At 41.4% G+C, this 144,179-nt stretch overlaps 2 protein-coding genes and 1 long non-coding RNA gene across 4 annotated transcripts; 2 read left to right on the top strand and 1 right to left on the bottom strand.

The window, feature by feature from the left end:
• Positions 1-54,512: 54,512 nt before the first annotated feature.
• SELENOM (selenoprotein M) lies at positions 54,513-62,347 on the top strand. The gene is made up of 5 exons (XM_075212979.1): positions 54,513-54,691; positions 54,956-54,991; positions 59,843-59,877; positions 60,101-60,179; positions 61,889-62,347. Exons 1-5 carry the CDS (start codon positions 54,593-54,595, stop codon positions 62,078-62,080), a joined length of 441 nt encoding a protein of 146 aa, XP_075069080.1. The 5' UTR covers positions 54,513-54,592; the 3' UTR covers positions 62,081-62,347.
• Positions 62,348-66,043: 3,696 nt separating this feature from the next.
• On the bottom strand, positions 66,044-140,456 carry SMTN (smoothelin). Of its 2 annotated transcripts, XM_075212967.1 has the most exons (20): positions 140,316-140,456; positions 104,216-104,373; positions 95,422-95,512; positions 94,654-94,732; positions 94,318-94,421; positions 93,019-93,118; positions 91,048-91,367; positions 89,202-89,265; positions 83,391-84,140; positions 82,060-82,199; positions 76,412-76,558; positions 75,710-75,785; positions 75,412-75,576; positions 74,836-74,901; positions 74,423-74,483; positions 74,084-74,236; positions 73,081-73,204; positions 72,625-72,776; positions 69,129-69,298; positions 67,000-67,170 (listed from the first exon to the last, which is right to left on the bottom strand). In XM_075212967.1, exons 1-19 carry the CDS (start codon positions 140,364-140,366, stop codon positions 69,154-69,156), a joined length of 2,946 nt encoding a protein of 981 aa, XP_075069068.1. In that variant the 5' UTR covers positions 140,367-140,456; the 3' UTR covers positions 67,000-67,170; positions 69,129-69,153. The 2 variants fall into 2 exon arrangements, with proteins under 2 accessions (XP_075069059.1, XP_075069068.1); XM_075212958.1 differs by lacking the exon at positions 69,129-69,298 and having other exon boundaries at positions 66,044-67,170.
• LOC142158744 (uncharacterized) lies at positions 91,804-96,048 on the top strand. The gene is made up of 3 exons (XR_012692851.1): positions 91,804-91,861; positions 94,301-94,441; positions 95,099-96,048. It is a non-coding gene; the product is annotated as an uncharacterized LOC142158744 (long non-coding RNA).
• Positions 140,457-144,179: the final 3,723 nt, after the last annotated feature.

Below are 144,179 nucleotides of genomic sequence, written 5' to 3'. Positions count from 1 at the left end.
CTAAGGACCGGTTCTTTAAGCCCGGCTGAGGCTCAGTGGAACAGCACACTAACCCGCGGGCCGACTGCCGCACGGAACAGCCGATCGAACTGAACCACCTGACTGCTTGTACTCGGGTATCTCACACGTGTCCCTACGTCCGGAACCACAGGTCCACCTGCACGGAACCGGCCTTGAGGTCCCTCAATCAGAACCACGGCCGCCCCTGGAACTGCCTCAAGGTGTGCTGCACTGCCACCAACTCACTCAGCCACCCCCTCTGGGTACCAGTGTGACCCCGGGGACCTAAGGGACAGGAAAACTACGTGTGTTCTCCCCTGACTATGTGTATGCTGGTAACTACACTTGTCCCCACAGCACGGGTTAGCACAGAACAACACAGGAACAAGAGCCTACCTTTAATGGGGGCCTGACGTCTTGCCCCTGGGCACAATTACGTAGCACACCCAAAATACTGTAATTCAACAATAGCCGCCGCACAGACAGAATACAATATACAGTACTTTGTAAGCTACTTACCAGAGCACACCGCTGCTAGCCAACCAGCCGGTTGCTACAGCACCACAGGAGCCTCCGCTCTACTGTACCTTCTAACTACGTGTGCTCACCTCACACAGGACCGCGCCTACACTCACGAGGCTCCCACGCCTCTATCACACCACCACCAGGGCCTTCTGCCCTTCACACCATGGGCCTCTGCCCAGCTACACACAGAGTCTTGCGCTCAGCGGCCTACAGAGCCTTGTGCTCTGACGGTGGGCCTCAGCCCCTCTCTACCTCAGGGCTCTGAGCCCACTAACTAGGGCCTTGTGCCCTGCTGCCTAGGGGTACTAGCCCCTGCCTACTGAGGCCTGTGGCCTCCCTGGCTATCTACTAGGGCATTGTGCCCTTTATAACCTACGGGCTACCAGCCCCTACTTTGGCCCTCTGGCCTTCCTATGGCCCTTTAGGCCACTAACTACCTAAGGGCCTAGTGCCCTTGTACCTGGGGCTCTCACGCCCCCTGTCTCACTAACAGGGGCTTGTCCCCTTTATCAAAATGGCCTACTGGCCCACTAACTTTATCGGGGCCTAGTGCCCAAGTCCCTGGGCCTTGTGCCCCTAATTCTCCGTGCCAACGGGCCTTGTGCCCCTAATTCTCCGTGCCAACGGGCCTTGTGCCCGACCGTGGCCCCGGGCCTAGTGCCCGAATTTAACGCTGAGTCAACTTACCTGCTCTGCGCAGGAATCTCAGCTTGCCACGCCGTCTTCCTCTTCTTTCTCCGGGTCTTCCAGACCCTCCAGCCGGCGGCGCCTCTTCTCCTCTTCGGCGCTGGGTCTGCTGTTGCTGCTGGGGCGGGGGCGCTCTCAACCCTTACAAGGGCTCTCCGCCGACGATCTCCGCTCCTGGCCTTCTTCTGCTCCGGACGTCCCACGACGTCCTTCTCCCTCCGCCGCCGACTCTCTTCTCCCAAAATGGCGCCACCCGGCGACTTATATAGTCGCCGGCGTGACGTCATTAGCCGGCGCGAGCGCTGATTGGCTCGCGTCGGCGCCAATCTTTTGAATGGCCGGGCGCGAGCCAATCATGGCCGCTGATTGGCCAGCGGGGAAAGATGAGCCCTGATTGGCTCATCCTTCCTCCGCGGACGGGACCTGCAGGAAAGAAGCCACGATACTCACCGCTGGATCGCTGGATCGCTGGACGGGTGAGTACTTCTCTTCTTCCCTCTTCACCCGCTTGTAGGGCACCGCCATCTGAGGATTCTTCAGCCCCTCCAGGGGCGCAGCGACAGCCGGAATCTTCGCCCTCTTCATGGGCACCGGCTCCGGAGGCATCTTCTGTCCCTCCACACCCACATGCCCATCAGATCTCTCCACATGCCATCAGACATCCACAATTGCCATCAGACCATCCCACGTGCCCCTTACATGCTCATCAGCCTCCCCACATGCCACCAGATCTTACCACATACCCCTTAAATGCCATCAGACCTCACAACTTGTCCCTAACGTGTATATCAGCCTTCCCACATGCCATCACATCTAGCCACATTCCTCATACATGCCATCAGACCTCTCCACATGCCGTTATACCTCTCCACGTGCAAATCGGACCTCCCCACCTGCCACCAGATTTCACCACATTCCCCTTAAATGCCATCAGACATCCCCACTTGTCCCTAATGTGTATATCAGCCTACCCACATGCCATCACATCTACCCACATTCCTCATACATGCTATCAGATCTCTCCACATGCCCCTTACATGCCCATCAGCTTCCCATATGCCATCAGATCTACCCACATTCCTCATACATGCCATCAGACCTCCCCGTATGACCCTTATATGCCATCAGACCTCCCCGTATGACCCTTATATGCCATCAGACCTCCCCACATGCCACCAGATCTTACCACATGTTCCTTAAATGTTATCAGACCTCCCTTACATGCCCATTAGCCTCCATACATGCCACCATATCTTACCACATTCCCCATACATGCCATCAGATCTCCCTCATGCTCCATACATGCCATTCAAACCTCCACACATTGCATCAAATCTTCCCAAATGCCATCACATCTCATTACATGACATCGGATCTCAAATGCCCCTTACTTACCTCTATCACCTCCCACCCTTAGCCACTGGAGCCTGCGCAGACAAAGAAGGAAGAGAACTCTACACTCTCCTCCTCCTCCATCCCTGATTTGATTGTCTGTGACCTCTCTGCATTGTCCAGAGTAGGTCAAATGACATGGCTGCTCTCGGTCAGACGAGCACCTGAATGTTTTCCAATCTGCTGCTGCCAGCGCCTGAAATATTATACTTCGTTGATGCTCCTGGCCAGGAGCCACATTTCAAAGCTCAAATAGCTGCATGTGACCACCGCTGACTTAGTGCTTGTGTCTCTCTCTTTAGTAGAATACATTGTTATCACCATAACTGCATGAACATGATAGAGATGCATGTCCTGCACAAAAAAATATGCCTATGTCAAACTTTAAATACGCCCCAATACGTTATTTTCACATACAGTGTATCCGGAAAGTATTCACAGCGCTTCATTTGGTTATGTTTACAGCCTTATTCCAAAATCGAATAAATTTGTTTTTTCCCCTCAAAATTCTACACACAATACCCCATAATGACAATGTGAAAAAAGTTTTTGGGAGATTTTTACAAATTTATTAAAAATAAAAAACTAAGAAATCACTTGTACATAAGTATTCACAGCGATGAACAGAGAAGTTCAATCGGATTCAAGTCTGGGCTATGGCTCGACCACTCAAGGACATTCACAGAGTTGTCCTGAAGCCACTCCTTTGATATCTTGGCTGTGTGCTTAGGGTCGTTGTCCTGCTGAAAGATGAACCGTCGCCCCAGTTTGAGGTAAAGAGCGCTCTGGAGCAGGTTTTCATCCAGGATATCTCTGTACATTGCTGCATTCATCTTTCCTTCTATCCTGACTAGTCTCCCAGTTCCTGCTGCTGAAAAACATCCCCACTGCATGATGCTGCAACCACCATGCTTCACTGTAGGGATGGTATTGGCCTGGTTTCCTCCAAACATGACGCATTTGTCTCATCAGACCAGAGAATTTTGTTTCTCATGATCCTTAGGTGCATTTTGGCAAACTTCAGACGGCCACTCTACCATACAGGCCTGACTAGTGGATTGCTGCAGAGATGGTTGTCCTTCTGGAAGGTTCTCTTCTCTCCTCAGAGGAATTCTGTAGCTCTGACAGAGTGACCATCGGGTTCTTGGTCACCTCCCTGTCTAGGGCCCTTCTCCCCCGATCGCTCAGTTTAGACGGCCGGCCAGCTCTAGGAAGAGTCCTGGTGGTTCCGGACTTCTTCCATTTACGAATGATTGAAGCCACTGTGCTCACTGGGGCCTTCAAAGAAGCAAATATTTTTCTGTACCCTTCCCCAGATTTGTGCCTCGAGAGTATCCTGTCTCGGAGGTCTACAGACAATTCCTTTGACTTCATGCTTGGTTTTTGCTCTGACATGCACTGTAAAGTGTGGGACCTTATATAGACAGGTGTGTGACTTTGCAAATTATGTCCAATCAACTGAATTTACCACAGGTGGACTCCAATGAAGCTGTAGGAACATCTCAAGGATGATCAGTGGAAACAGGATGCATCTGAACTCAATTTTGAGCTTCATGGCAAAGGCTGTGAATACTTATGTACCTGTGATTTCTTAGTTTTTTATTTTTAATAAATTTGCAAAAATCCACCAAAAACTTTTTTTACATTGTCATTATGGGGTATTGTGTGTAGAATTTTGAGGGGAAAAAGGAATTTATTCCATTTCGGAATAAGGCTGTAACATAACAAAATGTGGAAAAAGTGAAGCACTGTGAATTGTCTATTATACTTTTGTAATTATGTATACTTACTTTTTAATTAATTGATAAATTATATGGATTGTTTTTATGCATACTCTTTGTATATTACATGTCATTCAGGCTTGCCATTTGATCATGTAATTGTATGTATTTGTATATTTTTTAATATCTTTGCAATTATGTTATTTTAATTTTAATTGATTACCTTGAGAAAATAATAATGTGATCTGGGGGTAAATGTATCATACCCCGTTTTTTTCAACTCGCCGGGAACCGGCGAGTTGACAGCTAAAATTTAAAGCGTCGCTGGCTTGTAAAGGCAGCGCTTGCCTTTACAAGCCAGCGCCGCTTTAAATTTCAGCTGTCAACTCGCCGATTCCCGGCGAGTTGAAAAAACCGGGGTATGATACATTTACCCCCTGGTCACACAGCAATGTTGGTTTGGGGGTCAGAGAGTTGTTTAAATATATAAAGAAAGGACATGTGAACTGTGTAGTGGCTGTCATAAGTGCGTCCCATTGCCATATGCCTCCAGCACCTACAAGAGACACACTTCCTAACTGTATAGGCGTCTGCATTAAGGTCTATCACAATTACAATTATTGGAGATGACCTTACTGTATTTGGCCTACACGTGCAGGGGTGCACGCAGGATTTTTTTTTGTGTGTCCCCCCCCCCCCCCCCTCCCCACAAAAAGGAAAAAATTAAAAAAGCGAAAGAGCTGCTACTATACAGCAGCCGCGGTGCTTTCAAAGAAGCGTCCGCGGCGGTGCTGTATACTGGAAGGGGTTTCTGGAGACCCGGAAACCCCCCCTGCGTGCGCTCCTGGCTTGCCCATCCCTTCCATCCCCATTCTGCCGCACCATTCATAAGAAGTTAAGTATAAGAAATGTATAATTGTTTTAAAAAAAACATACGTTTGCTCAACTATACATGAGCCCACATATATGCATTTTGTATATCTTTTCTTTTTCTGTATGTTTGGAGCGCAAATGCGTTCACTTCTAAATGAGCCCCACTTCCATGAATGCAATCATTATATCATAACAACACGACTGCCTACTAAACAAAGACAAGTCAATATGTGTATGTAATACCATGTGACTTCTGGGTGGTAAAGGTTATGCACTGAGGTATGCTGTTTTTGCCAGCACACCTGACTGCCAAGCAGGGTGATCGAGTGATCTGACTCATACCTTACAGTAGGGTGATGAAAGTGTACAGTCGTGAAGATTCACGGGTTATCCAAAGCAACTAGTTTCCACGAGGCTGAAGTTAGCTTCTTATTCGGACAGCTTCTTATTCGTTTCTTATTCATGCTCCAGCTTCTTATTCAGAAAAGCTTATTTTTAAAGGATTAAATCAATTTGGATCACTGATTTCACATCAAATTAACACTAAAGGGAGTCCCTTATACAAAATGCATTAGTATTTCGCCTGATCCAACAAGGTTATGGGCATGAAATCAGGGGGCAAATGGGCAAAGTCACAATATTTTATCATTTTGAATAAGTAGCTGCAGATTTGCAAATGTTAAATGCTGTTGGGCCACCAATTTGACAGTGGGAATCAACACTTGGTGGTCAGTTACATATAAAATATCTGTCTTTTGCCTGTTCCAACGCTGTTTTGGGCATGCAATCAGGTGGCAAAGATAGCATTTTGAATAGTGGGTGTATGGAGCACTCAAAAGGGGTGGGGCTTTTGATTTAAGCACTCGTTTTTTAGTTAGCGTAGTTGTTAGGTTTTACACGTGGAGCGCACAGTGTTGTGTTCATTAGGGGCAAAATCCTTGCCTGTAATAAGGTGGTGGATAGTATTCTGCACGGGGTTTGAAAAATAAGGGAGATGGAGAGGGGCTGGATGGATGCTGGGAGCTGTTGTAGACTCTGGCGGGGGTTTAGACCTCCCTAAGCGGTAGCTAACACCTGGCAGTCTCTCAATTCTTGGCTATCTATCCTGTTTTATCATTATTAGATTTTGTGGAAACCCTTTTTTTTATAGTAAGGTTTACATACATTTAAAGTAGGGATGTGCACCGGCGACTTTTGAGGTCTCGTGTTTTGTGTTTTGGATCCGGATTTTCATTATTTTTGGGCTTCGGATTTGTCTCGCAAAACACTTGACGAAAGGTCTCGGTTCGGATTTAAGGTTTTGGATTCGGATTTTTTTTGGAAAAAACATAAAAAGTTTAAAAATCAAGTTTTTGGGCTTATTTTCACTCCTATGCTATTAGTAACCTCAATAACATTCAATAACAAGCATTTCCACTAATTTACAGTGTATTCTGAACACCTCACAATATAGTTATTAGTCCAAAACGTTGCAACGAGGTATCTTTCTGGACTGCGTAGAGGAGTGGGTCACCACAATATATATAATAAGAAAACCATCAACTTGTATGATTCGCACCAATAAATGTACCTGGACTGCGTAGAGGAGTGGGTCACCACAATATATATTAAAAACCCTGAACTTGTATGATTCGCACCAATAAATGTACCTGGACTGCGTAGAGGAGTGGGTCACCACAATATATATTAAAAACCCTGAACTTGTATGATTCGCACCAATAAATGTACCTGGACTGCGTAGAGGAGTGGGTCACCACAATATATATTAAAAACCCTGAAATTTTATGATTCGCACCAATAAATGTATCTGGACTGCGTAGAGGAGTGGGTCACCACAATATATATAATAAGAAAACCATCAACTTGTATGATTCGCACCAATAAATGTACCTGGACTGCGTAGAGGAGTGGGTCACCACAATATATATTAAAAACCCTGAACTTTTATGATTCGCACCAATAAATGTATCTGGACTGCGTAGAGGAGTGGGTCACCACAATATATATTAAAAACCCTGAACTTTTATGATTCGCACCAATAAATGTATCTGGACTGCGTAGAGGAGTGGGTCACCACAATATATATAATAAGAAAACCATCAACTTGTATGATTCGCACCAATAAATGTACCTGGACTGCGTAGAGGAGTGGGTCACCACAATATATATTAAAAACCCTGAACTTTTATGATTCGCACCAATAAATGTATCTGGACTGCGTAGAGGAGTGGGTCACCACAATATATATAATAAGAAAACCATCAACTTGTATGATTCGCACCAATAAATGTACCTGGACTGCGTAGAGGAGTGGGTCACCACAATATATATTAAAAACCCTGAACTTTTATGATTCGCACCAATAAATGTATCTGGACTGCGTAGAGGAGTGGGTCACCACAATATATATAATAAGAAAACCATCAACTTGTATGATTCGCACCAATAAATGTACCTGGACTGCGTAGAGGAGTGGGTCACCACAATATATATTAAAAACCCTGAACTTTTATGATTCGCACCAATAAATGTACCTGGACTGCGTAGAGGAGTGGGTCACCACAATATATATAATAAGAAAACCATCAACTTGTATGATTCGCACCAATAAATGTACCTGGACTGCGTAGAGGAGTGGGTCACCACAATATATATTAAAAACCCTGAACTTTTATGATTCGCACCAATAAATGTATCTGGACTGCGTAGAGGAGTGGGCACTGGGCACCACAATAAAATATATAAAAAACCTTCAACAGGTCTGCATTACACTGCACATACGGCTGCTCCTCCATCCTCTCCATCATATACATGTTGGAGTTTTAGCGTGTGACAACCTCTTGTTTTTGATAATGTCAGTGCATTTTGAATATTTTTCAATTTGCCCCACACCACTGAATGTACTTTATCTATGATACGCATCTATCTATCTTGACTGCGTAGTGTGGTGGCCCCGGTACACAATTTGGTACCGAGGCCACAATATAATTAAAAAACCCTCCACGGGTCAGAATTCCACCAAAAAAGGGTATGGACTGCGTAGTGTGGTGGCCCCGGTACACAATTTGGTACCGAGGCCACAATATAATTAAAAAATTGGGCATCAACTGTCACCGTTGTTTAATATCTGATACACCTAAATATGGACTGCATAGTGGAGTGGCCCCGGTAGTAAATTTGGTGCCGGGGCCACAATACCTCCTCCAACTTCCAAGTGTAGTGTTTATAAAGACAGACAGCGTCGAAGTGTTATTAGTTGACTTTCTTAACCCTAAAATTGTCCCTGTTGCAAATATTCGTGCAATGGACAGTTACTTTTTTATTGAAAGACTCAAGCTTTCAAGTGTAGTGTTTATTATATTAATTATATTAATATTTATTTATAAGGCGCTACAAGGCATCCGCAGCGCCGTACAGAGACAAACAAAATCACAATACAATGGGAGACAGCACAGTACAGTAAACACAGCAACTCAGTACGCTCAATGCACAGCTAGAGAGGGCGGGGAAGGGGGAGGGAGGATCCGAAAACGACGGGGCCCAAGAAGGGGGGCGCGGAAGACAGGGAGACCCCCAGGGGGGAGGAGGGAGCGAAAGTGGATGTGGGGTGGAGGACCTTTGAGGAGGAGGGCTAAGTAGCTGGAGAGCAGAGTTAGAAGTGGTGGAAACAGGAGGAGAGATGGCCCTGCTCAGAGGAGCGTACAATCTAAGGGGAGGGGTGGACAGACAGAGAGACGCAGGGGAGAGAGGGAGAGTAGGGGGACAGAGGCAGAAGATAAGGTAGGAAGTTAAGTGGGAGACAGAAAGGCTTTAAGAAAAAGGTGGGTTTTTAGGGCCCGTTTGAAGCTGGACAGATTAGGGGAAGTTCTGATGGAGGGAGGGAGCTTGTTCCAGTGGAGGGGGGCAGCGCGGGCGAAGTCTTGGATACGCGCGTGGGAGGAGGTTATAAGGGGGGAAGAGAGGCGACGGTCAGAGGCAGAACGGAGAGGGCGGGATGGAGCATGAATAGAGAGGAGGGTGGAGATGTAGGGTGCATATTGTTTATAAAATATAAACAACAATACAGTAGTTTTAGAGCACGTCAATACCTCTTGTTTTAAATTATGACAGGGCATTTTACTTTTGGTTTAATTTCTTGAATTTGTTTAAATTTGGTTTTACTTTTTGAACATGGCAAACGACTGTTGATTGGTCATATAATGCAAAAAAAAAAGTTCCAAGATGGAATTGTCCTTGGGCCCTCACACCCACCCTTATGTTGTTGAAATAGGACATGCACACTTTAACAAACCAATCATTTCAGCGACAGGGCCTACCAAACAACTTTGGCTGAAATGATTGGTTTGTTTGGGCCCCCACACCAAAAAAGCTATTCATCTCTCCCTGTACAGACTAAACAGGCTCTACTGAGGCAAGATGTCGTCCTCATCCTCAACCTCTGATTCCTCTCCCCCTACAGTGTGTACTTCCTTCCTCATCACACATTATCAATTCGTCCCCGCTGTACTCCACAACCACAGGTCCCTCTGTAGTATCTGGAGGGCAGTGCTGTACTTCATTGAGGAATTGATTATTCATTTTTATAAACATCATTTTTTCAACGTTATGAGGAAGCAACCTCCTTCGCCGCTCACTGACCAGGTTCCCCGCTGCACTAAAAACTCTTTCCGAGTACACACTAGAGGGGGGACAACTCAGGTAAAATAGAGCCAGTTTGTACAGGGGCTTCCAAACTGCCTTTTTTGCCTGCCAGTAACAATATGGACTGTCTGACATGTCTACTTGGATGGTGTCAGCAAAGTAATCATCCACAATTTTTTCTATTGTGACAGCATCCAATGCAGCGAGAGTAGACATGTCTGCAATGGTTGGCAGGTCCTTCAGTCCGGACCAGATGTTATCAGCATCCCCGCCAGTGCCTCTATTGGGAAAACTGAGCTTTTTCCTCGCAGCCATAGATGTGGAAGAAAATGAGGGTGGAGCTGTTGGCATGTCACGGTCCTCTTCAGAGGACAATCTCCTGACCAGCAGGTCTTTGCACCGCTGTAGACTTGTGTCCGCCGGAAACAGAGACACAACATACGCTTTAAACCGAGGATCGAGCACGGTGGCCAGAATGTATTCCTCTGACTTTAAAAGAGTGACCACCCTCGGATCCTGGCAAAGCGTACGAAGGGCTACATCCACAAGAGCTACATGCTTGGTGTAATCGCAATGGCTTACCAGCTCCTCCCTCACTTTCTCCAGCTGCTTCTGCAACAGCCTGATCAGGGGAATGACCTGACTCAAGCTGGCAGTGTCGGAACTGACTTCTCGTGTGGCAAGTTCAAATGGCTGCAGAACCTTGCACAACACGGAAATCAGTCTCCACTGCGCTTGACTGAGGCGCATCCCCACTCCTTTGCCTATGTCGTAGGTGGCTGTGTAGGCCTGAATGGCCTTTTGCTGCTCCTCCATCCTCTGCAGCATATAGAGGGTGGAGTTCCAGCGCGTCACAACCTCTTGTTTGAGGTGATGGCAGGGCAGGTTCATGCTTTTTTGATGTGCCTCTAGTCTGCGGTAGGCACTGGCTGAATGCCGAAAGTGTCCAGCAATTTTGCGCGCCACCGCAAGCATCTCCTGCACACCCCTGTCACTCTTGAGGTAATGCTGCACCACCAAATTAATGGTGTGGACAAAACATGGGACGTGCTGGAAATTGCCCATATTTAATGCCCGCACAATGTTACTGGCATTGTCTGACACCACAAATCCCCATGAGAGTCTAAGTGGGGTAAGCCACTGGGAGATAATTTCCCTCATTTTCTCTAATATGTTGTCAGCGTTGTGCCTCTTATTAAAGCCTGTAATACACAATGTTGCCTGCCTTTGCACGAGCAGCTATTTTGTAGTTGCTGCTACTGATGCAGCTGTTGCTGTTGCTGCGGAAGGGGATGCATCTACCCAGTGGGCTGTCACAGTCATATAGTCCTTCGTTTGCCCAGAACCACTTGTCCACATGTCCGTGGTTAAGTGGACAGTGGGTACAACCGCATTTTTTAGAGCACTGAGGACACTTGATCGTACTTCTCTGTACATTTTTGGTATCGCCTGCCTAGTGAAGTGGAATCTCGACGGTATTTGGTACCGGGGACACAATACCTCCATCAACCCTCTAAATCCCACTCCACTGATGGCGGACACCGGGCGCACGTCTAACACCAACATTGCAGTTACAGCCGCAGTTACACGCTTTGCAATAGGGTGACTACTATCGTATTTTGTGGTCATGGCAAACGACTGTTGGACGGTCAATTGTTTTGTGAAAGACTTAGCGGTCTTACGACTTCCCCTCTGGGAAGATGACCGACTAACAGCAGCAACAGCAGCAGTGGCAGTAGTAGGCGTACCGTTGCAGGATTCCTCGGATGAATCCCGTATTGAGGAGGACTCAGTCTGGCTGCTGACTTGGGCTGCAGGAGTGAATCTGATGGAGATTGTGGAGGAAGTTGACGAGGAGGGTGTTGCTGGTGTGTATCCAACTGGACCACGGGATTTAGGTGTCCCTGTACCGATGAGGGTCCTAGCCCCAGTTCCTGAACTAACCACTGAACTATGAAGGTTATTCAGGTGATGTATAAGGGTGGATGTTCCTAGGTGGGCAAGATCCTTACCCCTGCTTATTTGAGCTTTACATAAGCTACATATGGCCATACATTGGTTGTCTGGATTTGGATAAAAATAACTCCAGACCGAAGAGGTGCATTTTTTGGTCTTCTGACCAGGCATGACGATGGGCTTTTTCATCCCATGGACATCAGCTGTTTCCCCCCCTGGTGCCTCATTTACAATAACCACATCACCATCCTCATCATCAAGTTCCTCCACAGCGCCAGCTACATCATCAATAGCCTCCTCCCGAGCCACCTCTTCCCGTACAGTGATGGGAAGGTCAGGCTTGACAACCACCAACATCCTTGGACTCGCCTTGTGGATTTGTGATAATTTCTCTTTAGAAGGCAGAGTTGTTTGCTGTTTTGTTGCTGACAGCATAACTCTCTTCAATTTTTTGTAGGGGGGGGGGAGGAGGAGGAGGGCTAAGATCAGTGGGTGAAGCTGAACCACTAGTCATGAACACGGGCCAGGGCCTAAGCCGTTCCTTGCCACTCCGTGTCGTAAATGGCATATTGGCAACTTTACGTTTCTCCTCAGATGATTTTAAGTTTCTCTTTTTGCTACTTTTTCTTAACTTGGGCTTTTTGGATTTTACATGCCCGGTACTACGAGATTGGGCATCGGGCTTGGAAGACGACGTTGATGGCATTTCATCGTCTATGTCATGACTAGTGGCAGCAGCTTCAGCATTAGGAGGAAGTGGGTCTTGATCTTTCCCTACTTTATCCTCCAAATTTTTGGTCTCCATTATATGTAGCACAAGATACTGCAGAATGTGTGAACTTGGTAATATTGCAGTACCAATGGACTTATACTGCTGGATTGGTTTTGCAAATTTGGTTATAATTATATTTTTTTTTTTTAATTTTTAATTTTTTATTTTTTTTTACTTTTTTTTTATTTTTTAAAAACTTGGGAATAATGGGGAAATAACTATGCCCTTAGAAGCACAGAGCACAGGACACAGCACCACTGGACTGAACAGGACACGGCACAGGACCCAGCAGCACTACGGAACTCAGCAGGACAGAGCACAGGACACAGCACCACTGGACTGATACTGCAGAATGTGTGAACTTTGTAATATTGCAGTACCAATGGACTTATACTGCTGGATTGGTTTTGCAAATTTGGTTATAATTATTATATTTTTTTTTTTTTTTAAATTTTTTATTTTTTTTTACTTTTTTTTTATTTTTTAAAAACTTGGGAATAATGGGGAAATAACTATGCCCTTAGAAGCACAGAGCACAGGACACAGCACCACTGGACTGAACAGGACACGGCACAGGACCCAGCAGCACTACGGAACTCAGCAGGACAGAGCACAGGACACAGCACCACTGGACTGATACTGCAGAATGTGTGAACTTTGTAATATTGCGGTACCAATGGACTTATACTGCTGGATTGGTTTTGCAAATTTGGTTATAATTATATATATTTTTTTTAATTTTTAATTTTTTATTTTTTTTTACTTTTTTTTTATTTTTTAAAAACTTGGGAATAATGGGGAAATAACTATGCCCTTAGAAGCACAGAGCACAGGACACAGCACCACTGGACTGAACAGGACACGGCACAGGACCCAGCAGCACTACGGAACTCAGCAGGACAGAGCACAGGACACAGCACCACTGGACTGATACTGCAGAATGTGTGAACTTTGTAATATTGCAGTACCACTGGACTTTTACTGCTGAATGTGTGAACTTGGTAATATTGCAGTACCAATGGGCTTATACTGTAGGATTGGTTGTGCAAATTTTGTGGTAATTAAAAAAAATTAAATTCGTTTTTGGTATTTTTTTAAATAACTTTTTTTTATTTTTTTAAACACAGGGGAATATTGGGGAAATAACTATGCCCTTAGAAGCACAGAGCACAGGACACAGCACCACTAGACTGAACAGGACACAGCACAGGACCCAGCAGCACCACTGACCTCAGAAGGACAGAGCACAGCACACAGCACCACTGGACTGATACTGCAGAACACAGCACAGCACAGCACAGAACTAAACAGCACAGCACAGAACTAAACAGCACAGCACGAGATCTACCAGGACAGAGGACCACCTAACACACCCTCCCTCTACCCTGATCAATGCCCGAGTGAAGATGGCGGCGACTAGCGGGGAATTTATAGGATCCGAATATCGCGAGATCCGACAACGGGATTATGAGTCAGAGCCTCAGTTTCAGATTTGAATTTGGCGCCAATACCCGGATCTGTCTCGGATCCGACTCGGATCGGCAACGTTCGGGTGGGCTCGGATTTCAGAAATCCGAGTGCGCTCATCTCTAGTACCTATAGATATTTTTTGGCTCTTGGTTCTGACTGGTTGGCCACCCCTGCACCATCAATCAAACATCGACAGATCCATCCTCTCATTCCATTTAAATCCTCAGGGGACATAGTCTGCAATTTATTATGATTCTCTTTGAAATAAAGATGAAATACAGCTCCTCTCCTACAGAAGAACTATATTGGCTTTTACTATTTTTAGGTACTGTAATGCTATTGCATGTTTTTTAGGAGTGTTGGTTAATAGGGTAGTAAAACAGGGAACAATCATCATCATCATCATCACTTATTTATATAGCGCCACTAATTACGCAGCGCTGTACAGAGAACTCATTCACATCAGTCCCTGCCCCATTGGAGCTTACAGTCTAAATTCCCTAATATAGACACACACTCACACTCACACATAGACATAGACAGAGAGGGAGACAGACAGACAGAGAGAAAGAGACTAGGGTCAATTTTGATAGCAGCCAATTAACCTACTAGTATGTTTTTGGAGTGTGGGAGGAAACCGGAGCACCCGGAGGAAACCCACGCAAACACAGGGAGAACATACAAACTCCACACAGATAAGGACATGGTTGGGAATCGAACACACGACCACAGTGCTGTGAGGCAGAAGTGCTAACCACTAGGCCACTGTGCTGCCCAATGACCTTAAAGGTCAGGTTTCATTCAGTGTCTCAACTAGGAGAGCTGTTAATGATGTAGCTGTAGGTCGTAACACATAGGTGTTAATAATTGTAAGGTACTTAAGATGGTAGCACACAGCTCTCTCCATCAAGTTCCAGTCATATACAGATCCCATCATCCAAATTAGAAGACAATGAGTCAGCATAGTCATAAATGAAAGATTATGTGTTCCTATTCTCTGTCATTCAGCTATGAATTGGCAAAGAGGCTATTTTAGATGTATAGTTTAATGATAACCACACAGAGTATGTTTGGTGAACACATGCATGCACATTTCTTCAATTCATGTCAGTTATTATAATATTAATAATACTTTTAAAGAAACTTTTTTTTACCTAAATGTGAACCAAGCCCAGAGTAGATCTGGGGGTAAATGTATCAAGCTGAGAGTTTTCCGGTGGGTTTGAAAAGTAAAGATGTTGCCTATAGCAACCAATCAGGATCTAGCTGTCATTTTGTAGAATGTACTAAATAAATGATAACTAGAATCTGATTGGTTTTTCAAACCTGCCGGAAAACTCTCAGTTTGATAGATTTACCCCCTGTTATGAAATGTATTTCCAAGAGATGCATCCTTTATTCTGGTTGCAGGATTCTTTCTTGCTTGCCTAAGGACCCAGCCATCACGAGTGACTTTATCCTACTTAACCTAATCTGGCTCATAAAGGCCAAAGTGTTCCATATCACCAATCAGCATAATGTAAACCTGCTATGTCCTATAGTGAGTGAGGATAGAAGAAGTCTGCTAGTAATACAAAGAAAAGAAGATTGCAATAATCAAAGCGGGAGATGACAAAAGCATGGATGGTGGTCATGGTGGCATCCAGGTAGAGGAAAGGATGACTCATGGCAATGTTGTTAAAGTGGAGCTGACAGGAATGAGCAAGAGACTAGATGTGGGTAGCAAAATTGAGGGTGGATTCAATGATGACCCCCGAAAACAGTGTGCATGGGGAACAGGGGTGAGGACGATACCATCAACCTTAAGGAAGATTAGAGGACGGGATGTGACGCTAGATGGTGGAAAGATGATAAGCTCATGTTTAGCTTATGGAAGCATACAGCCATTCAAGTGGAAATGGCAGAGAGACAGTGAAACACATGGGAGATGAGGGTGGGAGAGAGGTCAGGGGAATTATGGTAGAATAGAGGGTCATCGACATAGAGGTGATATTGGAGGTCAAAGGAGCGGATGAATTAACTTGAGAAGAGGTGTAAAGAGCAAAAAGTCATAGGCCATGAACACAATCTTGAGGATCCCCAAGAGATAGAGGGATAGGGGGGGATGCACCAGAGGAAGAGACACCAAAGAAGTGATTGGAGAGGTAGGAGGTAAACCAGGAAATGACAGTGCTACAAAGGCCAAGGGAGTGAAGGCTGTAAAGGAGGATGTGAATTGTGCAAGAGCAAGAGCAGTGAGAAATGACTCTTCAACTTATCCAAGAGTAGATTCATCTTCACCTTAGTGAAGGCAACTTCGGTGGAGTAGAGAGAGTGGAAGCCTGATTGTATGGGATTTAAGGAGGTGAAAATGGTGAGAAATTTTGTTAAATGGTTGTAGACTAGACTTTCAAGAATTTTGAAGAGAAAAGATAGAAGGGATATGGGGTAGTAGCAAGAAAGAACGGCAGGGTTGAAAAATGGTTTCTTGACAATAGGAGTGATAAGCACATGTGTGAAGACAGAAGGGAAGATGCTTATAAAGAGACATCTGTTGAAAGATGATCTAGGTGACTGCAAGTGTTCAATGAAAGAGAGTTGAGGAGGCGGGAGGGAGCAGGATCAAGAGAGCAGGTTGAGGAGGAAGAGGAGGGGAGAAGTGGGAGGATCTTAGAGTCCGTGACAAGAAGGAAGGTGGACAGAGTGGCAGGGGTGAAGGCAGGCGCGGGCTGGCAGGTTGAGGCCCGGGGGGCACACATGCGGCCGCATCACGTGACACGCGATACGACCGCGTCATAATGACGTGGCCACATCGTGTGTCACGTGATGCGGCCGCATCACGTGATTATTACCATCAATTACACGTCAATATTACCGGCGGACAGTAATATTGAGAAATTATTTCAGCTACGGGGGAGGGGGGGAGGCGGCTGCCCCCCTGCCCCCCGGTCCAGCCCGCCCCTGGGAAGGGAGAGCTGTAAGGAGGAGATATCATGCTGGATGGAGTAGATTTTACTCTTGATGTAAGAAGCAAAGTTAAGGGACTGTGGACAGGGTATAGGCAAGCTGAGAGATGGTGGTGGAATAAAGGTGACAGGGATTTTGGACTGGGAGGAGATAAGGGTTTGGAAGTCAGACTGTATGTCAAGAGAGAGGGCAGTGTAATAGGATGACAGGATGATTTTGAAATGGATAAAGTCTGTGTAGGAGTGGGACTTTCACCAGACGTGCTAAGCGGGATGGGAGCATCTCTGAAGGTAGCGAGTGAGCCTGGAGTGCCAAGGTAGGGGCTTAGATTAATGGAGGTGAAGTGTGGAGGCAGAGGCGGCTTCATCTAGGGAGACAGTGGAGTGGTTCAAGGGTTGCAGAGAAGCAGGAAGAGTCAAGATCACGCAGGTTGAGTTGTGCCCACAGGGTTTTCGGCTTGGTAAGGGAGGAGGGAGATAGGGAGAAGTCGAAGGAGAGGAGGATGTGGTCAAAAAGTGGGAATGATGAATTAGAGAAGTCGGAGAGTTGTCTCCTTACTGTAAGCTGTAAGCTCTCAGGAGCAGGGCCCTCTCTCTCTTCTGTCACATGTCTGCAAGACCTTTGTCTACCTCCTTTGTACCTGTTCTGTTTTATGTTTAAGTTTAATTGGTATGATTTTAACATATGTAACTTCTCTGTTTTTTTCTCCTGCTCTAATTTGTATGCTTTATAATGCTATCTGTGGCTTCTGTGGCACAAATAATAAATAATGATGATGGTGAGGCCATGTGCTTCGTGGTGAGGAGTTTGGCATTCCCAGATTTTTAAATAAAGCCAGACCTGATGAAGGTTTCTACTACAGTGAAGGTACAAACCTCCAATAACAGTAGTTGATGGAACAAATCTGTATCAAAGACCATGGTTCCTCAGGGACTTGGTAACGCTGATGAGATATAGATTTTTGTTAAGGTTCCCTTCATTATTTCCCCTTCCTGTACGTTCAAATGCTCTACTGCCCGCACCTATGTTAATACCTAGCCTACTCTATCTGGAACTACATCATCACCCACATTCTTATTCTGTGTCATGGTCTGCGAAGAAGTTACTAGCGCTGCTGAGCAAGGAGGTGCAGAGCCTAGCGCACCATCACTGTTCACCAGGAACCCCCGCAAGGGAGTTTGGGCTTCACTACAAGAGGGTGTGTGTCACAAATCGGGATCTTAGCCGCACTTACCTCATCCGCCGCTGTCATATCACGGCTACCTGGGTCCCTTCTGGCCGTCTGCAGCATTCCCATCCTCCACACCTCCGTTTGTAAACAAACACATACTGTTTGTTCTGCTGCATGGGCGCGGCCATCTTGGATGCAGTCAGGTGATCATTCCAGACCAACCAGATTCTGCAGCTGTGATCACATGAACTGATCAGCCAAAAGTTGCTTGGGACACCCTATTTAAACCTGCTGCTGTGATCTGTTCATTGCCAGAACAACACACTTCTCTCCAGAGGATAGTTCTTGGCTCCAGTGTTCCTGTCTGCATTCCTAAGTGCAGTGTTCCTGACTGCATTACAAGTGCAGTAATCCTGTCTGCACTCCTAAGTGCAGTGTTCCTGACTGCATTACAAGTGCAGTGTTCCTGTCTACATTTCCAGACTGCTAATTCCCCTGCTATATTCTACAATCAGCAAGAACATGAGCAAGAAGTTCATCCAGGCTGCTAAGTTCTGTTTCACTCCTGCTCCAGCTAGTCCCAAGGATCCCGAATCGGATCAAGAAATTCAGACGACCGTGACAGTTTGTTCTGGCCCAATGGATCCGCTAGGGGAACATACCCCGAGGGAGGACTCTGTCCAAATATTAGCTGGACGCATTGAGAGACAAGAAACTAACCAGGGGCAAATTTTGAGATTGCTGCAGGATGTTTCTACACGTATGGATACCTTGCAGTTATTCCGCAGTCAACCATCCCATACTCCGCCTGAGCCAGTAATACCTGCTTCACTACCCACTTCATTCGGACTCCATCTTCCCACGCCAGCTAAATACAATGGCGATCCGAAGAATTGCCGCGGGTTTCTCAACCAGTGTAGTATACACTTTGAATTACAACCCGGGAATTTCCCTACTGCACGTACCAAAACTGCTTATATTGTTTCGCTACTATCAGGGCAAGCTCTGGCATGGGCATCACCGCTCTGGGAAAAATCTGACCCAATTTTATCTGATATTGATAGCTTCCTGTCTACCTTCCGCAGAATATTCGACGAGCCTGGAAGAACAGCGTCAGCCGCTTTAGATATTCTGCGGCTTCGGCAAGGGCAGCAGACCGTGGGCCAGTATGCCGTTCAATTTCAAACACTTTCCTCTGAGCTGTCTTGGAATAATGATGCTCTTGTTGCGGTCTTCTGGCAGGGCCTGTCTGACCACATTAAAGATGTATTAGCATCTCGGGATTTACCTACAACGCTAGACCAATTGATTACCATCTGCAATCGGGTTGATATTCGGTTCAGAGAGAGAGCTCTAGAAAAGAGGAGGCTGAAACACCCCAAGTTCCTCCCTATTCAACGGGTCTGCGCATTGTCTCCTTTCCCTGAAGGACCCATGCAACTAGGCAAAGCACGTCTTTCACCCACCGAGCGACAACGGCGAGTTAGAGAGAAACTTTGCTTATACTGTGCCAGTTCCGGACATCTGCTACATTATTGTCCTCGCAAACCGGGTAAACATACCCTCCTAGCTGACTATGAGGAGGTGAGCCTAGGAGTGGCCCTTCGCTCCCCACAAGGCAAGGACTGTATTATCCCAGTCACCCTGAAACACGCTCAAGACTCCCAATACATTTCAGCCCTGCTGGATTCAGGAGCAGCTGGGAATTTCATGTCTGCCAAATTAGCTGCTGAACTAGCCATTCCACTAGTGAAAATTCCAGTGACCATCTTTCTCTCTGCGGTTGATGGTAGCCGTATTCCAGGGGGTACCATTACGCATCAGACTTCTCCAGTGACTCTCCAAATAGGAGTTCTGCATTCTGAATCCCTTACCTTTTTGGTCATCCCAGAAGCCACTAGTCCTGTGGTTCTCGGGTTTCCATGGCTTCAATTGCATAACCCCCATATCGACTGGTCGACTCCACAAATCTTGGCGTGGGCTCCAACTTGTTTCGAATCCTGTTTACAACGTGTTCTTCCACATTGCTCCACCTCTGATAAAGAAGTTTTGACAGTTCCTTCTGCCTACCAAGAGTTCACAGACGTTTTCAGTAAGCAGGCTGCTGAAACTCTACCACCTCATCGGGATTGGGACTGTCCCATTGATCTAGTTCCAGGTAAAACTGCACCACGTGGCAGAGTCTACCCTCTTTCTATCCCTGAGACAAACTCTATGTCTGAATATATAAAAGAGAACTTGAAAAGGGGTTTCATTCGTCCATCCTCTTCACCAGCAGGAGCCGGGTTCTTTTTTGTAAAGAAAAAGGATGGTGGATTACGTCCCTGCATCGATTACAGAGGTCTCAATGACATTACCATCAAGAACCGGTATCTTCTGCCCCTAATCACAGAGTTATTTGACAGAGTCAAAGGTGCCCAAATATTCACAAAGTTGGATCTCTGCGGGGCCTACAATTTGATTCGCATTAGGCGTGGCGATGAATGGAAAACCGCCTTTAACACCAGGGATGGGCACTACGAATATCTAGTCATGCCATTCGGTCTGAGCAATGCCCCAGCAGTTTTTCAGAATTTCATAAATTAAATCTTTCGGGACTTACTGTACCATACTATTGTGGTATATTTGGACGATATCCTCGTTTTCTCCTCTGATATCCAGTCCCATCGCAGACATGTTAAAGAGGTCCTCAGCCGTCTCAGAAGGAATAAACTGTATTGCAAGCTTGAAAAATGCACCTTCGAAGTTAAATCCATCCCATTCTTGGGGTATATCATCTCAGGTACTGGTCTCCGTATGGACCCAGAGAAGGTGCAAGCTATTCTTAACTGGCCTCAACCATCTACACTAAAGGCAGTACAGCGATTTCTGGGATTCGCGAACTATTATCGAAAATTTATTCGTGGCTACTCTACTGTAGTAGCACCACTCACCGCCCTCACCAGAAAAGGAGCTAATCCTGCCAAGTGGTCTGAAGAAGCCAAACAGCTTTTCAACTTCTGAAACAAGCATTTATTTCTGCTCCCATACTCAGGCAACCAGATTTAACCTGTCCATTCTACTTGGAAGTTGATGCCTCATCTGTCGGAGTAGGGGCAGTTCTTTCCCAAAAACCAGCTGATGAGCAATGGCATCCCTGCGGGTTCTTCTCCAGGAAATTTTTACCAGCTGAACGAAATTATGCCATAGGGGACAAAGAACTGCTTGCCATCAAATTGGCGCTTGAAGAGTGGAGGCATTTACTTGAGGGAGCTCGTTATCCTGTCACAATATACACGGATCACAAGAATCTGCTCTACCTTAAAACTGCACAGTGCATGAACCCACGACAGGCCCGATGGGCACTATTCTTTTCTCGATTTGATATCCATGTCACCTTCCGTCCCGGTTCCAAAAATCGCAAGGCCGATGCTCTGTCACGTTCTATGGTGAAAGAGGAAGATTCCATCACTGTGGATCCACGGCCTATTATCAGCCCACTCAGCATCGCAGTCAGTAGACCCGACAATACACCTCCCCAGGGAAAAACTTTTGTTTCTGAGAATCTGCGTAAAAAATTGCTCCAATGGGCACATTGTTCTAGATTTGCCGGTCATGCGGGCATCCGCAAAACTCAATCTTTCATATCGAGAAGCTACTGGTGGCCTACTCTTCATAAGGATGTTCAGCAATTTGTTTCCGCATGTGGCAGCTGTGCCCAACATAAAAGTTCAAGACAATCTTCAGCTGGTCAACTTTTGCCTCTGCCTATTCCCACCAAACCCTGGACCCATATTTCTATGGACTTTGTTTCTGATTTGCCAAATTCTAATAATTTCAATACCATCTGGGTCATCGTTGACCGATTCTCTAAAATGGCGCATTTTGTTCCTCTCCGTGGCCTCCCATCAGCACCTATACTGGCTCAGCAATTTATAAAGGAGATCTTCCGTTTGCATGGGTGTCCTGAAGAAATCGTCTCAGATAGAGGAGTTCAGTTTGTGGCGAAATTCTGGAGATCCTTATGCCAAGCACTACAGATCAAACTAAACTTCTCTTCGGCCTATCATCCACAGTCCAACGGGCAAACGGAAAGAGTCAATCAGGACCTAGAAACATTTCTCCGTTTGTACATATCTTCTTCTCAAGACGACTGGGTAGATCTGCTTCCTTGGGCAGAATTTGCTCATAATAATCATTATCACGAATCTTCTGCTTCCACTCCATTTCATACGGTCTATGGCCTACACCCCAGTGTACCCTTGTTTACTCCACTTCCTACAGCCTCAGTACCTGCCTCTGAAGTTTTCCTAAAGAATTTTGCAGGCCACTGGCGCCAAGTACGGGAATCTCTACTTAAAGCGTCCCAACGCTACAAAATTCAGGCCGACAAAAAGCGACGAGCCATTCCAAGCTTGAAACCGGGAGACAGAGTATGGCTGTCTACTCGCAATCTACGCCTCAGAGTTCCATCTATGAAATTCGCTCCCCGCTTTATTGGACCGTTTAACATCTCCCGGGTCATCAATCCAGTGTCCTACAAATTACATTTACCATCTTACCTCAAGGTACCCAACTCCTTCCATATTTCTCTCTTAAAACCACTGGTGCTAAATCGGTTTTATACACCCAAACTGGTTTCTCCTGAAGTGCAGACTGAACATGGTGATGAATATGAAATTAAAGAGATCTTGGACTCTCGGTTTCGACATAAGACCTTACAATATCTAGTCGACTGAAAGGGCTATGGTCCAGAAGAGAGAGCCTGGATCAAAGCTTCTGATGTCCATGCTCCATCTCTCATCAGAAAATTTCACCGCAAGTTTCCAACTAAACCCCAATCTAAGTGTCCAGTGGCCACTCGTAAGGGAGGGGGTACTGTCACAAATCGGGATCTTAGCCGCACTTACCTCATCCGCCGCTGTCATATCACGGCTACCTGGGTCCCTTCTGGCCGTCTGCAGCATTCCCATCCTCCACACCTCCGTTTGTAAACAAACACATACTGTTTGTTCTGCTGCATGGGCGCGCCCATCTTGGATGCAGTCAGGTGATCATTCCAGACCAACCAGATTCTGCAGCTGTGATCACATGAACTGATCAGCCAAAAGTTGTTTGGGACACCCTATTTAAACCTGCTGCTGTGATCTGTTCATTGCCAGAACAACACACTTCTCTCCAGAGGATAGTTCTTGGCTCCAGTGTTCCTGTCTGCATTCCTAAGTGCAGTGTTCCTGACTGCATTACAAGTGCAGTAATCCTGTCTGCACTCCTAAGTGCAGTGTTCCTGACTGCATTACAAGTGCAGTGTTCCTGTCTACATTTCCAGACTGCTAATTCCCCTGCTATATTCTACAATCAGCAAGAACATGAGCAAGAAGTTCATCCAGGCTGCTAAGTTCTGTTTCACTCCTGCTCCAGCTAGTCCCAAGGGTCCCGAATCGGATCAAGAAATTCAGACGACCGTGACAGTGTGCAGGTCGCGGTTCTCTGACTCAGCCACTGGCATAGTAACTGAGTGGACGGCCGTCAATCAATCCGGGTTAGAGCTAGCCGAGAAGAAAGGTACAAAGGAGGATCCGAAGAAGAATGCCAGAGGCTCCTATATATCCCTGGAGGTTGGCCCTGAAAGGTAGGCAGTAATTGGAGGTCAGAGACACAGACCGCCGACCGGAAGTCGAATAGCGTCTCGTTGTCTAGCAATGGGACGAGACAACACAGGCGGCCGCCTCTCGCACCTAATGTCAGTGACCATTGACATTCTGGCTGATAGTGACCTCTGCCCCGTCCCTGGGCCCCTCTCAATCCCTGCTAACTGTTCACATTCCTCCCTCCACTGGAACACTAGATCTGTCTGCAACAAACTCTCAGCCATGCACGACCTATTTCTCTCTTACTTGTTCCGTTTCCTTGCTGTTACTGAAACCTGGATCAATCCCTCGGACACAACTTCCCCTGCTGCACCATCATTTGGGGATCTCTCCTTCACCCACACCCATGCATACAAAATAGTATTTTTTAGCAAGCAAACAAATATTAATCAAATGCAATGTGCATCATTTCATTTTAATGCCTCTGGTAATGAATGACATAACTGCAATATATTGCAACATATTGCATGAGTACAGAAAAGTGTTCACACCTGATAGACCTAGATTCTGTAGATGGAACTTGAGGAGGGCAAACAGAGTAAAAATTCCAACTGTAGCAAAGTAATTTACACAAAGTGATATTTTTTTCTGAATTGTGTGAGCACTTATTCCTGACTGACTTAGACGAATATCCCTACAAGTAGCCCACTGTGTATGACAACACCTGACTTTGAAAACTGTTGTCCTCAAGCAGAATTCTTTTAAGGGCTAACCTTTACCTTGTGTGCTACTCTTACTTATATATAAAGCTCCACCACACGATCAAATAGGAAATAGATCTACGCAAGAGCATCAATAGTAAGTGTTGGGAGATGATGTGAAAAAGTACTGCTGCCCATTCTATCTGTGAAACTCTACAAGAGAATGTTTTAAAGGTTGTGAATGATCTTAACCCCGTAAACCTGAAAAAAAACATTGTCCTGACCACCAGTGTGGTGTCACGGTTAGATCAAACTTCTTTGCATGATGAATGTGCCTCAGAACCTTTCTGTAACAATGTTAAAAAGATAATTGAGGAGATTACATCAGTTACGCTCCCACAACAACTACTAAGAATTTTGTTACTCAAACTTCACTCACGTGTCCAAAGGTTTGTGGGAATTCAGTGGCCGTCATCTGTCTGTGGGATCAGTTTTGGAAAAGAAATAGTCTCCATGCATCCATCAGCTTCTGGGCAGAATAGCATATTTGCTTTTATGTAATCAATGATTTATGATCTGTCAAACAGGCCAGCCATGTTTATGGAGAAATGGTCTGCATGGATAATGATCTCAATCTGTAGAAGATCTTTGGGTGATAGTTACCAAATAGTGCAGAAAGATACAAGTTGGTTGATTATGTCTGTTCAGCTGTGAGGTTTAGGCTGGACATGGGAATTGGGATGGAATTTTAACTGTAACATGTAGGGCTTTTGCTTATTAGTGTGAACATTTTTATTTTATTTTTATGTTTGTTTAATATGATATTTAAATTTTGTTGATAAAACTGCAAGTTGAAAAAAAAAGTAAACATTTTTTTTCCGTTATCCATTAATAAATGTTGTATTGTCATATGCACTGCAACAAATTCCAGCAAATTTCAATGTGTTTCACGTTAAATAATCCAGACTCCTATAGTTCCTCTTCTACAGAGTTCCCAGATTACTTTTTGTAATAACAATTTGCTGATTATTAGTTTACACTCTAGGGGGTAAATTTAACAAGCTGCGGGTTTGAAAAAGTGGAGATGTTGCCTATAGCAACCAATCAGATTCTAGTTATCATTTATTTAATACATTCTACAAAATGACAGCTAGAATCTGATTGGTTGCTATAGGCAACATCTCTAGTTTTTCAAAACATCAGCTTGATAAATTTACCCCTAGGGGTCTTAATTAGGGTTCAAATACACTACAAATTGAATCAGGACAGGCCCTCTCCCAACTCTGTTCATCTTGGTAACAAAGTTGAACATAGCCATGAGCAAAATGGATGCATTGATTTACTATATCATATTTTGGGCAGATTATTTGATCACTGATGATATTACCTGCAAAGTTTCTCAACAATTTCCTTGTGTTTGTGTTTCATTCCGAACACCTCATGATGAAAACTATCAATTGTCTTCAAGCTTTTTTCAACATCAATTATTTAATTTAAGTCAATTGGGAAATGTCCAGCCAAAATTGATGTAGAGCAATGTGTCTCAACTCCTCGACACACATAGAGATCCTCAAAAAAGATTTTTACTTTTTACTTTCTGAACATAAGCAGCTATGTTCCTGTAAGTAATGTCTTACAAGTACCTTGTACCACAGAGCTTATATATTATTAATCTGTGTTTATAAATAAATCATTGTAATAATACCATCTGATTCTAAACTCCAAGACTCCTGACAGTTTTGTTTTAGTTTATTAATTTTCAAAAGAAGAATAGATTGCTAGTAAGTGGTTCAGTATTTTATTTAACCCCTATGCAAACAACACCCCGCAATAGAAGATAAGAGATGCATTGAATCCTCCCTTGTGACCAGGAATACTAGATCTCATTTACGAAGCACACTGGCTGCACCTTGGCTTCACACCTGAGTGCCTAGATGGTTCCCCTGTGTACATCAAAGTGCACATCTACTGTATGCTCTTGGGAGACACCGTAGCAAACCAGAATCACACCGAGCTTTGTGGAAAGTCAGAAAAATCTGAAGAGGCGCATTGTGCAAAAGCTAAATGTCATAAGAAAGTACACTCTCCTATAACTTTACAATGCTTTCATTAAACTTTTATATTTATATCCTAGAATACTAGGTTTAAGCTGAGTACACACCTATGCAATTTTACTTCCGATGCAATTTCTGTAACGATTTTACCAACGACTGAAACTCCCGCTGAGTATGCCAATTCATGTGTACAGCCCCAAAATTTACCTTCAGATCTGTGATCTTCATCTCTCATAATCATCTGCTGAAAAGATCATGACTCTGTGCACACTATATAGGTATCTGCCTACACTACTGGTCGTGAGTGCATACACACTTCCACATTTGCCCGATATCGTTCCATCGTTGATCTTGATGTTTAGGATGTTTATAAAACCAAAACAACAGATGCAACGTGTTTTGGTAAGATAAAACAAGATCGTGGTCTTGCAATATCTGACCAAACAGTTGTGAATCATGTGATCTGCACGATAATGGCATAGGTGTGTACCCAGCTTTAGTGTTAAACTGTTATTAGTTGTGGCTTTTGCTATTTTTTACATCGTGCTTCTCTGACAAAGTGCTACTGTACTACAAAGTGGAGCACAATGATGCACCTATCCTGTACTCAGGAAGAATTGCACTCACACCATCCAACTCCTCCCATTGGCCTATGCAAACATCTGCTCCTCTGCAAATGGCCAAAAGTTCTGAGAATGACACTAGTATTGGTTTTCACAAAGTTTGCTGCTTCAGTGTTTTTAGACCTTTTTGTCAGATGTTGCTATGGTATACTGAAGTAAAATTACAAGCATTTCATAAGTGTCAAAGGCTTTTATTGACAATTACATTACGTTTATGCAAAGAGTCAATATTTGCAGTGTTGAACCTTCTTTTTGAAGACCTCTGCAACTCGCCCTGGCATGCTGTCAATCAACTTGTGGGCCACATACTGACTGATGGCCGCTCATTCTTGCCTAATCAATGCTTGGAGTTTGTCGGAATTTGTGTTTTTTTGATTGTCCACCCGCCTCTTGAGTATTGACCACAAATTCTCAATGGCATTAAGGTCTGGGGAGTTTTCTGGACATGGACCCAAAATTTCGATGTTTTGATACCAGAACCACTTAGTTATAACTTTTGCCTTATGACAAGGTGCTCCATCATGCTGGAAAAGGCATCACCAAACTGTTCTTGGATGGTTGGAAGAAGTTGCTCTTGCAGGATGTTTTGGTACCATTCTTTATTCATGGTTGTGTTCTTAGGCAAAATTGTGACTGAGCCCACTCAGGATGCTTTACTGTTGTCATGACACAGGACTGACGGTAGCGCTCACCTCCTTCTCCGGGCAAGCATTTTTCCAGATGCCCCAATCAATCTGATTAAACAATTCATCAGAGAAAATGACTTTACCCCAGTCCTCAGCAGTCCAATCCCTGTACCTTTTGCAGAATATCAATCTGATGTTTTTCCTGGAGAGAAGTGGTTTCTTTGCTGGCCTTCTTGACACCAGGCCATCCTCCTTCGCCTCGCTGTATGTGCAGATGCACCCACACCTGCCTGCTGCCATTCCTGAGCAAGCTCTTCACTAGTGGTGTCCTGATCCCGTAGTTGAATCACCTTTAGGAGACTGTCCTGGACGTTCTTGGGCGCCCTGAAGCCTTCTTCACAACTATTAAACCTCTCCTTAAAGTTCTTGATGAGCCAATAAATGGTTGATTTAGGTGTAATCTTACTAGCAGCAATATCCTTGCCTGCGAAGCCCATTTTGTGCAAGGCAATGATGACTGCACGTTTCCTTGCAAGTAACCATGATTAACAGAGGAAGAACAATGATTTCAAGCGCCACCATCATTTTAAAGCTTCCAGTCTGTTATTCTAACTCAAACAGCATGACAGAGTGATCTCCAGCCTTGTCCTCGTCAACACTCTTACCTGTGTTAACGAGAGAATCACTAACCTGATGTGAGCTGGTCCTTTTATGGCAGGGCTGAAATGCAGTGGAAATTTTGTTTTGGGGATAAAGCTCAATGCCCTGGTAAAGAGGGACTTTGAAACTAATTGCAATTCATCTGATTACTCATCATGGCATTCTGGAGTATATGCAAATTGCCATCATATAACGTCATAAAAACTGAAACAGCAGAGTTTGTGAAAAGTTATATTTGTGTCATTCTCAAAACTTTTGGCCATGGACTGTATGTGTGTGTATATATATCTTTTGTATATACATACAAATTCTACATACAGCATATATATATATATATATATATATATATATATATATATATATATATGTAGAATTTGTATGTATATAAAAAAATATATGTTTCCAGGAAGAGTGGAATATCCCCTCTGGAAATCCTTGCCCTAAATATATGTTTTAGAGTCATCTGCCATCAGAATCTTGTGAAAGTTTATGGACTGAATTATGAACTCCTTATAGCACTGTACTGTACATAAATATCCATGGACCATTAATACGTGTCAGTCTTGCAAGAGGAAGTCCCACTAATGTGGAATGTCTGAATATTAAGTAAAAGTATTGCTGTATAAGCTACAGTGGCTCTTACTGTATCAAACACACCCTACTCCCCCTGAACACCTACTGTTTTATTTAAAACATTAAACATTTTTATCCAACATTACTTGCACTGCTTATGTCCAAGTGCACACATCACTGGTGGTATATACATGCAAGAAACACTCAGTGGCCACTTTATTAGGTACACCTGTACAACTCAATGCATAAAAACAAGCAGACATGGTCAAGAGGTTCAGCTGTTGTTCAAACCAAACATCAGAAAGGGGAAGAAATGTGATGTCCGTGGCTTTGGCCGTGGAATGATTGTTGATGCCATGATGCCAAAAGGGGTGGTCTCTAGAGTTTACAGAGAATGATGTGCAAAAACCATCCAGTGAGCAGCAGTTCTGTGAATGAGAGAGGCGGTGGTGTAATGGAGTGGGCAGCGCCATCCCTGGCACTTCCGGCATAGGACATGGCTATGGAAATGTAGGCAGATCATGGACGTGGGCAGCTTTGTATCCATTTTTATATTTCTATGACATGTAAACATGTAAACTTCTTAATGATTTCACTACCTCCAAACATAAAACAAAAGCTATAATTAAATATACTTAAATATACTTAAATATACTTTATCAAAAGTAAACCTATTTGAAAATTACCTAATTAATTAATTGTTTTTTTCTGTATTATATTATCTTATAATAATGTTCTGACATGTTAGTATATTGAGTAGTGCATTATATAAACCTGACTGTGTCGATGCTTCCTATTGTGAAAGTACACCTTAATAGACCTTAATGTGTTAAAGGGATTTCTGTATCAAAATGAATGTGTAAGTTTGGTTATAATGTTCTTACTTGTTTCTGAAACAAATGATGTAGTTGTTCAAGAAATTTTGCTTAATTAGATGCATGACCTTAGAATGATTCTTATCAAGAAGAAATGAATGAGTAGCTGTTTTCTATGCAAAATCTTATTGTCTACAATATGTTAAAGTTTTTAATATTTTTACTCTCATTAAATAAATATCAGTGTCCCCTCTCTGAAAAATCTCTGTAACTGGCATGGTGAAGCTATGCTAGATTGAATACTCCCTAGGTAGGTACTTGATTACTATATAAAAATGATTGGTCATTCTCACTTTATAGAAGCCCCCAGACCCTTATTATTTCCACACTATGAAGGTGTATAGTTGGATAATGGTACATGTATATGACATATTTGAAAAAGTATTTTTTTCTAATATACTCACAACATAGGCAAGTTTCCCGGGAGGTCCGGGGGGCAGGTGGGTGTGGAGGGGGTGGGGGGCCCAAAACGGTCATCACTATTTTGAATCGATAAAAACAGGGGGCCAGGGCCGTAACTAGGGCTGTGCGATAGGGGCGACCGAAGTTTAGGAATATTTTAGGTTCATTTGATTACAATTGAGGGCTAGGGGGGCGGCACTTGTCTTTCTCGCCCTAGGCGCTAGAATTTTAAGCTACAGCTCTGCAGGGGGCGGGGACACGATTACGTGTGCACGGCGTCACTAAGTCCTGCCCTCTCTGTTTAATTTACAGAGATGGCCGGGATTCGGGAGAATTGCCTGCTCTCCCGGGAGTCCAGGAGGACTCCCAGAAATTCGGGAGTCTCCCGCACAGGCAACTATGCTAATAAATAATACTATTCACACTAATGCACCCTCACAACTGTCCCAATCTCCACTCTAAGTCAAATTTGCTCCTCTTGTTTCAGCTGTGCCTCTTTCCTTTAGAATGTAAGCTCTCTAATGAGCAGGGCCCTCCATACCCTTTGTTTGCATGTCTGCATTTATTTTTGTCTACTTTTTATGACTCTGTTTTATGTATATCCAGTTTTCCCAACTGTACGTCGCTGCAGAGCACTGTGGTGCCTTACAAATCCACGATAATAATAATAAACATAATATATGGTATTTTGCATACGCTACTGTAAAATATAAGGATTTTAAAAGGTAATGACGACTTTCAGATCCAATATAGGGCATAGGATTCTGAGGTAACTTTTAATATCTGTATACCGTTGTAGTAGTAATAGTTTTGGCAAAGAAAAAATACATTTTAGTATATCTACTTTTCCACCTTGAAAAGGGGATCTAGTCCTGGGGATATATTTACTAAACTGCGGATTTGAAAAAGAGGAGATGTTGCCTATAGCAACCAATCAGGTTCTAGCTGTCATTGTGTAGAATGTACTAAACAAATTGTAACTACATTCTGATTGGTTGCTATAGGCAAAATCTCTACTTTTTCTAACCCGCAGTTTAGTAAATATACCCCTGAAATGTGTGTTGGGTGTATAACATAGTGTTACCTGCATTGCAATTACAAGTGGCATCTTTCAGGGCTCGGGAAGATTTTTTTCTGTACCAAGCAGGATAAATCTTCTTTTTGAACTGGATCCAATCTTTTGTAACTCATGCTGAACTACACGTATACGCTGACTAGAATTAAACAATCATGGCCTAGTGAAGTTTATAATGTGTCAAATGACGCATTGGCTTTATTTACAAGCGATTGTCATTTATGTAATTGATTTTTTTTGCTCAGGACTAATTACTGAAATTTTCACTGCCAAAAAAGTCATCTGGATTTTATCAGAACTAAATATAGTAATACCAGCAATTCTTTCCTTTTTTTCCTCCTGTCAACACTTTCCTTTCTTTTATCATATGCCCTGTTGAACGGCAATCTTTATAATGTGATATAAATCTTTACTGAGCATTTAATATATTCTGTCTCTTGTACTATCTTTCTTGGGAGAAGAGTTTCTATGTTATATGCTATGTGTATGTTTATTATCATGTATTAAATTATGTTAAGGCATATTTTCTGCTTAATTATGCAGTTTTTAACTAAAGGAAATAAAAGCTGTCACAATGCTGTACTCCTTAGAGGTTTGTGTTGTTCTGCAGCAAGCTGCTTGACCACAGGGGTACAGAGAGGGGGGTTGGGCAGGTACAAAATACCCAGTTCTCTCTTGGGAAACTCATTGGTGGAAGACGATGGTTGAAGCTAATATCTCTGGCCCATCCGTAGCCCCAGCTGATCCACATTAAAGGCTCAGAAAAGTGATTTTGTGGACCAAAAGTTTACTGCGCCGTCTGAGAGGGAGCCCAATAAGCGTTAGCACCAGAGCCAGAGATTTATCTTGGTGGTACTGTTTGTGCATTAAACTGGGTAAGGACCAGATGTAAGGGTAGTGGTTACACTGGTTTTGATCCCACTGGGGGGTAAATTTATCAAACTGCGTGTTTGAAAAGTGGAGATGTTGCCTATAGCAACCAGTCAGCTTCTGGCTGTCATTTTGTAGAGTGCACTAAATGAAAGCTAGAATCGGATTGGATGCTATAGGCAACATCTCCACTTTTTGACACCGGCAGCTTGATAACTTTACCCCTTATACGCTACGTAATCTCTAGCTGCAATAACTAACATGGAGGAAGGGATGGATGAAGCAGGAAGTATTATATAAACAAGTGTATGGACAGTGTAATATATTTGTGATAAATCACCTACTGTAAAAATATAACAGGACACTGGTCCTGATTTTCGGAAGAACTTCTAAATTCCTTATATTTCAAAGTAGCCAGTGCATTATTCCTTGTAATAATATATCTAATTCAACATACAAGGATTATTTTTTAGGAAAGAAATTAAGCATTTTAGTGTTTCAATTAAAATTTTACTAAATGACAAGTGAGGCTTTTAGGACAAACGCACTTAAAGGGCGACAGGGTTTGTAACAAGCTGAGTAATTACCTGGTGTAGTTTATCATGGGGTGGGTTCCAGCCAATGGTTGCTCACGTGGGAGGGACCTTGATAGAATATAGCAGGCTGCACTTCCTGCTTGGGTTCACTTGCAGGACGAGATTCCTGTAGGAGACCCAGCAGCAAGAGAAACGGATAAGTACCACTTGTGGATTTATTGATTGTCTATTAAATTTTATTCCAATCTGCCCACGTCTTTCACTTTATATTTTTGCTCCTCTCCATTTATTTCTCTACTCTCTCCTTGTCTCACCCTCTCTTTTTTGCTTTTTTTCTTCCCCCCAACTCTTTCCTCTTTCTCCTCATATCCCCCCCTCACTCCTCCGCTTTCCCATCTCACCCCGCTGTCCTCCTCCGTTCTGCCAACATGCCCCGTCCTAGGAGGAATGCCCCACGCCCGGCGCGCCTCAGGCCCCCCTCCCCCCCTCCCTCCCGCCGCCATCTTGCCCCCTCTTCCTCCTCACTTCCACCATCCTCCTTCCCTCCAGCCATCACCTCTAGCGGTGCCCCGTCTCTGGTCCCCCCTGCCGGTCATCCTCCCGTGGTTACCGCCGCACGGCGCGGCCGCGCCACCCCCTCTCTTCTCCCGGCCGGTTCGCGCATGCGCAGAACGCGCGCCCCATCGTGCCCGGCCGGGTCCCGCCACGCAGACTCCTTGGAATGGTTGGCTGCAGGGTCAGCCAGCGGCCCAGTCAGGGACAGCAGCGGTCAGCCCCAGCAGCGGCAGGCAGGCACCCCCCCTCCCCCGGCAGGCGGATATGCCCCCAGTCCTGTCAGGAGCATGGGCCAGGCCCTAGTCACCCTATGCCCCATCACCCCCCCTGAACCAGCAATGAGGGCTAGGTATCAAGAGCACAACCCTCCTGCCCTCCACCAATTGTCCTTCCCTCCCAGCCCATTTCTCCCCCATAGTAGTGGGGCATCTGCATGGGGGTCTAATCCAGGTAGGGGTCATCAGGGTTTGAGCATGTCCCAGGCCCGTACCCCACCTCACGGGGACCACCGTCACCAACTGGGGGGGGGGCACACTTCCCGCCAGACACACAAGAGATTTTGGAGACAACACCCAGGCGCCGGTGTGGCCCTCTTTTCAACGCCAGCGTATGTCTCCTCCGGCGTCTCGCCTATACACGTCTCATTGGGCCTCTTCCCCGGGGTACGGGGCGGGGGGGCCTTATGATGGGGGTCAGGGGGGTAGGTCCGACAATTTTGTAGTCGATTATCACCATTCCAGCGGCGGTAATTTTGGTTCAGGGCCCCTTCCCCTTCTTGGGCGGGTCCCCTTAGGGGATAGCCGCCTACAGCGGAGGCGGGAGTCATTTTCAGCGTCCCCCAGTACGGCCCGCGTGTCAGCCCCTAACCTCTCTACTGAAGACAGGGATAGTAACACGGCGCGGCGGCGCTTGGACTATTTACCCAGACCTCAGCTGACTGTCCCCCTTTCCGTTTCAGAGCCTACTGTTATGAATCTGGAGACGAGGGTCGGCAGTCGTGACCGTCCGTGTGCTGAGGCTCGGGATCAGACGACGGCAGAACGGAGGGAGGAAGCGATCCAGGACACGTCAGGAGGACAGGCCGCATCTGTGTCGCTAGGGCAGACGTCTGTCGGTGACGGGAATCCTGCTCCTGCTGGTGAGTCCAGTTCCGCTACTATACATAAGTCACACTTGTTGGATTCACCCGTCCTCTCCACCGATAGTGAGTCCTCTGGCTCGGGTGATAGACCCAGGAAACTAATTAAGTTGTTGGAGACTGAATTGCTAGGTAAGCGGAGTAAGCACGCATCCCATTCAGGAGACACAGATCAACCAGCGGTTCGTAGCGAGTTGGGGCAGGTAGAATCCCTTGAGATCACTCACGGTATTAGGCCCAGTGTGCGGGATAGAATCAGAAGGGGCAAGTACGTGGATATGTACTCGTTAACCGGTGAGGATAAGAAGGCGCTGGCAGCAGCCTGTGAAAAATCGGGCATGGGGGAGGAGAAGTACAGATCCTTCTCTAGATGGGCGAATGCATTTTCCATTTTCGCCACAATATATCTAGAGTCCAGGCCCAGTGAGCAGGCGGAGGTGTGGAGATATATGCACCTGATCAGCGGGATGTTCATAAAGGACGGCCCGGTAATCTGGAGAGCATATGACGAGCTTTTCAGGAAGCGGATGAGCGGGCGAGAGAAGCTCCCTCTCGGATATAAGGACATTGACACGTGGTTGGAGCTAATGAGGCCTAGCAACCAGACTGCAGAGGGTAGCGCAGGTAGGCGGTTTCAAGGGCCGGGGAGGGCGCAAAATGCCCTCCCCCCGAAAGGAAGGTGTTATGATTTCAATGCAGGGGCCTGTCAAAGAGGTTCACTCTGCAGATTCAGGCACATTTGTACAGCCTGCGGCGGCCATCATCCAGCCACCGATTGTGCCAAGGCTCGGGGAAGTGGAGGAAGGGGAAGAGGCGCTGGTTCGACTCTGCCGAGTCAAGGGGCCATCGCCAATTGATCTGACCGAGCTGGACAAGTGGCTGGCGTGGTTTGATGATAGGGAGACCGCGGCCCTACTCCACGACGGCTTCCATTTTGGCTTCAGACTTCCGGTTCAGGGTAGCATTTCCACAGCAGCTCCGGTGAATCTAAAATCTGCGCTCGCTCTCCCAGAGGTGCTAGACGAAAAAATAGGTAAGGAGGTTGGTTTGGGTCGCATGATCGGCCCGTTCCGACTCCCTCCTATTCCCAACCTCATTTTGTCCCCGGTAGGCGTAGTTCCCAAGAAAACAGAGGGAAAGTTTAGACTGATCCAGCACCTGTCTTATCCCGCTGGTCAGTCGGTTAACGATGCAATTGACGTTAATCTCAGTTCAGTCAGTTACCAGTCATTTGAATCGGCTCTAGCCCTGGTACAGGAATGCGGCAGGGGCTCATTGCTGGCCAAAGTGGATATCGAATCGGCCTTTAGATTGTTACCCCTTCACCCCGAGTCGTATCAATTCATGGGTTTTCGGCATCGTGGTGGATACTATATCGATCGCTGTCTTCCCATGGGTTGTTCGATTTCGTGTGCACTATTCGAGAAATTCAGCAGTTTCTTGCACTGGTGCATTCAGGCGGGGACGGGGTGTCGGTGGATTGCGCACTATTTGGATAACTTCTTGGTGATCGGGCCTCCTGACTCCACGAGTTGTCGTGATACCCTTTTTTCCACGGAGGCGTTGTTTAGGGTGTTAGGCGTTACCATCGCAGCAGACAAGACAGAGGGCCCTACTACGTGCCTCTCATTCCTCGGGATCGAGATCGACACGAAGGCAGGGTTCTGTAGGCTCCCAGAGGATAAGGTTACTAAGATGTACGAGGCCATCGCGGAAGTTTTAGAGGCAAACGCTAGTCCCCTGAGGCAGATACAGTCCTTGTTGGGGCGGTTCAACTTTGCTTGCCGGGTTATCCCCATGGGGAGGGTTTTCTGTAGGAAGCTGCAAAGAGCCACAGCAGGTAGGAGTAGGCCACACGCAATCATAAGTCTATCCAAAGTGGTTAGGGAGGATCTGCAGATATGGCTCATTTTCCTTAGGGGTTTCAATGGCAAGCGTATCTGGCCGTCACCTCCGGTGACAAACTCTGAAATCAACTTGTTCACGGACGCTGCAGGAGCTTCCGGTTTTGGGGCTTATCTCGACGGACACTGGTGTGCGGAGGAATGGCCCGAGGAGTGGCATAGGGACGGTATCACTAAGAACTTGTTGGTCCTCGAACTGTTCCCGATTGTGGTAGCAATCGAACTGTGGGCTCCCGCTTTGCGGGGTAAGCACATAGTCTTTTGGTGCGACAGTATGGGGGTGGTCCAGTCCATCAATAAGCAGAGCGCCTCGGCCCAACATGCAATTTCGCTGCTGCGTCACCTAGTTCTGCGCTGTCTACAGTATGACATCTCGTTCAGGGCTAAACATGTCCCGGGGGTGCAGAATTGCCTAGCTGACGCGTTATCTCGCTTCCATTGGAGCAGGTTTCGCAACCTGGCTCCTCAGGCGGACGATGTTGGTACCCCGTGTCCTCCTTGTGTTTGGCAGATCATCAAGCCGGCATAAGAGGGCTCGCGGAACAAGCAATAACTCCCTCCACCCTGAAAACATATCAGTCGGCGTGGAGACGGTGGTCACTTTTCAGCAGACAAAAGGACCAATCCGAGGCAGGTCAGCAAGATGCCATGCTAGCCTTTATGTGGGATAGGTACTCGGAGGGAGATTCAAGGACTACTATGGCATCCACCCTGGCCGGGTATGGGGGAGAGTCCGTCCCTCTCATGCCGATACCCGTTTACCGATTACCTCTAACATTCTGGAAGATCTGATAGGGAATGTGGGGTTGGTTACCTTAGATAGTTACGAGAAGCTTTTATTTAGTTTGGCCTTTTCCATGGCTTATTTTGGAGCCTTTCGCATTTCAGAGTTGGTAGCCAGGTCCAGGGGACATCAGGAGTCAGGTTTGAGAGTGGAGCATGTCAGTCTGGGCGAAGGGATCTTAGCCTGCAAAATAGTTAAATCAAAGACTGATCAAAGCGGCAGGGGATCATGGGTTCAGTTAACCTCTCAGCAGCCATGTCTTATTTGCCCGGTCAGGTTAGCATCATTGTTTATGAGTAAAAGACCTCAGGCCAATTTGTTTCTGTGTCACGCTAATGGTATACCTTTGACAAAATATCAATTCGCGACCATTTTAAAACGTACCTTGCAGTCTCTTAATCTTAACAGTACCTTATACGGGACACACTCATTTAGGATCGGTGCAGCTACATCCGCTGCCTTGGCGGGTTCTTCTAGCGAAGCTATAAAAGCTCTGGGGCGATGGAAATCTACGGCTTTCAAGTCATATGTTAGAATTGACAAGGTTGTTGACTGATTGTTGTAATGTTTAATCAATTTTGGTTTTTTACAGCTTTTTCTTTTCTACATTTACTTCTCTCCTGAGTCTTCAACCGTCCCATCCCATTTCTCCTACCCATCCCATCTTCTCCCTCCATTTGGTGGGCTACCTTGGGCTTTTCCGCTCGCCGCTTTAACGCGGGGGCGCGAAGGGATTTTCACCCGGGTTTCCCTGGGCGTAAGTCCTGATTAGTGGTGTGCTGCCGGGGTTTTTCCGGGTGTTGTTTACCTTCGCCTGGGTGGTCTGCCCCCCATATGTGTGTCCTCCCCTCCCCCCCCCCCCCTTGTGACCAATTTTTTCCGCACACTATTCTTCTCATATCTTCCTATACCAAACCTGGCTGTCTTCCCAACTTAAAGGTATGGTTGTTAACACGGTTTTTCTGATTTCAGGTGATGGTGTTCCAGCTAAGGTGGTGTGGATCATCGGTCATTCATTTATATTTTGGGCCGCTGGCCACCCCGGGTCTAAGGTTATTCCGAATCATGGCGGTACGGTTATAAGATGGTGGGGGAAAAGAGGTTTAGGCTGGCCGGATATTATTCCGTGGTTGACAAGGCTCATTAGACAACAAGGCCCACCAGACGTACTGGTAGTACATGCAGGAGGTAATGATTTGGGAAAGGGAAAGTCCTTAGATCTCATCATAGTAATTCGGGAGGACCTGCGACGAATACACGAGGCGTGGCCTGATATCATTATTGGTTGGTCGGCTTTAATTCCCCGATTAGCATGGAGAACGACCATTCCCTTAAAGAAAATGACGGTTATGGTTAGGAAGTTAAATAGCGCCATCCGGAAGGTAGTGCGGTCCTTGGGAGGTATAGTCATCGACCATCCGGGGTTGGGGGTGGAGTCACCACACCTTTTTAGACGGGACGGCGTTCACCTTAACGAAGAGGGTATGAAGCTCTTCATAGATAGGATCTGCGGGGGAGTGGCGGCGTGTTTCGGTTAGTTGGTGGCGGGCTGCGGCGTCTGTAGGGCGCAGCGGGGTAGGAAGGCACTGCGTTCAGCGGCTGATTAATGGGCGCACAGGTAGTTGGTCGTAGGTCACTGCCCCCTTTGAAGCATCAGTAACTCCTTTTGGTCCTTCGGTGAGGAGGGTCCCTGTTCGGCTCGGTGAGGGAGGGCAGTGTGAGTTGTAAGGGGCAGTCACTCTGACGCCAACTCAGCGCTAAGTATGTAGGGATTTGTTCCCCGTGATTTGCGGACTCACGGCGGTTTGCGCCAGTCCACTAAGTGATCTTGTGTTATCAGCTCGTGAGCTGTTACGCAGTGCTCTTTCTCCGCCACCATAGGTTTAGTTAATATAAAATCCTTACAATAAAATTCCTGCCATTTTTTAATAACTTATCCAGGTCTACGCGTCTTTATTTGCATGCAATGTTTAAAGTTTAAGGTTGATGTGAAGTTTGTGGGAACATACACAGTGAGCCCTTTATGATGCTTTGTATGTCGTTGTTTAATGAAGAGATTATTCTGTATTTCTGTGACAGGCTACACGGGGGTCTGATGGAGGCATTGGTGGTGCTGGATATATTTTAGGTAACTTCTGGCTGTGGAGACGGAGATAGAGATTTGAGCAATGAGGTTTGGAAGCAGTAGATTTTGTTCAAACACTGCTGATGGACTGTTGTGAAATATATACCTATGCATACTGTCATCTCTGTCTGGCATAAGCATCTTTTTAAGACTGACATGGTAGTGAAAGACACTGTTATATTTGTCATTGTCTGACATTATTCATCAAAGACAAGACAATTTTTCACAGATGTTTATACAAGTTTTCAAACCACTCATGTATTATAGTCTAATACAACAACAATACCATCAAAGTACGTTGATGTTGAGATTGAGGGCAATGTGAGGTCCTTTTGGAGGGCATATACAGGGCAACTTCAGTAAGCAGCTGGGTCAGAAATTTCACTGCATGGCACCTTGAATGATCAGTGTATTCTCCAGACATCTGAACCTGGAGAATATTCAAAGTGAGTGGAACTGGCCTCTGTCTGATCTCAACTGACCAAAACTTGCCCAGTTGCCTGATATTAAATTCACATTGACACTATTATGTGTTAGGTCCCAGCTGAAATTGTATTGGAGATTGGAATTGTCCTTTAACATATGTACATTCAGTGTTTCTCAAATTCAGTTCCCTTAACAGACCCTAATTAAAGTGATATATAAAAATAGAAATTGGGTTGTTGCAACATGCATGCATCAGGGTTACCAACTTTCATGTAGCACTGGCTATCAGGAAGATTTCACTCTGCTGCTTAGCAACCAGTAACTTGTTTCTCCTCCTTTTCTGCTAGAATGAATAACATGATAAACTATGGACGTGTTTTGACCTATTTTCCACACAGCTTCCCAGGATCACATGGCAATGAGGACCTGGGCTCTGTATAAATCCTCTCTACTGGTCTGGTCACAGCTGGTTGATAAGCTCTGAATATCTAAAAAAAAAAAAGGATATTAACCATTTATTTAATGGTCGGTGCTTCAACGGCAACACGCTTTAATGCATTATTTGTACTATGTGCATTTGCAAAGAGAGTAAAAAAAAATAAAAATATTCTACCATATTCCTGGTGGTCCCGATGTTTTTATAAGTCTTGATAAAAAATGTTATTTTAGTAATTTTTCAATACTGGTGACTAAGTTATATACTGCAATGACATATTTACTTGGGACACAATGGTAGATTGTTCCTGACACTCCAAATGAAGTCAACTAGGCTGAATTAAATAACTGATGGCATAAGAGTCACCGTTTACTTAGTTATGTTATTCACACTGAATTGCTGCAATTAAACAATCAGTGATGAAAAAAGTAGGGAGAGAATTGTTCCCGAGTGACACAATCAGGTTATCTTTTATGCTATGTTCATATAGTCATGATTTTATTTCTATAGCTGGAATGCATAAATGCAAAATAGTATATATTTCCTAAAATGATTACTCAGCTGTCAACATAATTTGTGTCAATGTTATGATAATATTCTGCTCCCCTTTAGTGTCCAATTGAAATATCCTGCACTGAATTAATTGATAAAGTTTTTTTTATCCTTAGCCTGACTGTGCTTTATTCAGAAGCACTGTATTTAGCAGCTGAATATGGTGTCTACCGATGATATGATTGGCTGTCAGAAGCAGCCATGGACTCCAGATGCATTATTAGTAGGCCCTTGGCCCACAAGAACCACAATAATAGAAGATTCCTACATCCTGCATCTGTGTAAAATCTTGTGATGATGTAAAATGTTATTTCTATGTCCCCATAATCAAATAAAAAAAATAAACATGTACCTTTATACCACTCAATAAAATTATAGAATTGTGGAAAGTGTCTATTTTCCTACTTTGATTTCATTTTGCCTACTGTTATGTGCGTATTGTCGCTAACCAATAACGATTGTCGAACCTCGATTTGTGTTTCCAAAGCACAAAGATTTATTCGCAATAAGTGGAATAATATGCTCAAGCGAAGTAATAGTAAATACAGCCGTTACTTATCGCAGGCGCTCTGGATCCAGTGCAGTCATTCAATCCTGAAGTCTGGGGACAAGATGTCTGCACTCTGGATCACAAGCTGCTGCTTATATACACAATCAAATACAGTAATACAATGAAGATGGTATAGCTTGCATCTATTGGTCCGGGTCTCAGGAATGTCCAAGGAGTCGTCAATCATTGGCTGGTTCATCCTAAGGAATCCAAAGGAGGGGGTCATCTCTGCAGGGGGTATGCTCTGCTCTTCCCGCCAGGATTCCTTAGTCTTAAGTAGTTCATAATTCCCTATCATTCATAACTTGCGTATGCACTCTGCGATTCCCTCGCAGAGTGAACCAAACAGTAGGATATGTAACAAGGTTCATTATGATACCACTCATGAGGTTATTCCTTTAACCCGTTCTGTGTATTTCACTAATATGCATGTAACTCTGATATAACATATAAATACTACTATATTTCGACATAACTGACTATGTGTTGCAACTACCATTAATGTGTACTATTTTATAAGTATGCGTGTTTGTGCGAATGTATGGTAAAAGACCAATTACTGTTGCTGCCACGTGCAGTGGATGCGTACGCCCTTTCACGCCGTAGCGTGCCCTTGTACGTCATGGCGTACCGTACGCATCTTTTCAGACAAAGACAACCAAGTTTGCTAGATTTTAATTGAAATGACTTTATCCAATTTGCTGACTTCGACAGTTCCACCCTTTGATAGTGTAATAAACTATCACCCAATCACCGTTTCAAGTTCAGGATTATACAATACTTCTTCACAGACCATGATCTCAGTATCTGGTACCACCCTTTCAGTCTCTTTCTCAGTGTTACTCCCATGAGACCGTTTTCCACACTTCAACACAGTAGGAACACATTTGACAACTAAACCAATTGCTAAGATGATACCCAGTATAAGGAGAAGGCGCTTACCTACACTCGCAATCATTTCCTGTACCCACTCCCCCAGACCGGAGAACCATTTTGCTGGGTTCAACCATGAGAACCAACCCGCCACCTTTTCCCCGACCTCATATAACGAAGAATTATGGCTCTTTCGAAATTCCCATTTCAGCTGCAAAATTTCATCCATCTTCCGGTCTATAATCTCTTTAGGGTCATCAGTATTATTAGTAATGTACGTGCAACATTTGACACCGAACTGGGTGGCCAGTGTCACACAGTACCCACCAGTAATAGAGGTGAGATAATTTAGTACCAGTCTATGTTGCACCAACTCCTTTTTGTATGCTTGTAGCTCCCTTCCAGTATACCTGAAAGTGTCATCATACATCTCGGTGATATTATCTATTAATTTAGCTAGGTCTTGGATATATTTAAAGTTTAATGTTCCCCGAGCGGTCCTGGTGAGATCTAGAGCAACCATAACTTGGAAACCAGTAGTTTCGCTAATCAATTTTGTAGCTATGGGTTCCTCACCAGGAATCATATTTCTTTTGCCACGGTGTTCATACTGTGTGTGTATGTATGGTGGTGATGTAGTCTTGTGAATATCAACCATTTCTTCATGAGTAATAGTCATGATTTCAGGAACCAGTTTTGCTAAGAAACACAAGCCTTTGGCACTCGGAGTCACCCAGGAATAAGCTTTTCTTCCACAAACAAAGTACACATCCTCAGGGAGAACATAAGGGATGGTATGCCCATGAATTATGTCACACAGAGTTTTGATAAAACTACCCATGCCTAGTGTCTCCATCTGCTCTAGACATGTGTCGGCATTAATGACATTTTCACATTTATCTGTAGAGACCTTTCCAATGGATACCTTCTTATGTTTGGTTATACGCCCTAACTTGTGACTTCCATCAATATTCCTGCCTAGTAGTGACCTTGTGAGTCTCTCTCTAAAATGAGTGTGGCGAGCCCTTGTCTGATCTGATAGGTCAGCCTCCCAACTCTCCAGGCGCTTTGCGTGAGATATGTTTAGGCATAGCAAAGATCTGCCTATGGAGTATTGTCGAAGCGTCAGACTAGGGGACCTAGTGTTATTGTATCTCCCTTCTATGGGCCTCCCACCCCTTAATTCGAGTACTTCGGATATGTTCAGAGGGAATGGCACTAGTCCTATGTTATGCTGCCCTTGAGGCACATGAGAGCACACCCAACACTCGGTTTGGTTTAGCACCTTACCCACCAGGGAGTGATAATCCTCCAAAGGATGCCCGCCTATATTCAGAGTACTGGGGGACTGGCATCGTTGGATGCATCTCTCTTCAACTAGGGAGTTGCAGAACTTGCAGATACAATACTCATCAGACAATAGCCCCTCACACTGCCTCCGAGTTCCTGAGCTAGCAGACCTTTTCATAACCCCTGGACCAAGTTTGATAATGGGCTGCTCAGGATATCCTATTAACTTTTCTTTGGCCTCCATTTCATCCGTATCACTCCCAGAACTCTCCTCCGTCCTCCATCCTCCTTCACAAAAATAGAATGTCCGAGAAAGAGTAAAAACAAGGAAAATCCTGGAACAAAAGAAAAACAAAAACCGCCACTCCATCGCTGGAAAGGTAGTTCTGAGGCAACGTCTCTGGTTCAGGTGTCTCAACTGCAGGCTTTAGGTCTCCCGGAACAGGCTTACGAGTGACAGCTCTATGTCGTCGGTCTGAGTCTTGTCTTGCACTTTCTCCGGATTATGGACTCTCCTGCAGTGGGTGGAATGGACCCAAGTGTCTCTCTCTGCAACCTTCAGTGATGTAGTACTGGTCAGCAGCACTTGGTACGGGCCTTCCCAACGGTCTGTTAAACAACCTGAACGTAAGAAATTGCGGATCATAACATAGTCTCCAGGTTCAACATCATGACAGTTCGTCTCTGGCATACCAGGTGACAGCATTTTTAGTTTTTGTTGTTGTTGTTTCAGCTGTCTACTCATTCTTATAAGATATTGTACAGTCACTTCATTATTACACTTTAAGTCGTCTTGTGGACTCATGATCAAATGAGGTTGTCGTCCGAACAGTATCTTAAAGGGGGACAGATTAAGAGGAGGTCTAGGAGTGGTTCGAATGCTGTGGAGGACCAACGGCAAAGCCTCAGGCCATGCCAACCCAGTTTCAGCCATTATCTTACCTAGTTTGTTCTTTATAGTACCGTTTACTCTCTCCACCTTACCACTGGCTTGTGGTCGGTAAGGGGTGTGAAGTCTGCTACTGATTCCCATGAGTTTACACATATTTTGGAAGATATCACCAGTTAAATGGGTACCCCTATCACTTTCAATGATTCTAGGGATACCGAACCTACACACAAAGTCTTGTACAATTTTCTTTGCAGTGAACACAGCAGTATTAGTGGCTGCCGGATATGCTTCTACCCAACCGGAAAACACATCAATACACACTAACACATACTTCAGATTCCTGCACGGTGGTAGTTGGATATAGTCAATTTGTATTACCTGAAAAGGTCCGTCTGTAGGAGGGATGTGGGATGGCTCAGTTGGAATAGTTTTCCCAACATTTTTCCTCAAACAAGTAAGACATGACACTGCTTTCTTACCAGCTTGAGAGGAAAATCCGGGAGCACACCAGTATGCTCTCACCAGTTTGCACATACCTTCTTTACCCAGGTGAGTCAGGCCGTGTGCTGCTTCAGCCAGGCTTGGATAGTATGTTCGGGGAGCTACAGGCTTACCTTGTCCATCCCTCCAGAGTCCTGAGGACTCTTGACCACATCCCTTCGCCTTCCAGACCGCCTTCTCCTGCAAGGAACACAAATCTTGCATTTCAATTAATTTCTGCGTGTCTAATGTCTGAAAAACCATCATAGTCTCGGTCGATACAGTCATAGGTTGCCCTGCTGCCCATTTAGCAGCTTCGTCTGCCCTGTTGTTGCCCAATGACACTGGGTCTTCTTCAAAGGTATGGGCTTTGCACTTTATGACGGCTACTGTTCTGGGTAACTGTATCGCTGTCAGAAGTCCTTTTATGTGTTGTGAGTGTGCTACTGGTGTACCTGCTGCTGTCGTAAAGTTTCTAAGACGCCAAAGGGCCCCAAAATCGTGCACTACTCCGAAGGCGTACCTAGAGTCAGTATATATATTGGCTGATTTACCCTCTGCCAATTCACACGCTCTCCTTAGTGCTACTAGTTCCGCCACCTGGGCTGAGTGAGGTGGACCAAGGGGTTCAGCTTCTACCACATCCTGATCATCTACAACAGCGTAACCAGTACATAGCTCTCCTGTCTCTGTCTGTCTATGGCAACTTCCGTCTGTATAAAACGTAAAATCTACATTTTCTAAGGGGGTGTCACGTATGTCGGGCCTTGCAGTAAAGGTCTGATTCAGGTGTTCCATACAGTCATGCGTGTCAGTATTCTTGCCTAACTCATCATCAACCAGGGTCTCCTCACCTCCCACCCTTTGTGTCTCTTGAGACACATACGGAAGGTATGTAGCTGGATTTAAGGTGTTACATCGTTTGATGGTGATGTTTGAGGGTGCCATCAGGGCTAGTTCCTATTTTGTGAATCTAGCTGAAGAAACATGTCTGGTTTGGGCTGAATTTAACAGAGCTGATACAGCATGGGGTGTATAGATGGTTGAATTATGACCTAATACTACATCTTCGCTCTTACTTACTAAAAGGGCCGTTGCTGCTACACTTCTGAGACATGTTGGGAGTGACCTTGCCACATTGTCTAATTGTGCACTGTAGTATGCTACCGGTCTGCTAGCGTCACCATATTTCTGTGCGAGGACACCTGCTGCACAGCCATCAGCTTCTGTACAAAATAGCTCAAAAGGCTTTTCATAATCAGGTATTCCCAATGCAGGTGCTCTTGTCAGACTATCTTTAAGGTTAAAGAACCCTTGCTCTGACTCTTCTGTGTGTACAACATGCTCTGGTTTTGAGGAAGAGACTAGCTCCTGCAATGGTAATGCCAGAATAGAAAAACCTGGGATCCAGGACCTACAGTATCCACACATCCCCAAGAAAGTACGAATCTGCTTCTGGCTCTGCGGCAGGGTCATGTGTTGTATGGCCTCAATTCTGTCGGTTGTCAGGTGTCTTAGCCCCTTAGTGAGGCAGTGTCCTAAGTATTTGACCTTAGTCTGACATGGCTGTAATTTATCCTTTGCCACCTTGTGCCCTGTTTGTGAAAGATGAAGCAACAACAATTTAGTATCATGCAAACATGACATAAAAGAATCAGAGCACAACAACAAATCGTCCACATATTGAATTAGAACAGACCCATTGTGGGGTTGAAAGGATTGCAAACAGTCATGTAAGGCTTGGGAGAAAATACTGGGGCTGTCAATGAACCCCTGGGGTAGTCTGGTCCATGTATATTGCACTCCTCTGTAGGAGAATGCAAAAAGGTATTGGCAGTCAGGGTGAAGAGGGACTGAGAAGAAAGCAGAACATAGATCAATGACAGTAAAATGACTGGCAGACGGTGGAATCTGCATGAGGATGACAGCTGGATTCGGCACTACGGGGAATTGGCTCTCAACAACTTTGTTAATTCCCCTTAAGTCCTGGACTAATCTATAGCCCCTCCCCCCACTCTTCTTCACAGGGAAAATGGGACTATTTGCTGTACTGGCTGTGCGAATTAAAATCCCTTGTTGTAACAGCCTCTCAATAACAGGATATACCCCTAGTTCCACCTCCGGTTTTAATTGATACTGTGGGATTTTTGGAGCTATCCTACCACTTTTTAGATTGACCATGACAGGGGCTACATTTGCCATCAGTCCAGTGTCCTGTCCATCTCTGGTCCATAGGGAACCTGGTATTCCCAGCAACATCCCCTTTACTTGAGATGGACTTTGTTCTATAACAGTAGAGTGTAACATTAACCTTTGAGGGGTGTCCAATATATCCTGTACCTCATGTGCGACCTTCTCCGGCATATCTAAGAACACACCATCAGAAGTACAGTATATGACACATCCCATTTTACATAACAAGTCTCTCCCTAGCAAGTTAGTAGGAGCCGCTGCAGCCAAGAGAAACTAATGCTTAGTATGCAGAGGCCCGATAGTAACTTCGGCGGGTTTAGTTAGAGGATAATGTAACACTTTTCCCGTTACCCCCATAGCTGGAATAGTTTTACTGGTCACCTGTAGGTTAAAAGGAGAGGTTATCACAGATCGGGCCGCCCCTGTATTTACAAGAAAAGTTTGTTTCCTACCAGCTATGTCAACTATCATTGTTGGTTCTTCACTCTGACTCTCAGTTAACCTCACTGGCTGTAGACTACAGGTATGACCTGACCCCTACCGCTGACTATTGATTTCCCGCGCAGCATTTGCTGCCGTAATATGCGCGGGTAGATGTGAGTCTTCTAGTCTATGTGAATCCCTCCTTGGAGGATATCTATGTGATCCACCTCTCTGTGTATTGAGTCTTTCCTTTTTACACTCTCTAGCGTAATGTCCTTCCTCGTTACAGTTAAAACACCTGATCACTTTAGGTTTCCTGTTATATGGGTTGTATGCTGGTGGTCGTGTATGCACCTTTTCTAGAGCCTGTATACTTACCATCATTAACCTATCACTTTTCTCCTCCCTTTTTCTAAAAAGGTTTTTGTCATGCTCCACAGCAGACTCCCTAAGAGAGTCTACCGTGACGCCTCTCCAATTAGGTAATGTGGTTTGTACTTGTTACGAGCCACGGCGGTGCCCAGCCGCCGCGACTCACTCACTTGCGTCCCGGCCGTCGCTATGGCGACCGGGACGTCACTTCCGGCCCTGACCCGGCCGTTGCCGGGGCAATGAGAAGACGCTTCAGCGCTGCGTCCCGGCAATGAGAGGAAGCCGGGCGCAGCGCTCACCATATGTTCTAGCCTGTGGGCTAATTAATGCAGCCTATTAATTATGCTGGGGGCTGTGTCTAATTCAGAGCTAGGCTGATATCTCTATTTGACTCCCTGTGTATGACGCTTGGCTTTGATTTGGACCTTGCTCGTGTTTCCTGTGACCCTGATCTTTGGCCTGTTTACCCGTTCTGCTATTTGCCTGTGACCCCTGACCTCAGCTTGTTCATCGATACTGTTGTCTGCTGCCGGCCCTTGACCTCTGCGTGGACCTGACTCCTCTTGCCTGGGTTCTCCCCAGCTGGTACGCACTTCACGACCCTCTGTCAGTCTGCGGCCCAGTCTGTCCCCACCATCAGGGGCTCCAGTGAACACCTGACTGGCAGAGTAGATTCCGGGTTGTGTTGTGCCGGCTGGAGGGGTTCCTAACAGTACTCTCGTCTTTAAATTTTCTCTAAGGCCATCCATCAGTACTCCTACAGCTACCTCTCTGTGATGTGGGTCCTCACTTATGTTGGATATCCCAGTAAATCGTGCGATCGCTGTTATAGCTCTAGCAAAGTAATCTGAGGCAGTTTCACTATCCTTTTGTTTAATGGTGAAAATCTTACTCCAATTTACTACTACTGGAAAACAGATGGCTAAGTGTTTGATGAGATTAACCAACGGAATATAGAACAGATTGTCAGTCAAGGTTTCATCTTCCTCCAACAAACAATCTTCAATAAATTTTTGTATGTTAGTATTGGGAGGAAGACACGCCCTCAACACTACCCGCCAATCCTTACTGGTTGGTTCGTGAGCATTTCCTAAATCTTGAACAAATTTCTGACATTTAGCTAACTCTTTTCTAGGATCTGGGAATTCAGTCATAATGGAACGTAATTCTGATCTAGTCCAAGGACAATGCATTGTAACATTTCTTAAAGGAACTACACCATCCTTATCCGGTTTCCCATTGGGAACTGATATTGTGCGGACCGGGAACGCACCCTCTGGTACACTGACTTCAGGAGACACTACAGGATTTACTGGTCCTAGATTTAGAACGCTTTCACTCCTAGTGATCACGCTACTCTCACCTATCTCAGCCATTTTCTCATACTTGCGCTGAGCCTCTAGTACACTAACGGCATGGGCAATGGCCGAAATCACAGTGGGTTCATCTTCACTTTCAGATACACTTGATTTAAACTGGTTTAAAACAGGATACAACTTAGCAATTTTTCTATTTTCAGTTTTAACAACGGCTGTACTTACCCCTCCCGCCACATAAGGTGGCGGGGGCGCGCTTGCGCTGAGTTCGCCACGCTTCGCAACGGTTACATCCGCCTTGCGCGCGCGCTTTTCGTCACGCCTACTTCCGGTTTGCATTCGCTGCTCTGCCACGTGTTACTTTCCATTTGCCACAATTTTAAACAATCATTATGTTTATTCCTCACTTTCGTTGAGGTAATCAACCATACTTTATCTTTTACGGTATTTAGTACCTCTGCATTAAAACTTCCTATTGTTGGGAAAGGCCTATCACAATCTTTGGTCATCTTGACCCACGTGTCACAATACACAGTTGCGTATGCACCATATTTCTTACACATGAGAAACTTCGCTGAACCAATAGGGCCTTCCTTAGGCAGTACACTGACCTTCTCTAGCGTATGCTTAGCACCCATGTTGAACAATATACCTTCTACCCGGAACACAGACACACCGCAATGCTCTGTTCCTTCCGGCCAAATGTGAAACACAGACACACCGCAATGCTCTGTTCTTTCCACCTAATAATTTCAACTCTGTTGCTATACTCACCGCTAGAGATCTATAATACTTGGTGAACGTATTTCCTTTAGCCGCGTTCACTCGCTTTTCTCGCCCCTGGCGAGGATCCCTAATACAGAAATATCACTGTGGGCCCCAAGGGCTATCAGCTCCTCGATACCCTGGCTCAACCACAAAAATCTGCTGAGTTTATTATCGCTGGGAGCGCAAGTTAATACAATCAACCTGCCTTTCCAGTATAATTCCTTCTAGCTGCTTCACCAATTCGCACTAACGGTGCGATCGGATCGCACTGCCTACCAATACTAATTATTAGCAAACCTTGCGATCTATTGGTAGCGCTTTGCGAAAACCCGGTTTTCGCATTCGGTATACCTGCCCTGTATACCGTCCTTCAGTTGGGCAATCCGCCTCGTCAGACAGCAACTGAGCACAATCCACAATAAAACAGTGTATCTACGTTACAACATCACACACTATACACCTTTTCTGCGCAGAAAATCAAAAGTTCCCAACAACAGTAATAATATCTCAGAGGCTTTCACAAGTAATTATACTATACGTGTACAATAACTATCAAAACGATTGTTTAACCGCGTGGCAAGTCTACCGGAAGTTCGCGTACGCACAGCAGGAAATACACATACGCTAAGCAATGCAATACAGTTAAAACGCACAATGACATAAAAAAGAAAGTTTTCTCTTTTGTCCCTAGGTTCTAGTTAGCGTGCCCTAGATAATGCAAAACGGACATTCAGTTTCGCAACACAGAGTAAAATTCAGGTTTTGAACACCATGCGTTCTTACCCGTTTATGACGCGTCTCCACCCTTTGTTGAGGAACCGAAATCCGTTGGTCTTGCGTATCATCGGCAACGAAACCTCCAAACCTCACGAGCCCCCAAATTGTTATGTGCGTATTGTCGCTAACCAATAACGATTGTCGAACCTCGATTTGTGTTTCCAAAGCACAAAGATTTATTCGCAATAAGTGGAATAATATGCTCAAGCGAAGTAATAGTAAATACAGCCGTTACTTATCGCAGGCGCTCTGGATCCAGTGCAGTCATTCAATCCTGAAGTCTGGGGACAAGATGTCTGCACTCTGGATCACAAGCTGCTGCTTATATACACAATCAAATACAGTAATACAATGAAGATGGTATAGCTTGCATCTATTGGTCCGGGTCTCAGGAATGTCCAAGGAGTCGTCAATCATTGGCTGGTTCATCATAAGGAATCCAAAGGAGGGGGTCATCTCTGCAGGGGGTATGCTCTGCTCTTCCCGCCAGGATTCCTTAGTCTTAAGTAGTTCATAATTCCCTATCATTCATAACTTGCGTATGCACTCTGCGATTCCCTCGCAGAGTGAACCAAACAGTAGGATATGTAACAAGGTTCATTATGATACCACTCATGAGGTTATTCCTTTAACCCGTTCCGTGTATTTCACTAATATGCATGTAACTCTGATATAACATATAAATACTACTATATTTCGACATAACTGACTATGTGTTGCAACTACCATTAATGTGTACTATTTTATAAGTATGCGTGTTTGTGCGAATGTATGGTAAAAGACCAATTACTGTTGCTGCCACGTGTAGTGGATGCGTACGCCCTTTCACGCCGTAGCGTGCCCTTGTACGTCATGGCGTACCGTACGCATCTTTTCAGACAAAGACAACCAAGTTTGCTAGATTTTAATTGAAATGACTTTATCCAATTTGCTGACTTCGACACTACATAATCCTAACAAAATACCAGTGTTTCTGTGCATGTGAAAACTTATTCCCATGGTAAGATTGCAGAAAGTTATGTGGTCACAAAACAAAAATGTTTACCAATAAATTACATACAATGATAGAAGATAACTATGGAAGAGCTTGGAAGAATGGATATATAGGGTAATGGATTAACAGTTGTGGCTTCTGGTGAGAAAAATGTGTATGGCTACTGTAAAGGTAGAAGCATTATCAGCCACCAATATTAAAGCAGACATTTCTAAACTGGCATTTTGTGCAGCTATCGCTGGTATGGTATGGATGGATAAGGACATATAGTTGAAGGTAGACACGCTTAAGATGAACCAGTCACTGCATAAAAAAAATCTTCAGATAGGCAGATGCCGGCAATCTAAACTGTTGTTCACCATTTCTATTAAGCAAACCTCCTTCCTGTTCTGGGCCTGGAGAAGTTTTTCCGCATTTGTGTGACACAGACACTCATTTTCGTGCCGAGCTAATGCCATCAAAGCCAAGAGCTCTCCCTGCATGCAAATCATTCTTTAACTTGATGTCAAATGGGGAGTGATTGCGCTTGCATGACCATCGGTATGTCCCTGACCGTTCTGTGCTTGTTGATGCATTCTTCTACCCTAAACCTTGTTCTAATCGGCCAGCCCAAAGTAGATGTTTGACCACTGTTTTTCTTTGGCATTGCACTCGCTGACACGGAGCCAGGACACTTGTTGCTCATGTTCGTAGCTAAGTAGTTCCTTTAAACCTCTGTGTTCTTGGTGTTATTACATTCCTCAGCAAGACATTAAAATTTCCCACTGCCTTCTCACATTTTTTATGGTTTTATATTTGTGAGAGATGGGGCACAGAGCTTATTTAAAGTGCAGCCGTCTCTTGCTGCCATCCACTTGCAAGCATTTTAATTAATGGGCAAATAGCTCAAGATAACTTGTATGAAATTGTGGTACTATAGATTGTAAGCTTGCAAGCAGGACCATCTTACCCCATTGAGCTTCGATATATGCTGCCTTACCACCACACTGTACCCTAATTATATAACCTTGCTCTTTTTTTCCACCCTCTACGTTAGTACATACCAGATGTACTAATGTATTAAAATATGTATTCAAACTCAGGACTGTATCGTTTTGTACCTTATCTTACTTGAGTGTTACACGGTTTAAAATGTTTATAAAGTTTTTAGCAAATATAAATGTAGTTCAGCTCATACCGAAACTGGCATTCTATTTAACACTTGTATTTTTCATGGCATAATGCATGTTTACTTCTTGTGTCTTGTTGTTTTCTAAAGGTGCCATTTTAAAAACATACTGGTAGGTTAATTGGCTACTAACAATATTGACCCTAATCTGTGTGTGTATATTAGGGGATTTAGACTGTAAGCTCCAATGGGGGCAGGGACTGATGTGAATGAGTTCTCTGTACAGCGCTGCGGAATTAGTGGTGCTATATAAATAAATGGTGATGATGATGATCCCATGTACTATTTTACCATGTAAGCCTAGAATAGGTGTGGGTGTGTGTGTGTGTGTGTGTGACTGCTAAATCAAAAGACAAAGCTAGATAGGAAATTATATAATTGTTACATTAACAGAGGGGGCAGATTGTCTCACAGTTTATCCTACCAGACAGAAGGGGAAGAGAGGGGAGAAGTGGAGAGAGAAAAGGAGAGAAGACAAACAACCAATCGGGCCTACAGTTTACACTGTCCACTTTCACAACTTAGTAAGAAAGAAACAAACCCATCATCATCAACATTTCATCAACAATTGTTTATATAGCGCCAGCAAATTCCGTAGCACTTTACAGTTGGCGACAAACACAGTAATAAACAATATTATGTAAAACAGACAAAGAGGTAAGAGAGCCATGCTTGCAATCTATGACCCTGACATGTACCATTCTAAGCCCTTCTCTTGTGACTGTCAATGATATAGTATAGTGCAAGAATAGGGCTGGCAATGCAATCGGAGGAGAGAGGTAATGCCTTACACTACATCCCCAGATTTATACGCTGGTTATCTTGGGCTTACTCTATCATCCTGCTCCATTAAGGTTTTTGGGGGTTTACAGTTTTACAGCAATTAGTGACTATTCCAGCTAGCACTGCTGCTTGGACAGACCAGACAAACACAGTTAGCTCAACAGCCACATGATTTCCACTGTAGGGTATTTGCTGCTGCTACCAGACTCCATCACTGGAACTGCTTCGTGGGCCATGTGAAGCTTCTGCAGCACCTCCTTGCTGGATGCTCTGGCTGAAACATTCCTGACCATTATCTGTGGATCAGGACTACTGAGTAACTGACAGAGCACTGAGCATGCAGGGCTTAAAGCAGCACAGCAATGTAATGGATTACAGTGTGAGGCTTAATCTGGTTATCACAGGGACATGTAATGCATATGAACAAACAGTTTCATATTGGCTTAAATAGCTCTTATAATAGCTTGTATGCAACAGGTTAGAGTGTTTTACATTCACTTCGGTGGACCTGCACAAGTCAGAACTCTGGGCTAACTTTTTTTAAGTTTGAATCAATTCAAGACCCTTAAATCACTCAAAATACAAAAACTGAACGTCAGTAAATTTAAGGCTGCTTAAATGTTTTGTTTTTTTTTGGAAATATGTGCAGTGTTAACCATGCATGTATGCAATAATGGGAAAACATTCCCATATTATAGTAAATGTGCCTCTAACAATTGAATGTAAATTTCACATTTGTGAACGTATGAGATATAAAAACCATGAGCATATAGCTTTAAATGTGTATAAAATTAGACTAAATACACATTTTTACTGACTGCGGGAAAGGGCAACATATGTCTGCATTGTGTTTCACAGATGTGCTCTGAGTGATGTAACCTAAGTCTCTGGTGATGGAGAATATTCATTATCTGTTCTTACTCCAGGGTATAGAGGAGGGAGAAGGGAGATTTGACCCCCTCCTCTTCCAGCAGTATCACTGACGTGGCACACACACAAACATACACACATTCTGCATGTACTTCCTTGTCTGACTGCTCTCTCACTCTATCAAGCACACAGTAGATTCCACAAATGTGGCTGCCATTGCTCCTGTTCGGCTTCTTTCAGCCCTTGCTGGGCTTCCAGATTGACTGGAATAAGTTAGAGAAGATGTCTCGGGGAAAAGTAGAGGTGAGTAATGGCAAATCACACAGATGCTGTCCTTTCAAAGGGAAATAACTCATTCCATGCAGGCTGCAATGGAGTTGTGCAAACTGTTTAAATTGCTTACAGTGGAGAAAGACTAGAGTCATTAGGATTAGCAATTAATACTGGCATGTGGGTAGCTGCTTGACCATATTACTACATAGACGTCTGCAGAGCAACATCTGGTAGAGTACAATTATTAGTGATAGGCAGTAACAGGCTCTAACATGTTTTATCTCTGTATTACAGACATGTGGCGGATGACAGCTAAACAGACTGAAAGAGGTAAGGCAGAAAAATGCGATTGTGGTCTCATAGTGTGTGACAGGATGAGCATTGTCTTGTGAAATGGTGAAGTCTCTCAGGTCAGCAATAAGATAATGACCCTGTCCTGTTGGTTTATAAACATCTGATTATATATATATTTATTATATATATATAAATGTAGAGAGCGTTCCATTTTTACCAAGCTCTGCCTCCATAGAGGAGAGACCTACTGCTTGGACAAGGCATACGCAGTTATTCCCAACCCTATGCACGTAGACTTTGTTTGTGTATCACAAAGTTGAAGATGCAAACCATCCAAAGTGAGCCCCCTCCACCCCAGTAACATCCTTCACATCCGTTAATTCATTCAGCACAACTCCAATAGTAAATAAAGTGGGAAGTCCAGGCGCAGATCATTTGACAAGAGGTGGCCATGCTGGGTGGTATAAGGGAAATATATTTTAAAATACAAAGACAGGAAGTGCTTAGATTTTTATACATACACATTTTTCAGGATTCAAATTGTATTTACTACAGTGATTTAATACTTCAGTGACACAGAGAAAACACATGGCAGGTCAAACCATAAATGCACAGAAAGTTCCTTAGAATTTTTACGCCTCTCAAGCCACTTCTCTGTGTTCACAGCAATAGGACCTGACATGATAATGGTAGTACCATACATCAACAGATACAGGCAAGCACCAGACCTCCAGCAGCTCCACCAGTGCTCAGGGGCTGGCTGGACTGGGGGGGGGGTGGATCAGTCCCATACTGGGCTACCTGTATTTTTTTTTTCCTTTTAAAATGTTCCTAATATGCTACTGAGCAGAGTCTGACATTACATCAAAAACTAAAGGAAAGTGTGTTATACAAGATGAATATTTATAAAGCCCTAAACAACTGAAGCATGTGACCCAATAGACTTTTTAAAGCATCTGTTAGTGTGAATACCTGCGCTTTGTAAATCATTTACATATGTGGTGAAAGAATGATGTGGGGATCAAAAGCGGTTTTTGTAAAAAAAAAAAAATAGAAAAAAAAAAAAAACCTGTTCAAACTCAAAAACAATAACCCTTTATTTGCTGGAAATACTCAATGGACCTTCATATTGGTCACCCGTTGACAATGCATTGGTGATAAAACATGTTTTCTAAAACAAGCAGCTATATTTTACAAGTGCTTGAAATGTTGTGTACAGAAGGAGATGCAAATGAATCTCACCTGTTTTATATGGCTCTATATTTGGGATAGGGATAACAATGTTGCTGGTTTTATACGTACTGAGCAGAACTCACCGCTTATACAGTTATGATCCATTAGCAGTAATAAAATATCTAATGCAGGTACATTTCCCTCTAAGGCAATTGCAGTTATGTTCTTTTAAAGGGAATTCACAAATATAAAGCACTTTCCTGAATTAGAACATTTGTCTGTCTGCAATGATGGGGAAGGGTAGACATATACAAAACACAAACTATATGTCTTCAAATCAAACAAGGCAAGAATATATAATGAAAGATCAGGTGCTAGGTGAAACTAATCATACAGAAAGTATTTGAGGGATTGTTTTATTATAAGTAGAGATCCATATCCACGAATGAGTTTTCAGGTGTTCTCTAATGCATTGAAACGCAGGCAACTATTAACATTGTTTACAATGATCTGCGTTTCCCACATGCAACCTGATCAAGTATGTCTGTGTACTGATATTAATAACTGCCAGAACTAATTTGCTTGACCAGATTTCATCTGTTTACCATGTAAAAGAAAATACATAGAAACTACATATGTGGGTAGGAACACATAGGGTGGGTCTCCACAGCCTAAGCTGCACTGCAAATTGTTTTATTTTTATTGTAGCCTATGAATAAAGTGGTGACACAGGAGTGCTGGGGGTGAACATTGGAATGACATAACTATTGAAGTAGGACTATATTTGGCCCATGAAGTAGCATCTTTTATAGACGTTGATCGCAGCAAATAAGATACGTTTCCAGATCAATTTTTTGGTTCCCATTCCTGCCGGGACAGCCCCGTTGAGAAAATTTAAGATTTCTCTTTCTGTCCCTCGGCTGCTTCTTTCAGAGCTTGGTACTGTGGTACAGAGTGTTAGTTTGGTTAAAGATGATATCTCCTGATTTAGTACATTGTTAAAAAGTCCCGATATTAATATTTGCTAATCATGTGGAAAAAGCTGTTTCCACATGATGTAAGACAAATACATTCATGATAAATAGGCCCCGTGGACACAAGACAATAGCTAATGTTATATCAATCACTCTAAATTAGAACTGAGCTCTTTTTCCAATGATAAGAGAATGCACTGCACATTAAATTAATGTATAACCTACATTGAGCCAAAAAATATATAAAATTAAAAAGAGGTTTCCACCTTGGGCAAAAAAAAGGGATTATGTTTTTGCCCCATTAATAACATGGACATTTAGTCCCACTAACAGATGGCAGCCCTAACCAGAAAAGAATAGAAACGCACATGATAGGTGTATAGTGGACCTGTTACAATTAGTAGCAAACTGGCACATTAGTCTGAAAAAATAAATAAATAAATAAATAAATATATATTATATATAGACAGGTTTGTCAAGATCGGTGGGAAAGCTTACTGCTGCTTGTGCACATGCCAATGAATGATGAATAGGGTTGGTGGGAAAGGGAGGAGAGAATGTGGTAGCCTAGCTCACCCCTACCCCGTCCGGATGCTGCCTATCCAAATGTTAGGAGGCAGTTGTATGGTCTGCACTGGATATAGTAATGCCCTTGACATATTCGTGATGTATTGATTCCTGAAGAACGGTCTAGCTACATTCTCATTAGTATCAGCCGAGCCAATAAAATAGCTTCCTCCGCTGTGTCTAAGTGGGACCAGTCAGAATATGGACTAGTCATTGGACAGATATATACAGTCTGTCTCCTTCTCAGCTTCTGTTAATGGGACATATGTTGCTTTTGTTTTACTGGGTAACCACAGAGACATATTCAGCACTGATCGCACTGCTTTCAGCCTATAATCCAGGATGGTATAGTTATACTACGATACTACATAACTGACCACAGTCCCAGCTGTACATATATGGTTCCTTACCCCTGATGTACCCACTCACAACCGGCTCATTATTATCCCTATAATACTCATAACAGTGGCACAGATTTTCCAAAACTTAAGTGTATAGTGCTTAAATATAGGTTTCATCCACTTTCCTCACATGAAGTGCTACAAATCCTTGTGTAATACAGCAGCGTAACACACAAAATCACAATATTATATCGCACACACACACAGAGGATAGTAGTCTCATTTAGCAGGAGTGTTTTCCAGATGATCACACAGGGTTAAACCCACACAGATGGTATCAGAGTTCGTTAAGGTAGGAAAATAACTAGTTCAAACAGGAAAGTGAAAAACCTGTAATGTGGCCCAAACACTTGTAAACCCCAAGGTCACAGTAAAATGCTTAAAGGTTATTTGTTATTTCCAGATAACTTTGGACAAAGGGCCATATTTGGAGAAAGGTGATGCTAATTGTTGAGCAAGTTGGATGGCAGATCCTGATTATTTTTAGCTCTTTGGGTAATGTGTAATCTAAACAATGAATGATTGTCACACAATGAAACGTAACTTGCACTGTCAGAGTTCAGTACATCAATGATTTTCAAACAATGTTCTGAGACATTGTATTGGTTATGGGAAAATTCTAAAAACAAGTGGAAGTATTACAATGGGGTGTACGTGAATGGCTGTAATTCGCTTTGTTTGTCAAACATACTTATATTTTGAATAATTATTAATCAATACATAATTTTTAACTATATGTGAGCTCAAGGTTTGTCTGTGGGGTTAAAGTTAACACATTCAGTGGGGGACATGTATGAATACTGGTTTATGGGGAAGAAAGAAAAAAACAAAGTGTGATAACCGATAGTAGACAATCAGAGGTTTGCTTTCAGTTTCTAAACTGCACTAGAACATGAGACACTGAATGATTGGTTTCTCTGAGTAAAGCTGGGTGCACACTACACTGTTTTAATCCAATAATCGGCTCAAACAGCCGACATACGACCGCTCGTTCAAAAGTCGGGTCAGTGTGTGCAGTGACACGATGGTCGAAAGTCTGCCCAAATGGACGATTATCGCCTCATTTGGTTGGTCGTACCGTTTAATATTTTCGGTCCAATCTCATTTCCGCTGTGTAGTGTGTATAAACTTCCAACCGATCCACAACAGTGAGTACGAAATTACAGTCATTACTCACGACAACGACAATGGCTGTAAAAAGTGGCTAAAGGGACGTCCGCTCTTCCCTTTATTGTCCTAAACAAGGCTAGTGTGTATGCAGTCCATGGACCGAGCGATCGGATCATCAATCGCATGTAAAATCGCTCTGCATAAAAAGTTGGTAGAAATTTCTGTAGTGTGTACTCAGCTTAACACCACGTTTTTGTTTGCACCAATTATCTTTAGTGCTACTACCACCAAGCCATTGTTTTTGTGATTTTATGATAATTGTAATCAAGAAAGTGAAATAAATATGTCCCACCCCTGAGAGCCACACTTTACAAATGGATCTCTCTGGTTTACTATAATCCAGTCAAATCTGTAAGCAATTTAGCCAGAAGTAGACTAGATTATACAGATGGGGGGGATTTTTAATCACTTAAATCTTCCATCCTGGTAGTGCAAAGTATTACAAGACACAATAGTAATTTTTACCTATAGACAAGTTTTATATACCATGGCAAGGCCTTGTATTTTTGAGTGAAATGATAAGATTACAGCCCCTTACCGACTTATTAATGAGTGATGAGCTAAGTGTCCAAGCCACAAACTAACCACATGTATTCTTCCAGGTGAAGGCCTTCGTCACGGAGGACATCCCTCTTTAGTATCCTTCTCTTAATTGAGGAAACTGACATTAGCTTGAATTTTGAATGTCTTTACCCTCCTAAATTAGGGGAACAACTGTTGCAGAGTGAGACAGAAGTGTATGATTAAACAATATTTGCAATATGTTATATGGCATAATATAGCTTCAGATGTTTGCTCTAACTGTAGAAGTTAAATCAATATCACCCAAGTTTGGTCCTTGACAGCTTGATTTCTCCCAGCCATAACCTTGAGATGAAACATATACCTGGCGCAGACCCTGAACTAGTACTATTTTCCTCCCAGTATGAGGAGCTGGAGGTAAGTGATTGATAGAGGAGAGGTAAGAGGGTACATAGAGTCATCACTGAAACACAATGCATGCTGGCAGTAGTCTAGGTGTATATTCTTACACAGCAGCAGGGGGAGGGGTGCACTGCAGTTACCATATGTGACACCTGAAAATCATTGCAAACACTCCTTGACACATTCTGCTTGAAGGCCTCAGGGGAATTATTCACTTTCAGCTACAATGATATTTCTCTTTGAGGAGTAAAAAAAAAAACCACACACACACTTTCCAATTTTAGTGTAAGATGGCTACTAATGCGGCAATTTGATACTTGAATTTATTTTTTATAAAGAATCGTTGTGTGGCCGACTCTATTCCCAATATGATCAAATGGAAATGATCACATTAATTGTCATTTGTTAGATGTAACATTTGCATCCAACAATAAATCTAATTTAATCTGACTGAAGAGTCTGTGTATTCAAAAATAAAATACAATTAAAGCTTAACACTCTTAACATTCCACTTTCTACTTCTTGTCATCTGAAAATGACATTGTGGTCTGTCAGTTCAAAATTGAATGAAGCAATCTTTTACTCTAAATGTGATCAAAACTGTATATATTTAAACAAGGTAATGAAATGTGTGTGCTTCATTTGTATATTAATGTTACTGTACAAACATGCAAGAAAAATAAAAATAAAAATGATGAGTAAAAACAACCTATGAAATGTGTAATAAATAACTGGTACCACAGAATCTGGCAATCCCCTCCCCATTTTACAAACCAGCAGTGACCAATGGTAATCTATTGCGGAGAAGACTGCTACTCTACAATAATTTCCTTCAAGGGCCAACCCACAGCAGAAAAAAAAAAACCAAAGTGGCTGGCAGCTGAGACCTGGGAGTCCCAGTGTACAGGACTGTACCTTAAAACGCCACGCCCATTATACCAAAGAAATAAAAAAAAAAAACCACAACAAAACACTGCAAACCAGCCATAAATACATTGAATAGGCAGGTGGCTATAGGTACCTCCATAGACCGCATAATTGGAGATCAGACATAAATGCAGCAGGTTATACTGTCACCATGGTTCTCTCCAAGCTATGCAAATTGCGCTGCATTGTGGTTTATATGCACTTGCAGCAATAAGAGTAAAATATAAAGCATGAAAAAGATGCAAAACCCCTTATTTTAATCATGACCCAAATTACCTTATTTACCAAGCTATTGCTTAATGGATAAAAACCCAGGAGATAATAGATCTAGATTGTAAAACCCAAACAAGATTTAGTAAAAAAAAAAAAAAAAAAAATATAAGGTAGAAGAGGTTTATACATTGAGAGATGTAGTAAGATTAGCACAGACTAGTTTGCTAAGAGGAAAGGATTATGTCAACTCCTGCTCTAAAGGATGCAGATTAAATCCATTTACTTAGTCTTTGCATAACCCAAGAGCCGCATATTCTTACACAGAAGGGGTTAACTGTACATTTACCATATGTGACATCTGGAGATCAGTGTAAACACTCCTTGACACATTCTGTTTAAGGCCTCAGGGGTGTTCTTTAATTCCAGATCTCATTTCTTTCACAAACAAAAAGATAGCTGGTTATTTGTAATGAAGCCTCTACAAGTTATAGTAAGATCTTCAGTTTCATGAGCAACTCTCTTCACCGAATTCCATTTTTTTGTGACACATATAAAATCTGCTATATGTTTTTTCTCTATTGCAGAGAATTCCACTTAGCGACATGAACAGGATTGAAATCAACCAACTACTGAAGGATTTGAGATTTTACAAGAAGGAAAGCCCAGACTCCCCCGTGCCCCCTGAATTCCAGGTGGCACCAGCAAGACTTGCTGGGCAAGACATACTTGATAGTGAAAAGGGGAAGAGTGAGGAGGACACCAAGGAAGAGTTGTAGGAGCAGGATAAACACCAACCCTTTGTCTGCCACAAGAGATAGATTGCAGCAATGGGTACTTGTGTCAGAGAAAGGGTTGAACTGAATTATTGGGCAATAGGGAAAAAAAACACCCCCCCCCCCCTTGAGATTTTTAAATGTAGAATATTACACTGTAATGAAATGAACCAACTTGTCATTATCCTCAGTACTTCTTTCAAGGTCAACATGCAAAATGTATGGTCTTGCCATGATGATAGCCATATTAAAAATAAGTTATAGTCACTATTTGATATGACGACTACATCAAATGCCATAATCTGAATAATGCACATGAAATGACTACATTGTACATGCTTCACTTAATATGTCCATCATGCTCTCTCACTGCTCTGTAGGAGGTTGCCATAATAGGAAGAAAGCTGTCAGCAGCATTTCAGCGACATCTTTGCAGCCTTGTTCAGTGTAGATTGGTTGATTTATACTTAAGCACAGTTCGTGCGGTCACAGTGACTGAAACGCTGCATGCTCAGCTTTTGACCTGTATGAAATCTCGGAGGCTGTGAATGTACGGCACATGGCATTTTTCAGACTGTGGCTAACGAGTTCCCTCTAGTGTTCTGTTACAATAGATTTCATTCTGTGATAAGATGTTAAGCAGTTGCACAAGGCTCTTTCCTCTTTGGTCACTGAACTGTATTGTAATATGACAGATTGTAATTGACATGAAAACTGCCAATGCATTAATCACTACTGGTAGATTTTGAGAACAAGTTGGTATTCATAAAGAGACTACTAAAGTTGGGTATCTGTATTGATAGATAGTACTACACTTAGTTTGTGCCATAGAATTCAATATTAGCAATGAAATGTACAATCTTTAGAACCCAGGCCTCAACCTGCTATTATACTACAGCTCCCACAACCCCCCAATCATTCCATGACTGTGAAAATATGGTGGGCAGCGTCCAACAGCTGATGAACCCGATGAGCTGGAGGTATAGAAACAAGATTCTTAATTGATTTGATCACCACGTCTTCAGGGACATGAATGAAGATCTCAGCTACAAAGCACCCTGGCTGAGAACAGATGCAAACCGTCCCCAATGACAAGGAGAGGTCAGATCTTGCTTAACACCTACAGTGACTGTTCAATGTTCGATAATAAAAAAAAAAAAAAATTAGTTTATTAAAAAGGAGAAAAAAAAAAAAAAAAAAGTGTGTTTTGGTTGTACTCAAACTTTATGATGTAAGTGAACATAAGAAAAGTTTTATATTAAGTATTTAACATAGGACATCACGCATGGTAAACATAAACTTAGCATTTTAGTTCCTTAAAGTGGATTCACACTATGGCCTGTTATTGCGAAATACTCAGATGCCAATTTCCAGCCTACATGCAAATAAAAATAATGAATCTGGAGATCATATTAGTTAATATAACTTTATTAAAATGACAGCACACGCTGGTGTATAAAAATACTTGTACACAAAAGCGGTGTCTGAGGAGTGATCAAAGCTTTCCGGTCACAACAGGCAGAACAGTGAAGAACTCCTTTTTAGTGGAGAAACAAAGACACTTTCTACTTTGCTTGGTCAAGATGAGTTGCATAGCTTTGCTCTATATTTAAAGACGTACGTATAAAGTGTATGCAATGGCTTTGAGTGTGCTTCTTAATGGAGTAAGGGAAGGCACTCGGAATCCTGAGTCATGTTTTGCCCCTATATATATACACACTATTCCTTACATCACCCAAAAATTTAAATTGGCTAAATCTGCATTTAATTTTTTATTTTTTTTTAAAAAATGAAAAAAAATTATGGATACCAGTTGTCAATGAGTAGTCTTCTGTACACTTTTGTATACAACACAAATATCCATGTGTGTGTCTTCTAGGTCATGTCCATACACAGAGTATACAAACAAATGTACACAGACAAAAGACAAACCATTTGCTTGTGCTGTGGAAAGAAAGTGTGAATGCAGTGTCTTACATACACACACAAATGCAAAGGGCACAGCAGACTGAAGTGTACTACGCTCACTTAGATAAAAACCCTATGTAAGATCTTCAAACAGTGTCTTAATACTGAAATGAAAGTAAAGCGATTATGTAGTGTGTTCTAGGTCTGCGTTTTACCAATGGAAATAAACACTTTTTTTAAACATAAATTAAAGGCCAATATCTGAAACCAGATCACTGGACACTAGGCAGGAAGTAGTGTCGCTAAATGCGGAGAGTCCCAAGGATAACATGGGTTCTTTGAGAATAAGGGTCTGTGCACACAAGCGTCTTTTAACCAGTCTAATTCCTTTTAACCTGTCAAAAGAGCAGAAAAGATGGATGCTCACACCAATCATTGGTCCTACGGGGAGATTTAAGAATAGCTGCACATTTTCAACTAGCGGCCAAAGCGGACGACAACACAGGTATGAGTGAAAAAGGAACAGGGACTGGGAAAGCAGAATATGTCCCATCATCCAATTTGGCAAGTCAGCTATGTGCAATAGTTCCTGTGTTGTTCCATAGCGATTAATGCCCTTTATGTAGGCATTCATCTCTCCTGTTCACCTGTCACACAGAAGAGACGCCAACTGAAGAGAAATGATGGAAAAAAAAAAGCCCAAGTGTACATAAGCTCTGCATTTCTCTAATAACGAGGAAATACATATGTTCCCATTCCAACATGAGCACATATTGCACAATGAAAAATTGGACTGCAGCGAGTCATTTTAAATATTGTTGGATTGTGAATAACTTAGGAACATAAAGTCTGAGCCAAGTCTTGCATATGCAAAGCTAAACAGGAACGTCTAAGGGTGGTGGTGGATTATGTTTGAAGCATGGAAAATTGCTAGCATTTCTATTGTATAGCACACAGTATTTACAAAAGTTGTCAGACTCTCCATAAAAAGACAGCTACAGTCTATGTTCTGATCCTGGTGATGCAGATTATCCTATTACATCATGAGGATTAAAAAATAAAATAAAATCATAGTTTCAATAAGGTTGCTGTCAAAACCTTATAGGAAAATAATATATATATATATATATATATATATATATATATATATATATATATATATATATATATATATATATATATATATATAACTCTCCTATATATTAAAACAGATTTTTTACATATCCCTTCCCCTCCAAAGAAAAAGGGCAATATTGTAAAACAATACATTAAGGGCTCGTTTACATATATGTAATGGGAAAATAGGTAAAAATGAATGAAAATTAATGTGTGCTACAGAGATGCTAATTCCCATTTTGAATGTGCTTTTCAGGCATCAACAACACAGTTTCAATAAGTCCTGACATATAGCACCTCCTAGATCAACACTTAGACAGACATGCAAATTAAAATGATCACTAGCAACTATAGGTGTTTCAGTGTGATAATGGCTGTTCTTGATAAAAGTTAAGTTGCAGACAATTAAAATGGACATAAAAATTATTCCTGGCCAAACTTGCATTATAGTACAGTCATGGTCGGACATGTTTACACAAGGGGAAAAATTGTATGTCTGTATGTATGAATATCTACCATAGTTTTCTGATACTAACTTGACTACAATCACATCTCTCTCCAGAGCTGTATATGGAGAAAGAGCTAAACAGTTCCAGATCCAACAGAACGTGGCTCATGATATAACAGAGCGCTCCAGGGTTGCTACACTGTAAAGCTTGCATTTATTGGCGAGATCAGAGTGTGTTACATGAGTGCTTGTGGCAGAAACACAGCTAGGGAAAGCAAAATTTCCCAATGTCAGGAGAAAAGTTCTATATAATATCCCAGTAGTTAATGGTACTTTTAGCAGGCATAGAAAAAATAAGACTTCTTTGAAGCACTGTGTGGTTTTACAGTTTTGACAGTAGCAAGTATGTTCTGCGTGACATCCACTAGGAAGAAACACATACTCCTTTCAATAGGACAGTATGTTACTAAATAAAAAAGCACCGAATAAAACAAAAAACAAAAAAGAAAGTCATCATTACAGATAACTCATATATTACTCAGAATATGAGGACAATGACTTGTCAAATAGATTGGTTTTCAGGTTTGGAAATACGTCACCTTTAAAATTCAGGATGCATCACATGAGTGCATTCCTAAATACGGATATATATTAAGGGTAAACCAGTATAGGACATTGTAAAACATATATTCAATTTCTTTATGTACAGAGTTCAGCATATCATTCATGGTTAAGTGTATGTCTGTAACACCAACCAATATACTCGCTATAAAAAAGGACATCAGCCAGTCCATACATACCATTTGTATTCATAATATATAGCAAGATGATGATGTGCGCTTTAGTGGTACATATATCTGATTATTCAGTGTTAGTGCAGTGTACACTCGAGATTAAGCAGCGTTTGCGTCACAAGCGATTTCCTTCCTGTGGCACGCATAAAGGAACATTCTATTTCTGCTTGATCTTACATTGCTCATCTGTTCTAACTTTCCTTTTCTTGCTCAACAATTATGGACAACCAATGAATGTGAAAAATAAGGTACTTAGAGTACCGTGGCTAATCTAAAGCTTGTGGCTGTAATAAAGGCCTAGCGCTTGCCTGGTGCTATATTTTTTTTTTCATATAATACTACCTAAATATATTAACTCTGTAGGAATGGGATAGATATTTGAGGCAGTGGCCGATTCCCACCAGCACAGCACTAGATGATGGCCTTCCAAAGAGCTACAATGCATTGCACTGCAATGCTCTAGCCACGCACAGGCTAACATGAGGAAGCATCAACAAAAGCCAAAGTGTAGTCAGGAGCTCCATGCAACATGTTGACAGCACAATGTAACCCCATAAATGTGTCCCTTTAGTGATCATGGGGTTAACTGTGAAGTTGTGCTCTATTGCAGTGGCAATAGCTGCATTGGTGCTGGTGCTGTGCCAGGATAAGTCGAGGGGGATTAAAAAGGGCTTTATTAAAATTCATTCTTGCGTAGACGCATTTCATGCCGCCTTAGGTGGTTGTATAAGGACTGGACGTAGGTGAAAACACACTTTGAATCTGGCCTCTTCCCCATAATCATCATGTCCTCAACCTCCACCAGGGGGACACAATCCACAAGATACCTGCAAGAAAGGAACATCCTTTGATGAAATGACCTAGTATTTAAAGAGCCTCAGGAAGGGCAAATAAGACAGAATGTGACAGGTGGAAAAGGACAGGGAAAGAAAAAAAGCAGCCAAGTAACTGAAAAGAAGGGAGGAGAAAGTAGAACACAAAATAATCAGAGACTTTTAAATGGAATTCAGCTCAAACTTGGTTAAACCCCCATATTAGAACTGTGCTTAAAACCACAATCATGTGCTGCATGCAATATAATGACGAAACCATATCTGTAGCGCCCCCAATTCCATAATGCAGGCAAGAACTCTGCAATTACAATAGATGAATGGGAACTCGCTGTAACTGAATACATAATAAAAGTAATACATATACATAAAATATTCTGTATAGTCAGGTCCTATTTTAAAACAAATCCCCATTAATACAGCAGTATGATTTTATACTCTTTAAAAGAAAAAGCATCCTATTTATAGGCAGGGTTTATTATCACTAATCTTCTGTGATGCTCAGTACCACATGAGCACAGGATATTCTGCATATATTACATTTATTAATACCAGTGAGATAAGGTCCAGACTTTAAATCTGCATAAACCTCAATTCTAATCAATTATAGACATTACAGAGCTCTACAGAGGGAAAAATGGGGTCAGACTTTAAATAAAAGTTTGAACTGTAAATGATCATGGTACAAAATGCTTGCTGGCATGTGTGCTCATCATTAGGGCCCCTGTTATTAACCTGACCTTTGCTAAGGTACATATACAAGTTCAGTGACTCATAATTTCCATCATTTAGTTTATGTATCTGCAGAAAGTTTCCCCTCTCTTAGCACCATATAAGAGCATGCCCAGTGTCCTGGATTTAACACTCTCCTGGCATGGCAGTTGAAGGATGGATATTTAAGCAATAAGTTGAGAAGGGAATTCTAAAAGTTTACCAAAGCTCAGTAGCTTTACTAAGAAACTTATTTTAAAACACTTTGTAGATTTGTTTTTGTTTTTTTTTGTTTTAGTCTTGAGCAAAATATCAAACATTTTACATGTGCATACGTGAAAAAAAACACAACAAAGTTACGGAGGTCATATGGTCTTTCTGTAACTAAGATTTTAGAGTGTGCCTTCGGCACGTAATGTTTTGGATAAAACAAATTAATACTATGTATACTCATTTATGAACACATTTAACAGGGACCTAGATAAGATCTGTAATTGTGAATACTTCTAAATGGTCCTGTTGATACTGGTTCAGTTGACATTTGATGATAGGAATTCACTTCTGTTATGACAGCCAGGCTAAAGGTATTCGTATAAAGAAATAGGGGTGTGTGATGCACCCTGCACTTTTCTTTGTCTGCTGTGGTAACAAAAATTGAAAGTAAGCTGCATATTGTAAAGTTAGGAAGTGATCTATAATCTATACAGGTCAGATTGTCATAAGAATAAAACTATACAATAAAAACATTTGTCAGAATGACATTTCATCCTGGATCTGCTAGACTGCGATGTCAAACAGACACATACCTGTACATAAGAGCATTTAATCACCCCTGAAACTAAGAAATGTCCACATTGTCACGAGAGTTATCCTAATTTTATGCATGTTTTTATAAAGACAGATTACACAATGACCTAACCTCAGCCCCATAGCATGCTCTCATATTTTCTATGTCACTACACGCTTACTGGAATGTGACAAATTTACTATTTAATACGGATGAGCAGAGCTCCTCTGGACACACTCATGATGGAGTCTAAGAATGCTCAAGACAGTTTGGATTGTTGAAGTACTTTACTGCTCGGCTATAATCCTTGAGCAAAGGCAGGTAACTTCAAGTTCGCCACTTCTTAACAACCCCCATAATTTATTATTCATTAGCTCAAGCATGGAAGCGCACACTTTGTTTAAGGTTCAAACAGCACACGCACAGCTTCCCAGGAACTATTAAATTGCATTCTCACCATAGGGTCTAGGTCGGAAAAAGTCCTAGGACTTTTTGGTTTTTACCATCCCCTTCTGCACCAGGCAGCGGTAGAACTCCTGGATGTACGTGTAAACACACTTCCAGTCCGGTTCTCGCATGCGGACCATATCCTCTGCGTCTAGTAACTGTGGACAGTCAGCGTGCTTCCTATGGGTGAACAGAGGAGGAAAGGAGGTGGAAAGACAAGAGGGGGAACCAGTGTACACAGCCCGGTGGAGGGAAAGAGAAAAAGGAGAGACAAGAGAGACATTCATCAGTGGTTTAAACATTCTGGTGCCATAACCATGAACATACCCATGCTGTGAGTGTTCAAGAATTGAGGTGCATGGTTGGGGAGAACAAAAATCCATTGGGGTAACAAACAGACCTTGGACAATAACATGGGGTGTGATTGTGACTGGTGCAAAGGTGGTACACAATGGGGAAACAGTCCATGAAAGGTGCAACAAAGCCAGATAGTAAAGAGGTGGCACAGATTCTTTGTGGAATCTGAGTATGTGCAGCATGAGATGTGTAGTAGGTGGCTGCTCATGGCATGTCTACAATGGGCAACACAGCTGCTGCACCAGAGGAAAGGTATTTACTTTTCTTCAAGGGCAAAGCCAACTTGGTCTTATTCAAACATTTATTTATTTTTGTACCAGAAGGCTCATCAACAATTCAGATTTTACATTTGGTGAGGTTTCAATCAAATATATGGAAAGACATGAGCTTAGGGACCACTGATCCCCACGACTCCGGTTTTGAATATGCCACTTTTTCTTAAGGCAGTTCTGCTTGACCTTTATTGAAGTGTTATTCACTTGTAGTGGTCACATGGATTAAGGATCCCTATAGGAACCTGTATTTCAATGTCCCCAGCTTAGGACCACAACACATAAAATAGAAATGTTGAACAAGTCTCCAATCTCAGTACTACCAAACTAAAGTACATCGTTTTATATCTATAGGTAAATGAGCAATTCTAGTATCCCTAGTTGGAATGATTTGTACAGTGTTATTTTCCCCAATTCCTCTAAAAGGAAATTCAAAGTAAAAGTTTTGCACCTTTCACAATCAGATAAAGCTTAGCAAAGCTGTCTTCGTCTATCTAAAACTATAAAGGGTACAGAACATACATTGTGGCCAATGTTTTAACAATGCATGTTTCAGGCATTAAGCTCACTGATCCAGGCTGCTGGAGGCCCAGGCTTCGGCTAGTGTCACACGGGTACTTTGTGTACATATAGCTTCTGAGTCTAGGAGCTCCATGTGTCTCCAGCTTGCCATGTGCTTCTAGGAGGACAGTGACTGGGCATTTGTGTGTCAGGCAAACTGCCCATGTGCCACCAGCATTAATGTCAACTTAGGGTTTAAACTGGTACTCAATGTATTTTCTCTATAAAGAGTGTACACTAAAATGTGAAAAAAAACAAACAAAAAAACCCCACTAAATTGCAGATACCAGCATAGGCACTAATCTTCCTACTTCATATGAGCACCCATATTACCAGACACAGAATAGGACAAGAACGTGTTGCTAGCATAAACCTGGATATTAACAATTAGTCATTGAGCCCCTTTATGCTTCGCACAATCACCTTTTCTATTAGATTTTCTAACATAGTGAAAGTGTTCTTTTTGGTTTGAATATTAGGACATCTACAACCATCTACCATCTTTCTAATATGCATTATTGGTAAAGAGGTTATTGCATGTGATTACCACCTCTATCCCCATTCCTATCCTGGAAAGTATTTTGTAAAACATCATCTTCCCTCCTTCCTGGTGATTTGGAGGTATCTTGCTAATGGGAGGACCATTGGGAACCAGTTTCCACTATGCTACTAGTGAGCAGGAGAGTGTGTTGGAGCACCATCATCTGAATTAACCTCCTCCTTACAAAACAGGATAAAATGTCCAGTTCATTTTAAGCTTTGCACATCCACAAAAGAAAGCAATTATACTGTAGCATACCAGTAGATATGTTAGCACATGGTCTAGAATTCATTAGTTGCAGAGAAGCCAGTCCAACTGGATAAAAGTGAATGCTATGCGGTTAGACAGCTGATCAGCAGTGCAATGTGTGTGATAGACAAAGGAAGAGTCTGACTGCAGCGTGGGCCATCGCTATGCAAACTATTTACCACCCAAGGGAACTGTATCCTCTCCTCCACAATTTTAGAAGCTACCAATTCCAGTGCATTCCATATCAATTGTTATCGCCTGACAAACCATTAGATGAAGCACAAAAAAGCCAAAATATTCATTTTTTGCAAAAACAAAAATAAAAGCATTTTCACCAGTAAAGCAAATATAAATCTGATGAGAAATGGAACTAAATATCCATAGAAAGCAGACATAGCAGGTTAATAGTGCCAATAGTAGGCTTTAGGATCAACCTTCTACAAGGAACAAAGATACTTAATGACGCGGCAGAGAATTATTCAGTAGAGTGTTATATGGTAGAATGCAATTAGAGAGAAGCTGCTCCTAGAGCATCAGTGGGTGTTATGAAAATATGTGTGTTTGACAGTTTTAAGACACCATTGATATTCTGCATAATTGCAAATACAGCTCGACTTCAATCATTTACACCCTTTACTCAAGCACCATCAATAGTTCATTTTTTTGAGGATTTGCTTAATCGTTAACTATCATAACTTCATGCAAGACTGATCCCCAGCTTTAATAATGCCATGGTCAAGTTAGCTGCATTTATGTTTGCGCACTCGGAAAAGCACAAAAGGTTTATAAAAATGTCGATACAGAACTAATCTTCTAATCTAATCTTGGTTTCAAACAGGAATAATCTATATTTGTAAAAAAAAAAAAAAAAAAAAATTCTGTTGGACAGTTAAGGACAATTTATAACTCTTTTGGTGGCACCCTAGAATAACACATAGCAATTATTTTTAATAACCCAAATTAAGATTTCCCATGATTCTTTCCAGAGTCACAAGGTCCACAATTGCTAGTACCAACAGAACCTGTGTAAAAACTTACATGTAATATTGTGTAATATGCACCTGGCCAGGGACCACTTTTGTTTTTAAGAATTAATCTTGCATTAAGAAAAACCTCAATGATTTGTTATTGGTACTTGAGGAGAGAGTTGAGATTAAAGGCTTTAGATGGACATGTTAAATAAGTGACCACCTTTAAAAAAACAAAACAAAAAAAAAAACAGACATTTCAGAAGTTCTAGTTAAATACATGGGTGGTTTCTGATGCCACCATATGGGAATAGATCTGCCTTGTAATATGTAAGCAATATCACCATCAAGAGGACAAAAATAAATTGCCACCCCACAAAACATATGCATATTGGACACTCTGAAAGCATTAAATATATAGTAAAGCACAGTATAAATGGTTTCTCCTTTACAAGCAACTCACATTTTCCCTTAAAAAAAAAAAAAAAAATCACTGTGCACAAATCGTTGTGACAAACATGACAAAACAGACAACCCATCACCAAGACCAATACATACTCTGCAGCAGAGAAAGCCAAGTCAAAATTCTGCCTTCTGTTTTGTGGACGAAGCTGATTGTAGTCAAATGCCTCAGGGAAGAAGTTATGGACCAAGGCACAGAATGCCATTCCATCGCTCCAGCTGGAAGAGAAGTTATGGATGTCCACATGCTGAAAGTCAAACATATGTGCGGTCAGTAAACCATTCAAACCATGCCATGTGCGGTCAGTAAACCATTCAAACCATGCCATGTGCGGTCAGTAAACCATTCAAACCATGCCATGTGCGGTCAGTAAACCATTCAAACCATGCCATGTGCGGTCAGTAAACCATTCAAACCATGCCATGTGCGGTCAGTAAACCATTCAAACCATGCCAACTTATAATGGATTGTCTATTGCTTTAATTAAGAACTGTTAGTTCCAGGCTATGACTATCACAGGAGAACACCAAGATGAGCTCCAGGACACATACCTCATAACCTCGGGTTTTAGCTTTGCACCAGTCTAACAACATCTGCTTGATACTGTTCGCATTGGGAACACCAAATGCGGCAGTGCGGGGGGTGGCAACTTTGGCAATGGCTGGACTCGACTGGCTATAATAGAAAGAGACACAAGGTTACAGACAATCACACCCTGTATTTCTTAGAACGAAATTAAGAGCTTAGCAGCAATTACCACTCATAACACATTACACATGAATATGCAATTATCTTCAATTATTGATGTAATTCCACTGAAATATGTCCCAGCCTGGAGCTCATTCCTATGGAGCGGTCATAGGACAGCTGAAATAAAGCAACTGGAGTACCTAGTCTGCTCAAGTCAGCCTTTAAAACGGAGTCTCCTTTTTTCTTTCAGGACTTGCGGGAGTAGGGGCTTTTACATACAGGTCTCTTATGTATTTTTGAATTCTATAATTATTCAATTGTACAATCGATACATTTCTCAAATTCATTATGAGAGCGTTATCAAGTCACTGGTAATTCATGACAAACCTAATAAGCAGTTTATCAGTCCCTTGTTCAATATACAGACAGACATCAAGGGTTTCAGGTGGAAAAGGGAATTTCAAAATAAGGGTGACATTTGTGGGACTACTACAAATACACAGTATAGAACAGCTAATCATTGTTCCAATTTTTTTGAGTTCTCACATCTTGGCAGTATCCTATACAGAGATATTTCTTTTATGACAATTTATTGGCTTTAAATGGAAATCTTAAAAGCATGTTGGTGCAAGAATTTGATGTTTCATATATTAAAATCTTCCAATATAAGCTGCGGCAGAGACATCTATCTGCACACGGATACTTACCTACTGGCGATGGTGAACTGTACATCACAGAGGCGGATCTTTGTTACACAGAAGAGCAGAATATGTTACATTAGTAAAATAGGATAAAAGATATATTATGGAGTTTGATAACCAAAGCAGCACACAGCCCAACTCAGACCAGGAAGAGCATCCATACCTTCCACTATCCTTCTCCAGTTTCTCAACCATGGCCTTGCGAGACTGTGCAGCTGGTGTTTTAGGAAGGCTTTGTGCTTTCATAAGCTCCTTCTTCCTTTCTGCTTGTCTCCTCTCCATAGCAGCATTTCCATCATCCTCACGATCAAAAATACTGCAGTACATCAGATATTACAATGACTAGCACAGCATTAATCAGACACTTTCACTTAACTTGTAACTATTCAAGTCAGTCAAATTGATGTTTAATGTGCTAGCTACTACCAGCAGCATATTTAAGGGATCCTAATATTGTCAAAGCAGTATCTCTAATCTCTGCATGCAAGGTCCTTCTATTTACCTGCCGACTTTCTTAGATGTGGCACTATATGAAGATTTTGTCTGAACAAGTGTTCCACCATCTGCAGTGATAAAAGGAGCTTTAGATACATGATATAGCAATACATGCAATAACAAACAGCATCACAGTATTGTGACTAGCACATGGAAATGTATATGGTAAATCTGATTTGTGATCAGTATATGAGCAAATTTCAGGGGTTGTGAGTGTGTACCCTATGCCTACTGTAACGTGGACACTGCCCCAGTGACATAACAGCACACCAAGCAATGCAATCCCTGGCGCTTGGTTGCAAACACAACTGTGATTATCCCTTATATGAAATCAAAGCCATTGCCAGGATTGAATCAACTTCCAATCCAGCAGCACGCAAACTCAGTTTGTTCCTTGCTATATATATTTTATATACTCACTCTCCGATCGTTTCACGTAACTGGCCTCCACAGTTGTTGTTGTTCTGGAGGTTTTGCTGCCATCATCTGCAAAACAATGTATGCTTAAAAAGTGTCCTTGTAAACAGGACAAAGCTAGACGCGTGTGCTTAACATCTGAAGGAATGCTAGAATAAGGTTTCAAGGTGATCAACCTCATAGCCTTAACTTGCTATAGCTTTGGCAGACTTAATCTTGTGGCAAAAGAAAACCAAAACAAAAAAACCCCAAAACAAACAGTTTTTATACTATTGGTCTTAAAAAAAAAAAAAAATGAATGCAGTGATCAGTTTATATCAGGCCTGTCCAACCTGCGGCCCTCCAGGTGTTGTGAAACTACAAGCCCCAGCATGCTTGGCCGGTAGACAACCAGTTGATCGCTAGAAGGGCATGCTGGGACTTGCAGTTTCACAACACCTGGAGGGCCGCAGGTTGGACAGGCCTGGTTTATATAGTCAAGGTCTTGTGATGACGCAACATAAACTGCATTTAAATGGACTCACATTAATGAAAAATATTCAATACATATATAAGTCATGACTTATAAATGTTACATACTTGACTGTACCAGTCTCTGTGTTTTAGTGATTGTGCTGATAGCAGAGCCCTGGTTTGTGGTCTGCCTCTGCCGTAAACTTGTCTCAGTGCTTCGTGCCAGCCTGGCCTCCCTTTCCTTGTTCTTCAGTTCCTGTAAGCGCTGATCTCGCTCCTTTTCCCGTTGTTCTGGTTTGAAAACAAACAATTCAAATGAGCACATTTAATGAACAGGACGCTCACTGCTCACGAGCAGCCATAAAGCCTCTTTTTAAAGGGAATCATAGAAATGCCAATAAACTATAACACGTATGCAATATACCTCTCTTTCTCTGCCGCAGTTCCCTCATGGCTGTCCTGATTATCCTTCTCTCCTCAAAGTCTGTGGTGTTATCCAGCTGCAAGCAAAATAAATCACATTAGGTTTTATGAAAGAGAGAGAGGGGCACACAGAGGGAATCTCTCTCTCTTTGATGTGCTTGTGAAATACATTTAACTACAACTATTGTGTCGTCTGGTTGGCTACTATGTCCCCCATAAATAGAATGAGACTAGTAAGACCCAGACCAGCATTTTATTGTCTTATTATTACTTTCTTGTATAATAAAGCTAGCTGCAGCTTGTTGCACCATAGAACCTGACTTTTATGTTGTTTACTGCATGCTGTGCAGCAAAGTGTCCCCATCTATCCCAGGAGACCGTTTGCTACCTGCTCCTGTGGCACACGTAATGACAAAAACTCTGCTCTCCAATCCGGACAATTTTCAAAGGGATTTACCCCTCATCACAGCTCTGAATGGACTCACAATGTAGAAACAAGGACATTTTCCAAAACAATAACATAACACTACTTAAGAAAACTGGAATATTTGCCAAAGTCAAGCCGCCTGTGCGTTCCATCTGGAAAGTAGGGCAGATTGCCCACATGTGTCTGGGGCTCGTCTGTCTTATTCATGCAACTGCTGGCCAGTTTGAGTGAATGCAAGCCTGCAAATTAGCACACAGCCTGCTTAGTCAGTCTCACCATCTTATCCAGAACATCCTCCTCTTCTATAGTGCGCAGCTCCTCTGCTGTCAGCTTACTCTTTTTTTCTGGTTCTACTTTTTCAGTTGTGCTTGGAAGAAATACCTCCACCTGCTGATTACTCTGCTGTGGTAACACCGGCTCAACCTGTGGAAGAGCAACAAGTTCTGATTATGGAGAAGTTACTTTCACACAACACGGAGGTCAGAATTAGACAAAAATTAATACATGGGCTTCAATGGAAGATGGGAAAACATCTCCCTTCATAACTGGAACTTGTTTTCCTGATATACCGGTACATCCTTGATATATATTACTTCATATATGTAAGAAGTTTAACATTTCATACTGCACATAACAAAATGTAAATTCTCTTGTCTAACAAATACATCAAACATAGGCATCACTAAGAATAAACTACGGGCAGACACTGACTGTACTATATGTATGCCAACCATGTTATTCACCTCTGTCTCTCCCATTGGCAGCTAGTGACAGATTACATTTCTTGTTGCACATATGTTATAAGGATTGCACATGTAAAAAAGTCTGATAAAACATGTGTCATGGTTTAAGCCCCCCACCCCAAGGATGCAGAACCAGAGTTTATACTAAAGGATTTGTATGGATGAGTTGCTAGTGAACCACAGACATGTGGCTGGCATCTGATACCAACAGCTATATCAGGATAGAACAAGAACTGAGCAAGACAAATGCTGCTCCTACAAAAAGAGATATGTTAAAGGGGAAGCACTACTAATTAACCTCATTATATTGGAATAGTTGATGGCTCATTCCCTGTAACACCCAACATCATTATGACCTCATCAGAGTTTGCTCTACTCAATAAGGAGCCATGCTGCAATTTTCAATATGTCATTAAATACGGACTATTAGTGAATTGGGAAAGTGGTTGTTTACTGCTCCTCTTATTAGACCCTAAGGCCTAAGCTACACAGGAAATTTTCAAGAGGACAACCCCCTTCCCCTTAAAAAAAAACCAACATGGTTACTTTGCGCATTTAAAAGACAGAAGTTAATCGATCCGATTGCTCATAAAACAGGTCAAAGTTGCATTGCCTGTCCTGAATTACAAAAATAAAAAAATAAAGTGTGAAAATCACCCAAATGAGCAAAGGATAATTTAACTACATCATGAGAACCTCAAGGGGTTAATAGCATTTGAGTATAAGATTTAAGCATTGTGCTGCAAACAGCTGACTGCTTAGTTGCTTGTAATCTAATGACTGAAAAGTTTGATCATATAGTCCTTATACTGACAATAAACATGTGCAGTATAATTGGCCACTGATCTGGGGGTAAATGTATGAACATGCGGGTTCTTCAACACCCGCGTGTTCAGCGCTTAAATTTCAAGCGGCGCTGCATTGTAAAGGGAAACTTCACTTTACAATGCAGCGCCGCTTGAAATTTAAGCGCCGAACACGCGGGTGTTGAAGAACCCGCATGTTCATACATTTACCCCCTGGTCGTTTCTGGCAAATATCTGGATCTACTACTGTGTTACCAGGAATGCAACTTTACTGACAGAATTGCTTCAGGGAGGATATCCATAATGCATGCCTGACGTGTATAAATGTGAATTTGTGGTCTGGCATTCGCAAATTGAACTGTTCTATTGAAAAACAGAAGCTCTCCCAATTCCTTGTTATTAATATTGACAGCAGGTATTATATACTGGCATTGTGTACAATAAAGAAAGATTGTACAACACATTTTACCAGACAATTGGCAAGAGAAGGACAGTAACTGGCTACAGGCCAATGAGTGAGCTTGATGAAATTATGCAAAATTGCTAATGCCACAGAATATCTGAAACGGTCATTGCTTTATAAGGTATTTCAATGGACAATTAATAACAATTCGCAATCATGATTGTACACATGATGCAATGAAAACACAAAGGCTTAACCAGGGCACTTACAAGGCTGTTACTTCTAGACAGATGCACAGAGGAGGATCTACGAGTGCTGGCAAACGTTGGAGGATGAGGAACAGAGTTACAAACTTCCTGTGCCCCAAGGTAAAGAGTCAGCTCTTCCACCTGACGTGCCAACCTCTCTTGCTCCATACGGAGATGCAGGTTCTCTTCCTTAAGGTCATTAACCGCAGATGTCAGCGGTTCCAACAACGCGGCCATATCCTGCAGCTGCTGTGTAACCCGCTTCTGAAACAGCACAAGCTCATGCTCCGATTTATGTGCCGATTCTGTGTGCTGGTTATCCAGCTCCTGAATGCCCGCACTAGGCATAGTTAGAGCAGCTTACTCTGGACACAAGCTAGTGTAAAGGAGACACTGAGGAAGCTGTGGGGGTGTGTGAGCGACTGACACAAATCAGAGTGATCTGCCCAAGGACACAGCTTGGGTCCTGCTCTGATCCCATTTCTAATCCAGATATGAGGGAATGTTTACAGACAGGAGCTATAAATATATTTACATAACATCTCACTGCAAACACAAAAGGGAAGAAAGATGTGGGCACAGCAGGTGGCAGGAAGCTGCCTATTCTTAGAGTTGGATCAGCCGACACATTAACCACTTTCCTGCTCGCAGCAGTGCTGTACATTGGAAAGCATTTCTGCAATCACAGTTTTTAATGTTATGCAGTAAAACATGGCGGTCTTTGCCACTTGCTTTACATGTTACGCCATTGATTAGAACTATAACCAAGTAGGATTTTTTAATGCATACTGGCACAAGGTCACTTAACAGTTTTACCAAATACAAACCACCCCCAAAATATAATCAGTTTAATACGGTTTTCTCATTTGTACACTTTTTTTAAGCATTGCTTAATTTCTGAATATTTGTAATCAATACAGTGTAAAAACAATGCCGGAAACACAACCTTCAGCTCATCCATACAAACAACTAGTATATTTTCATTTTCACATTATATCATTGCTTGTATAACAGTTTCATCAGCAGCTTTATTAAACGCAGCTCTGAAATTGTCAAGATTTCTGCAGATGAATACTGCTGGATAAACCTTTTATCCTGAGCACACCATGCCTCTTCATGCTTTCTGATTCAGGCCAACACCTCGACCCTATTACAGAAGCGAGTTGAGAAACCAAACTGTTTCAGGTTCATTCCCTTGACATCACTCAGGAGGATAGCATTAACGGTAAGCAATTTTATTAACCTCTATGGTCTCCATACAATAGACACCATGTACTCCTATGTTACCCAATGGACATGATTAATTTTTTGTTAGCTTAAACACTCATTCTCATGTATAAAAAGTATGCTTTAATTCCTGCCAGGTAAATTTATTCTGTATTATGTTACATAGAGGACACCTCACACACTGGGCTAGGTTGGGAGGACCAGAGAGAGTGGTGCAATTTTTCCAGGTGGTATTATCAGGTCCAACCTTCACTATAAAGGTTTATAAAAAAAATATTTCATTGTGTTGCCAGCACTTAAGATATGGGAAAGGTTATGATTATTTCAAGTTGGGTAAATGCTTTAAAGCTTCTAAAAGTAATCCCACCCACATTCAGGAGGTTCACCTATACTATAGTCTGGGTCCAAGACAGACAAAAGAACGTCATCTTGCCATCAGATTATACCCGTCCAAGGATCTTTGAAAGAAATTGGGGTGGATAAATGCATCAGCTTGTTTTAGTGTTATGGCAGCAAGTCAACTGAGCAATCCCAGGTTCAATGTCACAAGATTGAGTTCCAGGACTTTCCCATTGCGCTGTTTAAATGGTCTAGTTGCTTTAGGAGTCTTCACCTTCCGTGTGCAGCAGAGATGAGCAAGACATTTACTTTTCAATCTCCTAGATTGTTCTCCCATAGACTGTAAGCTTGCGAGCAGGGCCCTCTTACCTCCGTCTATTATCTAGTATTGTTTTATTAAGGTTTGTTACCAATTGTAAAGCGCTATGGAATTTGCTGGCACTATATAAATAAATGATGGTTCCTCTTTTTGCAAACTACAATACGCGGTTGACAACCAATTTATCTACTATTCTGCCACTAAAATCTGTAGGTTCTGGCACCAGCAGATCCCTTCCTGGAGTATTGGGAACTGGCCCATCACCAAAATAATATAAAGCCACCTAATGGTGGATTGTAGAGCCAATGATCCCTGCTAACTATCTAGTCTTAATGTGCCTTCAGGAAAATACTGTGCAGTGCACAAAGTAACAGACCAAACATTGGTTGGCCCAGGAAATTACTACCTTCCGGTTTAGGATTATAAAATGCTTTGAGAAATATGGTAAGAGCTTGATTGTCTGAACACTTCATTTTCCAGCATGCTACTAAGCAACATTACATGACTGAAAAAACACTATTGGCTGCACAATAAGCCACCGTGGAGTGCTTTATTAGGTTTTTGCTATATTGTACTTGATAAAATATTTATCAATCCTGTTTATGTATTCTAAAATACAGTTCTGGGCTACTGTAATACCTGTATTAATAATGATACCCCACCGTAGATAATGGAGGAGATACAGCAATGGGCAGCTTTGCTCAGAAATTAAAACTGTCCAACATCCTGTCACATATATACATACACACTCACATATACTTATACATACATCTTTAACATAGAAAAGCATGTGAACAGCTTGGAAACATGGTACATGAACAGAAATCCTTCCCAATCCCCTTCGCATAACTATTTCCAACCAATTTTCAAACTTTAGTGATGACAAGTAAACGATGTGACAGAGATAAATCTGTGAATGGTTTAAACCAGTGGATGCCAATTTTTTTCAGTTCAAGGCACCCCTAGGGTCTCCATATTTTTTTCAAGGCACCCCTAAGCCAAAATAATTACCAAGGTTTGTTACTGGTTTTCCTATTAAAACTCAATAAAAAATCTTTTAAGTTAAAAAAAAATAAAAATAAATTACCAAGTACTCCCCCACCTTGCTTACCACTGGCCCTGGCCGAGGCACCCCTGTGAGATTGCTGAGGCACCCCAGGGAGTCTAGGCGCACAGTTTGGGAACCACTGGTTTAAACAATGAAAGAAAGGCAGCCATGAGACACACACTGGTAGTTTGTGTATCCAACAAATTAAAACTGCCAGACATAGACTTTAATTTGCAAAGTGACCCTTGTGGTTCTAGGTATTTGAGATTGAACCAGAGAAGTCATTATGTGAAGTTTGATTAGCCATCACCATTCTGTCTGGAGGGCTAAATAGAATTGTTCTGAAGTTAAGAGTCCTCTGTTACTCTACAATGCCTTATTTACTGTAACACTAATCTCATGATCATCCACAGCCAATTTGCGGAAAACTGGTGCATCATCTACACTTTGATGTCCTCACAGAAGGTTACTTATCAGCACAATAAGCATATTGCCTCAGGACATGGGATGTTTACACTCACTGATTCTTGCATAAAAGATGGCTAGATTTATGTACACAAAGTGAATTTAGTAACTATATGACAAAATGACTGTTGTCTCTTTAGAGATTGTGTATTGTGCATAGGTGAAATATACTATGTTGTTTCTGTTATATCCTTTTATTTCAGAATCAACTACTGCACAATAAGCTGAACATATCTGATACACTTCAATAAGAAACACTAGTTCATTTTAGATTATCTAAACTCAGCGCTTGGCGTTATCTGGGTTAGTAGGCAGATGGACATTACCTTGCAGAGATCACTGTTTATGCTGATCCCACTGTCCACACTGATACTGCTTGTACTGATGGCTTTGCCAGAATTGATGCTACTTGTAGTGACACCGCTGCCAATTCGGAAAGGGGATGCAGACAGTCCTAAAGTCAACTCTAAAAAATAAAAACGATGTTAAATGATACAATGCTAGGCATGGTATGTTCATTTCCATTGTGCCAGTGTAATCTGCTGCAGTGGATGAGACCAAGCTTACTGTACAGGGGGTGCTTTTACACAAATGTCATTCTCACACTTGAGACAGAGCGAATGAGTCAGTGACGATATATGGAGCCAGATATCTGTATTTCTGATCATGCCCAATCAGACATGTCAGGAATGGAATGATTTCTGTATGCAAGGGCTGTTGAGGCATGTCTGTCTGAAAGGACAAGCCATGAAAATATAGCAATGTTTAGAAAATGTAAAACCATGATTCCTATTGTATATATGTTTTTTTTAATAACTGTCATTAAAATAACATAATGCTCTTCTTTTGCTGCCAACAGAACCCATATAACAGGCTTCTGTTTATTTCCATGACATGCAAGTGATGTAATGGAGCCACTTGATGAATAGCTTTATAGAAGACACTGCACAGAGGCAGAATGTCTCCATGTAAACATGCTGACAGTAATGTACAGACACTGGTGTTCAGAGAATAGAAATGTAATGGGGAAAAAGTGCAAGCTTTTGGTTTGCTGACGTAAGATACTGTCCTGTTCATACGCAAGCAATACTAAGTATTCTGGTGATCTCTGGAAAAAGAGACAAGGATTCCAGTGGATAGTTTCATATGAAAGCTTTAAATAGATAAAAGTATAAATATTAGACCATGCTATACATACACCTTACAATATGAACACAAATATTGCACTAAAATGTTAATTATGTCTGCTGTAATCAAAACGCCATAAATACAAATGTAAAGGATCACCATATGTCAAAATAACCCCCCCCAAACAAAAGCCACTATGTTGTAAGCTCTGGAGATCAAATGTGTGGCTTTGGATACAGTATATTAAACACATCCTCTGCACACTCTGCAGGAGTTTGGCTTCAGCTCAACACTCCCAATAAGGCTTGTGGCTTCTTCCTAGCAGTATAAACACCTGCCGCTAGGGGCCAGTAGTGCTCTTGCGCTTTCCACCAAATCCATTAATAGCCTACACCCTTTACAAGCCACAGTATTTTACATAATCAACTTATTAAAAACTAGCTTACTTTTAAAGTATACTAAAAACGTTTTTTTAATATTTTTTTGTACATATACTATCTTTCTTTATCAGGTAATAATTCATGTATACCTGCTCTCTGGTTTCCTGGCTGCCCCACAATTCGGCTAGTTGAACCTTGATTTCGCCCATTCTTGATCTCAATGGTGAGCAGGGTCTTCATGTCGGCGTCCTGCTTCTCGCCTTGAGTGTCTTTGGATGATGTACAGAGAGCTGCTGTAGAGGGCTGCACACTGTCTTGCTCCACTGATGTTGCAATGGTCCCATCTGTGTTTTCAACTTGCCTCCCCCTCTCTGTTGTGGCCTGGGTAACATGCAATTGGTCCGTGTTGCTCCGCCCAACTTCTTGCTTTGGGATGAATGAGCCCTGGCTTTTGGGAAGTCTCCGGTTCACTTCCCCAGAGGATGTGCTGAGTCCTGCAGAGCTGTATGACGAGGATCCTTTTATGGATGAACTCTTGGAGTTTTTTAATTCAGGTACAGATGGGGTTTTACTATCTTGTATTCTGTTGCTGCTTACTGTACTTTGATCCACTCTGTGGCTACTGAACCCTGAATTTGTTCGATAAAGTCCAGATTTAGCTGTTACTCTTTCTTCCTGTGTTACTTTCTCACCATTCTCTTGACCATTTTTCTGACCAGCAGAGAAAAGGTTTTGTTGTTCCTGTATCCGTCCACCTTTGGCCGGGATTCGCTCACCTCTCATGCTCGAGAATCTGAAGCCTAAAGGTGGGGGCATACCAGGGGGTTCTTCTGTAAACTTCTTTACTCTGTCTCTCACAGAATTGGCCCTTCGGAAGGGGGAAACTGGGACCTGGCTGTCTGTAATTAAAACAAAATAGTTGCACTGGCAAATAGACATGGATAAGAGGTATAAGATAGAACAAAACATGTAACATAGGGGCCAGAAGGCTATAAACAGATGTATCAAGACAGAAGGAAATAACTCAAAGGAACGAGGTCCTAAGATGATCCAATACATACACTGCAGAGGTTTTATCTAAGCTGATAGTCTCAAAACTCAGATTGTAACAGTCATTAACCATTAAGTATTGCTAGATTTTATAAATATGTAACTTAAACTTATATGTCCAGATTATACTGCCATCATACCAAATTAATGCAGGCTTTGAATATATACAATGTGAAGAAAGCTAAAGCCTCACGAAAAAAACAACCTGTTTCCCAAGGAAAAAAGCCTGTAAAAAAACAAAATGTGGTACCTCCCCCTCCAAACATCCAGCTAATGAAACGGTTTCCATAAATATACAAATCATGGAAGAATATTGCATGTGTAATTACTAAGCTAACTCACTACACTTCAGACTAAGACCAAAATGTTTTTGGGATCTGTAGAGAACAAACCGTCTTGAATTTTTAAAGCATGACCCTAAGGGGAAGGGGGGGGGGGGGGGTCATTGAGAGCAGCAAGTTTGATTCACCCCTACAATCTTTAAGCAGTAGGACAGAAAGACAAAACACACAACCTCTCCTAAATACTAGAGCAGTCTGCTCCCTATGATGCTGCATGTCTCCCTGGGTTGTGCACATGTGGGACAGGACAGTATTGTGAATTGGTGGGAGACTTCCTTCCACAGGACAGGAACGGATTGCTGGAAGTATCCCTCTGTGCATTGTTCCAGGTGTTCTCTGATGTCTAGTCTCCCATCCTTTCCTAACACCATATCCTGACCGTTAACAGCTCATCTGACAGACTTTTCAGATTAACCAACCCTAAATAATTTTTTTCTGTATGGGAGAAAAAAAAAAAAAAAACGAAACCAAAAAAACCTCGACTTTAGCCAGTCACGACCTTCCAAAATCTAAACAAAAAACATACACAACCAAACCAAAGTCAAAATAGGGCAAGAGCACTTTAAAAAATGAGGAAAGAAAGGAAAAAGGTTGTGTGTAAAAAAACATGATGTAGATGTCAGACTCTGGGAAAGCAACTCCGATATTAAAGATTGATTTGCTGACATATAATCCTCCTCCTTCCATATATAGGATGAAACACCTAGGGACAGATAAACTATCCATCTTTGGGCGATATATCCCTCTCTCACATTCCCTCATGTATGTATATCAAGATTAAAATGGAAAAACCTGGGTATACATATATACATATAGAAACCGTAAAAGTAAGTATGGAAGTGAGAAGTAATTCCACTAAGGCACCTACTTCTGACATTCTATTTAGGGGATTGCAGGGGGTGCAGAAAGCTATATAGTGAGTTGTGTCACTTGTAGGAGAGTCTACAAATAAAAAAAAATAAAAAACATCAACCAAAAAATTGGAATTTGTAAAAGCAAAAACAAAAAAAACCCTCTACTATGGACAATAAATAAATAAAAACAAAATGGTGCAAAATAACATTAGGAGTGCTATTTAGAGGATTCACCCATCCCTATAAAATTACTACATTTGTAAATATGAATGCTTATATTGTACACCTGTGCCAAACCAAAAATTACACAGGTATTTTCCAGATTGCACTCTGCACCACAATGCCAGAGACTGTGCATCACAGAAAGACAATAAGCAGTGTGATGCCAGCAGATCATTGTGTTATTTCTGCAAGTGCGAGACTGTATCCAGCACACGGTTGTAGGAACCGCTCCCTTTCACTATGCCCCAGGCTCTTGTTTAAACAGTGCTCTGCCTGTCTGTCCATTAAAGGAATGGCACAGGATGTTTAACAGGTCCCATGCATGATCCCCACTTTTACATATTTTATCCCAATAAGGCAGGGAGATCCAGAGAGTGGTTTGGTTTTTCCCTCCCTGTCCTCACCAATTCTGCGCTATTTTATCTTAACCCTGCTCCTGCTGCTAGGGTGAAAAGTTCATTATCTATTAGCCACGTGGTTTTTTTTTTAATGCAGACTCTATTCCTTGCACGGTCATCTAATGTTCCTCCTGCACATAATATGTACTAGCAGAGGGAGTTATTTTACATGAGAACACATTATAATCTACTTTAGCTTTTGTAAACACAACATCACTGAAATTGCAGGATTAATATACTATACAACTATATAAATGTTTTTCAAAGGATAAAAAAAACATTTCTGTTATCTACAAAACAAAAATGTATTAAGTACAGTGCACAAAATCAGCAGCCATCTGAAAATGGCAAAATTGATTTACAAATGTAAACCTCCCAACAATAAATGGTGATGAAACTTCAACTTCGATGACAGCTAATGCATATTGTTGTACAAAAAAAAATAAAAATTTTTTTTTAAGAAATTCTTCTCCAGACAACACAAAGCAGGTAGATCCCTCTAGATTATGCAGATGCATTTCATATAGTGGTTTGAGTGAGATGAATGTACAATCTGGGAGGAAAGTAGGAGTTAACCAATTTCACTGCAATGTTTCTCTTCAACAATTCTTAGTGGAGTGTCTCAATTTGAAACCCTGGTACAATCATTAATAGTTGTATTGTATGAATGACGTTTAAGTGGCCTTTAAGTGGAAGCAATCTTTCCATTCTTCTAACAGAAGTAGATTAGTCAAGGTTGGCATAGCAGGGAAGACTGAGCAATGAAAGATTCTAATTTACTATAAACAAATTTAATGCTATTTACTTAGGGGGATTAAAGATAACTAAACCTAAAATTCAACCCCGTGTTCTGGTTTTGGATCTGGATTAACTTCGTGTTTTGGCAAAACCGCCCTTGCGTATTTTGGAACCCGATTTTTTTTTCTAAAATCCCTATTTTTTGTTAAAATTATATCTTTGCTCCCCCCCCCCACATTATTATTAACCTCAACAACACTGATTTCAAGTCATTTGCAGTCAATTCTGACCACCTCATAATATTATTTTCATACACTTTCAAAGACTGCAGATTTAGAAGACCAAGCCTGCCAGACCTATTGTTTCTATTTCAGCAATGACAATTAGCAATGGAGCTCTCCTGAATGTCACTGTAGACTTTGAAGAACACTGCTACCCCTCCTCTTTCTTTTCTACCTATGATGCTGCCCAACTGCTCTACAGACTACCAAGAACTGTGCTACCCCTTCTGTGTCCCTCTGTGAAATGGCGCTGGATCGCCGTGGAAGGCGGTACTTCTAGAATTCAAAGCTCGCAATATCCGACAACGTAACGATGACGGTTTGCCTCATTTTTAATTCTGAGGGCGCGCGAAAGTACCGAGTCGGCTGAAATCCGTACTCTGATCTCGGGTGTGTTCGGTTCTCGGGGGAACCGAGCCTGAGCATCTCCAACATAAAGTATATACACTTTGTGTGGGAAGAAAACAAAAGAGCCCTCAAATTTATGCTCAGAGCAGCTCACTGCACGGCCCTGCCATAAGCTTACAGGAAGGAAGTACTGCGTGCTTCCCCAATGGTCCGATCCCGTCCTCAAAAAAGTTACTTACCAAAAGTTCCAGAAATTCATATATATGTATTTGACACAAATATTAATAGCCATTTTATACGAAGAAACTTGTATTTAAGGTTTGGCAGTAAATTTAAGGGCAATCCTGCTAAGGCCTTCCAAACATCAATGATCAATTATTGTGTCCACAAAGATTTAATTGCATATAAATAAATGTATGCATGAGAGAAGCAGCATTAATGTTTCTAGCCATTACTTATAATTAGGAACTGTCTACAGCAGGCCTGACCAACCTGCGGCCCTCCAGATGTTGTGAAACTACAAACCCCAGCATGCTTTGCCAGTAGACAACCTGTTGATAGCTGGAAGGGCATGCTGGGACTTGTAGTTTCACAACATCTGGAGGGCCGCAGCTTGGACAAGCCTGGTCTACAGGATAACAGCGCTGCAATATTCAAGGACTTCTAGTGGGGAACGTCATGTGACCATTTTACGGATTTCAGAAGTAGGTAGGACTTCCACGATTCAAGGTCATACCTACAAATCCTGGAAGCAAGGTACTCCTATAAATCTCCATACTAGTCATGTTAAATTATAATGAAATGAAGTACATTTTCTGTGATTCCATTTTTAAGGTCAAAGTTATTGTAACGGGTATCAGTTAGGATAAACCAACTGCAATTAACTTATTTTTTTGCAAGTCCTTTAAACTGGTTATATTTAGCTTAAAGTATCATATGTTAGGAGGAAAAAGCACAATACATATGGCAAAATGTTTAAAAAATTAGTTTTTTTTTTTTTAATAAAATGTTTTAATTAGTATTGTGTAGTACCATGACCGTTTCAACGACAACATATCAGGTGCACGTGGGTGGAACGGAGAAGAAAAATTATCAAAGATTTAGTTGGGAATACACTAAAAGGGTACTTCACTAATGTCTCTAATACAGTATTAACCATTAATGTGTGACTAGCAAAATAATATTTACTTACAAACTTCAGCTAAGAGGTGTAAAACATTGTATACAAAATTTCCCCTCAAAGATAACCTAAGCAAACATTTAATGGGACTGAAATGTGCCATGACCTTGTCTAACATTTCACATTTTTATAACGTACGCTTAGTTACACATAGTATGGAGAACACTTCGGAGAACACTTCTGTTAGTAAGAGCTGAAAGAACACAATCCTACACTACAAACAGCATATGGCCGGCTTTACAGGACATACAAAGATCACAAGCCAAATAGGAAGGCGTGTTGTGAACACAATGACAGCACTCGGGAGCTTTAGAGATCTACTGAAATCGCCTCCAAAATGTAAGCGCCATGGCTAACTAGGTAGTATGGCTTGCTCTTCTCCCACGGCTGTATGGCCTTGGACAAGGGCGGACTTCCCTATGATGGTCAATATGTACTATTAAGCTAGTTTATTACAATAGAAAAATCCAGTGTGTAACCATAAAAAACATTTACCGACTTATTTTGCAGAGTTGGATGTCCAACATATTCACTTAGCACCTGCTTACCTGGCTGTGTGTCCGTCTTCAATGCTTTCTCCTCTGGAAATATTCCATTATTATCGGTTCCCAGCTAAAGCAAATAAAGATTACATTATATCAACTCAATTGCCCACAACTTGCAACCGCCCCTTTCCACTACAACGTCAGAAAGGTACACCTCTTGAAATATACCTCAAATACAATCACAAATATATACTACAAAAAGAGTATAACGCATCTTACTACTAATCTACTTTTATCAGCCTGGATTTTAGAAACAACTAAGATCTAGTAAATTATGGTTATCAGAAAATCAGAATGAAACAACTTTGAAGACACTCATGTAGACAATCAAGACTAAGGAGAGTATTTAACATTTAAATTTCAAGTGGCACTTGTGAACATTTTACAGTTATTTACATGGTTTATATTCCCAGTGCAAGAGACGTGTAATATAGGGTATCGCTATATCATGAATTGTGACCACACACACAAGTACATTTACTAATCTGCCATCACCGAGAGTAGGGATTCAATGTGTCTTCAGACCTGTTCTAAATGTAATAAAACTTGAGCAGGTATCATTCTGACCATATGTTCTAACTTTAATACATCTCATACTCCTCTCAAGGCAGTTGTCATCTTAGAGGATATCAAACCTGATTACTTAGCAACATGAAAAAATGGCTTCTATGTAGCTCTATTCCATTTTACATGATCTGATTTTCATTTTAGTTTTGCAGAGAAAGCAATATTATAGTTCTCACTCATTAAAGGAGGATATAGATATATTCAATGTTTTGGTATACCAATAACACTGACAGAACCATCCACTACCTGTTTCCAAGATACAGTTTCCATTTGCAGATGCAAAGACAATTCTGTGCATGTATTTCGCTGGGAACACAACATCTATTCATCATGCAGCGGAGACACAACATTCCGCAGACACCACCAGGTGTACGTAGTCATTTGCAGCTACAGTCAGGTAACTATGTTTGTAATTAAACTAGTTAGGTGCTATTACTGACATCACTGGACATTAGGGCATAGTTTAGTTTAAGCATTGCAAATACATTTTTATTGCAAAACAGAGTTCCCTAAGCACATTTACTTCTGCCAATACATTTAACTAATCATAAAACTGCAAGTTTGATCAATTCTAGTTTAACTTAATCATTGTTCAAAATATACTGCCTTTAAATGGAAATTATTTACATGTAGGTAGTTTTCCTTCATGCTTCGTGAAGGTAGAAGTAAAATATAGAGGAGGTAAAACATCGCCACTTAGTGGCCAGAAATATAAAGTGGAAAATGTTCGGGAGCTTTGCGAGAGCTCCTATGTAATTACATATTTGCTATTTCTTTCCACTGGAAATAAACTGCAATTCACATTTTCTTAGAATTCACATTCCACACACTACCGATGTCCTTGGATTAATAACACTACTCAGTCAAATTTCATATAATTGCAATAATCAAAATGAGCTATACATTAAACACGTTTCTACTTTTGGCCCCATTCTCTGTACTTGCATAGTGGAGTCCCTTAATGTTGGAAGGAATCTCTACAGGCAATTTTAACTCTTTAAAAACAACCCTAAGTACCCCTATTAGTTTTCTAGTATACAGCTGCTTGGCAAAATGAACCATAATGATGATGACGATGATGATAGTCATTCCATACTAATACCACAGTCCATTACTTACAGTAACTTCCTGCCCACAAATCTATCACCCAACACAGGTTGCTGAAGAGCATGCTTTTACTTATCACAGTAATAAGCTGCTGTTACTGGAACTAGAGACACCTTCAGGGAACCTGAACATGGGAGGGCGAGGAACTTGTGGCAATTGCAGTAAATGTGGTTACCTTAATTGCCAAGCTGCTGTCTTTGCTGACCTGCTCTGGTTCAGGCTTTTGGTCTGCTCTTGTATTTGGTTTCTGGAGCTTATCAATAGTATCTGGAGGTTTCTCCTTCTCCGAATTCCTGATCCGTGCTGCTGGCTCTATGAAGACTGCCTGGCTGCCACTCTGTGGGGTGTCTTCCTCGGAGTCTGTGCTGAGTGTGGAGTGCTCGGTCGTATGTGACTGAGCCACATTTCCAGGTTCTGAAGATGCAGACGAGGAGGAAGATGACAACTTCTCTCTTGAGAGCGTACTTAGAAGCAGAGCCATATCCGAAACTGGGTCTAGAAATGCATGAATAAAGCATTATTATGGCCGAAATGTAGCTTATGTATCCCCTACACCTCTTAGATTGGAAGCTGGTTTGGGCAGGGCCAACTTTGCCTTCTGTTTCCCATCATTGTATGTAATTTGTCTGTGTCATTATCTTATCACTGTACAGTGTTGTGTAATATGTCAGCGCTTTATGAATAATGAATAAAAAATAAAGTAGTCACAGCCCAATGTATTTAACCATAAATGTGATGCTATATTCTAAAGCTTTTAAAATTATATGTGTAGTTTAGAACTGCTCATTTGGACAAGAAAACCATTGCAGAATAGGTGCAAAGTAAAATGATCATTCATGAATTAAATTACAAGACATAAGACAATGTTGATAAATATTGCTTTACATGTTCACTTGTTCTGCATCAAACATCTGTGCATCTTCTTTCATAAAGGTTCCCCAGGCTTCACACAAATCAACATTGTCAGACAGCATGAAGGAAAATATAAGGTAGGTGTACACAGCCTGCTTTCTCTAGCAGCAGCACATTTTGCAGGTAGCTTTTACCTCTACAGACATGCTGGGACGCTGGTAGGTACTATGATGGAAAGGAGTATACATCGAAAATAATTGCCAAGTTTAGGGAAAAGCAAAAGCTCAAGTAAAAACAGAGTAAAAGCAAACGGACCAAGACTATGTGAGAACGGCCAGCATGCCATGCCACATCCAGTAAAACCACTAAATATTGAAGTTTAAAAAAAAAAGGTTGACTTCTGCATAACTTGACAGGTGATTTTTCAAGGTATTTTGCTTACTTACAAATTTATTAGTATAACGGTCCTTGTAATAGTGTCTTATTAACATAATTCCTTTTGTGGCATGCGCTGTATAGTTTAATAGTTTGGTGTAAGTCTGTATAGCATTTATTACAGCTAAACACAGAAACAAAAACACAGAAAACAACCACACACAAACTAGACTCTAGACACTACAGAAATGTGTGTCTTTATTATAGATTGGTTACTATCTGCTGCCAGTCATTACCGACTGGTAGAGGACATGAGAACTTTTCACATCAGATGACAACGTGTATGGGGCGGAGAGGAAAATTTTCACGATAACAGAAAAGCTCTGGAAGATGTAATCTATATGGGACGTTTAGGATAAATATGATAAACATGACCGCATTTACTGAAGAGGGGGATAAAAACTAACAGGTTTACAAAAGCTGCACTACCCCCACAATAACAGATTTTAGTCACATGGTCCAGTGAGCTGCTTCTTGCAGCAGTTTGCCCAGTGCCGCGCTGGTTCTGTATTACAGAGCCAGCAAACAAATTTAGTTCACCAACTTTAAAAAGGCAAAATGGAGAGTGTTGTAAGCGGGAAGACCAATCACAAGTCACACGCAAGAGTGCAGGGTGTACTCCGGTCATATCCCAAACCTTCACACTTTTTTGGGCCTGGGCTGTAAGGACAATATTAGACAGCTATAAAAGCAGGGGAATATAGGCAGCATGTAGTTGCCCCCCTTCTGTCCAGAGCTCCGGCTAGCGGAAATCTCCGATGTAGGAGGTAGGGCAGCTTTCAGTAGTCCATGCAGGTCATCCTCATCTACTATATAAGTTTTCAACTTAAGAAAAACTGAATTTGCCATTACAGCATACCATTCACTCCTGCCTGGCTGCCTCCATTTTGATTGCTACGGAGCTCATGGATCTGAGCCTTGATGCTCTGCCTTTCTTCCAAGTTCTCTCTCTCCTGTGCCTACAATGAGGATCCAGAAGAGACACATACAATTAGTATATATTCTAAGCTTGTTTTCAGTGTTACAATTCCTACCCTAGTGTATCTACAGATACATTTTTTTTTATTAAAGAAATGAAAAATTAGTTAATAAAAACGGATCCAGTTGAGAGATAAATACAAGTGCTTATATGAGTCACTGACATGGGGGTACATTTATTAAACTGCGGGTTTGAAAAAGTGGAGATGTTGCCTATAGCAGCCAATCAGATTCAAGCTGTCATTTTGTAGAATGTACTAAATAAATGATCACTAGAATCTGATTGGTTGCTACAGGCAACATCTTCACTTTTTCAAACCCACAATTAAGTAAATATACCCCTAGGAGTGCAGACTTACACGTGAAATGACTGCTCAGATGTGATAATCTGTATATAAAACAAACAGTTTTATTCAGGAGTTTTTTTTGGTTTTTTTTAATATAAATATATACAGCCATTCACATTAATTCACCTGAATGCTGCAATATAGCATATAAAGTACATGTTCAATTGAATCGGTGACTAGTAAGATGCAAATCACTGACAGCCAAAGTCTATAATCCCACATAGATCATATTGTTATATTAGATGCACTCCCTGGGTGTTAGGAACAGTACATTATCAGCCATCCGTATGAGCCTAAACAGAAGCAGCAACACCGCCTTTGACTATTTTGTTGTAGGTTTTAAACAGATTTGAGTTCTATACACTTTTGTTCAGCCCTGCACCACCATGTCATATTCAACATAACTGAACAAACCCTAAATATCAGGAAGATTCAGTGCGTCTGAAAATGCAATGCTGGGGCCTAACTTTGAGAGGTAGTTTTTAGAATTTTCCTTAGCTCCTTAAAATGTCAAGCGGGTGCCGCAATTTTAAGGCTAAAGCCACTCAATGATGTTGCTGAATTAAAACCTGTAAGCTAGGTATTACAACTTATTGTAATAACTCTTCATAACTTTTATTAGCACAATCTGAAATGATGGGAGCCATCTGTGCAGTACAAGGAACTTAACCAAGGCAGTAACAGTTTTTTCCCCTATTTACAACAGTCATTATCAGGCAAAAGGAGTTATTCCAGTAAGTTGCTCTTAAAACAGGTTGCACACTACATTTTATCTACTACTAAAAATTTAAGAAGTTTTAACATTTTACCTTGCAGAAAGATTTTTTGCTTACCAAAGAGGGAACCAGGTCTCCAATATTCTCTAGACCGTTGGACTGCACAGTACCATTGCCACGATCAGTGCTGCGACTGACCAGCATTCCGGCCAAAGATGCAGCTGAATATCAAAAAAGACAGGTTAGAAATTTGAGATACGACATATTGACTCAGGGTGTTACACAGCTGTCTTGTTCAATGATCACATAAGAAACAAAAGCTACACGACAATTTTTAGAATCTGAAAGCTAAAGACTATTCCACCAAACTTTAGACCAACACAAGAGTTTTTATAATGTCTTTCAGGTCTAACATTTTCACAGTTAAATTAGTTAATTCAGAATGTATGTTACCTTCTATTTCATCATTGCGTATTTTCCGAATAGCTGCTCGGATGAGTTTCCTCTCTTCATAGTCACTGGCACCTCGGAGCTAGGACAGATGGGACAAATGGGAAAATGGGCTGTGTGAGCTGCATTGAATGCATTCTATGAACACAGCTAGAACTGAAGCTTGATTAATGGAATTAAAAGAATAATGCCCTCTACTGGCAAAACCCCCCAAAACACTAGTGTATGTATGTGCACACGCAGATTAAATGGTATATAACAAGAACTTTAGTGAACGTGGCCCCTGATTATATTACAGATCAGCTCCTAGAAATTATTTCGTTTTTAGACTAGTCCACTATCAAGTTGGTCTGTCCCGCATAAAAGAGGGAGCAGGCCCCATCAACACACTGCTCGCTCATCAAATTGGTTAAGTGTCATTTGTACTGATTACATGCATTTCCAACAGGGACAGAAAAATTCACAGGGCTAACTAATGGTCATGGATCAAAAGGCAACAACCATGCTGTTAGTTATACAACCAAAACAGGAATGTATTTTCCAGGACTGGTTTCTGATTTATTCCATTCAGCCTGTGAAAACATGTGAAATAACATGCCACAAGCGCCTACTAGTCCTCGTGTGTTTTCTGCTTTAGAAATGCCTTTAGATCACATGCTTTGTAAAGTGTATGGAGACATATGCAGAGAATATTCAGGTGAACTGGAAAGGAAAAAAGAATGAGTTGCTACAGTTATTTCATCCCGATCTCTGACATTGTGCAACATGTACCATTGCTGTCAGCTCCTCCACATTGGTCATCTCCTGCAGTCTTCCTGCCAGGGCATTCAGAGCCCTCTGCTGCGTCTCTTCCCTGTCAGCCCTACAAAGAAAAGAACATCTTACAGATATTGTGAAATGGTCATCTGGTATCTCACAAATATTCAAAATGTCGAAATCACAGTTTAGATTATCCCAAGACTGCAGATTTCAAACCACCGAACCAGAAACTAAATATGTCACAGAAACTACTTGTAGAAATAAATGATTCCATCCATCTTGTAGATTAGAGAGTGTAACAAACACAATATTTGATCTAATTCATACACTTTGTGTATAATTTTTCAGTCATTCCATACACACAAAATGATAAGAGTATGATATACTTGAGATTTGGAGCACACACAGACAGATAAAATCAGTTTAAAACTACCAAGATAAAATAATCTAAATCACTGAAAAAAAAACCAAAAAACAATTTATTTTGTTTATGTTAGTGTATGTGACCATATCACAAGCAAAAATGTTATGTGTGGACCTCTTTTCTTTTTGGGGGCTAATTCACATTCACCAGTCTTCAAATGTGAAATTATGCGAGTCTGATAAAGCAAGCATACGTAAAAGGTATAGAAGAGTATGATGATACTTGGCTTGTGTTTAGCTGGTTTGCTCATATTGAGCCTTATGTGCCTTTATTTCATATAAAAATATAGATCTAGGTTTTTACAAGCCACACAGAATAATACAGTTAACCACGCCAGGGAGTTCACCACAAAAGCCTACTATTCAACCCTACTCAAAAGGGGCTATAGCCGCCGTTTCTCTTGAAGCTCTGTACCAAACACTTAGGCACTATGTTCACTCCTCAGCCTGCAAGGCAGTGATCAAGCCCAATGTCCTCCTGCTTTTGGCAAGTACACAAAGTAACAAAAAGTCTGCTCAGACTGAATGATTTGAGTCTTAGACCAATCCAAAAGGAGCTGCAACCCCTAGTCAGAACTGTCCCAAAATAAATCAATACAGTGGACAGCTGCACTCCCTATTTTAAACCTGGTATGTTCCCAAGGTGGTATAACTTAGGTAGGGGCTTAGCTCAGATAAGACTTCCTCGCTGGATTGGGTACCTACTTATCAGAGGACAGCCACTGAGCCTCCCCCAAGTCCTTGGGTTGTAGCAGACACTCTGCAGAGTATGACTCTGGTAAGTCTAGCAAAGATCAGACAAGAAAAAAGGGCACCCATGTTTCAGGTAATACAGGATAACTTAGTTAAGTCTCTTCCCAGCCCTCAGTTAACCCATGAGTGTCTTTTTATCTAAAAGTGACACTACAGTCGACTGATTTGCCTTGCCCAAAACGGCCATTTGCTAGCAGAGAAATCCTCACAAAGTCTTTAGCCAGTGGTCAGGGGAAACTCTGCATGGTGCCTCCGGGTAACTGGGTTCCTCAACAACCTCAGTTGAAAATTGCTAGGGGACACCCTGTGTCATTTAAGAACAAGTAAAAACCCCCATTTTATACAGTACCAACACAAGATTACAAGATACAGCACTGTTCAATCATACCCAAGAAATAAAAAATTACTAGTAGAGAGAGGATGCCAAGTGAGATAAGCTTGATGAAGATATGACTGGCACACTGATCTTGCCACAATGAGCAATTACAAAATTAAGATCTCTTGATCTACCAATTAGCTTTTGTTTAATTGCCTTCCCAAAATTCATAATACATGGGGTATGTAGATGGATGTTGCCCCATTAAGATTATATCAAATTACTTGTTGATTATGTACATGACCCACTATCGTGCCTATCAATAGGCTAAGGAGTTTCCAAACCTTCCCAACATGGTAGTACAGCTGCTGGATTACCGTCCTGCATCACCTGCCAACCTTAATACTATAAAGCAGCTTAACTTGATAATGGTAATAAGTGCTATAAACATATGAAACATCTGAGTAGATACCTTGGGTAGGCAAATGGATTCTTAATTAGACATGATATTAAGTGCCTCAGAGCACACAACGGAAAATACACTAGGATTTTTGGAGGATACATTTTCCCCCTAAACAGGACAAAATGAATTAACTCAGACAGCAAGCCATCAGATGGTATATTAGAATTGAAGATCAATGTAAGCATTAGAGGCTTGCTAAATTGCAAATCCCACCTAAAAATTTCCTATTGACCTGGCTTATTGAACTCTTGGGAAAAGACCCTTACACTGCAAAATTCTTAACTAAAGTGACCAGGGTGTATATGAAAACCAGACACAAACTGCTGGGACTCGTACTGGCAGGTGTATAATTAAACTAGAAGGGCATCCTGATTTTTCAGTGGAGATGCAGTGTAAAAAAAAAAAAAAAAAAGTGGAATTTATGAAAGATTCCTAACCTGAAGCAGTAACCACACAGCTAGATAACCCAGGAATGCAGATTGTCCCCCTTACTTGCTGTGTTTTCTATGGCTGGATTTGTAATGTTTCTGTGTATGTGTTCGCCGGTATTAGTTTCAATGTCTGTTCAATGGTTGGTCCAAAAACTTACCATAATGGTTAGTTGGTATAGTGGGATAGGAGAAGGGTACTGCTTTGGTTTGAGAGAGTACTTCAAATCCAAAATATAGATTTGGAACTGAATGGGAGTTATACCAAGGGCTGGTACAATTTATGTTGCAGTATGTCAGATGGCTACGGGATGAAGTTAAGAGTTAGGCCGTGTACACACTTCAGGTTTTTTAGCAGATTATCGGGCCAAACACCCGTAAATCGATTGTTCTGCTCAATATCGCAGTATTGTGTACACTTACACGATGACCGATAGTCATTACAAAGCACCGATCGTCTGTTCATTTAAATGGTTAGTAAAACTAATAATCTTCCATTCCTACAGTGTGTATGCACTCATGATCATAATCTCAATGGAGTTTATAGAATCATGATCTTTTCAACCTATGCCGGCAATGAACACGTCCTGGTGAATAAATGTAGTGTGCGCTGTTGATGGAAAAATTTGTCCATTCCCAGACTGAATATTTTGTTTGAGTCACTGAAGCTAACGAAATTTGCAAAGACACGTGGATAGCTATAAGAAGGTGGTTAATCAGTGTGACAGGAATGAATGAATACTGTGTTGTCATTCTATAAACAACTACAGGACCAGATGAAGAGCACAGATCTGAAGGTAAATAGTGTATACGCATGTATCAGCAGACTGATTGGAACCTCAGTCGTTTGTAAAATCGTTAGTGATCACAAATTGGTTGAATGTTTTTGTAGTGTGTGCCCAGCCTTAGTCTTTGCTGCATGAATTTTACCGCGTTGATGCATTAAACTAATGCATTCAAGGGGATGTCTATAAGTCAATTAAATTTTGCTTAATTGACCAACAATTGACTGGAAATAGTTCTCATGTCTGAATATACCAATATAGAATAAAATATAAAGGAGTTTCTCTCAAATTGTGGCATATCTGTGGTGTATGTTCAGAACTTTAATGCTACCATGTACACAGGTGTGGATAGAAAAATATATACGGTATATTCTTTCCACACGCGCGCACATATATTATATATATATATATATATATATATATATATATATATATATATATATATATATATATATATATATATATATATATATATACACACACACATATACATACACATATACATATATATATATATACATATACATATACACACACACACACACACACACACACACACGTGGTCCGGTATAGGGTGGTACACCATACCACCTCTTCTACTGCTTTCACTGTAAAACTGTCAAATTCCATTCACTTACATTTTACATACTGCCACTTCAAAAATCTCACTTCAACCACTGCAAGTATGAATGTCTATAATTTAAAAAGGAGACTGTACCCTTAAAAATTGGTCCCAAACAGTGAATCAATCGAGACCAAAGTCCTGCTTGCTCCATGTGAAATATGGGAATAAGCAGAGAGAAAAGACAGAAGACACCAGTTAACAAGTGTGGAAAGAACACAGAGATAGGGATAAAAGCAGACAAAGAAATTCAGAGAGCAAGACATTGTTGCAGAGTGAATTAAAATAATAGTAGGAATGAGAGTGAAATAAGGGGAGCTTAAAGAGGTAGTTCCTCTGTGATTGTAGCTCTCCAAAGCATCACAGAGCCCAGTTTTCAGGTAGGCTGTGAGACAAACCATAATGCTTCAAGAAAAATGGCTGACCGGAGAAACCCCTGGGGCTCAATGCAGGTAGCAGATCATGCTCCAGTTAGTAGAAAAATAAAATAATTAGATAGTTAGAATTAGGTAAGAAGAAACAATTAAAGGACATAAATGTCAGATTTGGTTGAGCCAGTAGTAATCACAGACACCACTGAGATACAGAAAAGACCACAGCTACCAGTGGTCTATCAGCATAGAGAAAACTACAACCTCTACATCCATTCTCATAGGTAAGAACCCATAGTACAGAATCTGGAAAGCTACCATATTACCGCAAGGCCTACAGGACAGATAACAGGTACTCATGTACGATATCCACAGATTATTTCACCAGCAACATAATCCCTGGTTTATGTCAAGTATTCTGTAAGAATACTCATCCAATACCCACACAACAGTAACAGATAATTTTCCTGTCATTGCGGATTGACTAAGTCCCCCTATTTAATGAGCAATTTACTGTTCCAGAGGGCAAACGTTTTGAAGCATATTGGGTCTTGTTTATCTATACTGTATCCTGCAAGTTATTATTGCATTGCCTATTTTAGTGCTCCTCCATATGTGGTACAACACCTCTTATTAGACATCCTGGCTTATGAGACATTCCCTTGGTTCTACACTTCTCCTAGCTCTACACATTGGATTACAATTTTCATTTCATTACAGTGCATAGATCTAGTTGGCAAATATAATTTTGTTGCTGCTGGGATCCTAGATGAACCATGTTCAGCACACCACTTCATCTCTGTCTCAATAGGACCATATATTTTGTACAGACCCTTGACAGATCTATGCAAAAATATATTTTTGTGGGTCATTTTCTAACAGTGTGCCTACCCACGTATGCATCTCCTAATGTTCTCTACTGTGTAGTCCAAATTGGGTGTCCTGCAGCTTCTTCATACAGTCTTCCAGACCTAGTCTGTTACTACTCCCCAAATCTCATCCACTACTCACCTTATAGTCTAGAACAGAGTTTCGCAAACCTAGTCCTCAGGACCCCTAACAGTGCATGTTTTCCAGGTGACAAGGAAATTATATCAACTGAGGATCTGTTACAATGTGTCAGTCAGTAATGACTACACCTGTGCTAAAGTAAAGAGATATTGAAAACATGCATTGTTAGGGGTCCTGAGGACCAGATTTAAGATACACTGGTCTAGAAAGACACATGGCCAGAAAAAGGATACCCATACTATTTTTCTAAGAGAAAAAATAAATAGGGATTCATGAAACCCATGCACCTACCGCAATTTGAGCAGCCACAGAGTTGTCCATCATTATCACCATTTATTTATATAGCGCCACTGATTCCGAAGCGCAGTTTTGTACCCCCTCAGAAAAAGTCTCCCTTGCAAGAAGCAAGCTTATGACCTCTCTGGTTCAATAGACCAAAAACACTTTTTAATAAAACTATCAATGACTTCAAATCTGAAATACTGTTCCCTCGCACCCGGAGTGACACCATGGAAACCAAACTAGCCGTAGTATGCCACTGCAACAAACTTGTAGGTCAGATGATGTAAATAGGCTTTGAAATCTGATATGGAGTGGATCAAAGACAAATTGGAGGATATGGAAATAGGGTTAAAAAGCAACACCTGGATAAAGCGGATTTCTGAGTCTGTCAAAGCCCTACAAGCTTATTCAGTCATTAATCCAGCAATTTCTGCTGGAAGACAAGAAGGAAAAGTTGTTCATAGATCAAGCACATCATTTCCTCAGACCCACAGGAAAACCAGATTAGCCACCATACAATAAGTGCAGCTTCATTATTACACCTCTAAAGAGCAAATAATTGCAGATGTATTGAATAAATCCTTGATCCCATTTCAGGGGGGAAACAAGCAAACATTCGCTGATCTGGTGCCAGCAAAAGGGAGTGGAGATACACAATTTCCATTATTAAAGCCTTTCCATTACATACCTATTCTAATCCCTCATCCCAGACCTATTTCAACCCCATGCATTCCACTGCCTATAGTGCATAGAATGAGGGAAGCTCCAATGCTGATGTGGCCAATTGGTGATAGAGCTTACTACAAAATGAAATAGCCTTTAAGATACTTAGGGATAGTTATGTCCAGGAATCCTGCAGATTTTATCAGGCTGAATTGGAATTTAATTTAGGAGCATGTTGCACAGATTACCAAGGCTTTGTGCAAATTGCTGTGAAATATGAAGACAAAACTTCTACAGACATTCCTAACTTTCTGGCTGTGAATAGGTTGGTAGAACCTCTAAAAAGGAACTCACCTGAGCCAAAACTTGTTAGTGAAAGATGCAGTCAGTGTGGTAGACTTGATGGCCAGAGCCACATGGGAGACAACATTGGCAGGAAGGATGAGCGATGGGAGAATATTGTGGTGAATTCATAAGTGTAGACATTGCTATTGCCCAGTCTAGTTTAAATAGTGTGTTAGCACTCAATTGTTAAACGCAACAGAGTATGTTGGCGCTATATAAATAAAATGTTAACAAATGTGCTGCATACAACCAATTACACATCCAATAGGCTTCAGGTTTGAGGGGCCTGCATCAATGTTCTAACTGTATTAGACATAAGGACAAATTTGTTCATACGTTACATAAAATCACTTAGCTGCCAAGATTCCAGAAGGATCTTTTCTTTAAATATAAAAGTTTTTGTAAATACTTGCTGCATGCATACATATTATGTATCTGGCTGATTTTAAGAGCTGCCAGGGATAAGCATGCACGAATGGCTTCTGCAGGAACTTTTGTTCCTATAAAAAAAAAAATGTGTAGCGTGTAGATGGATGTCCAATTCTCCACCAACAGTACATGAATTAAAAATATCAGGAGTTAATATGCGAGAGTTAGCTGGAGGGTGTAGGGGAATAAACACTAATACTACTGGTGTAAATTCAATTAATGCTGTGAGGTAAGTGATGCTGTTAATTTTCTCTGTTAAATAGCTTTGTAGTGACTAATGTGTTACAAGCGGATGAGTCACACCTAACATCCTCTTGATGCATCTTACGTCTCCTGATCAATGCATGACATATGCTTGGACTATTCGTCTATGCTAACTAATGCAGTCGGATTTCTGCTGTTAGTGTATACAAAGGTTTCTGTACAGCGAAGAAGCATAGTATTAAAGTTCCGCATCCCCAGAGCCTGGGGTACTGCTCCATGCACCTGCATTTCCCAAGCTCACAGGTTATTCTCACAGTTCTAGTGGAAACAAGTGAAGAACAAAAACCAAGACAAAAAGACCCCAAAACTGGTCACCACTTGTGATTGTAATAAACTGTTAATCTACGATGTCCACCCAGGATGTCAAATTATTATTGTTACTGTTTATTCATATACTGCCACCATAATATACAATTCCTGCTCCATTGGTGCTCACAGTCTAAGATCCTTAACATCTGGGGTCCATTTTAGTGAGAAGTATCTTAACCTACCAGTGTGTTATTGGACTGTGGAAGGTAAACAGAGCACCAGAGTAAACCTACACAAACATGGACAGAATATACAAACATTCACACATTATAGAGCACTGGTCGAAATACAACACATGACCACAGTGCTGTGGAGAAAGCCACTGTGCCACCATGCTGCCTAAACCCATTTATATATCAGTCCTCCTCCTAACTTCCTTGTCCTGACTCTCTCCCCCAGTTAGTACCACCCTTTTTGTGTCTCCCCCTTCCCTTTAGGATGTAAGCTCTCATGAGCAGGGTCCTCTTTCCTTGTGTGCTCTTTCTACTGTTCCTTCACCCTCTGTACCTCTTGGCCTGCTTCACTAGACTGTTTTCTTAAGCTTTGGCCTTCTTCTCGCTGATTTCTACCATCCCTTTCACTATCTGTCAGATATAATCTGATTTGCTTTACCCGGTCACCTGTGTTTGTATATATTTTGTATTAGTTTGTGTCTTGGTTCTGTTTTCTGTATATGTAATGTACGGCGCTGCGGACACTTTGCGGTGTCTTATAAGTCAAAGATAATAAATAATAATAATAATAATAATAATAATAATAATAATAATAATAATAATAATAATAATAATAATGCTATACGGTCTGAAGGTTTGACTGTCAGACACAATCCCTTCCAGCAGCAATGAGAGTTCTTCTATTTGCTTCCAAACTGTCATCAGAAAAGATTGTGTGCAATTAGGGGACACGGATTTTAGCTTGCAAATTCAGTGGTACATGAGCTCTTTGCATTTAATTTAAAAATCAGCATTGCGTATTATCTGTAGTCTGCAATTTGTTAGACATGTGGCTTGAACCAATAAAAAGGTGGTCGCAACTGCCTGTATGCATCTCAAGTTGTCTGCTATAATCCCTAGCCAAAATGCAAGACATGGCATTAACAAGCACAACTGCATATGGTAATAGTGTGTTAAATGACTAGCGGCACTGCTTGTTTGTAACATCACAATCTCACAGTTCAGCACTGTGAGCCTAGTTAATGTAACAGCCCTCTCTATTCTAGTCCAGACCTGGCCAAAGTGTTTAGGGATGGAAATATTAGAATATCTCATTAGAGCCATGTGTGAGCCTGTGCAAGTTTTTTTTATTCTAAACAACTCATGGATGACAAAAACAGTTAACAAACCCAGGCTGATTCTCCTTGTCCTCCTGTCCATTGCTTCTCTCTGATCTGAAGCGTTTAGAGGCCAGCGCTTCCTCACATCTCTCTAGTTCCTCTCGTCGTAGCTCACGAATTGCTACGCGAATCTCCCGCCTCTCCGCCAGGTCCATGGTCACGTCCAGCTGTGAGACACAGAATATACATGAGTGCCGAGCCAAAAGTTAAAATATGCAAGGGGTTTTGTAGGATTTACACAAAGTAAACTGTTATACAGACTGGATGCTGGATGACCAAATACATGACTACTCAGATTTTCCATTTTCAAAAACAAACAAGGCTGTTCATTTCAACAAAAATTGTTTATGGAAAACTGGATTTGCAACCCATGACTTGGAACTACAAAGTCTTAAATCCTTTGCTTTGGGGTCTGCTGTAGGCGCTTTACAGCAATGTACCACAATTTTTCTTACTCCACCTAATAAAACTGGTAACAAAAGTAGGACAATTCTTTAGTAGGACACTTTGTGTATTTATCAAACTTCTTATGCATGTAGTGAAATAAAAGGTGCAAAGTTTTCACATTACGCTATAGATTTGGAGTCGGTTGACCCATCGACCCCTATGCTAGCAGCAAGAATATTTAAAAACAAACTGCATGGAGCTCTACAATATGACATGCAATGGCCCCTTCACAAATACGATCATTTATAGATTTATGGGCTATGATTCAATTCCCCCAGCGTTACTCCTACTACCGTTATTACGGTAAATTTAACCCGGCTTTCTGCTTGCAGCTCAGGGAGCTGCGAGCAAAAGGCCGGAGTTGAAGCTACTGTAATAAAGGTATTTAAGCGTATTACTGTAACAATAATAGTGCACAGGCTGCGTTACTTTTTACAGTAACACGGCCAATTGAGTTCCTAGGTGTTGAACATCTTTCCAGGGCTGTTAAAAGGTTTGCTGCTGTTAAACTGAAGACGTATCAAAGATTTTTTTACTGGACTATGGTTTTTTGCTCATGGACATAAGACTAGAAGGATTGATCACATCATAAAACCACAATGTTTACAACGAGATGGTGTAATTCATAGATCAACTGGAACAATTTAATAAAAGATTACTTCCATAATTGCATGTTAGGATTTTTTGAGCTAAAAACTTTGTGCCTCCAGTTATTTATTAGATAACCAAGTTGTCTATTATTGAATAGACAACTTAGGTTGAAGCACCAGAGGGCAGCTCTGTCCTGTGTAATACTGCAGGAAATGGAATGCAGATATAAATAGGAGATAGAAAAAGTCTGGCCAGGTTTACAATTTGCCAACAGTTTGTGTTTAAGTCTACTTATAGACTGCCTAGGGAAAATTAACTTGGCACTATTTGCAATACTTGAAACATAGGGAAATGTTATGATTCGAGTTAATCTGACTAAAATTGACAAGTTTGTGTATTTAATGATTATGCAACATTTTTACCCAAGTATAAATAACTGAAAATAAGGGGAGCACTAGAATCTACCAAAATAAGCAAAAGCGCTGAATTCATTAATACAATCCAAAGAGACACATGCTATGGGAAAGGGAAGATCTGAATGACTTAAATATGTCACAATCTTGACAATACTTTTCCAATTATTTCATAACACATTTGTTCGCTGGAAGCATCTTTTAAAAGGAAAAAGAAACAAAACCCGCCACACACCAAACAAACTTCAGAAAACATTGTTATAAAAAAAAAACCAAACAAAAACGACAAACATATGACAGTTGGCTTTCATTACATAGGATAGTTTTCAGACACAAGATTAGGTTTTACTGACATTTTGTAAACTCGAATATAACTATTTAACATAATTTAAGAATTCTTACTGCCGGGCAACAAAAATGTAGTGGAAAGAGAATTTAAGATAAAAAAATGGATTACTTCACCCACTTTGTTTTAATACTTGATAGAAGCCCCAATTACACTTGGGAGCCTAGTTGGGAAAGTCTCTACTAGCTGTGCACATCTGGACTCTGAAAATTTCTGTTCACAAACTGTCCCCATCCAATCTGATGGAACAAAATGCAAACATTCCACTGACTCTCTATGGGAATTAGGTCTGGGCCTCTCCATGGGATTTTTTTTTGTTTAAGTCACTCACATTAATGTAGTTTTGCCATACACTCTAGGATACAAATTATCTCCCAAGTCTTAAGTCACTTGAAGACTGCGGGAGGTTTTCCTCCACGAGTTGTCCGTATCTTGCTCCATCAATTTGCTCTCTTTTGGCAAGTGTTACCAGTCCATGAAGCAGAGTATCCCCATAGCATTATGCTTCAACCAGCAAGGTGGTGTTCTCCGAATGGTGCACTATGTGAGGCTTCTGCCAATCTTGATGCTAATAAGCTCACTCCAGCTCATCAGACCTAGACTGCCTCCACTGAGTATGTGGGTCTGGCCGTAAGAGATCCCATGTGTGTGTGTGTGTGTGTGTGTGTGTATGGTAGGGGATTTAGACTGTAAGCTCCTATGGGGCAGGGACTGATGCAAGCTCTCTGTACAGCGCTGCGGAATTAGTGGTGCTATATAAATAAATGATGATCCTCCTCAACAATGGTTTTCTTTTTGCTACCCTCCAACACAAGCGCAAATTTGTTAAGGGCAAGGGCTAGTTTCTCATGGTCTGTTTCTTGCATCCCTGCCATGGAAGACTAACTGCCAGGGTTGCCATAGGCATAGCTCTTCTCACATGAATGCATCATCTTGTAGGGTGGTCTGTACTAAACAAATAGTCATTTATTTACGATGGTCTTTACAGTGATGTAGGCAGTAGAAGAAGTCTTTAGCTTCTTAGCACACTTGTCAGTTGCTCAGCCCCTCCTTTTAGAAAGAAAATTGAAAGACTGTACAAATATGTGACCGCAAAAAGCTAATGATCGCACTGGGATTTATTAGGAGTTTCTTGCAAAACGGATGAACATTTAATCAACTGTATTTTTTATAATGCTTCGATATTTGTTTGTTATTTGACATATATGATGATCAGCGATAAGACCATCCAAATGAATAAATTCCAAGATTTGCCGAGGATGTTTTTCCATGCAGACATCACATCAGACAATGCTGCTTGTAAAACATTACCAAGCAGGGCTGTCTTGGTCACAGAAGCTTCAAACCCCAATACACACCCCTCTTTTACACTCAGATCTGGTCTTGTAGCCATGCTAGCCCTAAAAAATATGCACCTATGCCAATTGAGCATGACAATACAGCGATGTTGTTATTTGTTATTTAACACATGAGCAATAACCCTTGTCTTCAATAATTCTAGTGTTCCTATTTTACCCAGGTATTTGGACATCCTGTCAGACTTTTAGTTTTCTGCACCATTCCTGCATTGAGAGGCTTTTCTCTGAAAGGATTGCTCACTGGATGAGAATGTGGCCTACAATCTATGAACAGTGCAGGGGGGCACATGTGTTGCAATACAAAATGCCTTTGTACTGTAGGAATGCAGAAAACTCCTGGACATAACTTTGAGGGTGAAGAATAAAATGTCACAAAGTGACCTATAAAAGTTGGAATGGGTTTATGGAATATTGCTCAATGCTTCACAATACGGTCAAAATGTTCACTGTAGCACATTACTTTCTAATCTCTTCTGGCATGAATTTTTTCAATCACTGAAGAATGCAGATTTCCAGCTGGGGAAAAAGGATGAGCCCTGGGTAAGGTACACGCTCCAAAAGATAAAACAGCCACAAGATTATAAAAGCCGCACAGATACATAAGGGTTAAAATAACCAAGCATGATATCCTTATGAACAAAAAAAATAAATAAAGCTGCACATGCATGTGTCACACGGTTGGCATTAGGAGTGTGCAGGGAGAACTGCCGTCGTTAACTTCGTTATCCTTTTTTTTTTTTTTTTTTTTTAAGAAAACATAGGCAAGGCTGTTACACGTTACACTGTCTAAGGTGGAAGCTACTCGTTCATTACAAAAATCTTTAATACATCACACTGGCATAGTGTCCATCTGTAGATATATAAAACTTGTCCCATTTTAAACACATTAGGCAGAGTTTAAAGACTCATAGGAAACAGGAAGTTTGTGCATTTATGTCACAGCAGCAAATGTAATATATGCGTCTCGGCAACAGCTGTGCTCCGATTAAAACATGGAGTTGAAGTAAATTTCCAAGAACCGTGTCAATTAACTTTTTTTTTTTTTGCACAAAGAAAAACATGCACTGCAAGGTTTAGAGAAATACAATTCCCACAAGGGAGTGTCTGATACACAGCACTCATGGGGCTATTGAGTTTGGGAATATTAATGTCCTCGGTCTCCAGCGGGTGGGAAAATAACCTCCCAGGTGAGGAAGGACTGAACATATTATCATTCTGTTTTCCACTTATTTCACATATTGGAGTTAGAGGAACCTCACTTACCGAGATTTGATGCACATTATGGTGTCCCTGTCATCCACCAATGCCTTTAAAAGATACATCTATATCTATACACATACAGTAAAGGCAAATATATAAAATGTACATATATAAATTAAAGTAGAAAGAGCGAAGCAACAACAAACTTCGCTGAATACAGATATCACTTTGTCAGAGGTTCTATTGGCAGTTAAGTCATTGAAGTCATCCTCAGCTCCTGGCCCTGACGGTCTCACTCCGCAGTATTATAGAGAGTTTGCTGGGGTCCTCGGTCCCCATTTAACAAAATTCTTTAACGAAGTGCTCGAGGGGGCTTCATTTGACTCTGCCACCACTAGGGCTAATATTATAGTTATTGCAAAATCGGGGAAAGATCCCTCTCTCTGTGCCAGTTATAGGCCTATTTCGTTGCTTAATGTTGACCTTAAAATATTTGCAAAGATTTTGGCCTCTAGGTTGAACCCGCTCCTTCCCTCTCTTATCCATTCAGACCAAGTGGGTTTTATTCCAGGGCGTCAAACCCCTGATAACACTAGAAGGATTATTGATCTAATTCATACAATACACAGCGATAAGCTTCCTTCCCTTCTCATGGCGCTCGATGCTGAAAAGGCATTCGACCGTATCTCCTGGTCGTTTATGGAGGGGGTGCTTTGAGAGATGGGGTTCACCGACGGATTTTTAACAGGTATCTTAGCCCTCTACCGTTCCCCGTCGGCCACTGTTTCTGCTAGCGGCCTGACCTCGACGAGTTTCCCGATTCTGAATGGCACTCGCCAAGGCTGTCCCCTCTCTCCACTTATATTCGCTCTTGTTATCGAGCCACTGGCTGCTAGGATTCGAGATAATCGTGAGATAACGGGTATACACGTAAGCCCTTCTACACACAAGATTGCGCTATATGCGGACGATGTTATGTTGTCCATTACCCACCCAAACACCTCGGTACCTCCTCTCCTGGATGAGCTAGACCTTTATGGCTACTTTTCGGGTTATAAGATCAACCCGGGCAAGACAGAGGTTTTGGATTTTAACGTTTCTGACGCAGATAAGAAACTTCTGGATTGTTCCTTCCCATTCCATTGGGGACTTCAAAAAAATCAAATATTTGGGGGTTTCTATCACTAAACACTACAGACACCTTTTCAAGGCTAATTTCCCCCGCCTCCTCGATCAGATAAAGTTAGACCTTATAGCTTGGTTGCAACTGTACATTTCTTGGATTGGCAGCATTAATGCCGTCAAAATGAATATCCTCCCCAGACTGCTTTATTATTTCCAGACTCTCCCTATCTGTATACCACCTTATGTCTTTAAATTCCTCCAATTTCATGTCACTAGATTTGTTTGGTCGGGCAGGCGGCCCCGAGTTCGACTTAAGGTTCTTCAGAGATCTCCGCGGGGAGGGGGCCTGGGGATTCCTGACTTCCGCATATACTATCTCTCCGCCCAACTCGCTCAGTGTGTTCTATGGTGTGGTCCAACAGAAACCAGAGTCTGGTCTAAAATTGAGGCTGAAGGTCTGGGACTGCTCTCACTATCTTCTCTCCTATGCCTCCCAAGGTCTCGTCGCCCCAAACGTCTTCTACTTCATCCAGTTATATCACATTCATTAGCCATTTGGGACTCATCTCAAAAGCTCGGCCTACCTTTTTTCGTCTCTCTTTTTCTCCTCTTTTTGTGTGAAAACCTTGGACCACTCATTTTCTATTTTTACTAATATAGTTGACTTTTTGGATACTATGTCCTACGTGGGCCGTAGATCCTGTGTGATTTTCCTGTACACTTCATTATGTGTATTCATTGTGTCAACCGTTATTTTCTGTCAATGTGACCTTGCATAAATAAATCTTTAAAAAAAAAAAAAAAATGAATGAGCGAAGCAGCAGTTCTGTTTCAACCAAATTAGAGTGACGTCAATAGCGTTGATACGGTGCTTCTCAAATGCAGTTCTCACTTACCACATTTGAGAAGTGCCATGGCCACAGTACCAACTGTGCCAGAGAGAGGTGGGGGTGTAATCAGCCTCAACTTATGGTTGGTTGTGTTTCACTCTAGACACCTGCTCCTATTAGCACCGCGGGTGAGGCAGAATAAGCAGAAAGTCAGAACAGAATATGATCCGAGAAGCCAACTTCTGCATTATGTGATCTCCTGCGCACAATACAGGGAGGTCACACAAGGAGGCAGTTTATACCGCGTAACCTCACCCCTTCCTCAGCAGGATAGGGCTGCAACTGTGATTCCTGATTACTTGATTGCCTACAGATACCTTGCAATGCTTTAATTAGTTATTAGTGTTCGAGTAATAGTTGGTGGTCACTGGTACTCTCAGTGAGGCGTGTGGTGAATTTTTGGGAGAATTTTATGGCAAATGTGAGGATATTTTAGGATGAGTGAATGGCTGATGTGGGTATGTAGAAGTTGTTTTGGCGCATCAGTTTTCTGTTTAGACAAATATCTTTTGCGGGGAGGCAAGATACAGACAGGGGAAAGATAAAAATAGGAGGATAGTAAGAATGGAAGAGATTGTATATAAAAGCCTGTATACAACTCTATCGTAGTTTACATTAATAATATTAAAAACACAACTGAGATTAACTTTACAAAATCAAAAGACCATGATACTACACATCCCTGAGAGATAATTTAATCATAGCAGCGTTCAAACTCAAGTGACCCCCCCCCCCCAAATTCTCTAATGATGTAACCAAGGATTGGAAGCCCTGTTGAACATGCCGATTCATTCAAACACCTACACAGTTTACCCTTAGATCTGTGATCATCTCTCATAACCATCTGCTGCAAAGACGTCGTTCATCATGATTTTTAGAAAGTTTAGAAAACCAAACCAACATATGTAATGTGTTTTTGTACAATAAAACTTGACCGTGGGAGCGTACACACTTCTAATATCTCACCACACGGTCGCAAATAGTGTCGTCTGCACTATAATTGTATAGATGTGTACCCAGCTTTACCCTTATGCTCTCTCCACTTGATATTTTTTGGGACCCAATCCCACTTTACATAGATTGTACCTCTAAATCTTGTGCCTTAAATCTCAACTATTATACAGCATCCTACTTGTTATCACTATAGATTTAAAAACCAAACCAGAATGTGACTTGAAAGAAACTTGGCCTGAGGAATATGTGTTTCTTAACTCTGACCTGGTGTGTTGGAGGAAACAAAGACCAAATTCTGGTGGCAGCACCATTTCTCAACCCACTCTTCAGACCACACATTTCAATTGCATTCAGTGCATTAGGGGCATGGTTGCTACTGAATACAAGTGATTATTGTAACAGTGCTTCAGAGCTAGCACTCATACACGAACATTACATCTGAAATGCCATTCAGTTTAGCATGGTCCGGACACTGGAGATCAATCTATTTAAATACAACAAACTGCCCTGGAGAGAGTAAGTGGGGGAATACTTGGCATAAGAATATGGTTCATTGTTGTCTGTTGCCGTTGATCTGTAAACTGAAGTGTAAATTACAAACCAATTATGACAGCTATTTGGGGCATAGGAACTTACTTTTGTAAAAAAAAAAAAAAAAGTGTTATTTATTCATGTAACATGGTTTATAAAGCAATTGGGTAACATTTTAAAATGAATACCCAGTTATTTTGCCAGTAGATGTACAATGCAGAACCATAATGAACAACATGCAATAATGCTTCTGTGGGAGGCCACAGCTGAAAGGGCAAGTGATTGCTGTGAGAAGGGAACAGTAAGTGGAAATTATCATATATTTATATCTGTCAGTCACGGTAAGAAAATATTTGGTCGAGAAGTTGCGTGTCTTGCATCACTTTCTCTGAGGTCAGACAGCAATCTTGGCAGCTCATATGGCTCACATCTGGACGTTGTTTGTGGTGATATTTTCTGTTGATGTGCTCAGAAAAAGGAGAAAAAAAAAAAAAAAAAAAAACACCCCACAATCGGACGAGAGATTAAAGCTCAGACTGTGATGGTCATTTACTATAGCCTAGAGAGTTTTAGTACCAGGACAGTTTCAGGGATATGACAGAAGAGGAAATAATCCCATTTCCTCAGAGGGAATGACTCAAATGTAATACTGTACTCGATCACTTAGGTTATACGATAACCTATGTAAATCTAAGTAAACAGGAGTCTATACTGGAGATCAAAGCAACAATTCCCGTTGCTGGGGACTTCGTTTCACAAGACCTGGAGAGCCACAGGTTGGTCAGACCTGCACTAGAGCATGCTCTGCGGAGTTTTACAGTCAAGAAGTCAGTGGTGAGGGATGCAGTGTTAAGAAGTAGGGGTGTAAAGACAGAAGATCGGATGTGCCATTCTGCAAGTTAGGGTAAAATGAGGTATACAATTTAATATGTCTGGATCTCTTATACAGGGCAAATAATGTGATCTCTACTTCAAATACTACTTGAACAGGTATCTGACAACTTGCAATACTGCTCTCCTCAAGATTAGTTCCATGTGTCTTTTTGCACACAAGACTGAATAAGGAAAAACAACACAAAAATCAAACAAAAAACGCCACATTTGGAAACTAGCCCCACAGCATCAACAATGATTGGAAACAGGCAGCCCCCAGCTCTATGCCCCCTGCACCGACTAATTTTATACTAGGTAGAGCGTAAGAACGAACAAGAGTAGTTGGTTTCTGCATCACGTGACCATCACTGCACAAAGCAGAGGTCCACACAGCACAAGATATTGGAGAAGGGGTAGTGAAGTGCAGCCTGCACCACATGGTCTCTCTCATTCCTCATTGGGTCTGGATATCGTGATAAGGCAAATGGCAAGTCTGAGTGGCATGTACAAGCATTTGTATAGCAAGAGGGGGTTAACCAAACCTGCACCCCAGCCCGAAGCAGCAAGATGCTCTTATGAGGCACTTAAACGATGATGGAGGCAGTCATCACTGCCAGAATCCTGCCCATTTCACCATGTCTGCTGCCCACCTTGTTCACAATGTCTTTAAACATGTTAGGAGCAGAAAAGGTTCTGCAGTATCAGTATGTACTGTTAAGACCGTACAGAGGGTGGAGATACACCATCTCCAGTTGTTCAAGTGCCAGTGTCTATATAATTACTTAAAAAAACAGTTTGCACAACTTAAATGTATTACATAAAGTAATAATGTTACACAAAAGTATTGTTAGAGTCAAGATTCAAAATAAACTTTAAAGACAAGATAGAGGGAAGCAATTTTGTATAGCATGTGGGTGGGGTGACCAGACAGGCTTACTTTGTCACCCAGTCTGTAGGGGGGAAAGGAGGAATGAAGGGATGTAGTTGGTATAGCTGCTGCAGTGCCTCTTTGCTGTGGGCAGACTGGTACTTCCGGACCGCTCACTATGGATCAGGACTGCTGGGAAACGTGCAGAGCATTGAAAGAAACGCTGCGTTCAACACAGGACAGCTGGGAAACGGATTAGTGTAAGGTCATAGGATACAGCATACAATAGTTTTAGGCAGAATCTTCAAACAGTGATGTTTTATTGCTCAAGAGTCCCGACAAGGACTTTTACACACTAGCTTGAGGTACTAGTGATAATCCAGAAGTACAGATGTAATAACATAACATGGTCAAACAGGTCTCTTTGTATACAGATTCTGACACATGTTGGCAGAGGCATCAGTATGTAATATTCTCTATTCTTGCATTTAACAGAATTCTAATTTAAATAAATTGCTACAATAAGTTATTTGTATGTGACCAAGTACTTTTCAATCAAGGGAACAAACATTTACCCAGACCACAGTAGTATAAACCCCAGTCTCAAAAGGTAAACTCCACATATTGAGTAGAAACAATCACTACGCTATCAAGATAACTCTAATGCATCCAATTATATTAATAGATTTCACATAACAAAACAAGCACTGAGGTTCTACATTAGAGACTAAAAATTAAGAGTACACAAACTGTTTATTTCACAACTAGATTTGCAAGAACAAGCTAAAATGTAGTAAAAGTTTACCTACTGCTTTGTGTGACTGCACGATACCGTGATGGTACGATAATCACCTTTATCATAAAAAGTTCCCGTAGGCTAGAGTAGAAGGCATAATGGCCAGGACAAGACCTTGTGTGCAGGCAAACACACACACACACAGTTTCCTTGGAAAACATTTTACAGTCTAAAGGGCTTCTCAAGACAACTATATACACATAGAGAATGATTGATTGTTATGGCTTCTAACAGATGCCATAGGCAAACCGAGGGGGGGGGGGGGGTTCTTAGTGCCTGGAAAGCCCACTCCCAGCCTGGGGTACTGTATGCTTGAGGTGGCTGGACCCTGCCCCGGGACCAGCCACTTTGCAGCTTGTGTGCATATTGTTTCTGTCTGCACTGTACACAGCCATCATTCCCCAACAAGTATTGATAGCAGCAAGAACAGGTAGGAGAGAGCAGGACAGTCTGACAACTGTTCTGACACAGTCAATCAGGACTTTGTCCTGATTGTAGGGACAGGTGGGAAGTATGTCCTCCTTCACACGGCTCTGCTCAAAAAGGGAGAGCTGTGTGACCCTAACAGTAGTGCACGCAGCATTGCCTCTATATATGATGGGGATAGGAAGAGTTGGAGAGCAGCCAAGCACTATCTAAAATGATAGCTACGCCCTGAAGCATGCTGGCCACACCCACTGGTGGTGTGGCATGGAAACCCCTCTACAAATTGTGCGTTTGCCCCTGGATGTGTAAATAAATCCAATATTACATACCGTATTTCTTCGATTCTAAGACACTATCAATTGTAAGATGCACACTAGGAATGAGTCCTAATAAAATAAAATGCTAAAGACGCACCCGCGATTCTAAGACGCCCCCCGGTTTTAGAGATATTTATATGGGGGAAAAAGCTGAGCCTTAGATTCAAACCAATATGGTTTCTTTTGACTGCAAAAAAAAAACCTCCACTACAACAGCCAATTGAATTAACTTTCATGATGGCTTTAAGGGACAATCTCCTCAACTTATAATTAGGATGTATACTCCACATATATCATTAAAATTGGGAATTGGTAACTGTAGAACTGCCTCTTTTTCCATATTTCTTGCTTACCAACATAAATACAAGCACACAAAGCATTTTTAGCATATGTGCAAGAGCAGATACCTTCCATGAGCCACAAGCTTATATACATAAACCTTGTTACTTTAACCAGTCACTGATTTTGTGACAAACAGTCTGCCATCATAAAGAAAGAGGATCATTAGTTGCATACTAAGTGAGACTTCTGGTGTATGCACCGATATGTAAACAGACAAACATATCACAGCAAAAACAGTCACCTAAGTTTACATTTAAAAATATTGTACCCCCTTCTCCCGCAACTGCAGAAAGGGTCAATCTGTAGGTGATGCTGGGAACAAACGGGTTAAGGAAACAATTTCAGGAAATCAATCATACAGGAACTTATCCAGCGGAAACTAAACTCTGCTAAAGAATAAAAGAAAGTATTTGTGGCAAGTATACAAAATGATCACTCTAATTTCATCATATAGTCAGTGTTAAATAGCAAAGGAATTCAAAAAAGACCGTCCAAAATAAGATTTCCTTTGAAAGTAACACTGAACGTACATTGTGAGTCACTTTTGCTAGCCACTTTCTCAAACAGGACAGAATGACGAAACAAAGTGATCGCACACTGGAAAAACTGGGATATGGTAAGTGGATCCTGAATTTTGTGATGACGAAAGAGGAAGGAAATTAGTGAGTGGGGAAGCAAGGAGGGGAGATTAGAGAGATGATACTGTCAGATGTGGAGTTTTTCCATATATGGTTTAATCCTGAGTGCAGTGTTTGAAAAACATCAAGCTTGAAAGATGTGAAAAGAAAACAAAAAAACAAGCCTGCAGAAACTGTAGCTAAATGTTCCACAATAAAGATAGGATTCAAACAAAGTTACATTTTTAGTCAATATACACACACTGCACTACAATACAATAGCATATGCTTGCTGAACAAAATGTAATACAACAGACTTTATACAGAAAGTCTGTAGAATATCTGTACATACTGACCACAAGTACAGAGCCTTTAAAGTGGTCAACATAAAGTTAATCAAAGGCATCCCAAATGCTAAATCTTGATATGGCCACTTTAATTTATATTTTTTATTTGCGATTTGATTAGTCATAAGTTCAACACATCTACCATATTTAAGGTTACTTAAAACTGTTAAACATATTGCCAAAATAAGTAAGGTGTGTTTGAAAATAAGTGCACTGTAAGGACATCATGAGGAAGTGGATATTTTTATAAAGTCAATGTAAGAGCAAATTTCTTCACATGTGAAAAGGAAAAATGTTTATTTTATACTGCCCTACATTAGCTTTACGGTGTGATTTTGTGGATGCATGAAAATACCATGATAACAGAAGTCCTATGGTCTAGTTGTCCATTTTTCTTCTATATAAGGATTTAAAAAAAAAAAAAATAATAATTATTTAACCGGACTAAGAAAGAAATAATGCAACATCTAACGAATATGCAATGGCTGTTCATGGTCACAAACAAAATCTAAAAAACAGCAGTAAAAACATGTTTCACTCAAAAGTAGGGGTGAGCAGGTTCAAATTTTTGAAACCCGAACACCCCCGAACAGTGCCGATTCGAGTCCGGATCCGAGATCTGGATTCATATTATTCCCCGCTTTCCGCCGCCATCTTCACTCGGGCATTGGAGAGGGAAGAGGGAGGGTGTTTTTGTGGTGTCCTCTGTCCTGCTCAGTCCAGTGGTGCTGTCCAAATCAGTCCAGTGGTACTCTCCTGTGCCGCATATAATTTTTAAAGGCTTTGCCGAGTGTGTGTGGTTTAGGGGTACACTCTCTTGTGCTGCATATAATGGAGAATAAAAATGTGGAGGATAAAGTAGGGAAAGATCAAGAACCACTTCCTCCTAATGCTGAAGCTGCTGCCACTAGTCATAACATAGACGATGTAATGCCATCAACGTCGTCTGCCAAGGCCGATGCCCAATGTCATAGTAGAGGGCATGTAAAATCCAAAAAGCCAAAGTTCACTAAAATGATCCAAAAAAAGAAACTAAAATCAGGAGAAACGTAAACTTGCCAATCTGCCATTTACGATACGGAATGGCAAGGAATGGCTTAGGCCCTGGCCGTGTTCATGACTAGTGGTTCAGCTTCACCCAACGATCTAAGCCCTCCTCCTCCCCCCACTCTAGAAAATTTAAGAGAGTTAAGCGGTCATCAAAAACACAGCAAGCAACTCTGCCTTCTAAAGACATGGCATCACAAATCCCCAAGGAGAGTCCAAGGGTGTTGGTGGTTGCGATGCCTGACCTTCCCAGCACTGTATGGGAAGAGGTGGCTCCTTCCACCATTTGCAGCATGCCCTCTGCATATGCTGGAAGGATCACCCACAGTGCAATTCCAGATTTTGATAATGAAGGTGTCAACGTTGTACACCGGGAGGAGGATATTGATGTAGCTGGCGCTGAGGAGGAAGTTGACGAGGAGGATGCCGATGTGGTTTTCTTAAATGAGGCACCAGGGGGGGAAACAGTTGTTGTCCATGGGATGAAAAAGCCCATCGTCATGCCTGGGCAGAAGACCAATAAATCCACCTCTTCGGTCTGGAATTATTTCTATCCCAATCCGGACAACAAATGTATTGCCATATGTAGCTTATGTAAAGCTGCAATAAGCAGGGGTAAGGATCTTGGCCACCTAGGGACATCCTCCCTTATACGGTACCTGAAGACCCTTCATAATTCTGTGTTTAGTTCAGGAACTGTGGCTAGGACAGTCAGTAGTCCTAAATCCCTTGGTGCCGTTGTATCCACACCAGCAACACCCTCCTCGTCAGTTTCCTCCTCGATCTGGATCGGAGATATTCCTGCAGGCCATGTCACCGGCATGACTGAGTACTCTTCAATCCGGGATTCTTCCGGAGGATCCTGCAGCGGTACGCCTACTACTGCCGCTGCTGGGAGTCGGTCATCTTCCCAGAGGGGAAGTCGTAAGACCGCTACGTCTTTCACTAAGCAATTGACCGTACAACAGTCGTTTGCCATGAGCACGAAGTACGACAGCAGTCATCCTATGGCAAAGCGGATAACTTCGGCCTTGACTGCTATGTTGGTGTTAGACGTGCGTCCGGTGTCCGCCATCAGTAGAGTGGGATTTAGACGGTTGATGGAGGTATTGTGTCCCCGGTACCAAATCCCGTCTAGATTCCACTTCACTAGGCAGGCGATACCCGGGATGTACAGAGAAGTACGAAAAAGTGTCCTCAGTGCTCTGAAAAATGCTGTTGTACCCACTGTCCACTTAACCACGGACATGTGGACAAGTGGTTCAGGGCAAACTAAGGACTATATGACTGTGACAGGCCACTAGGTAGATGCATCTCCCACCATCATAAACGCCTGAACCTACCCTGTCATCACCTCAAACAAGAGGTTGTGACGCGCTGGAACTCCACCCTCTATATGCTGCAGAGGATGGAGGAGCAGCAAAAGGCCATTCACAGCCACCTACGACATAGGCAAAGGAGTGGGGATGCGCCCGAGTCAAGCGCAGTGGAGACTGATTTCCGTGTTGTGCAAGGTTCTCCAGCCGTTTGAACTTGCCACACGAGAAGTCAGTTCCGACACTGCCAGCTTGAGTCAGGCGATTCCCCTGATCAGGCTGTTGCAGAAGCAGCTGGAGAAAGTGAGGGAGGAGCTGGTAAAGCATTGCGATTCCACAAAGCATGTAGCTCTTGTGGATGAAGCCCTTCGTACGCTTTGCCAGGATCCGAGGGTGGTCACTCTTTTAAAGTCAGAGGAATACATTCTGGCCACCGCGCTCGAACCTCGGTTTAAAGCGTATGTTGTGTCTCTGTTTCCGGCGGACACAAATCTACATCGGTGCAAAGACCTGCTGATCAGGAGATTGTCATCTGAAGAGGACCGTGACATGGCAACAGCTCCTCTTTCATTTTCTCCCACACCCGTGGCTGCGAGGAAACAGCCGAGATTTCCTAAACGACCTGCTGGCGGGGATGCAGAGCAGGCAGGAGCGAATTTGAACTTTTGGTCCGGACTGAAGGACCTGCCAACCATTGCAGACATGTCTACTGTCGCTGCATTGGATGCTGTCACCATTGAAAAAATGTTGGAGGATTACTTTGGTGACAGCATCCAAGTAGACATGTCAGACAGTCCTTACTTGTACTGGCAGAAAAAAAAAGGCAGTTTGGAAGCCCCTGTACAAACTGGCTCTATTTTACCCGAGTTGTCCCCCCTCCAGTGTGTACTCCGAAAGAGTTTTTAGTGCAGCGGGAAACCTGGTCAGTGAGCGGAGAAGGAGGTTGCTTCCGCAAAATGTGGAGAAGATGATGTTCATCAAAATGAATTATCAATTCTTCAATGAAGACCAGCAATGGCCTCCAGAGACTACAGAGGGAACTGTGATTGTGGAGTCCAGCAGGGAAGAATTGATAATGTGTGAGGATAAGGAAGTACACACTGAAGGGGGCGAAGAATCAGAGGATGAGGATGACATCTTGCCTCAGTAGAGCCAGTTTACTTTGTACAGTGAGAGATGAATTGCTTTTTTTGTGTGGGGGCCCAAACAAACCAACATTTCAGCCACAGTAGTTTGGTAGGCCCTGTCGCTGAAATGATTGGTTTGTTAAAGTGTGCATGTCCTTTTTCCGCAACATAAGGGTGGGTGGGAGGGCCCAAGGACAATTCCATCTTGCACCTCTTTTTTTGGCAATATGTGCTCTTTGGGGCCTAGTTTTTCAAACTGCCATCCTGTCTGCCACTGCAGTGCCACGTGTTTGTGCCGCCCACTTGTGTCGCTTAGCTTAGTCATCCAGCTACCTCGGTGCAACCTTTTGGCCTAAAAACAATATTGTGAGGTGTTCAGAATAGACTGGAAATTAATGTTATTGAGGTTAATAATAGCGTAGGAGTGAAAAAAAACTGGATTTTAGCAGTTTTTATGCTTTTTTTTAAAAAAAAAAATAAAAAAAAAAAAATCAGAACCCAAAACCTTGAGGGGGGTGTTTTGGCAAAACCCATTAGAACCCAAAACCTGAAGGTAATCAGAACCCAAAACGCGATAAGTGGCTGGTGCACATCCCTACTGAAAAGTAGACAATGGTAAAGTCAGCAAGGGTCCTTTGATTATTGAATAGTGTGCCCACATTCTAACTAAACAAGCAGACACTGAGTTAGAGCAGCATATCCCTCCTAACATAATAAAAAAAGCCAAAAACCACCAAGGGGGGGGGGGGGGGTGAGGGGCTTCGAGAGGTGCAAACAGTCATGTCAAGTATAAAAAGTTATTTTAGTAATACCCAGTCTTTGAGGAGTGCATGCTCATTAGTGAGGAGTCTCTCTCCCAACAAGCAGTCAGCGACTTGCTATGCAGAAATGCAGTGTATGGATTGGTTGATTCATACACAGGGATAGTGATGACAACGCAAACATCTGCAGAACCAGCTTTTAGACCTACAAGTTCTATTAGTGCGCTAGATGTGGGAGGAAATGCAGCTGTATGGAGTGAGGATGCAATACTGCCTTTAATGTTAGTTAAACACTGACCAATGGTATTTTAGCTTCATAGTTCAAATTTGAAGACGTGAAGTTTTCAAACTTTGAGATTACCAATGATCTACTATTTATATAGTGCCACTAATTCTGCAACGCTGTACAGAGAACTCTCACATCAGTCCCTGCCCCATTGGAGTTTACAGTCTAAATACCCTAACACACACAGAGAATAAGGAAAATTTAATAGCAGCCGATTAACCTACTAGTATGTTTTTGGAGTGTGTGAGGAAACTGGAGCACCGGGAGGTAATCCACGCAGACACAGGGAGAACATACAAACTCCAGTTGAGCAAAATCTCTCATTAAGTTCCAGAAAAAAGCCCATGTGAGACAGTTCAGGCCAATGTTTTTACCTCATACCACATATGCTGTCCACACATTCAGCAGCAATGTGCATAGTACGGAAGGGCAATAAGGATTACTGCATCATTTTGTCATATTCCTGTGAGTGATGTGTATTTCATGCCTGTCCGGGTGGACAGTTCACATCTCAACATTTAGCTCCCTTAACGAACTCACTGAAAATCCAGGAACATTTGGTCTATTTTTCCCCAAACACATTAAACTTTTTGCCACTCATGTACACGTATATTGAATCTAATACAGGAACCTATAGTTCTACCATGTAAAATGCTTAGCACAAAAAAACAAATGTATAACCGTTCTGGCGCCACATAAAAGCATATGCTTCATACTATAAAATTACCAGGATTCAAAAGGTTTAAATTCCATCACCTGTTTATAAAAAAAAAGAAATATGGGAGAGTGGGGAAGATTTTAAGACAGCCAGGGTGGTGGCTGAGAATAGGATCTATATTGGATCCTAATTGGTGATTTCTAACATGTGGAACTAACCCCTAGGTGTTTAAGTTTCTTGACAGGTGGTTATATTTTTTAAAATGTTATTTACTACATTTAGGCAACAAAACAAGAAATTCTAAAGAAAAAGCCGATTTAACATTCTACTTCTACACAAAGTTCATCACACAGACTGAAAAAAAAAAAAAAAAAGTTACATGAATGAGCCACTCATTGATTAATAAGTTATAAACAACGCATATGATCAATCGCTTCAAATTAACACACCTCAATTAAATTGCAACATTAAATGGCTAAAGTTAATGGCTGTGCCACAAAGGCAATTCTATTCACCCCATATGAAGCCAGTGCTCATTTTGTAAGTGATTGCGTCCCAAGTGCTTTGCTACAGAAAGCCTTCCTAAAATATTTAGCAGACATCAGAAGGCAATTTATGCTAACATATGGTAATAACATTTTTCAAAGATTCGACTAACATCAAAATACAGATTTCTTATAGACTAATAATAGTGCAACATCAGGTACTATTAAGTATTTCTGTAAATTGTATAATATTGCTGCTTCCAGACCTTTCAAACATTTACCCAGCATGATTTTGAGCAAGAATTTGCATAGTTAACACAAGGAGAGCATACCATATAACCGCATGAACCTCACTGCTTTCATTAGAAATACAACTATTCAGTCCTAATTGTACAAAAAAAATTCCTTCTGAAAAGGCCAATGGGATTAAAGACATATGTTGCAGGGGCCTTTACCTATTCTCGCCATGTATTATTTTCATAAAACCTACATAAAATATTTATGTTTTAGTCATGTAATATGAATTCTAGAAAGAAGCCACAAAACTACAAAACAGTTATAAACCTATTCCCACATATCAATTTAGATGCACAAGAAGTTACTGAGAGCAGATTTACAAGAATAGATGCTACATGGGGGTTCAAGCTTTACCACTCGCACTGTGAACATAGTGAGAGATTTCCTGCAGGACAGCAATTGAACGTAACCCTGACTTGACACCAATGTACATTGTAATATAAGGCACAAAAATGCCTAAACCCAACTTCACCCAAAACTAAAAAAAAATAAAAACAATTAGGAGTCATATCATTGGTGGTTAATGGGCAGCAGTGAGAATAATTTTGTAATGTTGCATACTGCAATGATAAAAAACATCCTGCTGCTGGTATTTATGAAGCCAGGGCTCATTGGCGAGTCCATTAAAAAGGTAAGCCAACCCCATTGCCTGTTACATTGGGTCACATTGCAGTCCCCATAGAAGTCTATGGGGGCTGCAGGGACAACATTAAACAGGTTAAGGCTGGAAAAATCTGATTTCTCCTGCTATAACATCTTGATAGATTACAGGAAGCGCTGTGATGGCCCTTGTCAGGAGAGACAGCTATTCCCGACATCCATATCATACCGTAAATGGCTCATGCTTTAATTTGTGGATTGCTAAACACATTGTGTAAAATTACATTTAAAGCTGGGTACACACTACAGAAATTTCGACCAACTTTTTATGCCGAGCGATTTTACATGCGATCGATGGTCCGATCGCTCAGTCCATGGACTGCATACACACTAGCCTTGTTTAGGACGATAAAGGGAAGAGCAGGCGTCCCTTTAGCGACTTTTTACAGCCATGTTGTCGTGAGAAATGACTAATTTCGTACTCACTGTTGTGGACCGGTCAGAAGTTTATATACACTACACAGCGGAAACGAGATTGGAACGAAAATATTAAGCGGTACGACCAACCAAATGAGGCGACAATCGTCCATTTGGGCAGACTTTCAACCATCGTGTCACTACACACACTGACCCGACTTTTGAACGAGCGGTCGGCTGTTTGAGCCGATTATTGGACGAAAACCGTGTAGTGTGTACCGAGTTTTAGTGACACCCTACGTCCATCAGATATGTGCCTGCACCTAATCATTTAAATACAAAACAACCCATAAGGATAAGGCCACAAAATGTCAAGCAATATTGTATCACAGAGCTTTGACTGCAATCATGCTATGGGTCTCACCCAACCACCAGCTGTAGGGGCAAATTCCCACCTGGACAGATCATTTTGCAAATGCAATTTATATTGCATGCACGGCAAATACTGCCTGTTTATGTAGGTAGCACACAAATGCTGTGCCAGCTTTATTTTTGCACTGCAATTTACAGTTGAAGCAAGACAGTGTCCTCTCCAACTCTAAATCCGTTGGCATATTTTAAATTTAAACCATGGTTTTTCCAAGGTGAAAAATTGCACCTACTAGTTGGATTTACTCAGAACAAGGCCTTGTGTGTGCTACAATTTGCATATTCTACAAACAGTTAAGATATACAATGCTAGGATAAGTCCATTGCACGGTTAACCCTTTTCACACCCTATTTCACATCGTCTTGACAGAACTGATTAACATGTACAATTTTCTCCTCATTCCCCAGAGATCACCATAAGGTCGTAGCCAAAATGTATTCATTTGTCATCAGAATTACACATTGCTAAATAAAAGTTCATGTGGTTTAAATTTCTTTTGGACATTTAGAGCCTGTTAATCATAGTGTTCATCTGCCCTAAAAAGGCAATGGTAGTGTTGATGGACTACAAGGTTTCAGATAGTATGATAATCTCCTGCCTAAACAGTTCTCGGTGCTTTCCTATCTGCTTGAACACAATGCGCTGTATTTTACAACCAGATGTAAAAGGTGACCGTGATCTGAAAGTCATATAAAACAGATTTAATACTGCAGCATGTGAAATGTTTGTTACAGAAGATTTATCCTGGCCACATAAGAGGAAATTACATTGTCTGCAAATCAGGGTGAAAAAGCACGCACACCCTGGACAACAGCAAAATAGTTATACACAATCTGATAAGACCGTGTGATGTACATATTCTTGAGCTCTTCCTGTTGGTCATTAGAACATGAGAATGAACATTGGGGAGGGAAAGATTGAAAGGAAGTATACAAACGCACCCTGAGTAATCAAAGTTTACAATATACACACTCCACATATAACAGAACTAATGACTCATGTGTATATATTTTATGATATGTAAACTAAGCAAAGTATAAACTGTCTCTGTATCTAAATGAGACAGTCCATAAGAAACATTTACATACACTATACACTCCAGTAAACGGTCAGTGATCTAGTAGGTGTCACACAGAAGAGGAAAGATTTTCCATGTCTACAGTAGGTTCCCAGCCATTTATAGAAAGATCAGGCGCTGGGTCAGTGGCTCTTCTGCTACAACATGGTTTGGGAAAAAAATTATATATATAACAAGGACTGATGTGTGGCCTATACTGGGTACATTAGTCTTCCAGACTGTAAAAATCAAGTCAGGAATAAATGGTTTGGTTTTATGATATGGAAAAGCAAATCTGTATACAGGCTGACTCATGTTCCGACGTACATCCATTTGATTAGCTTACGTGAACTAGCTCTGCGCATGCTCAGAAACACATTACACCAATGAGAGCAACCGCATGCCATTCATGTCTGAACGCAAATGACAACTGCCTACGACTTAAGAAGAACATCAGGAGAGAGGCGGCATAACGTAGACTAAGTACAGAACGAGTGTGCTGAGGGCGATCCAACTCAGATGCGGACAAATCACATCCTGTGTTTCTGATATCACTAGCTCCAGCTACAGGACAGGTGCAAGTGCCAACTGATAGTCATGGCTGACATGCCATAGTCTTTATTTAAATATTTTTGCTAATGACTATACTGTCGAGCTCAATTATTTTAGAATATCATTTTTGTCTGCATTCTGATGTGACCATATTTTGCACATACGCTTGTGCATGTACTGCAGTCTGTTCTGTCTACATATGGCAGGTGTACTGTAGGCAGAGAACACTTACACCCAGATTCAGATGGAAATGTATCTTGATATGCTTGGCTTTGAATATGGCCGGAACAACGATTGAGTTCTGTGCCATTTTCTAAAACACAAGTTATATGCAAGTTAAGTTTCAATTTGAATCTGGCTCTATGTGGGTTCTTTTTTTGATAATAATGAAGAATGATACTGCGAAGAACAGAATAACTTAATGGAGTTCATTAAGTTTAAGGTAAAAGGGGGAGTACACAAATCTGTAAATGAGACATAATGGCTTTAGTTTGTATTGACTGGATAAGATAAAAATCAAGAAAGCAGAAAGATGCAAGGAAGACCTAAATTGTAGCTCTAAAAAAATAAATAAAAAAAACACAGGGAAAGAGGAAAGACCGAGTGGAAGGAGGATGTCAGAAAACCATAAGGAGAGATTGGGTTAAGGCAGGCAGCTTGGGTCTCTAGTCGCCATTTTACACTATGCATTATTTCACTAATAGAGTTTGTCACGAACACGCTCCCAGCTGCGGTGACTTTGGGGGTGTTTGCTGTATGAGGTTACACGATTCCAGCCCGCAGTCTCTCCACCTATCACGCAGGTTATAGACCTACGGAATTGCCCCCAAACACAGCGCTCTCACACCCCTATATACTTCAGGTTTTGCAACCACCTATTGAATACGGGCAATAGGATCCCAATATACTGTCTCACACTGGCACACAGGCTTCTAGCTACCCATAGGCTAGCAAGGCCCACACCAGCAAACAAACGGTTAACTTCACACCTCCAGACTGATCTACAAATGTAAATGCAAGTACACACTAAGCTTGTTAATCAAATGTATCAACAAATCACACACTGGCATTCAAAGGGTTAACTTGGTCAAGTTATTTCTTAATAGGCTAATGGATTTGTTAGAGTATCAAGGACGTAACATATTAAATTATAGATTTAATATACAAAAAGTACAGAGCATTCAGATATAAAAAAATAAGTAATAAACAATTAACAGATTGATATTGCAAAGCAGTTTAAAAGAAAAGGGGTAACACTCAGAGTAGCACTTACATGAATTGAATTTTCTGGTCAAAGGAAATTGGCTTGGAAGATGGACAGCTTATCAAAGTGAATTGAATTCCTACAAGTCTGACAACCTGCCCTTCCCAACACAGGTTAAGCAAAATGAAATAGGACGGTCTTCACAGGGGCAGTGTTAAATGTTAAGTGTTAGATGTCCCCTGCGAGTCACTTAGGATTTGTTAAAAACGATTCCTAAAGTTTTGACCTTTGGTAGCATCTCTCAGATATATCCCAGAGACATAACTCCCCCCTTCAATAAACCGGTCATAATCTCCCGCACATTTAAATACCAAACATGATGGAATTATGACAATGTGACATACCTTTCCCAAACTTATGTGATTATGTCGGTTCCCAGATACCGCCATTACCTGTCATTCACAACCCTGGTGTGATTTCTGCTCCGCAGTTAGGAGTGGCACCCAGATTTCCCAAAATATGAACTATGAAAACATTTTCCTTTGAAGCACATATTTCAATATACCTGTATAGGCTTTCAAATGTGGCCTTTGCCTCCAAGATTCTCACCTAGGCATATGGCTCTCATTTACATTTAGTGGTTCTTTGACTTCCTTTCAATAGGTAGTGTTAACACAATTAAGAAGTGGAATACATGACCACAAACAATGGATGTCTGATCTACATATCTTAAGCAGGTCTCCTCACAAAAGGGTTTGCTCAACCCAATTATCTCCTACTGGGCTAATTGTTTCCTTTTAAAAACATTTGGTCAAACATTTATCCGAGATGAAAATCAGGTTCATTTATGCATCAATGTAGTATTTTATTTGGGCCCTGACATTCAATATTCTGTTTCATCATATCAGATTTATGCTCTCATCCCGACAGTCACACAATGTCATGAAAATAGGTGGAGTATTGTTTGAATATGATGGCAGGAAAATGAAGTTAAGTGGCCATATACTGTAGACAAAACTAGGATGAATAAGAACAAAAGACTTGGAGCACTTAATTTGAAAGATGAAATTTACCATCTTGTGGAAAGGCTATGGACACAGACTTCCCCCAAACACACTCACCTACCAAATCCTAACAGTCACCCAACTTCCATAGTCACACACTTAAGAGGCTCTCTCAGACCTTCCACACCAGCCAAAGACTGTTTAGATTTATTTCTATCCAAAACACCCTTTTCTCCCCTGCCTCCCTACTCTACTAACCAAACCATATTCCACCCTAATCCCGCCAATTCTTCTCCCCCCTACACCAGGGGGTAAATGTATCAAAGTCCGTTTTTTTTATCTCGCGGGAGATCGGCGATTTTTCAGCTAAAATTTAAAGCGGCGATGGTTTGTAAAGGCAAGTTTGCCTTTACAAGCCAAAAATCACTGATCTCCCGCGAGATGAAAAAAACGGACTTTGATACATTTACCCCCAGGCCTTGCTTACTTATTTAGGCCACGAATTTGGATTGCCTGCGGGTCAACCCAATTAGGCTAAATTCACCAACTAAATTAGCTTTAATATCTGGGGTAATCCTGTAGTAGGGGTGCTATTGCCAATTTAGAGTGAGGATTGGGCCTACTCACCAGCAATGCAAGCAATCCATGGTACAAATCTGCAACTACACTTTGAGTACTTCCACCACTGAAATGGTTTGATGTCTTGTAAGTAGACGTAATCTTACAGGCTAAACTAGGGACACCACCTTGACCACCAGGGGAATTCTGATTACAGGGTTTTTATAGCACAGGGATTGGGCCTATTTTTGCTACTTATGAGTAGGTGAAATCTACGTTCTAAATCAGCAACACCAGAGGTGTTTTTATAAACAAACGCTGAGGGTCATGTGCCAATATAAGAAGTGCACACTCACAATGTTTATGTAAACAAAAGTTCAGGAGTGCACCTTCTTTAATCTAGATACAATAAAGTAACATTTCTGTTCAGAGGCCCAATACACATTGCCTTACATAGAGAGAGAATAAAAACACATTCAAAAGGTTCCTGGAATTTATCAGAACTGAAATTTGTGATAAAAACATGATGAGCCTCTTTTCTATCTGCACGACTACTGAAGCACAATAAAAGGAAACTACTTAGACTTGAAATGACAGGTACCAGAAAATTGCATGCTTTTGTCTTGGTAAGAGTTTTTTTTAAGCAAAACAGAATATAGTGATATAAATCATTACATTTGAAAGCTTGGGGGAGTAGAAAAAAACAAAAGTACCCAGTATACATTTTGTGTACTGGCAGTTGGCAGTGGACTGAGCAGACAGGAGAAATGGGTATAACAAGCTAATAATAAAACAATTTTCAAATGCCAAGTGTAAAAATATATTTTCAACGGGCATGCCCATAAAAGGTTAATCTCTTTTGCTCACAATCCTTACCAGTGGTGAAATTAGAAATTTAGAAGTGTCAGTATTGAAATGAATGGAATTTTATGTATTTACAATGAAGGCAGTAGGAGAAGTGGCGGTATGGCATATCACCCCCGTATACACCCCCATTTTAACCACTGATCCCATCAATCAAATGTAGAGGGAATTAACCATAATAGCACATTTCCCAACATCATTAGGTTGACATAGATGAAGAACAGGAATTAGGCCTGTAGCTGATAATGTATGTGGTTAACAGTTAAAGAGGAAACACTTAAAAATATATGGGAAAGTCTGAAAAAAACAAAAAAAAAACAAATGTAGCAAACAGTTATGACAGTAAAGGCTTATGCACGAAATCTACGATTTCTGTATTTACATAATTCAATATAAAATGTGGTAGACTCTGCCAATGACTTGTAGTTCAGGGGAATGGACTATGTAATAAAAAGGTAAATCAGGTTCGTTAATATTTAAACTGGATAGACTAAATAAAGGACAAGTCTTAACCCAAAACATTTTTCAAACCCAGAAGCAGCTAAGTGAAGGACACAGATATTGGGCCACCAACATACAGACTGTAGAAGACAAAAAAGGTTGATCTTTTAAATATTTCTTTTCATCGCAAACAAGGTAAAAATATGGTAGAAAATGTTGTGTAACCCATGTATACCATTTAATGTTATTGTGTAGCATAGGAGGAAGTGTGACTACATCTATACAGTACCAGATGATAGTGCTAAAAAGTAGGATTATGGACAGCATGGCGGTGGGCAATTATGTACATGGGTAGAGAACTGGTTGAAGGTTAGAAGACAAAGGATAGTTAAACAGAACATATTTATATTACTAGAGGTGTACAACAAATCAGCATAGAGCCCATGTCTCAATATATATTTTTTTATTATTGACCTTGTAGATGATCTAAAGAGCAAGTTGTCTATTTGCTGAGGACTTAACACTGTAAAGCTTAGACACAGATAAGGATACTAAGGTGCTACAGAAATATTTATATAAAATAAAAAAACAAAACTGTAGTAAAGTAGCAGATGTTTTGACTTCAGGTAGAAAAAATTTATTATGCAATTATGCTGTGATAACTGTAATAAATACATATTAAACAACAAAACGCACTTGGGAATACTAGCCAACAGAAAGCTTAAAAGCAGCATGTGATGCTTACATATGTAGTGCAAGCATTGCATGGCAGTCCACATCCTGAATATGGGTTACAGAGAACTTGAGAAGTGTTCCAGGTGGACAACTTCAATAAAAGGTAATAGAGAGTTACATTTGTTTAGCTTGGGAGGGAATAGTATCAGAATTAAAAATAGGATTAAAAACACCTCTTACACTAGAGATTTTATAGTTAGTACAGGACATTACAGGGTTGGTTGACTATAAAAATATATACTAACAAAGTACATGAAAAATGGATACACCAGTAAATTCAACAACATGTTTATTAATATGCTATTAGCCATCCATTTGCAATTAATCTATCCTGTGTGTTAAATACAATAAACTTTAATCCTGAACTGTTGTAAGGGGGGGTGATGTTCAATTCTTCCAGCAGGACAGCTTCCAGTTTTTTGCTGGGGAAAATAATCTCCATGCTCCTTACTAAAACTCACAATGGGTCATTTATATTGAAATCTGGCTATTGTACTTGCCATGGGAGATAGTATTCAAGTTCCTCAAACTTAGTGAACACATGACTGTGTATAGTAAACTTGTCCTGAAAAGTACACATCTTGCTGGAAACAATGTAAATGCCATTGGATGCACCTATTAAGCTACAATGTAAGTCACTGGCTGTAAATTGAGTAGGCTGATAATGAGAGCTATGGAATAACAGAATATTGCTGCCCATACCATCACTGATCCCTCTCCACGTGTCATGTCCACCTGGCAGAGGCTGATATATTCGTACAATTACCCACTTGTAGAAATATTATATATATATATATATATATATATATATATATATATATATATATATATATATATATATATAACATTGTTTGTGACAGGCAGACAGCCCCTTGTTAATAAAAATAAAGAAATTAAAAAAGAAAAAAATATTTTTTTTCCCCTCAGCTCCTGGTCATCAGGTATGAAGATACTTTTGTTGAAAATCAGTGTTTTGTTTTTAAACCAATCCTCATGACCTTTATTACAGCTCTCCTTCAACAGCTATTTCACAGGTCTGAACAACAGCATCGTCAATGTACTGCTTATCTTTACTAGCTTTATCATTGCATACTCAATGTGATAATACACAACATTACAGTACTACAATGTGCTGTTATGCCGCACATGAGGTTTAGACAGCTGCGGAGCACGATAAAGAGGCATCTAAATCAGCCATATTGTTGTTTGACAACAGAGGAAAGCACAGAAGATATGGGTCTCCTCTGCCCCAGGATACAGACCACAACCAGCACTGACTAGGACAGATAGGGAAGGATGGAGGCACAGTACATTCTACAACAAAAGTTGTAAATGAAGGGGGGGGGGCATGTTTAATGGCTTTAGCCCTTTACATGCATTTTGAGTGTTCCTCCACAACAGTCAATGAATACAAAACACTTATGCTGCAGGCACAAGGCCATTTTTGTATTCCTCTCCCCACCAGATCATTTTTGACAGGTGAACAGAGTATAGATGGATACCCACAGAAGTCACAGATCTTTGTAGATATGCCAGTACAGTGTGCAAGAGATCACAGTTGAAGTTGATGCAATCTGTTAGTGATGAGTGATCCATTAAATCAGTGAGTAAGAAGCAGCTAGCACTGTTCCAGCAAGTCCGAAGATTAGAGGATAATGTGAATTTGCATAGCAGTGTACTTTACTAAGCTGGATCACGTGTTTGACATTTTAATGCTATTTTATGGGATTCTAGGCTCACAGTTAAGGTCTTGATGTGCTAAATAAGAACAGGTGTCAAAATCAATCTTCGTTGTTAAGCTTTTCAGATTACAAAAAAGAAAGGTGTAACCTGCAATAGAATATGCAAATAGAGTTTTGGCTGTAGTTTATACACGGCACCCCTGCAATTATCCTTCAGCCTTTATTGTAGATACTATGAAAAAAAATTACCCTCTTGGTCCCCCTTACCTGAATTAAGTGGTTCTCTCCCAGAGGTTCTTTGCCTCATGCATCAGATCCTCCGCTGTGGGCACCCAGGAGATCCTTAACCTCTCGACACAAAACCAGCATGAATGCTAACCACCCACATGATGGATATGGCTTACAGAAGTCAACTGGATGTCCATATTTACATTTTCAAAGGAACTTTGATTTTACTTATAATGTAGGTGAATTTACCTCACTCAAAGTTTTAAATACATAGCCAATTACATTCATCAATTGTCCAATGACACGTAAAAGATACAGATCACTAGAAAACAACTTACAATAAGACTGATCATTTTCTATTGTTTATCAACAATACACTACATGACCAAAAGTATGCAGACACCCTTCTAATTAATGTTTGCTCATTTCAGTCACATAGCTATATGCTTCATTCCATGCACCCTTCAGAAAGCTCAGTCAAACATTAGCAGTAGAATGGGTAATAAGGAAGTGCTCAGTGACTTTCAGAGTAGCACTGTCATATGATGCAAAGCATTATACTACTACTACTTTTAAGCTAGTAAAATACATGTAAACAGATCTTAAATTGGAAATCACAGTTTCTGGTGTCACCATAGCAACTCGTGTTCCAAAATCTGTAACATGAACGGAATGCTAGCAAAACCACATTTTCTATTTTTTGCATTTTCCAAGGGAGACGCATATAATGAGCTCCAAACCCTAGCAATAAAGGTATGTCAAACTTAAATGTATTACAAGCAAGTATGTGGCCAAGTATTTAGCAATTTTTTTTCTTTCTGGTCAATAGGATCCAGTTAAATGAAAAACAAAGATTTTTTTTATTTGTGCAAGTTAATGCATTGAAATGTTGAAGCGAGAACAAAGTTTAAATTTATTTTCCCTCATAAAGAGGGGAAATATATTAAACACCTGAAAAATACAAGGTTTTACAGGTTACCAGTGCCTAATTTTTCTATATGCCAGGATGTGCAGGGGATAGAAATTCCATTATGCTATTGTTTTACCCTCACAGACCCCAGACAAGGTGGTAAAGATGACATAATATTTTTAATGACATCTGGAAAATTCGGCAGTTTAAGTGTACTTTTACAGTGGAAGAAAAAAATATGCACTATAGATACAACATTTATGCTGTGTATATATATATATATATATATATATATATATATATATATATATATATATATATATATATATATATTTAATAGCGTTTTTGCACTACTTCCTTTCATCTTTAATATGTTTAGAACTTCAGCAGTCTAACAAGACACATACAAACATCTTGCATCTTGTTATTTGACTAGCACAAAGTGCAGTCATAATATGCCAGCTTTTACATACACAACCTTCAACAAAGTTCTAATCACCTACTTTTATGGAAGCTGCAAAATTTACCTTCTATATAGGCTTGTGGACAAGATCTCCTTAACAAAAAGTAATTGTATAAAATGTATCAGTTGAAGTGTCAAAATAAACTATAGCATTGATAAAGACTGGGGATGGCAATGGCAAGTTTTTCAATAAATGTACCAAACCGCAATTCTGACCATTTCTTTTTTTGCTTCCAAGACAGTCTAGAAGAATATCTTGCATTTAAATCAGACATAGCCAAAAATGTTGATTATGGGGTCCTGCACACTACTGCTACTCTTGTTTGTTTCTGCTTCTTTTCTGTGCACTATAGAGAGCAGGAGGGAATAAAGTATGCCTGGATCTCTCTGCGTCTGCATATAAACAGCCAAGTACATTCATCACTGTTAGATATTGGTTTATATAGGTGTGTATAGTCGTTAGTCATGTATTTTATCTTTTTAATATATGTATTAGCTGCATATTTAAATATTTGTACTATATCAATTTGTTGCCATGTTTCCTTAATAAAGCTGTGGCTGGTTTACCCAATATTCTGCTAAGTGTATTATTTTTTTTTTTAAAGTCTAAGCGTGTTGACGTGCCTCAAGTGGCACCAAAATAAAGATAGGCATACCACCATAGAGTGATCAAACAAACAGTAGATTCCTTGTCAGTAAAGTTTGACACACCCCCAATTTAAACACACAGGTATAACAAACAAGTTACCAACACGGGTTATGGTAAAACTGGATCAGGTATAGGAATTACAGAGATGCTTGTAGATACAATAACTGCGGTAGCTGCCTGTGAAAAAAATGACATTTGTAACTAGATGTCCCTATTGAGCAACCTTTCAGTGACCATTATATTATTAAATTACATGACAGGAATATCCTACGTACTAGAGACAAGCATAAGCAATACCGAGATCCTACAGATTATGGTGCTTGTTTAATTTATCCACAAACATTTAATGAAATGTAGACCAATGCGTGCCAAAACGGTGTGAAAAAAGCACATTGTGGTCTAAATGAGACAGTTTGTTAGACCAATGCAAACTTACAGTAAATATATATCCCGGTTTTTTCTCATGTAGACTATTTTTTCTATTTCGAATTTGGTTATGAAGCTCTATAACCATCTGTCCCTTAATGAAGACAGATTAAAAATGTATAACTAACCATTCTATTCAGGCTGACAACTTTGGAAGTTGAGAGCCAAATACAAAAACCTAAATTACTCAGTTTGCTGAATGTGAAAGAATGCAAAGTTAGAGATATTATTAGTGCAAAATAAAAGCAGACCTGACAAATTACTTTACTCCTAGAAGACCATATAAACATATCTCCAGTTTTATCATTCCTTCAAAACCTTTAGTAACATATAATTACCCCAATGCAGCCTTAATCATGGCCATTAGTATGCGAGACAGCACAATCATATATAAAACTGATTTGGCTGTGTTTTACCTCTGACACACACACACATTATAGCGAGACAGAAGGGTCCTGGCAACATGTTGGCTCTTCCTGAATCTGCCGAACAATTACTATGCAGCAAAAGACAGCATCAAGGTCAGAGCTAGAACCAATGTAGAAGATGAGAACGGCTAATGACATATTAATAAAACATAGGTTTGAAAATGGTTACTGGATGGAAATAATGATTTAGGCTGAAATGCTGCATTGAATTTCTGAAATATTTGGGTGGATTTAAAATCTACACAATCCTTAGAAATTGCTGCATATCTACTTACATGTCTAAACATATTCTAAATAGTTACATATCGGAGAGATGTAAAATCCTATATGGAGTTCTGTCTAAACTGTATTGCATTGAATCCATAGAGCTACAAACCAGAATCTTTGTCAACAAAATTGTTACAAAGTTTCTTACCACTAAAGGGTCACACTGTTGTTGCTACAAAAATCATTGACAGGCAGAGCTTTTAAATATATCACAACAAAGCAAATTTTAGGCAAAACATCTGCTAATATTTTACCTTGACAACACCTGACAACAAGACATTATAAAAGCAACTGTTGTGTTTTTCAAAGACAGAAGCTAAATCTGACCATGAACTAATGTACACAAGACATTAAAAAAAAAAAATTGCATTTTCAACACTGCAGAGAAACAATCTGCAGATCAGTGCCAGGGTGCACATAAATACTCTGCATTCCTAAACGTACAAGGAATCAAAAGCTCCCTTTGTAGTTATTTACTCCTTCACTGCCATACTGGCACAATTATGCATAAATCACTAAAAGGTCCAAATGCCCTTTGATTTGCATTATAGTTCAAAATGTCCACATATTAAACATTATTTTAACTGAACGCTGAGTATCTTAATTATCTTGATCTTACTGACAACTGGTAATTTCTCCAGCTTTAAAACTTAGTTCCTACTAATGGCAGTTAAAAAGACTGATGACGTCTGAATATTCGGCATGATGAAACTATATACAAAACGGAGCTAGAAGGTTTTTTGAACCCTTTGGCAGTTTGAGTTTCTGCATAAATATGTTCATATTTCAGTCATAAAAACAGATAAAGAACCCAATAAATCAAATAACACGCAAACATCTTACAACACTTATTAATTGATCTAACTAATCCAACATTAAATTTGTCAGAAAAAAAAAAAGTATGAATCTCTAGGATTAACAATGAAGTTAAAGAGATAATTAGAGTCAGGAGTGTCAAACAATGGCATGACAATCCGGTGCGTATATGGGAGACCATGCCCTATTTAAAAAACAAAGACAATCCTAAACCTTCGCTACCAAAGACTGGTCTTCACCACACAGATTTGTGAACGCATGCCATGCCTCCATCAAGAGAGATTTCTGAGGACCTCAGGAAGAGAGTTGTCATTGCTCATCAGGCTGGAAAAGGTTATAAAACTATTTCTAAAGACCTTGGCTTCACCAATCCACTGTCAGGCTCAATATACAAATGGAGAAAATTCAACTCCATTGTTACTCTCCCCAAAAGTGATCAACTAACAAAAATCAAACCCAAAACAATGCATTAAATATTAGAGATGATCACAAAAATCACCAGGGTAATGTCAAAACATGTACAGGACTCATATTGGGCTAGCGACAGTATTCAAGAATCCACCATCAGACAAACACTTAAAGAATAGTGTCCATGGGAGGATAGTAAGGAGGAAGCCTTTACTCTCCAAGAAAAATATTGTTGCCCATTTAACGTTTGTTAAATACTTCCTGGATGAGCCAGAATACTACTAGGAAGAATGTACTGATGATGGAGGAGTCAAAATAGAACTTTTTGGCTTAAATGACAAAACCAAACACTACATTCCATCAATAAAACAAAACCAAACACCTCATCCCAACAGTGAAACTCGGTGATGGAAGGATCAGGGTTTACAGGAGTTTTGCTACCACTGGACCACTACATCTAATTAATGGAACTATGGATTCTAGATTGTACAAGAGAATGTCAGGGTATCTGTCCGTGAACAAATGTTCAACATAAGCTTTGGAGTAAGACATTGACCCTAAACACACGTCCGCCTGGAAAGAAAAAAAAAAGTAAAATGGATTAAGCAGAAGAATTTTTGTATTTTGGAATGAGCCATATCTTAAATCCAATCAAAAAATTGTGGAAGAAACCTGATTACAGGGGTTCATGCCATTCAACATTCATGAGTTAGAGCAGCTCTTTAACTAGGTCAAAATTCATCAAAGCCAATGTGCTGAACTGACCAAGAATTACCGTAAATATTTAAACTTATTGCTGCTTGGGTGTGGGGCGAGAATTTTCATATTTTTTTCTAACAAAAATGTAATATTAGATTATTTTGATCAATAAATTAATGAAAAAGTATATCCTTGTGTGTTATTTTAATTATTGAGCTTGATATATTTAAGATTTATGCAGAAAGTCCGAAAATTCTAAAGGATTCTCTAGCAGCACTGTATACCATTAAACTTTGTTGTAGTTAAAGCTGCACTACCTCATAGGAAAAGGTTTTTCCTAAAGAGGCCCGATTTGCAACCCCTAGTTCTGTTACATTCAGCTGTTTTCCCAAGGGTTCTGTAATACAGAACAGGCAAATTATGTTTACCACCTCTAAATGGCAAGGAAGGGGGACAGGGGAGTTGAGTGGAAGATAATCACAGCTTGTGATTGGTCCTTCAGCACTCCACCCCTTCCCTTCCCCTGAGAGAGAACTAGAACCACTGGAAGAGATTGGCTCTAGCTAGAGAGGTGGCACCATAGAATTTTTTTGCCCTAGGTGATAGTGCAGCAGCATCTTTATAAATGTTTGCTCTCAGTTATGACTGTATACACTTTTAGACATACATAAGACAAAAGATGATTAATTGCTTGGAATGTGCAAGACATAAAAAGTGTCCTGAATAAAATTGGACTAAAGGTGAACTAAAATTCGGTTTCCCCTGACAAACCACATCAGTAAGTTAATTTGCATGTGACAAAATGGACCCTAAATTGTGTGCATGAAATAAGGAATTTAGAATTTAAGCTCCAATGGGGCAAGGGACCAATGTGTATGACTACATATTAACTCAGGGCCGTAACTAGGGCTGTGCAACAGGGGCGACCGCCCAGGGCGCAGTGCTGAAGGGGGGGGGCGCAATTTAGGAATATTTTAGGTTCATTTGGTTATAATTGAGGACTAGGGGGCGGCATTTATCTTTCTCATCCCAGGCGCTAGAATTCTAAATTACGACTCTGTATTAACTGTACAGCACTGAGCAATATTTGGCACTACATAAACATTAACAATAAAAATCTAACATATGTACCAGTGTTTGAGCTGGTAGCCTAACACAAAATAGGTTCATTCCAGTGGGCAGATGGCAAACGCACTTTAATGAAGCATGCAATTTGTAATGTTCAAAAATAAATGGAAGGCTTTCTGATCGTCAAGCCTGAAGAACAGCAGAACTTATCCAAGCACATAAATAAAATTACATATTGGTTGTACTTTCTCCTGTCAACACATGTCCATAATAAAGTCCAAAAAGCATCGGGGACATAGGGGAAACCATCTGCATACTTTACACAGAGGGATATTCATTTACACGCAATTTGACAGAAGTCTCCGCTCATTTTTCCTCACGAAAAATAAGTAGACATTCCTATCATAATTGCTGGCAAAATGCACAGCTCAACGTCAGTGCACCACATTGTAAGCAATTGAACCTCCCCCTTACCACAATATATATTTGTCTTTGAATAAAGGAAAATACATTTTGACAGAGGATAAATAAAATACCAGGCGTGCTTGATTGATGCAGACAAAGTAGCTTGCTGTCTGCTATAAAATCAAAATGAGTCAAGATGATCTCATATCAGCACGCAGAAAAAAAAATGATCACAACAAGATAATTATGTATGCCTCCCCTAAGTCCTCTTGTTCTCACACCTAGGATACTAAGCAATGAGAATTACATATGTCACCGATATGCTTACGAACAATTATAAGCACCATTTAGCAGTAGATCTAAATATGGAGAAATTGCAACATAAAATGACAGAAGCTGCTTGCAATGAAGCTTCAATTATTGAAAAGCAGATTCTAAAGACATCTGCTAAGCATAAACTTTTTTTTTTACCCCATTTGACAGATTTCATCCAGCTGAGCCAAAAATTCCACTTTGTGCGCTCTGGACCAAATTTGGTGCTCTAATTAACAAGTTTTTTTGTATTCTCAATAGACTGTTATAACCTGGATGTGGATAAGAGTATAAAACGTATCTGAACATATTAGTTGCTAAAACCTTAAGAAACACATTTTACCACTTAAAAGTCACAAGACCAGGAAAAATAAATATGACAAAGAAGCCTATCAAACACATCATGGTAGAGTTTTTAGTACATAATATCCAAGTAAATAGTCTTTACTGATTACTACAGTAGCCCACAAAAGAGAGGGCAACACATACACTTCTTTTATACTGTATTTGAAGTATTCACTCTGGATACAGGTGACTTTTATAGAACAGAAGTACATGTTGCATTTGTGCTTCATCAGCAGTTTAGTCACTTCCTGATGACCAGTCATAGCAGGTAAGAGACAGGACCCCCCAGGCAGTGATACTCAGACATCCTGAACAAGGCTGCCTCTCCAAATATTGTTCCATGTCTATTACCAGCTCATAGAAGAAAGCACAAGAACACGCTTGCATTGCAACAATTATTGTCTTCTGATCTCTTTAAACATAAAACAGGGTGATAAAATGTGAATATCAGAGTGTTTGCAAAACCAGCATGGACTATATGAAGTCTACTGTGCCCGCTACGCTGGAGCAGCATCTTAGTCCTGGAAAGCATATGACTAGATCAGGGCAAACAAAGACCGAAGAAAGGATAGACTCAGCACATGACCTGAGGGTGAGCGAGGTGCGGGGACTACAGGAGACAACCAGCATAGCGGAGAGCGAGAGAGAGCCCATCAGAGACGGGAGCCATGTATTAAATGGTCCTAGTGACTATAATAAAGGGAAATTAGAGTCAACACTCACCAGCTTGCGCAAAGACCCCTCATCCATGGCGGAGAAGCGCTTCTCGGACATGTCTGTGTCAGTTTCAGGGATCAGCCTCACTCTCTACCGCTGTAACCGCGCTCCGCGTACATCTGAGTGATCTCTCTGGCTCATCGCAACTTCAAATCACTACGTTTCCGGTCGTGTCTCCGCTGACGTCAACGCCCCGTAATGATCAGCCAATCACACTGCGCGAGTCAGAGGTGTGCAACGCCCAGCTGTCTCAGGAGTGGACGGATCGAATCTGGAATCACCGCCCCTCTCCCAGGCATGTCTGTGGAGTTGTAGTGTTGGAATGGGAAGGTGCAGTATGTACAGGTAAAAACATCTATTTCAAATTAGAACTGCTACTTGCAACGGTCTACGCTGCAAATCAATGTGTCATTTGTTAGTGTGACTACTGGGGCAAAGAGTAATAACGTTTACGTCATTTTGAAAGAAAACCTTGAATTACTTCACTGTCTTATTGTGGTTTTGCAAATAAACAAGCACTACAGTATTTGCCTGTTACAGGAATTTAACATGTATAGCAATGTCTTCCTTTCTGCAATTTATTGCCAGTCCCTCATTTTTGATCGGTGGTAATCGTTAAAACGATTGCCACAGATCCGACAGCGACAAGCCCGACAAATAAAATCAGAATTTATAAAAAAATTATTGCAAAATAAATAGACTTACCTGAAACCCGACGCTGCAGATCTCCAAGGGAACCAGCATGCTGACAGCAAGTTATTCCAAATAGTCAGGTCTTCGCAGAGTTGGATTAAGGCTTTGGGGGGCCCTAAGATCTAAAATTAATGCAGTGGTTCCCAAACTTTTGCAGTTTGCGGCACCCATATAGAGTCTCCATAATTTTTTCAAGGCACCCCTCTAAAATTATTACCGAGCAGTCCCGTTTTTTATAATTAGTTGGGTCAAAATAACGTAATAAGTATTTAGGTCAGGACGGACATACTTATTAAGTTGTTGGCAAAAATAATACACATAAATCCAAGGGAAAATAATATTTTTATATATTTTTTTCTATTATATTTCTGTCAAAGAATAATTTACAGCTAACTCACTCTGTGCCCCTGCATCATCTCCACACACTCTGTGCCCCTGCATCATCTCCACACACTCTGTGCCCCTGCATCATCTCCACGCACACTGTGCCCCTGCATCATCTCCACGCACACTGTGCCCCTGCATCATCTCCACGCACACTGTGCCCCTGCATCATCTCCACGCACTCTGTGCCCCTGCATCATCTCCACGCACTCTGTGCCCCTGCATCATCTCCACGCACTCTGTGCCCCTGCATCATCTCCACGCACTCTGTGCCCCTGCATCATCTCCACACACTCTGTGCCCCTGCATCATCTCCACACACTCTGTGCCCCTCTGCATCCACACACTCTGTGCCCCTCTGCATCCACACACTCTGTGCCCCTCTGCGTCATCTCCACACACTCTGTGCCCCTCTGCGTCATCTCCACACACTCTGTGCCCCTCTGCGTCATCTCCACACACTCTGTGCCCCTCTGCGTCATCTCCACACACTCTGTGCCCGTGCATCATCTCCACACACTCTGTGCCCCTCTGCATCCACACACTCTGTGCCCCTCTGTATAAAACGCATGTAAAATAACGACATTGGGTATAAGGCTATAAGCCGGCGGTTCCCAAACTGTCTCAGGGGTGCCGCGGGCCAGCCATAAAAAAAACAAACAGAAACACTTACCAATCCGCGCGGCGTCGGGACCCAGCATCCTCCTCTCTCACGCAGCTGTCATATCAGTGACAGCCGCTGCGTGAGAGAGGAGGATGCTGGGTCCCGGCGCCGCGTTGATTGGTAAGTGTTTCTGTTGGTTTTTTTTATGGCTGGCGCGCGGCAGGGGGGCAAAGTGAGAGAGGGCAGAGGAGAGGGACAGTGGAGGCAAGTGACAGCGTGACAGGAGAGGGACAGAGGAGGCAAAGTGACAGCGTGACAGGAGAGGGACAGAGGAGGCAAAGTGACAGCGTGACAGGAGAGGGACAGAGGAGGCAAAGTGACAGCGTGACAGGAGAGGGACAGAGGAGAGTGACAGTAGAAGGACAGAGGAGAGTGACAGCGTGACAGGAGGGGGACAGAGGAGAGTGACAGCGTGACAGGAGAGGGACAGAGGAGGCAAAGTGACAGGAGAGGGACAGAGGAGGCAAAGTGACAGCGTGACAGGAGGGGGACAGAGGAGAGGGACAGCGTGACAGGAGGGGGATAGAGGAGAGTGACAGGAGAGGGACAGAGGAGAGTGACATCGTGACAGGAGGGGGACAGAGGAGAGGGACAGCATGACAGGAGGGGGACAGAGGAGGCAAAGTGACAGCGTGACAGGAGAGGGACAGAGGAGAGTGACAGGAGAGGGACAGAGGAGAGTGACAGCGTGACAGGAGGGGGACTGAGGAGAGTGACAGGAGAGGGACAGGGGAGGCAAAGTGACAGGAGAGGGACAGAGGAGGCAAAGTGACAGCGTGACAGGAGGGGGACAGAGGAGAGGGACAGAGTGACAGGAGGGGGCAGAGGGACAGCGTGACAGGAGGGGGACAGCGTGGCAGAGGAGCTGGGACAGCGTGAGAGAGGGCAGAGGAGGGGGACAGCGTGAGAGAGGGCAGAGGAGGGGGACAGCGTGAGAGGGCAGAGGAGGGGGACAGCGTGAGAGAGGGCAGAGGAGGGGGACAGCGTGAGAGAGGGCAGAGGAGGGGGACAGCGTGAGAGGGCAGAGGAGGGGGACAGCGTGAGAGGGCAGAGGAGGGGGACAGCGTGAGAGGGCAGAGGAGGGGGACAGAGGGCAGAGGAGGGGGACAGCGTGGCAGATGAGCTGGGACAGCGTGACAGAGGGCAGAGGAGGGGGACAGCGTGACAGAGGGGGCAGCGTGAGAGAGGGCAGAGTGTCTGGATGCAGTGGGGGCAGAGTGTCTGGATGCAGAGGGAGCATTTTTGCATACAACTAAATAAGCATTTCTGTCCTGACCTAAATACTTATTACAATTTTTTGACCCAACTACTTCTAAAACAGAACTGCTCGGTAATTATTTTGGAGGGGTGCCTTAAAAAAAATTATGGAGACTCTAAGGGTGCCGCGAACTGCAAAAGTTTGGGAACCACTGCTATAACCATTGACACATCTACATCATCTACAGCCCACAGTATGACACTTACAGCTCTCCCAGAGGGGCTCGCCTAAGTTGTCTGCATAAGACAAATCATTACTTACACAAACTAAAATACTGTACATTAAAGCAATCATCAAAAGCCCACATTAAAAATACCATTGATAACGTACACTAAAACTAACAATTATACCGCACGCTAAAACTAGCACTGATACCACACGCTAAAACTAGCACTGATACCGCACGCTAAAAATACAATTTATAATGCACATTAAAAATAGCAATGATATTGCAAATTAAAAAAAGCAATGATACTGCAAATTAAAAATACCATTGACAATGCACATTAAAACTAGCAATGATACCGCAATGATACTAGCTATGTATATCTGTGCATATTTATGTGTCATATATATATATATATATATATATATATATATATATATTGTAATAACCATGCAGGACCCTCTATTTTATTAATCATTATTAAAGTTATTATCGAGGCCTGCCACTTATATTAAAGCTTTAATTAGACTACATAAATGTGTATATACATAAATATAAATATACATAATGTGTTACAATTGTATTTAAACTTTAATATAACTGGACGGCTTCAGTAATTACTTTACTAATGATTAATAAAATATAATCTGCAACTCAATTTGCTCCACCAGCCTAATATTAATGTTTGATGTATATTTATTAAAA

The sequence above is a fragment of the Mixophyes fleayi genome, chromosome 1 (genome assembly GCF_038048845.1).
Source record: "Mixophyes fleayi isolate aMixFle1 chromosome 1, aMixFle1.hap1, whole genome shotgun sequence".
Classification (NCBI taxonomy): domain Eukaryota; kingdom Metazoa; phylum Chordata; class Amphibia; order Anura; family Limnodynastidae; genus Mixophyes; species Mixophyes fleayi.
The sequence above is the reverse complement of the archived record's forward strand: the minus strand, read 5'-3'. Positions and strand labels throughout refer to the sequence as shown.

What these genes read in the sequence shown, in the direction of transcription:
- SMTN (XM_075212958.1), bottom strand. Translation starts at nt 140,366, where the DNA reads ATGTCCGAGAAGCGCTTCTCCGCCATGGATGAGGGGTCTTTGCGCAAG. An exon ending in AGGGGTCTTTGCGCAAGCTG is followed by an intron (nt 104,374 to 140,315) that starts GTGAGTGTTGAC and finishes TGTGTCTCACAG; the next exon opens with CTGGACGTGACCATGGACCT. An exon ending in TTGGCTTTCTCTGCTGCAGA is followed by an intron (nt 67,171 to 72,624) that starts GTATGTATTGGT and finishes CCTTTCTTGCAG; the next exon opens with GTATCTTGTGGATTGTGTCC.